This window comes from Phoenix dactylifera, chromosome 5 (genome assembly GCF_009389715.1).
Source record: "Phoenix dactylifera cultivar Barhee BC4 chromosome 5, palm_55x_up_171113_PBpolish2nd_filt_p, whole genome shotgun sequence".
In the NCBI taxonomy this organism is placed as follows: domain Eukaryota; kingdom Viridiplantae; phylum Streptophyta; class Magnoliopsida; order Arecales; family Arecaceae; genus Phoenix; species Phoenix dactylifera.
The window spans coordinates 11,794,072-11,938,250 of record NC_052396.1 but is presented as its reverse complement, the minus strand read 5'-3'; the positions used below and the strand labels follow the sequence as shown (position 1 = coordinate 11,938,250).

At 38.2% G+C, this 144,179-nt stretch overlaps 3 protein-coding genes and 1 long non-coding RNA gene across 8 annotated transcripts; 3 read left to right on the top strand and 1 right to left on the bottom strand.

Annotated features, from left to right (window-relative positions):
- The first annotated feature begins 46,013 nt into the window (after positions 1 to 46,013).
- LOC103719558 (silicon efflux transporter LSI2-like) lies at positions 46,014 to 52,793 on the top strand. The gene is made up of 4 exons (XM_017845820.2): positions 46,014 to 46,253; positions 46,780 to 47,955; positions 49,279 to 49,468; positions 52,238 to 52,793. Exons 2-4 carry the CDS (start codon positions 46,861 to 46,863, stop codon positions 52,501 to 52,503), a joined length of 1,551 nt encoding a protein of 516 aa, XP_017701309.2. The 5' UTR covers positions 46,014 to 46,253; positions 46,780 to 46,860; the 3' UTR covers positions 52,504 to 52,793.
- Positions 52,794 to 73,160: 20,367 nt separating this feature from the next.
- On the bottom strand, positions 73,161 to 78,404 carry LOC120110874. Its single transcript, XR_005512001.1, has 2 exons — positions 77,622 to 78,404; positions 73,161 to 73,591 (listed from the first exon to the last, which is right to left on the bottom strand). It is a non-coding gene; the product is annotated as an uncharacterized LOC120110874 (long non-coding RNA).
- A 3,271-nt stretch (positions 78,405 to 81,675) lies between these two features.
- Positions 81,676 to 84,438, top strand: LOC103717729 (cytochrome P450 86A8-like). The gene has a single exon (XM_008806222.4). It carries the CDS (start codon positions 82,248 to 82,250, stop codon positions 83,904 to 83,906), a length of 1,659 nt encoding a protein of 552 aa, XP_008804444.2. The 5' UTR covers positions 81,676 to 82,247; the 3' UTR covers positions 83,907 to 84,438.
- Positions 84,439 to 98,059: 13,621 nt separating this feature from the next.
- Positions 98,060 to 137,766, top strand: LOC103717728 (mitogen-activated protein kinase kinase kinase YODA-like). 5 transcript variants are annotated; one of them, XR_005512000.1, is made up of 13 exons: positions 98,061 to 98,532; positions 103,518 to 104,315; positions 104,431 to 105,171; positions 106,045 to 106,132; positions 106,656 to 106,718; positions 111,793 to 111,953; positions 112,071 to 112,146; positions 114,527 to 114,586; positions 114,713 to 114,820; positions 121,414 to 121,653; positions 122,977 to 123,080; positions 127,654 to 128,392; positions 136,527 to 136,744. XR_005512000.1 is itself a non-coding variant. In XM_039126802.1 (12 exons), the coding sequence occupies exons 2-12, from the start codon at positions 103,768 to 103,770 to the stop codon at positions 137,493 to 137,495; spliced, it is 2,199 nt and encodes a 732-aa protein (XP_038982730.1). In that variant the 5' UTR covers positions 98,060 to 98,532; positions 103,518 to 103,767; the 3' UTR covers positions 137,496 to 137,766. The 5 variants fall into 5 exon arrangements, 3 of the variants coding, with proteins under 3 accessions (XP_038982730.1, XP_008804442.2, XP_017700833.2); XR_005511999.1 differs by having other exon boundaries at positions 136,295 to 136,743; XM_039126802.1 differs by lacking the exons at positions 127,654 to 128,392; positions 136,527 to 136,744 and adding an exon at positions 137,486 to 137,766 and having other exon boundaries at positions 98,060 to 98,532.
- The last annotated feature ends 6,413 nt before the right edge of the window (positions 137,767 to 144,179 follow it).

The window sequence follows — 144,179 nt, the reverse complement described above, 5'->3', positions numbered from 1 at the left end:
AGAAGGTGCATGAAAGCATCTGAGGGGCATATCTCTAGCCTACAAGGTCCTACAGCAGGCATATTACTAGCTAGCCTTATGAAAGGATGCAGCCAAACTCATCAAGAAGTGTAGCTAATGCCAGCGACACACGAGCATCCAATGACGACCAGTAATGCCAATGACACCGATCAGCGCCTCTTAGCCATTTGCACATTGGAGAATCGACATTCTCAGACCTTTCCCACTAACAATAGGGCAGCTCAAGTTTCTCTGTGGTGGTGGACTACATCACCAAGTGGCAAGAAGTTGAGCTGGTGGCCTGGATTACCAAGGGAAAAGTTGGAGACTTTGTCTACAAGGCCATAATCTATAGGTTCGGGCTCTCTCGAATCATCATCATAGACAATAAGCGTCAATTCAACAATTTCTGATTCAAAGAGTTTTGCTTCGAGCTTGAGAACGACCATTGGTTCACCTCGGTGGTACACCCATAGACTAATGAGGAAGTCGAAGTGACCAATCAGACTATCTTATAGGGGCTAAATGCAAGGCTTGACCGAGCAAAAGGGTTGTGGGCCGAAGAGCTATATAAATCTTATGAGATACCGCACGGCACATAGATTTCTACTGAAGAGACACCCTTCAACTTTGCTTTTGGAATGGAGGCCGTGATCCTACAATAGATTAAGCTTCCATCACTCTGGGTAGAAAGCTTCGACGACCAGATGAATTTAGATCGGTTCCAAGGTAACCTTAATCTGCTAGAAGAAACCAGGGAGCATGCTCAAAGGCAAGCTCATCCGACATGGCATCCTCGTCTTGAGAAAGACTGAAGCATCATAGCCAAAGGAACTCGGAAAGCTGAGTCCAAATTAGGAAGGCCCGTATCGAGTGACTGAAGCAGTGCAGGCAAGGACGTACTAATAAGAGCACCTCGAGGCACTCCGATCCCATGAACTTAGAACTCCAACAACCTCTACATCTATTATCAGTAAGATTTATTGTAGTCCGCACTTATTTCCAATAAAAATTTTCTTGTTGTGTTTGTTTTTTCAGATCGGATGACTATGGCAAGCATATTCAACTTGGGACACTCCGACGACGCTTGGGCTTCAACAAAGGAGACACCCTGACGACGCTTGGGCTCCAACAAAGGAGACATCCTGACGATGCTTGGGCCCCAACAAAGGAGACAGCCCGAGGATGCCTAGGGCCTCCTCAAGACCAAGTCCACTAGGAATTCCTCTGGAACCATAGTCCAGAGAAGACCAACAACAATGGAGGCACCCTAGGTCAACTGGGGCTTTCTAAAGACTAAGCCTACTTAGAATTCCTCTAGAACCATAGTAGAGAGAAGATCAATAATAAAGGAGACACCTCGGGCTGATCTGGGGCCTCCTCAAGATCTAGCCCACTTGAAATTTCTCTTGAAACATAGTCCAGAGAAGATCAACAACAAAGGAGACATCCCGGGCTAACCTAGGACCTCCTCAAGACGAGCTCACTCAAAATCCCTTTAGAGCAAGACTCCAGAGATGACCAATAAAGGAGACAACTCGGATCGACTTAGGACCATCTCAAGCCTGGCTCACTTGGAATCCCTCTAGAGTAGGACTTTAGAGATGACTAACAAAAGAGACACCTCAGGCCGATCTAGAACCTCCTCAAGCCGAGCTCACTCGGAATCCCTCCAGAGCAAGACTCTAGAGATGACTAATATAGGAGACAACCCAGTGTCACGCCCCCGAACCCATCACCCGGGTCCGGCACGCGACCGGCCGCATGATCCCTAGAGCAATGCCCTAAAGATCATGCAAGGCCTAAGATAAACAACAATTCCAATAATTCCAATAATTCCAATAAATGCCAAAATCAATAATTAATGGAATTCAATCAGATCCAACCAAAATGTACTGAATGATTACATAAATTCAAATGTCCATAAATAAGAGATAAATTGACTTCTAACTATCTAGCAGTCTGACTCAGATCGAGCTCACTTCTTGTCCCATCCGACAGATTCTACGAATCCAGTGCCTCTGAAAAAAAATGGAAGTGTAGTATGAACTTTTCCAGCCCAGTAAGAATCCCAACAGCCACACACAACAAAATCATAAAATAATCAAGTATCAAAATATACATATCATTTCATCATTTCAAAAGCTCAACAAACAACAAATATATGTAATCAGTACATATACACCAATCCTTTTTCACATTATGTGATCCATTCCCGTATTACTCAGATTCCAAGTTTTCAAACTTTTCATTTCTGGCGTTGGACTAACCAAGATCATGTCCCAGTCCAAGACTGCACAAACCCCACGCATAAGCTCGTGGCAGCTATCCCACGCGTAAGCCCGTGGAGGCTATCCCACGCATCAGCTCGTGGCCGCTATCCTACGCATAAGCTCGTAGAGGCTATCCCACGCGTAAGCCCGTGGAGGCTATCCCACGCATCAGCTCGTGGCCGCTATCCGTAAGCCCGTGGAGGCTATCCCACGCATCAGCTCGTGGCCGCTATCCGTAAGCCCGTGGAGGCTATCCCACGCGTAAGCCCGTGGAGGCTATCCCACGCATCAGCTCGTGGCCGCTATCCGTAAGCCCGTGGAGGCTATCCCACGCGTAAGCCCGTGGAGGCTATCCCACGCATCAGCTCGTGGCCGCTATCCGTAAGCCCGTAGAGGCTATCCCACGCATCAGCTCGTGGCCGCTATCTCATGACAAGGTTAGTCCAACCCATATTACATGTCTAGTTTTACATGTTCAATCACATTCCCATCACATTACATATTTTCATAAATTTTCAAAAATATGTTATTTCTTCCCAAATGAATTTATCTCAATATATTCATTAAAACAACATGCACGCCTCATAGGTGCCGCATCAACACATAAACAATAACAACATAATAATGAAAATATGTTGACAAACATTCATCTCATATGTGTCATATCAGCTCACAAGCAATAACAACACAACCGTAAAATAAATCCAACGATAAATCAATATATGCATAGAAGTGCTCAGATGTAGGGATTCTTACTGAAATTGTCGACTGACTCAAACACGGTCCGAATCACAACCTACGCGCTGGGGTGCTGAGTCCCCTGATCAAAACCTCCTGGCACCGCTGTCTCCTCCCCTACAGCATCAATTACAAATCACAAACTAAATCATTTAATATTAAAATATTCTGAACTATAATTCTCATCTACTATGGGATCCATCACCAGATCTCCAAATATCTCAATCCCTCCAAATCTAGGGCAGTCGGGGTGGCCCGACTCCCACCTTGTACCACCGGCCTATGTCGTCGCCAGCCGTGGCCGCTGCCACGCCGGCGACGATAGCCAGTCCCGATGAAAAGACCAAAAGAAGGGTGGATGATAGAGAAGGGTTCTTCCTCCACCTCTTTGGTCCAAGGGCAACAGCTGGGGTGGCTGTGCCCTCACCTTCCCCACCCTCGGCCACCATTGGCCGAACCATCGCCGGCCACCCCTGCTGCAGTCACCGGCGATGGTGGCCGGCCAAGAGAAAGAGAGAAGAATAAGTCTCTTCCTCTTCTTCTTCTTTTCCTTCTCCTCTTATTATTTTTATTATTATATTATTATTTTTCCTCCTCCTTTTTCTTCTTCTTCCTCTTCTTCTCCTTCTTCTTCTTTCCAACCGACACAGACCCCTCCCCCTTCCTCCATTTCTTCCACGGAAAGGCCACCGTGATGGTGGCTCGGCCCCCAACCGACGACACCCAGCCGCCGTCGCCGCCGCCGGTGGCCAACCGACGAGGGGAAGAGGAGGAGAGGATGGAATCCCGAGGAAGAAGACCTCGGATCCACCCTCCCTCATCACATACATAACCTAGAAAACCCTCTCTGACCCCCCTCACAGATCCAACCAACTCCAATTGCCATGAATCCCGGCCATCTCGGCGGCCGGCGGCGGCAAAAATCCAGAGGAGAGGAGCCGAAACAGGGGTACCCTGTTTCGGATCCTTCTTCGGTGATTCCGTCGGCCATAACCCAGGAAACCCAACCAAAGTCAGGCAAATAAAATGCAAAGGACGAAGCCATGCTTACCTCGGCCCGATGAGGGTGTTCCGGCGACTTTCCGGCGAGGAATCGGAGGAGGGGTCTTGGGTTTTCCCGCACGGATCCGAGACCTCTTCTCCCGATTTGATCTTCACCGAGGGAGGGAAAAGCTTCCGGCTTCCTCCGCGGCCGGCCGGTTCCTCCCTCCGGCGCTCGTCTCTCCGGCGAGTCGCCTCTCCAAGCCGCCGCCGCCGTCCCCCCTCCCTATACCCTCTTCTTCCACGATCGTGCCCTAGGCACGATCGTGATAAGGGGGATGGGCCCGGTCTTTTCGGGCCGGCCCGTCCGCCCCTTTCCTTTTTTTTTTTTTTTATTTTGGGGTTTTACATTCTCCCCTCCTAAAAAAAATTTCGTCCGCGAAATTAATGTACCTGGACTACCAAAGAGTTGAGGATGTTTGGCTTTTATTTCTTCTTCGAGCTCCCAAGTGGCCTCTCTTTCGGAGTGGTTGCTCCATTGCACCTTTACATAAGGAATGGTCCGACGTCGCAACACTTGATCCTTTCTATCCACAATCCGTACCGGGTACTCGTCATAAGTCAGATCCTCATGCAGACTTATAGGCTCAAAATCTACCACATGGTTCGGGTCCGGAATATATTTCCTTAGCATTGAAACATGAAATACATTATGCACACTTGATAAAGCTGGTGGTAAAGCCAAACGATATGCCACTTCTCCAACTCTGTCCAAGATCTCGAACGGACCAACATACCTAGGGTTCAATTTTCCACGAACCCCGAACCTCATCACACCTTTAGTAGGAGATATTTTCAAGAAAACATGATCACCAACCTGAAACTCCAGTTCTCTTCTCCTATTGTCAGCATAACTCTTTTGTCTACTCTGAGCTGTAAGGAGCCGTTCTTTGATTATCTGTATCTTATCCACAGTTTGTTGTACTATCTCTGGACCCAATACCTTTCTTTCTCCCACATCATCCCAACAAATTGGAGATCGGCATTTTCTGCCATACAGTGCCTCAAAAGGAGCCATCTGAATGCTGGCCTGATAACTATTGTTGTAGGCAAATTCAACCAGTGACAAATGACTATCCCATGCACCACCCATATCCATGACACAAGCTCTTAACATATCCTCCAAGATCTGAATAGTGCGCTCCGACTGTCCATCAGTTTGTGGATGAAAAGCTGTACTGAAGTTCAGTCTTGTACCAAGAGCTTTATGAAGGCTCTTCCAAAATTGTGACACAAATCTAGTATCTCTGTCAGACACAATTGAAACTGGAATCCCGTGCAGCCTCACAATTTGCTCTATGTACATACTTGCCAATTTCTCCAAAGTAAAACCAACTCTAAAAGGCAAGAAATGTGCTGACTTGGTCAGTCGATCAACAATCACCCACACTGCATCATTACCCCGAGGAGTCTTAGGCAAAGCAGTCACAAAATCCATGGTGATATGTTCCCACTTCCACTGAGGAATGAGAAGAGACTGTAGTGGTCCAGCAGGCCTCTGATGCTCAGCTTTCACTTGCTGACACACTAAGCACTGTGCAACATATTGAGCTATATCTCGCTTCATGCCACTCCACCAAAAATTTTCCTTCAAGTCCCGGTACATTTTAGTACCTCCTGGGTGCACTGTATAAGCTGAGTTATGGGCCTTATCAAGAATCTCTTTCTTCATTTCTGGTACTTTTGGCACACATACCCTGTTCCCGAATCTTAAAGAGCCATCTTCATGCACTCGGAATTCTGACTGCACACCTGACTCTACTGTTTCTCTGATCTTCTGTAACTCTGAATCCTCTCTTTGAGACATCTTGATCTTTTCAATCAGAGTAGGCTGCACTGTGAGGGTAGCCAAATGTACCTTAGGATCATGTAGCCGTATCTCAATCCCTGATCTCTCCAAATCTAATAAAATATGCTTCTGTGTAGTGATTAATGCTGCCAGCCCACTTGAGGATTTTCTGCTCAAAGCATCAGCCACTACATTTGCTTTTCCCGGATGGTAACTAATAGTCAAGTCATAATCCTTCAGTAGTTCTAGCCATCTTCTTTGCCTCAAATTTAGCTCCTTCTGTGTGAAGATATACTTCAAACTCTTATGGTCTGTGAAAACCTCACAGTGTTCCCCATATAAATAATGCCTCCATATCTTCAGAGCAAAAACTACCGCTGCCAACTCCAAATCATGTGTAGGGTAATTCTGTTCATATGACTTTAACTGTCTAGAGGCATAAGCTATCACCTTCCCATTCTGCATCAGTACACACCCAAGTCCTTTACGAGATGCATCACTATAGATGGTGAAGCTTTCTGTTCCAGATGGAATAGCTAGTACTGGGGCTGTCACCAGACGCTTTTTCAGCTCTTGAAAATTTTGTTCACAGTCATCTGTCCATTCAAACTTTACTCGCTTCTGAGTCAAGCGACTTAGAGGCATGGCAATACGGGAGAACCCCTCAACAAATCTTCTGTAATATCCAGCCAATCCCAAGAAGCTGCGCACTTCAGTTACATTGGTAGGTCTACACCACCCAACCACTGCCTCCACTTTCATTGGATCAACAGAGACACCTTCTTTAGAGATCACATGCCCAAGAAAAGAAATACTATCCAACCAGAACTCACACTTTGATAGCTTTGCATACAACTTCTTTTCTCTAAGAATTTGCAATACTACCCTTAGATGTTCTTCATGTTCCTGTGAGCTCTTTGAATACACCAAAATATCATCAATGAACACCACTACAAACTGATCCAAATAAGGTTTAAATATCCGATTCATAAGATCCATAAAGGCAGCCGGTGCATTTGTCAAACCAAAAGGCATGACCAAAAATTCATAATGCCCGTATCTGGTCCTGAAAGCTGTCTTGGGTACATCCTCTGCCTTTATTTTCAATTGGTGATAGCCAGAACGAAGATCAATCTTCGAGAAAACCTGAGCCCCTTGCAACTGATCAAACAAATCATCAATTCTTGGTAGTGGGTATTTATTCCGTACTGTCACCCTGTTTAATTCTCGGTAGTCTATGCAGAGTCGGAGGCTACCGTCTTTCTTTTTCACAAATAATACAGGAGCGCCCCAAGGGGATACACTAGGCCTGATAAAACCCTTATCCAGTAACTCCTGTAGTTGTTCCTTCAGCTCTTTCAATTCAGCTGGAGCCATTCGATATGGAGCCTTTGAAATTGGACCAGTGCCAGGAATCAAGTCGATGGAGAATTCAATCTCCCTATCAGGGGGTAATTCTGGCAATTCATCTGGAAACACATCTGGAAATTCTGCCACCACAGGGATATTCTCTAACTTGGGCTCCTCTTTCTGGGTATCTAACACAGCAGCTAAGAATCCTTCACAACCTTTTGCGAGAAGCTTCTTAGCCTGTAGAGCTGAGATTAATTTCATTTGATGAGGTGACTTGCTACCCACCAACCCAAACACTGGCTGACCAGGGATCTGAAACTTGATCGTTTTCTCAAAACAATCAACAGTAGCATGGTATGCTGCCAACCAGTCCATTCCAAGAATCAAATCAAAGTCATTCATCTCTAAGACCAACAAGTCTGCATTCATTTCCCTGTCCTCAACGCCCAATATACAGTTCTTGCAAACTGAATTAACTAATATAACATCTCCACTTGGCGTTGAGACACATAGATCAAATTCTAATGGCACTGGTGATATTTCAGTATTCTTTCTAACAAAATTGGCCGATATGAATGAGTGGGTAGCACCAGAGTCAAATAAAACATTTGCATCATATGACATTAACCTAATCATGCCTGTACATAGTCACAAGGCACCTAATCACAATCTTTATCCATACATGGACAAACATATATAACCCAACAAAATTTATGACATGCCAAACAAGAGAGAGTATTAGGGATGGATTTAGTACCTGTCACCACTGAATTAGAAGCCTTGGCATCTTGCTCTGTGAGTGCATAAATCCGACCCTGGGTCCTAGGCCTCTGCTGCCCTCCCTCTTGTTGTTGTCCCTCCTGAGGTGCTCGATTTCCAGGGGCTCTCTGAGAAGACTGAGGTGCCTGTCGCCTCTGCTGTTCCTTCCCACTAGGACAAACAACAGCCTTATGCCCTTCTTGACCACAAGAAAAACATGGCCCTCCAATCCAGGTGCAGTCTCGCTTAAGATGAGGTCCTCCACAGCGGTAGCATCTAATAGCACTTCGAGCTTGTCCTTTATCTCTGGTGACAACTTGGTTCGGTCTCTGATCCTTCGACTTGAAAGGTCTACTATTTTGGCTCGGAGAATCAGTAGATCGAAACCTTTTCTTCATATTCTTTTCTCTAGCAGCCTGGGCGTTGTCAAGCCCTTTTTCTATCACTAGGGCTTTGTTGACCACATCTTTGTAACTAGATAGTTCAAAAGCAGCGACTTGTTGTTGAATCCTTCCCCTGAGCCCATTTTCAAATTTCCTTGCTCGATCACTTTCCTCTGATATCAAAGTCGGAGCATATCGGGACATCTCTTCAAACTTTGCTGCATACTGAGCAACTGTCATATCACCCTGCTCCAGTCGGTCAAACTCTCTATATTTTTGGAATCGGATACCCTGGGGAAAATACTTCTCATGAAAAACCTTTTTAAATTCTTCCCAAATGAAGGGGGCATCATCCGGACCAAGCTTCCCTTTCTCCATCTCCCACCAGTCAGCTGCCTCACCCTGTAACATAAATGTGGCAAAAAGAACTTTCTCCTCATCAGGGCACCTCAGAGCTTGAAAGACTTTCTCCATCTGTTTCAGCCAGCTCACAACCTCCATCGGGTCAGCCGTACCTTTAAATGCTGGGGGTGCATACCTCTGAAAATCCAACAGACTGACTCGGTGCTCCGGCTGAGCTGTAGTGCCTTGGAACTGTTGTTGCTGCTGTTGTTGATACATAGCTTGCTGCTACTGCAACTGTTGCTGCAAGAACTGTTGCTGCACCTCTACCATCCTCATTATATCTTCCCTGGCAGCAGCTTGCTGTTGCACCATCATTTGCATCAATTGTGAAGCACTTATCGTCTCCTCAAGCTGAATACTTGGTCCTTCGGATGTCCCAATCTCCGGAGCTCCCATCTCTGGAGTACTACCAGTAGGGTCCATAGTGTGCTCCTGCTGTGGCACACTCCGAGTCGGCGTGGATGAGGTATCTTCCTGCTGTCCAGAGGGTGCCCAAGCTGTGGAGCCATCTGCAAATCGGGTCGGCCTCCTGGCACGCCCCCGACCACGCCCTCGCGCCATATCAACCTACACAATTTTTCCAGCATCAAGATCATCAGATTAAGAAAATTTCGCATCCTTCATATGCTAATCACACCATTTAATATCTTACGTATTTAGTGATTTTCCCCACTCAGGCTTACTCGAGCCTAAACCCTATGATTCCTAAACCTTAGGATACCTTAACCTGAAGCTCTGATACCACTCTGTCACGCCCCCGAACCCATCACCCGGGTCCGGCACGCGACCGGCCGCATGATCCCTAGAGCAATGCCCTAAAGATCATGCAAGGCCTAAGATAAACAACAATTCCAATAATTCCAATAATTCCAATAAATGCCAAAATCAATAATTAATGGAATTCAATCAGATCCAACCAAAATGTACTGAATGATTACATAAATTCAAATGTCCATAAATAAGAGATAAATTGACTTCTAACTATCTAGCAGTCTGACTCAGATCGAGCTCACTTCTTGTCCCATCCGACAGATTCTACGAATCCAGTGCCTCTGAAAAAAAATGGAAGTGTAGTATGAGCTTTTCCAGCCCAGTAAGAATCCCAACAGCCACACACAACAAAATCATAAAATAATCAAGTATCAAAATATACATATCATTTCATCATTTCAAAAGCTCAACAAACAACAAATATATGTAATCAGTACATATACACCAATCCTTTTTCACATTATGTGATCCATTCCCGTATTACTCAGATTCCAAGTTTTCAAACTTTTCATTTCTGGCGTTGGACTAACCAAGATCATGTCCCAGTCCAAGACTGCACAAATCCCACGCATAAGCTCGTGGCAGCTATCCCACGCGTAAGCCCGTGGAGGCTATCCCACGCATCAGCTCGTGGCCGCTATCCTACGCATAAGCTCGTAGAGGCTATCCCACGCGTAAGCCCGTGGAGGCTATCCCACGCATCAGCTCGTGGCCGCTATCCGTAAGCCCGTGGAGGCTATCCCACGCATCAGCTCGTGGCCGCTATCCGTAAGCCCGTGGAGGCTATCCCACGCGTAAGCCCGTGGAGGCTATCCCACGCATCAGCTCGTGGCCGCTATCCGTAAGCCCGTGGAGGCTATCCCACGCGTAAGCCCGTGGAGGCTATCCCACGCATCAGCTCGTGGCCGCTATCCGTAAGCCCGTAGAGGCTATCCCACGCATCAGCTCGTGGCCGCTATCTCATGACAAGGTTAGTCCAACCCATATTACATGTCTAGTTTTACATGTTCAATCACATTCCCATCACATTACATATTTTCATAAATTTTCAAAAATATGTTATTTCTTCCCAAATGAATTTATCTCAATATATTCATTAAAACAACATGCACGCCTCATAGGTGCCGCATCAACACATAAACAATAACAACATAATAATGAAAATATGTTGACAAACATTCATCTCATATGTGTCATATTAGCTCACAAGCAATAACAACACAACCGTAAAATAAATCCAACGATAAATCAATATATGCATAGAAGTGCTCAGATGTAGGGATTCTTACTGAAATTGTCGACTGACTCAAACACGGTCCGAATCACAACCTACGCGCTGGGGTGCTGAGTCCCCTGATCAAAACCTCCTGGCACCGCTGTCTCCTCCCCTACAGCATCAATTACAAATCACAAACTAAATCATTTAATATTAAAATATTCTGAACTATAATTCTCATCTACTATGGGATCCATCACCAGATCCCCAAACATCTCAATCCCTCCAAATCTAGGGCAGTCGGGGTGGCCCGACTCCCACCTTGTACCACCGGCCTATGTCGTCGCCAGCCGTGGCTGCTGCCACGCCGGCGACGATAGCCAGTCCCAATGAAAAGACCAAAAGAAGGGTGGATGATAGAGAAAGGTTCTTCCTCCACCTCTTTGGTCCAAGGGCAACAGCCGGGGTGGCTGTGCCCTCACCTTCCCCACCCTCGGCCACCATTGGCCGAACCATCGCCGGCCACCCCTGCTGCAGTCACCGGCGATGGTGGCCGGCCAAGAGAAAGAGAGAAGAATAAGTCTCTTCCTCTTCTTCTTCTTTTCCTTCTCCTCTTATTATTTTTATTATTATATTATTATTTTTCCTCCTCCTTTTTCTTCTTCTTCCTCTTCTTCTCCTTCTTCTTCTTTCCAACCGACACAGACCCCTCCCCCTTCCTCCATTTCTTCCACGGAAAGGCCACCGTGATGGTGGCTCGGCCCCCAACCGACGACACCCAGCCGCCGTCGCCGCCGCCGGTGGCCAACCGACGAGGGGAAGAGGAGGAGAGGATGGAATCCCGAGGAAGAAGACCTCGGATCCACCCTCCCTCATCACATACATAACCTAGAAAACCCTCTCTGACCCCCCTCACAGATCCAACCAACTCCAACTGCCATGAATCCCGGCCATCTCGGCGGCCGGCGGCGGCAAAAATCCAGAGGAGAGGAGCCGAAACAGGGGTACCCTGTTTCGGATCCTTCTTCGGTGATTCCGTCGGCCATAACCCAGGAAACCCAACCAAAGTCAGGCAAATAAAATGCAAAGGACGAAGCCATGCTTACCTCGGCCCGATGAGGGTGTTCCGGCGACTTTCCGGCGAGGAATCGGAGGAGGGGTCTTGGGTTTTCCCGCACGGATCCGAGACCTCTTCTCCCGATTTGATCTTCACCGAGGGAGGGAAAAGCTTCCGGCTTCCTCCGCGGCCGGCCGGTTCCTCCCTCCGGCGCTCGTCTCTCCGGCGAGTCGCCTCTCCAAGCCGCCGCCGCCGTCCCCCCTCCCTATACCCTCTTCTTCCACGATCGTGCCCTAGGCACGATCGTGATAAGGGGGATGGGCCCGGTCTTTTTGGGCCGGCCCGTCCGCTCCTTTCCTTTTTTTTTTTTTTATTTTGGGGTTTTACACCCAGGCCGACCTAGAATCTTCTCAAGCCAAACTCATTCAAAATTCCTCCAGAATCGAAGTCCGGAGAAGATCAACTAGGGAGACAACCCGGGCTGACTTGCGACCTCCTCAAGCTGAGCTTGCTCAAAATTTCGGGAGCCAAACTCTAGGAAAATCGATCGAGAAGCTGAACTCTACACCGCTCCTTCCTGGATGAGAATAAACATAAGGAGAAGAGTTTGGTACAACGACCCGAACTCAAACTAAGAAATGAACAATAACAAGTAAAGGTCGAAGTCAGGTACTTTGAAAATTTCCTTAATTTCATTGTCTTTTAGTATATACGTTGACCTCGGCAAAATTCGAGCAAAAAGAGCTACAAGTAAAGGTCAAAGCTTGGGCCGACTATCTGAACGCAAGCCAAAAAAAAAAAAAATCAACAAGAACAGAAGCCAAAGTCAGGTACTTTGAAACATTCTCTACTTTCATTAGTTTTCAGCAGAGGCCGAACAAAAATAAAGTAAATCAAGCTCGATTTACCCGAGCAAAAAGAAGAAAGAACAAAAAAGGATGGAAAGGCAAGACTTCATTCCTAGCCTTCTCTATCTCCACCGCTGCTGAGGTCACCATTGCTGCTACCAACCTCGCCCTCCTCGCAACCATCACCTTCTCCACTGTCATCGCCACTGGCCTCACCTTCATCACCGCATTCGCCACCCTCACCTTCACCGACACCATTCTCATTGTCATCGTCGTTGAGACCAAAGAAGTCCATTCCTAAAAATGGCTGCTGAGCCCGAGCTCAGCATTCCTTGAAGCTTTTCCTAAAGTCATCGGTTGTGTTCTCCAAGGTCTCCTCTTAGAACTTCTCAAAGGCAAGGTACTCCTCAACTGCCTTCGTGACCTTCGTCTCAGCGTGGATGGCATAATCCCTAGCCTTCACAACCTGTTACTCAGCCTTGACAGCCTTCTGCTCGATAGCTTTGGAGCCCTCCTTGGCTACAGATGGTTAACTCTCCTTGATGACTCTCTAGGTTCGCGTGACCAAGACATGGGTTTCCGCCGACTCAATCTTATCTTCGACAGCCTTTTGCTGGGCCTACTCCTCGGCAGCTCCGTCGTCTTCTCAAAATAGCCCTGCACTAATGGCACCTTGGGACAACTCGTATCCAATGACGCTTCGAGAATGCTAATCGATGTATTTATTGCCCCTAACAAGAGCCTTATCCTCGATCGAGGTAACAACTTGACTTTCGATGCTGGAACATAAATGCGGCTTGGCCTTAGAAGTGAGGGCAAATGATGGAAAAAATATTGGACATCTCAACCTCGGACCGGACTGACCTCGACAATCTCATTACAAACCGAGGTAGGTGACTTCGGCCCCAGCCGAGGAGCCAATCGACCGAGGTGAGCAACTTCGCCTTTGACCAATGAGCCAATTGACATGTGCGGATAGGAGCTGACAGTCTTGAAAATCGACTGCCATAACAGAAATTGGTTTTTGCGACAACTGTGCATTTGGCGCGTGGTCCGTACGTACGCTACCCACGCCGAGGCTGTACTGCTGGCCGCCACCTAACCCTTGGTGCACACCGACCCAAGTAAGGATAAAGCAGACTCCTCTATATAATGGGGTAGTTCGGGGTACCTTAGGTAAAACATGCAAAAATAATGCAATATAATATTCTCATAGAGAACACCACTCTACTAAATTTTTTTTTCTTTCATATTGTTGCTTCTCTATTCTGATTTAGACATCGAAGGATCTCCGCCGGAAACTCTTTAGCAAGTAAACTTCTTGCAAGCCAATCCGAAGGAGACCAGCTCCGATACACCCCGGCCACTTCGTCCAGCTCGGTATAGCCGACCTTAAGGTCATTCCAAGCTGCGCTCCGACCTCCTTCTAGGATTCAATAGCAACAGATACAGATATGGATATGGATATTAGTTGGATGCTCAAATATTTATCAATATCTAAATAGATTTGGATGCGAAAGGAGATCTAGACAGATATTACATACCCGGTCAATTTTTATTTTTATTTGGTAGAGAAAAGAGTAAGTTCTCGGTTTGAGCCTCGATCAGCCGGAAAACTTACTCTAAATTAAATCATGCCCGAGGCTGGTACACCAGAGCTTACTTAATCCGGGCCGAGGCCTGATGTTTATACGCCAGGCTTGTACGCAGCTTAGGCCTTACTTAAACGGCAATCTAGTGCCTCTGTCAAAATGACAGTTATATCCATGAGGTATACACCTAGAACCCCCTTAAAAGAAGGGTACATTGGATATTTCCTTACCAGCTTTCTTTCATTTCAATATACTTTCTATGACCACATAGGACCAAACTACATGGAATATAGATTGAATTGGATATATATATATATATATATATATATATATATATATATATATATATATATATATATATATATATATATATATATGATGAGCTCGTAGATGAGTGTATCTTTGTAGGCATAATATAATAACATTATACTCAGACCTGAGTGGCTTGTAGACATGTCATCCACTAGCAGTTGTGGGTGAAGCCAGAATAAAATTTGCTAATTGTTAGAAAAGTGTTCAAACCATTGATCTAAGCAATTCAACCATGCAAACGGTCAAAATATTATATGGCTTTTTTAACCCCAACCCAAATCAGAATGAAGGACACTTTACTGCCTTTCTTCCCCTCTTTGGATTAACGTAGTATGGGTCACAAAATGGATGGACCGAAGCAGTGGAACCGGGGAGAGATTGAGATGGTGGGGTCAAAAGTTGAGGTGAAGTTGGAATTGATCAAGGTAGCTGGGATGGAGGGATGGTGAAGCAACTAGGCTAGAGGGGTCTTAAGGAAGAGTTGAGCATCCTGATGAGAATTGGAGCTAGTTTTGGAAGTTTGGCAAGTCATGGAAAGACCAGGGTGATCGACCTCCGCTGTGGGTAAGTAACGAGGCCAAAGAGAAATTGAGCCTAGGAGGTTGGAGGTTAGGTGGGTTGGAATGGATCAGTGGAAGAAGAAAAATAATGATAAAATATCTTTTTTTTGAAAAAAAAAATTCTAACCCTTCTTTATGACTTGATGAAAAAACTTGTTTACAATATTTTTATCCTAATGAGATCCGAATGGAACTTAGGTTGGATTTTTCTTCTAAATATAATAGATAAAATATTTTTTTTGTAATTGTATCAAAACTATATCTACTTTGCGACTAGATTTTGACTCGTACATTGACTTTATCTCTTGATATATTATCTGATTTCTCTTGGATTGGAAGATATGCCTAATTAAAGAATTTTTTCAGCCTCGAACATCATTAATTCCCTACTTCAAGGAGGTGTAATGAATCCTTTGAGGTAGGTGAGGTGTCCTAATACTTAGCTAGCGCCTCATTTTTTGCTATTGAAAATTGGTACCGTGAGAAAATTGTGGCCTCTAGAAGTTTTAATTTACAATCTGGTCTTGGATAGCTGAATCTTACTCAGAAACCCATTAAAATCTATCCAAAATGATCAAATTGATCTACAAGTGGTTTTGCAAATCTCATAAATCACAAAGTAATTTTGATATGGTGCTATAATAATTAAGAAGTTGGGACTAAATGCAATTTAGGGGGAAAAAAAGTAGGGATGAACATATAACGACCCGCTGCCTCCAACCTCAAATACAAAAACCACAAAGAGAGTCATCTCTATCTACTAATATAGAGAAAGCTCTCAGGGGCTACATCTACTCCCCACCACCAACCTCACATACAAAAACAACAAAAGAGTCATCACCAGGGTTGATGGGCTCCCATTCTTCTCCTCTTTTTTTTTTTTTTGGTACACATTATTCTTCTTTGAATAGTAGTAGAATGTGCTTTAGAATGTTGGTTGTTCATTTGATGGAGAAGAAGAAAGAGACTCGGAAAGAAGAAAAATAATTTATGACCGGAAAAGATGGCTTAATAATGAAAAGAATAGATGGGGAGGCTTGACGAGAAAGAAAAATGATGCCACACACGATTTTCTTTTATTCAATATTTTTTTTTTTAATCTCAAATTGATGATTTCATTAGTAGAAGAAGTTCATAACTTTGAGTTTTCCTTTTTAAGATATTCACTAAGAAAAATGTGGCAAAACAAAAAGCTTGCCCTATAGTTTCTTCTCTTATGCCTGCCCCATATTACTTTTATTCCGCTATCACCAAAGGTCATCGGAGTGACAAGTCATAGGATCGTTGACTTGAAACCTCGCATGCATATTTACTAAATTTCAAAATTCAAAATTCAAATTTTTGAACTTAAAATGTATTTGAGCAATTAAAGTGGGCATAGGCTGCTCCAGGGATCAGCCTGAGCTGACCCTAGTTGTACATGGATATTTTTGATTCTTGGCGTTGGTGTTTGCATTAGATTATATCTCCTACTATTTCCTTTTTTTCTCTTTTCCTTTTTTTTTCCTCCTTTTAACCTTTCTGTTCTTTTGCTTTTGTGTTCTTTTGCATGATGCCCTTTCTCATTGCATGGTGTTTTTTTGTGTTGTTATTATGTATTGTTTTCTAAAAGAAATATCACTTTGGCATGCTATAGAACATCTGTTTAAAGCCGGCGATTTTCTTTTCTGGGCAAAAGTCAAAAATCTTTCATGGCAGCCATATTGCACCATATTGTGGAAGAGTTTAAAAAAAGGCCACTGGGTTGTAAATATACAATGGTTGCTCTATACTAGTCAGTTTGGCAAGAGTATAAATGTGAGGATCCACGCTGGTATGTATTTAGTTACACATCAGTTATATATTGAGAAGATATTAGATAATTATATAGGACCAAGAAATCTAAATAATGCGTTCTGACTAGCATTTGTCGGTAAGGTCTTTAGATGTTCCAAATGGTATCAAAATAGACCTCGCTCTTGACCAATATGGAGTGGCGGACGCTACTACATGAGCTTATTGAAGTTGACTATGGATTGATCGTAGTATTTGTAATTAGATTTGAATGAATTTTGATATTTAGCCTATCAATAATTTTAGGGTTTAATTGAGAGGAGTATATGAAAATCCATATAGACATGTATTTAGTCTTATACTGGTTATGTGCTGGAAGATCATGGGTACATATATAGGGCCAAAGAACTCAAGTAACACCTTCCAGCTAGCCTTCTCAAGTATGGTTCTAAGTTGTTGTAAATGGTATTAAAGTGAATACAACCCATGACCTATATAAACTATGGGACATTACAACACAGACGCATTTAGAACTAATCGTAGTGTTATCATTTGATTTGATTGGATTTAGACCTCTAACATGTTAAGAATATCGGGGCTTAAATAGAGAAAGTACATGATGATTTGTACTTGCGTATGTTTAATCTCATGCCTATTGTGTGCCAAAATATTTTTGAATATTTATGTGGAGTGATTGATCATAACCCTATTTGATTTTGATGAGCTCAAAGCATCTGAGTATATCTCTTGTTTACTAATGAATTCAATTGAGTGTTTCAGTGAAAATCTTGTCTAAAGTGTTTCTAGACTTGGTTCATAATATTTTGGATAAGTTAAGAAGTCAGTTTGAACCAAAGTCTGAGACTCGAGTCGACTCCGGAGTATTACGAGTCGACTCCAAGCGTATCAGAATCACTGGCACGGGCTCGAGTCGACTCCGGATCATTACGAGTCGACTCCGACTGAGAACAGACAGACGAGCAGAAAGCATCAACTCAAAACCTGTCAGCGAGTCGACTCCTGAAGTGCGCGAGTCGACTCCGATGTTTACCGAGTCGACTCCGGAGTAGTATGAGTCGACTCCAAGGAGTTACAGACAGAAAAGTCAGAGAGCGAATTTCGACCCTGAGATTCGAGTCGACTCCTGTGGAACGCGAGTCGACTCCGATGGTTGGTAGGTCGACTCCAAAGAAAGCGAGAGTCGACTCTCAGTGGTTCACAAGGCAAAAGTCAGAGAGCAGTTTTCGGACTCTGAGATTCGAGTCGACTCCCACAATGCGCGAGTCGACTCCGAGACAGCGCGACCCCAAAAAGACAGAAGACCGAATTATTGTCTCTGAGAGCCGAGTCGACTCCCAGACAGCTCGAGTCGACCCCAAGGCAGCGCTACACCAAAAAGGCAGAAGGCCATGTTTTGAAAACTGAGAGCCGAGTCGACTCCAGAACAGTCCGAGTCGACTCCAAGACTGGACGAGCCAAAAGACAGAAGATCGGGAGTTCGGGCTCTGAGCGCCGAGTCGACTCCCAGGATTGTCGAGTCGACTCGAGTGGGCCAGGTTGAAAATTGGCTCCGTGGACTTCATGGGATGAGCCGACTCCGAAAATGCCAAGTCAGCTCCAAAAGTTGGCGAGTCGACTCCGGGTCAAGTCGAGTCGACTCCCAGTCGAAGAGGCCACTTTAATTAAAATCCGAAACAGTTGCCGAGTCGACTCCAGAAAAGCATGAGTCGACTCCCACTACAGCCGAGTCGACTCCTGATCGCGCGAGTCGACTCCGACCCCCAACGGACATATTGTCAGGTTGTGCAGAGTGTGCAGAACGGGCAGAAAAAGGTGTCTAACGGCTAGTTTCCGTGGGGGATGGCTTAAATAGCCACAGAGGACTGTAGCAAGGCAGAGAAGCACCATTCCATTCAAAGAAATCAAGCATTCATTCTCTGCATACTTGTCTTCAACGAAAAGAAGGAAGAGCGCCATTAACTCCATCCAACTTCCTCTTCCCAGCATTTTAAAGAAGCCTCCTCCTGCATTCAAGTCGACCAGACATTCCAGAGGAGACTCAAAGTTCAAGAAGCCCTACTCTACTCCAACTCAAAAGTGTTTGAGGGCTCTTAACTTCTCTCTAGTTTATATTGTAGCAAATCTGCTTTTTAAGAAGCTCAGTTTTTCTGTTTGTTTCTTATTCTTTCCATATTGTCTTTGCTTGGTTCAATCGGGGGATTGAATCAAGGGTGTAGAGGTTGGTTGGTGAGCCGAGTGTAAAACCAACGTGTAAGGGTTCGATTGTGATCCCGGAAAAAACAATCGGGGTGGTTCTAGTCGGTGAGCCAGGAAAAACCGACCGAGTTCGTTGTGAGCTCGTAAAACAACAAGTTTGGTTGTGAACTTGTAAAACAACCGGCTGTAATCCGAGGGGTTATAGTGAATTCCCAAGTGAGACTTGGGGAGTGGACGCAGGAGCAAGGGTTAGCTCCGAACCACTATAAAAGCCTTGTGTTTGTGATTGTTTGTCTCTTTCTTTTACTCTCATTTCATTCACAGCACATAGCAATTAATTAATCATCTTGGTAAAGCATTAATTAGTCATCCACAACGTTTTAATTGCAAAATTATTTTAAAACCCAATTCACCCCCCTATTGGGTTGTCTATCTGGGCAACAATTTATATAGGGCCAAGAAATGTGAATAATATCTTTTAATTAGTCTTTTTGAGTGTGATTCTTAGGCCCTATTTGGAAAAGCTTTGGGCGGGTTAGAAAGTATTTTCTAACCCTCCAAAAATACTTTTGGATGGTACAGCAGTATTTGGTAAAAAAATTAAAAAATTATTTTGGTTTTGTTAGAAAGCTAAAAATGTTTATTTTAAAAAAGCTCTATTTTGGAGCTTCTCTTTAGTCGTAAAGTTATTTTGATTTTAATAAAAAAATTTGATAACCAAAATGCGAACTAACAAATCTCATAATTACATCTGATATTATATCATATCATAATATATTATTATACTATAAACATAATATAATATAGTATAATAATAAATTAATAAAATATTATATTATATTATTACATTATAATTCAATAATATATTATATTATTGTAGTAATAAATAATTACAATATAATCATAATATAACAATCATGATATTATATTATAATAATAATTATATTATGATAATATAATATATTATTATAATATACTATTAATAATATAACAAGATAATATTTTAGATTATATTACATTCTATTATATGATTATATTATAATAATGCTATATTATTATAATATAAAGATATAATATAATATAATTATATTACAATAATGCAATCTAATATAATATTATTATACTATAAGATAATATGATCTGTTATATTATAATCTATTATAGTATAATCTATTATTATATTAGATTATAATCCATTATATTATATTGTTATATGATATTACAATATTATTACGTAATATTATTTTTTATTGTGTTATAATTATAATAATATTATATTATATTATATTACATTGTAGTAATATTGTATTAATAATAATACATTATCATATCACATCATATTATGTTATATTGTTACACTATAGTATTCAATATTATATTATACTATATTATAATAATACTATACAAAATAATAATATTTTAGTGTATAATAATATGTAATATTATATTTTATTATACTCCAGTATGCAATACTATACAATATTTTTTATTGATATTTTATCATACCAAAAGTACTTTCTTATTTTGATTATCAAATATATGTTAAAGCTTCACAACACTTTAAAAATATAGTTACTAAATAACAAATAACTTTTTATAAAAATCTACTTTAAAAAGATTTACTTTATGAAAGTTCTTCTGAAAGCTCTAAATGCTTTACTGCCAATAACAATGCCAAACAGAGCCTTAGTGTCTCAATAACGCTTGTATCTTTATGTACAAGAAATCCTTGGCTCTAAAAATGCTTCTTAGCTTCTTTCTTTTTCTCTTGTTTTTTTTTTTTTTTTTGAATGCCTACATTATATGTGAAGGATGAAAATGTTAATCTTGAGGCACATGTTCTAGAGATCAATCAAAATCATCTATCTCAATCAAGAATTTTACTTCGAATTTCGGACCTCTACATCCTGCTGTTCATTATGTTTCACGATTAGTATTGGAAATGAGCGGAGAAGTGGTGGAACATGCGGAACCACATATTGGATCACTTCAGTGCGGCACAAAGCCGCTGACGCTGAGTAGGCTCATAGCGCTTTGCTTGCATGCAAGGCGGCGCGCCAGGTAGACATGCGCGGGCGAAGGAGATGCAGTTTTGCTTCTGAGCGAGAACGAGAAAGAGGCGATGCACCTACTTGCTCCTTCTTGTTTGTAATATTACTTTTCGGATATTATGACCATGTGGAATTTATTTAATTTGGCTCATCTTTTCTTTTTTCCTTTTTTTATAATTTAAGAATTAAGATAGGAAGAAACCCAGCTAGATTGAGTAAAGGCGTGACTCGGACCCGATTCCAACCTCCAATGGTTTTACCAGCTACACGAGTTAGCAGTTATCACTCTCCTCGTTCTTTTGTCATTTTTTCTGCTTAACAAAATAGAAGTAGCCTTGCTCCCCATTTTACTCCAAAGGGGAAAAAGAAAAAGAAAAAACTGAGTCAGCAACCTTATATAAATCGTTTGCCTTGTGTTACAGAAAAGTAAATAAATAAACAAATAGGACCTATTGTCAGCATGACTTTTTTTTTATTAAGAACAGTTGGGTGATGGCCCCAACCATCTCTCATTCAAGACAGTGAGTAAACTTGAGACCACAAGCTTAAAGCATTCAAAATGGTAAGCAATTGAAATGTGCAATAAGCTTATGTCAGGTGCTTATCTGTGAATAGATAGAAACACGTACGATATCACATAAATGTAGTCCATTATAGTCTCAGCAACCGACTCTTGGACTATAGAATGGAAAATGCCAAAGAAATTGACAATTAAAATAAATGGTCCGAAAGCAAGCTTATGTAAGGAGTTTACCTTAAGAATAGATAAAAACATCATCATTTATGTGGTTTATGACAGTCTCTGCGAGCAACCCTTAGACCATAGAAAATGCCAAATAAGTTAGCAACTAGAATGCATTGCGAGCAGGTAAGCTTATGTAAGTTGTTTAACTTCATTAGAATGGCATTCCATATATACATGATAGCATCGGGAAGTGACTCTTGGCTGTAGTGCCAAACTTGGGAGCTTTTAAAGTACATTGTGCGAAATTAAGCTTATGTAACTGACGGCAAAAAAAATAGAAAAGAACAAACAAACTTATGTAACACATTCACCTTTAGTTAACTAAAAACAATACTATATTTATTTAGAGAACTATAGGTATTAATGTAGTTGTACAGCATGTCAAGTGCCGAATAGTTTGTCATTTAAAATATATTATTTCCTAAGGGGAAAAAAACATTGGGATAGAGTAAGCGTACGTATGGTGTTTATCTTGAGTAAACTATAGCATCGAAAGTGCCAAACAATTTGGCATTTCCATGATGAGCAACATGTTTGCATCAATTTGGAAAACTCACAGTTGAGTGATTCTCACGCTCATCTCTTCATCTTTAAAAATTTTCAACATAGCCCTTCAAATTTCCGAATTATTTCAAAGTAGTTCTATTGTTCATCTAAACAGAGTTGGCACGTCACCATTACATGATACATAAAATTATTATAGAAAAAAAAATGCTCTTAGTATCTTCTTATTTGGTGTGAAAATCTTAATCTTTTTTTTGGAGCCTTAGAGGAAGCCACTCGCATGTGCATGTGTTGCCCCTCCACCACAATGGAACGAGTAGAGGATGGGAGAGGAAACGAAGGATGCCCAAGGAATACAAAATGATAACCATCAGTGGCAATGGGGCTGGAGGAGTAGAGATTAGAGGAGAGAAGACAATTGGTATGGCAGACTAGGATAGGGAGAGGGAAGGTAGGCAAGGATCAGAAGAGGGTCATGGTGGAGGGGGAGAGAAGACAATTGGCATGGCGGTCTGCAGTGAAGGAGAGAGGTGGCGGGTGGAATGATGATGGGGAGACAATAGAGGATGAGAGGATACTATGGTGGAGGAAATTGGTGGATAGGATGATGGCGGAGAGATAACAAAGGATGGAGAGTGGGCTACGATGGAGGCGAGAGGAGGCAGATGGGATGGCGACACGAAAATAAGAGAGGAGAAGAAGGGGGACGCAGTGGAGGGGAGAGAAAACGGGTGGGATGGTAATAGGAAGATAAGAGAGGCTAGGGAGAGAGGGAGTGTCTTCCTCTCTGTCTCCACCACCACCACCATACATAAAAAATGCATGTTACTATTAAATTTCGATTTTTTTTAACAAATTAATTTTAATTTTATAAAAATTAAAAAATAATACTCAATGCATGGCTTTTTCTAGGGCATCAATAGAAAAGAGGATGAGGATATTTTGGCCATTTGAAGCAGCAGCCTAACGGTTGGCATTTGGCAAGGAGGAGGGCTACTTTGGAACGACTTGAAAACTTGAAGGGTTTTTTTGAAAATTTTTAAAGATGGGAGAATGTGTATGGGGTTTTCTCGCAGTTGAAGAGGTCAAAGTGTAATTTTTTCTAATTTTTTATACAAATCCGCATGCACAACCCTTTTTAGACTAAGAAAAAAAAAAATGGTACACTGCATGCATCATTGGTTGCTAGAAAAGAGTTCGTATGGCCCCTACGACGTACGTTGGAACCGTCCTGGGAATAATTTTTACCTTGAAGTGGGGGACGGTAGAACCTAACCTTGATAGATAATAAGCCAATCAGTTTGCCTTCTGAAGCGCATAAAGATTTTTTTTTTTTCTCCCTAAGCACCAGCAGTAAAGATATTTTTCTCTCTAAAATAATGCTTGAATAAGAACTTAGCAACAACCCATTATAGCAATATATTCATTTAACGATACCATCTTTTTTCCGAAAAATTTATCCACACCATCTTGAACTTAAGAATGCCGGTACTTGGGGCCTTTCTGTGCTGCTCTTATCTCAGATAACTTTTTTCCTAAAAAATTCAAATTCAATTTCAAGAAATGTAGAGGATCTGCCGATAAAATAAATATACTAATGTTATATTCAAACCTTGTCATTGTTTCCTTTCTTTTCTTTTCTTTTCTTTTTTTGCAAGATGTTACAGTTTAACTAATTGTTACCCAAATTCTAATTTTGTAAAATGCAATATTTGCCCAAATTAAATTGGTAAATAAAAAAAATAAATAAGATGGCTTAGAAGTGATCTGGATAATGCAGACACATCCATAACACCGTCCTTCGAGTAATTCTAATCTCGTGTTGCACAGGATCTTTACACCTTCCTAATCAAGCGGTGCAATTACACAAGCATGCAACAATAAGGATTATATTAACTTTGGACACCCTCTCATATGGTCAAAATTGAATGAGCCTGATCAGTCCTAGGTTTATTCAAGCTTAAGATTAATTTCAAGCTTGAGGATTTAGATGAAGCTTGATGTGTTTATTGTTCAATAAAGGCTAATCAAGTTTAATTTAGAAATGAGCTGAACATGAGCTTAATTTGATTGGTTTGATAACCATAAACTGAGCTAAAGTCAAGCTCAAGCTTGAACTAAGGCTAGATTCGAGCTTCAATTATATAGATTTTTTCAAATTTGAATTGGAGTTCATCTAACTTTAATAAATTATATGACTCACTAGTCCAGGCCTTATTCTTACCTAACTTCCTCAGACATAATCAATTAGATCTATTTCAGTAGCTGATTGGATATATACATACATGTATATTTGAAGATCTAGGTATTTCTCTAGCATGGATTGAAATTGTTTTAGCCTAACATATATTTTTAACTTTAACTCCATTAATTTTAAATAAATTCTAACTATGGTCATATTTAGGCCAATATCTAGAAAAAAACTCAAAATGATCAAATCAATAACAAAATTTGCCTCAAATCACTCTAAAAAATCTTCAAAATTAGGAAAAGAAAAAAAAAAAGAAATTAAAGAAAAGAAGAACATTCTTATGTTCTTCACAAACAAAATACCATAAAACTGGGAAAAAAGAGATTAGTAGATATATGCAAGAGTCCCATTTATATAGAAAATCTAGGAATGTAAACCCTGATTAAATTCAACATCTTTTGAAACTCAACGTACCAGTTGTTCATTCCATTAAGAGCCTGTTATTCCTTTTTGTATGGGCATAAATTAGGGAACGATTATGGGACATTCACTCTATAAATATAATGCCTTTATGGGATTTTCTTGAAGTTTTGAGCTTTTTCTTCTCTACTCTCTAATTCTAAGTTCTATGTGATTGTTATAATACTGGTTATGAGTATGACCTGCTATATGTGATTCAGGAGGATCTTCAAACTTGATATGGACTACTTTGTCTACTATAGGTGGGGTTGGACTCTCTTCACACTTCCAATCTAAGAATACAAGCTGGAGTCATGATAACTATTGCATATTTATAGAAAATTCTCCCTACAAGCATGTAAGGCATCTCTTCGATATCATAAAACAATACAAAAACAACACAATGGAAAGAATTTAATTAACTAAAATCTAAAATTCAATAATTAATAAATCCATCTGACAAATCAAGTTCAAGAGTCTTACAGCAATTAAACCTCAAAATAATAAACTTATAAAAAAGATTATAATACTATGTCGATATTGTCAAATCTTGCTTCCAATCTCGCTCTATAGCAGTACCTAATTAATTCTCTGAATGTGTAAGGAAAGAAGGGATAATGATTTAGACAGTCCTATAAGCAATGAACACTTTAATAGGATAAATCAAGTAATAATAATAGTTTTACCGAAAATAAGCATATAAAGGTCATCAATTCAAAAATAAAATCAGATATGTAGTAAGCATGCATGCGAATCAAATTTATTTATAAATCTAATTTCTTCCAAAACATCAAGTTCATCTCGTAATCCATAAACTATGACCACATTTATATACTATGGTTGGGTTATATAATGAGCTCAGAATAGTCAAAGTATCCATATATAAACCATACCGCTATGGTATCTATATGATAACGTACAATTCCTACTAGTAGGGTGTCGATATACCAGCACATAACCCTTACTGACAAGGTATCGATGTACTATCATATAATCTCTACTAGCAGGGTGTCGATGTACCAGCACACAAACCCTACTAGCAAGGTACTAATATATATTCAGGCTGTGAGTCCAAATCCATTTCGAATAGAAGCTTTTTTATTCAAAAATATGTGTCATGTTCCAAATCAAAAAATATACAAAACCATCCAATATAGAAATCAATCGATCATAATCTATAATAAGATCAATACCTTCGATCATGCATTAAATAATATTTCATCATAAGATATATTCAATAAATAAATACTATGTTTCAAGTTCATAAATCACAAATAATATGGCTCAAAATTTAATGGCATAAATATTATATAATTTACTGATAAATCTAGAAAAAATATTACATTACTTACCTTATGAGTAGAATCAACCGGCTGACAAATTCTCTCACTCTAAAAAAATCTCTCCTAGGGCCTAATATTCAAAATTTCTATCAGAAATTTAGCTATAATTATTTTAAAAATAAAATCTTAAGTCTCAACATCCTTACAGGGCTTACCAAGCGATAGTGCCCGACATCCCCGGTCGATCTAATTAAGGTAATTTCATCTAATCATAGTTGGACTTAGATATAAGTGTCTCAATGAAAATCAAGGATGACATAATCTAGCATGGTCTTACAAGGGATAAGGTGGAGGTTGGCACGCTGCGTGGAGGCTATGGGTCAGGATCTCTTTCACTAGGGTTGATTAAGGTCATGAGGGTCATTGATCAAAACTCTAGAGAGACAATAAAGAGAGAAAGAGAGAACAAAGTGTCTCTCTCTAATTGAGGAAGAGGAGGACCGTGGGTGGCTGGTAGTGGGAATGGGTGGTCAGAAGACCGATAGTTGGCCACCATGGATAGCGGCCAGCGGCAACAGATGACCGGCGGTGAAAAATCGAACAAAATTATCAAAGCAAGGCTTCTGTCCCATATCTTGAGATCCATGGCATCCCGGCGACTGGAACTCCGAACATGGCTATAAGCTGTCGTGAGGGACCGGACGAGGGCCTCGATGATGAGCATCGACGGCAAAAATGATCGAAAAAATGAGGGTTGGATGTTTGAAAATAGGGGAACATGGCACGATCTTTCTTAGCAAAAATCTGACGATAGACGGCCAGAATCGAAGCTCCAAGGATTGATAAAGAGGGAGAGGAGGGTCAGTCGAAGAACTTATGCCCTTAATGATGCTTAGGCCATGACGATCGTGACGATAGTTCGAGACAAAGCTCAGCAACCTTTGGCGAACTCCACATCTAGGCTAGGTTCTCTGATGGTGGATCAAAAGGCCGATGCATAGGCTGTTTAAATATGGCCAAAGGGAGGTGCCACAGTCCCTCTTAGCTTTGGACTTTGCTAGAGAAATAACAAAAGAGGACAACTCCCATCGGAAGTCTATCTCTCTTCAGGGGATGTTCAGATCTAATCATGCCCACAAAAGCATACTCAATCACCATTACAAATAAAGGTTGTGTACCTTTGTTGTTGATCAACTAATGAAAGAAAGGGGACCTAAGCCCTACTTTCACAATTCTTTTATATTCTTCTAAATTTCTTTGAGAGATTCGAGTTAAGCGGGTTAAGGACAATCTTTCTTCTCCTTGATTGGAGCAATGTGAACAGTTCATGGGAAGACTGTTATATCTTGGGAGAGAGCCACCAAGCAAACCATGCATATTATGGAGGGGAATGTTCCTTTAAAGGTAGTGCATTATGGTTTGCCTAGATTGGCAAGCTTTCTCCTCTTTCCCACATTCATCTTTCATTTTCCATCACATTGAAGCAACCACGCTCCTCTCCAAGAGATAGAAGGCCAAAAGTAAATGTTGCAATTTGGAGATTTTTGAAGTAGAACTAAAAAAATTACAAAGAAAAGAAGAATAATTAGGACAGGTTCAGCCAGGCAAAATCAAGAGTACAGGCTTCAGAGCACATCCAATGAGTCCATCTAATCGTTGGGCTATTAGATCGTCTTGCAGTAAAGCCAACAACAAAAGTGTTAAGCATCATACCAACAGGATTTGGTCCAGCTGCTTGGGTCCTAAGTTCCATCTTGCGTTCTGACATATTACTAATTTAACATTTAATAGAAAAAAATATAGATGCTGCATGCGTGAGTCTCAAAGAAATCATAAGTCCCGGTTATTTTGAATTGACAAGAAATGCAAATATGATGTTATTATTTCAACACAAGTTGGTAAGAAGAAATTTGTCGCATTCATTGATAATGGAGTAATTAGTTAATGATATTACACAACGACCCCTAGTTTAATTTTCAAGATGGGAGAAAAGAATAGATTTCTTTTTTCAAACTAATTATGCCTTACGTAATAAGACGACAAGTATACACGGATAATATATGTTAACTGGTGTAAGAGTGGTTGCAAGAATAATTTGACTAGCCTAATCCAGATGAGAAAGTTTAGGAGAGGCTTTGGTTTTGGTTCTTTATCTGTGTTGGAAACTAATCCGATTAGGAAAAAAAATGAATTTTTTCAACTCTCTTAACTCAAAGTTCTCGCAAATAAAAAATAAAAAAAAAGTATTTTTACATCTTTTTTCTTTCATTGATTAACATAAAACTGAAGTATATAATCTCTATTTATAATAGTGAGATCTATCCTTGCACAATTTTGATCAGATTTCTCTCCTAGTTTTAATAGTACTCACTTTCTAAATAGACATAACTAGTAAAATAAACTTAAAAAAGCTAAAATTTTATAAGAGGTAGATCTCGACTTCTTATCAACTATGTCTTTTGTTGCTCCACCAATTATTCTAGGATTAAGAGATACGCATGGTCAAAATCTTTACTAGAAAGAAAATTTTCAGTTTGGCCAACTCGTTTTAAGCCTAATCGATAGACGCGCAGCCCTTCTTAGGGGTGGCGCCTTATTGTAGAATTCAAAAAGTTATCCGATTTCAAAAAAAATGATCGTTTCAATTAGGCATTGTATGATCAAGTTATAGCTTCTGAAAATTTGGTTTTCCAATGTGATATATCTCGCTCTTAGACCCTGTCCATCTCTACCCATAGTAGTCGAAGTAATCCATATCAAGTCTAATAATCCTCTTAGATCATAAATGGATTTTTTTGTCAACTTATTTTATGGTTTTAGAGTTAATGCTCATGATTGTGTTTTGCTGCAATGCTAAAAGTTAGAGGGCGTAACACGAACGACATTTAGAGTCAGCCTACGAACCTTGGGAAGCCAGTCACCTTTTCCAATAAATATTCCTCAGCTCTTCTCCAGTGTTTTGAATTCAGAAGATCTTCCTAATACGCTTGCCAAGGTTCAATGATTTCTACCTCAAAGTAAAGAGAGTCATGTAATTTTCCCCGTTGGTCATACAAACTCCTACTCTAAACAAGGTGATCGCACATTTTAAAATTCTTGGCTATTGGAAGGTCCTCTAGTATATTGATTACAAGAAAGACTCTTGCCTAATGAGCTAATCATTGCCAAAATCGTCTATATCTATAGCCAAAAAATACTGCATGCAATTAAATTTCTCCCACAGATTTTTAATTTATATCAAGTAATGATTGCAAACTTCAAGCTTCAAATAGTTTCCGAAGGATACGCACCCTAAGCATATGATCACTTCCTACTTGCAAGAGTTAACGGAATGTGAAGGGGGAATAAATAAATAAAGGATTCAGAGCCAAAATTGTGGTCTTTCATTCAAATTATTTTATCAAAATATTTGACTTATAACCATATTTTTTTCAAAAGGAAAAGAAGTAATTTAAGTTAGTCAAAGGGAGGAAAAGTATCATAACTTGCCGTCTGCCCTGTAGGTCTTTAAGGGTTTTATGCTGATGGGTTGAACCAACATGTAAGGATTATGGATTATGATTTTTCCACATCATGAGCAATATCGATTATGATATTACCCAAAAAAATGGAGAAATTTTATGACCTTTCTCAAATTGGAAAAATTAGTGCAAAATCTTGGCGTAGACTTAGCTTGTAAATTACACAATTGAAACTAATGCCATCATATCCATTGGACAACCTCCTGAGCTTCCACTGAAACTGAAAACATATTTATCTATGTAAGCAAGGTTAAAAAGGTTGAGTATCCCATTTTATCCGCGAGGCATTTATTCGATATCAAAACTTAAATTTTTTTATCTGTTAATAGTAAGATAAATCAAGTATTATTCCAAATTGTATAGAAAGTTTGCTGCTACAATCTCAGGAGTCTAGCCGACTACATTGAGATACTATGATACAATTATTAAAGCTTACATCGTGCAAGATAATAATCAACAAAATATGCTGCAAGACAATTAGTTCTACAGTAAATTATATTTGGAAGCTTTCAATAAGGATTATGACTTTTTACTTCTCCTTAAGAAACAGGTCATGAAATAGTTAGAACTTCATTTCCAAAGCTTCCTTCATTGTAACAATGTGGCAATGTGATCAAACATATGAGTGGTGCTAAGCCTACACAAGCTTGGAGGCACTAACCATGTGTCGTTCAATATATCAGTCATGAGAAGGGACATATACAGAAAGAAGGGAAGCTATGGTTGTATAGAAACTGTTACATCTATGCATGATTGCTTGGAAGTCTGATCCCATTTGGGAAAGGAAGATTTTTTTCAACCCGCTTCTTTTTAAAAAAAAACTAGAAGAAGATGGAGGAATCTCGAAAGTAGAGCATTAAGTCTTTTTTTTCTTTCATTGATTTTCCACTTCTTAAACTGAGGTATATAGCCTCTATTTATAATACTAGTAAGGTCCTCCCTTTCACAATTTGGGTTGAATTCCTCTTCTAGTTCGAATAAGACTAGATATCCTAAAATAAATATGATTAATAAAAATATTCTAAAAAAAGCTAAGTTTTGAGAAGCTAGATCTCGACTTCTATATCAACTTTGCCTCATATCGTTTTGCCTCATTTTTCTCAGATAGAGAGAGCTACACTCGATCAAAATCTTATCCGAAAAATAAACTTTCAATTTGATCAATCCGTTTTGGAGCCTGCATGATGGAATTTCAGCTTGATTCAACCTCTTTAGAGATTAGCCCAAAGTTGTAGATCTTGAAAAGATACCTAATTTTATAAAAAAGATTATCTCAATCAAGCATCGTATAACTCAGTTATGGCCTCCCAAAGTTTGATATGTGGCTCGACTTTCCAATATAGTGGATTTCGTTTCTTAATCCTGTCTAGCCCTGCTCATAAGGGCCAAAATATTTCACATCGAGTCTAGTGATCTTCCTGAATATCTGTAGTAGCCAAAGTATTCCATATCGAGTCTAGTGATCCTCCTGAATATCTATAGTGGCCAAAATATTGCACATCGAGTTTGGTAATCCCGATATTACACTACAACAAATGTGAGTTTTGCCGACTGGGTTTTCCTAACGCTAGGAAAAAACGTCGGAAAAGTTTGGCTCAGCGCCAACCTTTGCCGACACTTTTACCGAGCATCGGTAAATCTCCAGAAACAACGACGTGCTAAAGCATCGTTAAAACATTTAGAAACGATGACGCTTAACAGCATCGTTAGAAAACATAAAACCCCCCAACCGCTCGTCCGGCCCTCTCTTCACATTTTCTATCGGTCGATGCCCTAGCTGCGTGCGCCGACTTCCCCGCTGCCATCGACCTCGCCCTCGTCTGAGGTAAGCCGCCTCCTTCTCCTCCTCCTCCTCCTCCTCCTCTTTGTTTTGTTCTTGTTTTTAACGCTCACTCGGCCCCCTCTCCTCATACTCTCTCGGTCGATGCCCTAGCTGCGCGCCGATATCAAACTGATCTCACCTCCATCTCTAGCCCCGATTGGTGATCGAAGATTCCGCTTCTCCGCCACCGTCGACCTCGCCGTCGTCTGAGGTAAGCCTCCTCCTCCTTCTTCTCTTCCTCCTCCTCCTCCTTCTCCTCTTTGTTTTCTTCTTGTCATTAACGCTTGCCTGGCCCCCTCTCCTCATCCTCTCTCGGTCGATGCCCTAGCTGCGTGCCGACATCTCACCTCCATCCCAAGCCCTAGCTACTCCGCCGCCGTTGACCTCGCCATCGTCTGAGGTAAGTGATCCCCATACTCTCTGTTAACATTTATTAATTGCATGATCCTCATACTCTCTGTTAACATGAAGATTAGTGTCTAACATTCCTTCTGTATATATACAATTTTACAAGAATATGCCTATTTAAATATATTCATGTCATTCATATATTTCCTATTTAAATATATATTTCATATATTAAGAATCATATACACCTGTTTAAAAATTTACTCTGACATCACTGCTTCTCATGTACCTATAGCTTCCATGTCCCAACACAAGTAGGAGAAAACAGAATGAAACTGAATGATTGAATCGCTTCATGCCATTTGCAGTAGAAAAAGGGTAGCAGCGATTCCTACGGAGCATGATTTGGAGTCCTTACCAATTAACTTCTAGTAGCATGAAAACTCCATCTTCCTAGAAAATTGAACGCCAAGAAAAGGGAAGGTTTTTGTTAGCTGCCATCCGTGAATTGAGCTGAATCAGGAACTTGGATCCACAAAACAATAGTACAATACTCATAGACTATCTCTAGAGATCATATAAATTTTAAGAGGAAAAGGGGAACTGTTGAAAATTGACTTCAACAAACAGAGTTCCAAAAAGAATTGAAATCACATGATGTTAAGCATGGTGATATCCGAGTTGAATGTGTCTCTATTTCTCGAAACAAAAAAACCCTGCATGTTTTCTTAAAGCTAGTATGACAATCATCTTATATATCAAGAATTTCAATTTAAATGTTATGTTGTTGTAGCTCAGGCACTTACCCATCGTCATAGCTAAAAGTCAAGGCACTCTAGACAAAAAAAAACACCAGAAGAAAATATTCATAGTAACTCTGACTTCAGCGATCTCTAATGACACAACTATTTTTTTTTCAAGGACTTCTTTCTTTACAAGGTATAAGCTCCAGCAATAGCTCTAGTTGGTCTACATTTTATTCCATTCTTGCCATTCTAATTGTTGCAACTTTACAAGCAAAAATCAAAAAAAAAAAAAATTACAGCAATTGCAAATGCATGTGTTCGAATAGAAAAGAAAAAATAGCTGCAAACAACTTTCATGATCTAGATTGGGGTTCGACCGATCTGGATCAAATTACTGAACAACATATGCTTCTCGGAATCTTATATTTTGTATTAATAACATTCGCCAAGATCTTTGCCAAGAGTTGATTCATGAGGCCTCGGGCTAAGAATTGGATTTATTATAGCACCCTTTCACTTTAATATGACTACTTTTAGCAGTACATGCAACAATAATGCAATGGATCAATATCACTTTTTTGTACCATGAGTTCGTATTGGTGATTCATACCCTAATTTTGTTTATTATTTTTTTATATTAGTTGTAGTTCAATCAGTATTTTAATAGAATGGACAAAAGTTGGATAAATAAGTCGAGATCCAGTGCCGAATATTTGAATGGAGTTTAGAATTTCGTTAAATTTGCTTTTGAGAAATCTGAAATGAATGGGAATATTTTTTGTCCATGTCAAAAATGTGTAAATTGTTTTGCTATCACTCCACAAACTGTTGAAGAACATTTGGTATAGAATGATTCTCTGAAGGGTTATACATAATGGATATTTCAAGGAGAGTCTAAATTGTCGTCTTCATCTAACCAACCCTTAATTATAGAACACACTGCTAGTATTGGATCTAGTAACACAGACAGAAATTCTGTTGTAGAAGATGATATGAGGGGCTTACTCAGAGATGCTCTTGAACATAATATTAGAAATTTAACAGATTTTAGTGGAGAGCAAAAAGGAGCTCCAATAGGTGATGAGCATACCGTTACTGAATCTATACATGTTGAGGAACCTATAGACTCTGAAGATAATACAACTCGGTATCATAACTTGCTGAAAGATTGTGATAAAGAACTATATCAGGGTTGTAAGAATTTTACAAAGATTTCTTTTATGGTGTATTTATTTTATTTGAAATATTTGAATGGATGGTCTGGAAAATCTTTTACTATGTTTCTTTAATTATTAAAAGATGTATTTCCAGAAGGTGTTATTTTGCCGTCAACTTCTTATAAAGCCAAAAAACTAGTAAAAGACTTGAATCTTGGATATGAGAAGATACACAGTTATCCAAATGACTGTATTTTATACCGTGGTGAACATATTAATGAAGATTTGTGCCGAATATGTGGATCTTTATGATGGAAAAAATAAAATGAAGATGAGCATGATTTGTCGAATGAAGTGGATGCTGCACGGTCTAAAAAAATTCTGGCTAAAGTTTTGAGGTATTTTCCTCTCATACATAAATTGAAAAGAATATATGCATTATCAAAGACGGCTTCCTTAATGAGATGGCATGATGAAGGACGTACAACGGATGGAATGTTAAGACATCCAGCGGATAGTTTAGCATGGAAAGCATTTGATGATAGGCATCACGAATTTGTTTCTGATGTTCGCAGTGTTAGACTGGGTTTGGTTACTGATGGATTTAATCCATTTCGAACGATGAGTTCTACATACAGCACTTGGCCAGTTGTTTTGGTTCCATATAATTTGCCACCATAGATGTGTATGAAACAGTCTTCACTCATTCTGTCAATGATTATTCTCGGTGATAAGAGCCCAGGTAATGATATAGATATTTTTTTGCAACCTTTAATAGATGAATTGAAAAAGTTATGGCAGGGTATTGATGCATTTGATGCTTTCATTGGCCGAACATTCAAATTACGTGCAGCTCTTATCTGGACAATCAATGATTTTTCTGCATATGTTAATTTATCCGGTTGGAGCACTAAGGGGCGTATTGCATGCCCTTCTTGTGGAGATTCAACTCAATTCATATTGGTTAAAACATGGAGGAAAATTCTGTTATATGGGTCATCGTCGATGGTTAGAAGCAAACTATCTATTTCGACATCAGAATAATCACTTTGATGGTACCATAGAGTTGCGATCTGCACCTATTCCACCAACTGGAACTGAAGTTCTTAAACAAACTCATGGCACTAACTATATACCCAGTAAGGCATCCAATAGTTCAAAGAAGCGGGGAAGGGGAGATGTTGGCAGCTCAATGACACAGGTTTTTGAGAATGCTGACAGCTTCGAGAATGATGACAGGTTTATATTGTTATAATGTATGTTTTATAATGTGTGTTTTATAATATGAATTGATACTTTTAAAAAAAATACAATTTTCGATGCTTTTAAGCGTCGATAAAAGACGTCGTGGCACACACCGGCACGCTTATGCCGACGCTTCAAACATTTACATTAGCGTTGGCAAATGCGGATCTCTCGACGCTTTAAAGCGTCGGCAATTTTCGACGCTTTAAAGCGTCGGAAAAAATCAGAAGAAAAACTGTAAGGAATTTGTCCATCGGGTTATTGCCGACACTTTATAAGCGTCGGCAAATCGCGATTTTTGCCGACGCTTTCGTCCTGCATCGGCAAAAAGATTTGCCACTCTAGTATCGCCGACGCTTTGGCGATGCTTCACGTTGCGTCAGCGGTACTTTAGCCGATGCTTATAAACGTCGCTAAAGGTCCCAAAAAGCGCCGGGATAGGTTGGTTTTCCTGTAGTGTTAGTAGTGGTCAAAGTGATCCATATTGAGTTTGGTGATCCTCTTGAATACTTGTAGTGGTCAAAGTAGTCCACATCGAGTCTAGTGGTCTTCTTGAATCAAAGTCCAGCAATTTTTTGAACTGTTGGGGTGAGGAGTTTTATTTGAGCCCATGCTGACATTTTGGATGGTGGGAGGTCCTATTGTTAAGATTCCTATACCTGCTAAACCGGTTGGCCTCCTTTGATTTCTTTTACACCATTTCAAATACTCAAAGAATATGCCACTATTTATTTAAGAAAAGAAATCAGTGCATGGTTGTTGACGCAATATCTCTTAACATAATGATATCATACAATGTGACTAGAAAAAAAAATAGTGGACCAAGATATATAGAAGCTCTCCGCTATCTATAGGAATGTTCCTATAACCGGTCAAGATGCTAAAACAAAATATAGAAGTAATAAGATTATGATATTATAAACTATAATGCATAAAATTTTTTGCATATTATATCCAACTAGACACATCCATTTTATTAATTTATTTAGTTATATCAGCTCTCGATACCATTATTAAAATAAATAAGAACTCTTCTTTAGAAAAACAATGATGAGAAACTCTAACAAACCCAAAATTGAAGAGGTACATTTTCTATGTTTATTCGTAGGAAAAAGAAATGAGAAGGCACTCACCATATATCCATTACAATTCTAATTATTTAGTCGTATACTAATTTGTCTTTCATGTAGTTGCTTTCGAAGGAGAGAGACATTTGCTTTCCTGCAATAAAAAAGGTTAGGCTTGTAGTTAACATGAGCATGCTTAGTTCAATTGGTAAGTCAACGGGTAATATTTCTGTTGATCTGACTTTGAATCTCACCATCACCCAATTATATCTGCGCCTTCTTCCTTCTTAGTTCTCAAAAAGTAAGGAGAAAAAAAAAGGCTTAGTAACACATAAAGATATGGGATCATATATTTATTGTATAACCAAATTTATATAAGTATTGAGTATCTAATTAATGAAATTACTTTTTTTATTTTTTAGTGAGAAATGGCCTTGACAATGAACCCTCTATTTTATAGACTATCTGTATTACTAAATATGACTTTTGAACTCTATAATATACATCCTGGATTCCATCAGTCATTTTTATCTCTATCTTTAATGCAATAAATAAACTCTTGTGGTAGAGCTAAGATTTCATGTATGATCTATAAATATCTTAAGAGAATTGGCTATCTTTAAAATACTCTTACATCCATAAACTCAAGTTTGCTAGCCAAAATTCCGTGTGAGATGGAATCTACAGTGTCTCTCAAGGTCTCCAGTGTAAGAGGAGAAAAGAAGTTATTGCAACTAATGTTTGAGTGCATGAGATGGATGTGATAAGAAGAAGATGGTTGTAATACTTTATTTGTATTTTTTAACGTAGCGGACACTGATTGTTATAATGCGTACAAGATGCTTATATAAGATGCATGGGCTTAGAAGAACGAACAATTTTAATATTTTGTTTCTTCTTTTTTTAAAAAAAAAAATCAGCTGACACTGTTTGATGCATTTCTATTTTCATACCGTATACTCTTCTTTTCTTTATTGCAAATAAAAGGGAATTAAGTGGGTGTATGATAACAACTCGATGGTGCCTCAACGGACAAAGGAGATCCACATTTGGAGCCTCAAGAAAAGTAAACAAATGTGATGTTTTATTGATTTTTGAACAGAGATATATTCATTTTTACGTAAGTTGGTCTATATTCCTAATTTTGTTTTAGCAATTTCATCCCTAATGAAGTGTCTGGTAGTCTGAAATCTATACCACTGTTTTGTCAAAAAGAAAAAAAAAATCTTACTCCTTCAATCTCCTGAAATCTCTACCTTAGGTGTTTGTCTTTTTCTTTTTTTCTATATATATTTATCTTCAATTCCACTTGTTGATGTTCCTCGATATACATTTCATGAAGTTTTCCTTCCTCTTTGTACAAAGAAGTTAAAAAAAAAAAAAAAAAAAACTCTGGAGCCCAATCCTGGAAATCTCTACTATATAAACATATGAATTTCAAAATTTTCAAAAAATACTCCTTCAGAGACTCTCTATATTTTTTATTCCAAAGATATCCTTTCATTTTTTTTAAATTTCTTATACAATTCTGATTGTATACAAATACAAAATAGAACTAAAATCCTAGTTTTACAAAATAAAGAAATTTTATTTAATTACAAGAATATTTATTTTGCCGTCAGATCATAGCAGAAAATCCTTTCCCTTTATTATTTCTAACTACCATTTTGTAAGAATAAATTAAAATTTAAAATTTAAAATTATATTTCAAATAAACAAATATATTATAGAGTGAAAAATTGAGAATAAATAAACTGGAAACGATTAGAAATGCCAGCTATAGATGGATAAGAAAATTTTGATTATAATATTTATGAAAGTCGATAAATATGAAAAGTACAAAAATTATAGATAAATGAGAATTTAATTATTTTTGATATTATATATGGTTTATATATACTACAACAAAATTTTATTTTTTATTTTTTTTCAAATATGCTTTGCATGTGCTGGAGTCCAAGTTGTTGGGTTAGCAGAAGATGGTGGACAGAAAATGCAGTGGAGTTGTGAGGTTAGAAAGAAAATTTGAGAGATTTTTGAATACTTTAACTGCTGCTCAAAGTATGTTTTTGATTATATTTTTTTTTTCTTGTACAAACTAATTTCAGCTTCTCATATTTATAGACCTAGACAAAATTTTTTAGATAGAATCTTTCTCATGATTCTTCATACTTGAAGACTAATCCATCATCTTCTAGGTTCTTCCACATGATTCTTCATGCTTCCAGAAAATTACAAATTATTTTTTCCAACACCCCCTCTTTGTAATTTTCAATTGTTTCTTGAAGTTCTCAAATTTTCCACTTGTGACAGCTTTAGTAAGAAAATCTGCTACATGAGAATTTGTGTTGATGAACTCCAAGCATATCTCTTCTTTGCATACTAAATCTCTTATAAAATGATGCCGAAGTTCAATATGCTTTGTCCGGGCATGAAACAGTGGATTCTTTGTCATTGCCATGGCCGACATGTTGTCACAATGAAATATCATTGGCTGTGATTGAACTTGATGTAAATTTGAGAGAATTCTTCTTATTCATACTGCTTCACAAGCAGTATCTTTAGCAGCTATGTATTCGGCTTCGGCTGACAATAATGCCACCATCTTTTTGCTTCTTTGAGCTCTAAGAAATTATCTTTGTACCAAGACAAAACAAATAGCCTGAAGTGCTTTTTTATCATCTAAGGAGCATGCCCAATCACTGTCAATGAATCCAATGAGCTTATTATCTTCTTCTTCCTCATATAAGATGCTATGTTTTTTTTGTTCCTTGAAGATATCTAAGCACCCTTTTTGCGGCAGCATAATGAAGTTTACTTGGCTCACTCATAAATCTCGAAATCATGCTTATCGGGTGCACAAGGTCGGGCTTTGTATTTGTGAGATAAATTAAGGAACCTATAAGACTTTTGAATGTTTTTGTGTCAACTTTTCAGCACCATCATTTTGCTGCAACTTTTCTTTCAATCCCATAGGAGTTGAAACTGGTTTGCACTTGTCCATTTGGAATTTTTTCAACAAATCTTCAAGATACTTTTCTTGAGAAATAAATATTTTTTCTTTGGATTGCTTGACTTGAATTCCAAAAAAGTACTTCATAAGGCCCAAATCAGTCATCTCAAATTCCTTTATCATCTTCTTCTTGAATTCTTCAACCATTTATATATTTGTGCTCATATAAATCAACTCATTAACATATAAGCAAAGGATGAGGAAATTTTTACCTTCAATCTTCGCTTCTTTGGAATCCATTTTGAATGGAGTATCCATCAATCTTGCTATTCCAAGCTCTCGGTGCTTGTTTCAATCCGTAGAGAGTCTTTTGAAGTTTGTATACTTTGTCTTCTTTCCGTTTTACTTCATAACCTTGTGGTTGCTTGACTTATACTTCTTCTTTAAGATCTCCATTGAGAAATGCTGATTTGACATCTAATTGGAAAACATTGATCTCCAATTGTGCAGCTAATGCAAGAATAGTTTGTATGGTTTCCATTCAGGCAACCGGGCCAAATGTTTCATTAAAATCTATTTCGGGTTGTTGTGAGTAGCCCTTAGCAACAAATCTTACTTTGTGCCTTTGAATAGAACCATCTTCCTTGAACTTTGTACTGTAAATCCACTTTAGGCCAATTATATCCTTTCCTTTTGGCAAGTCCACAAGCTTCCAAGTGTTGTTCTTCTCAATGGTTTCAATTTCTTCATCCATAGCTTTCCTCCATACTTCTTCTTTGCTGGCCTCTTCAACAGTTTAAGGGTTCACAAGAGAAGAAAGCAACATCACACGCTTCATTGATATCTCGTAGTGCCCGCATCTTCTTTGGTGGTGAAGTTGAACTTTCTTGGTTTGAAGATCTTGAAGATGGTGACGTTGGAGGAGTTAAAATAGGACTTGGTGGTGGAGCATGTTGAGATTCTTCTTGCCTTATCGATGGTTTCCAAAACTTAAATGTAAATGGTGCTTGAATGGGATTTTCTTCACCTTTCCATGATCACATCTCATCAAAAACAACGTCCCTTGAGACAACAAGATTGTTTGTTTTGGGATTAAAGAGACGATAGCCTTTGGACTCATCACTATATCCAATGAAAATAAGTTTCTCACCTATTGCATCAAACTTATCTTGATTTGAGTTGAGGTATGAGAATAAGCTATGCATTCAAAGACTTTGAAATGATCTACAATCGGTTTTCTTTGATTCCAAGCTTCAAATTGAGTTTTATTTCTTACCGCTTTACTGGGAGAGCGATTGAGAATGTAAATAGCCATGTTAATAGCTTCAGCCCAAAAATTTTTGGGTAGGTCTTTGCCTTTCATCATGCTCCTTGACATTTCTACAATTATGCAATTTTTTTTTGCGCTACTCCATTTTATTGTGGACTTCTTTTGATAGTGAGCTGCCTTTGAATGCCATTTTTCTTGCAATAATTCATGAATGGAGTATAAATACATTATCCTCCTTGGTTAGTCCGAAGAGTTTTGATTTGGTGACTACTTTGCTTTTCCACAAGTGTTTGAAAATGAAGGGCATTTCCCATACGTGTGGAGGACCAGCTAGGAGGGCCATCAGTCCAAAAAAGGTGCAGGTAGAGCCACAGAGTTCCATTTTGAGAGACCTTGTCAGGGGAGCTGCACCGCACAGGCAAAAGCGCATCATCTTTAAGCCTGTCAGGTATGGCAGCCAAGCTCCACCTTCTTCCCACTCCAGATCTCCTCTGGTAAGTCTTGGGGCAAGCAGAAAGCTTGGAAGTGCTACAAATGTCATCAAATTGGATACATAAGGAGAAATTGTCCTTTGCTGAAATCTGAGAAGGAAAAGAGCCTTGGATTTTTGATCAAGAAAATAGATCCACATCATCCTTGTGAAATCATCTACAAAAAGAATAAAGTACCTCTTGTTGTTGAGAGATAGAGTTCCTGAAGGATCCCAAATATCGGCATGATCCAACTCCAATGGTGCTTTGGCTCTCCTAGAGGTCTTGGAGAATGAAAGCCCATGCATCTTTCTATATATGCATCCTTTACAAACTTGATTTTTTTACTCTATTGTAGGAAGACCAATAACCATATTCTTTTGCTTGAGCAAATGAAGCCCTTTGTTGTTCAAGTGACCATATCTCAAGTGCCATAAGAAGGTCTTGTCTAGAGTCTCACTTTTGAAAGCAACTTTTTCAACTTATGGCATCAAGAGTGGAAACATTTTGTTTTGGGTCATCTCAATTATTGCCATAGTGAGATTATTTTTCTTGTCAAATATTTTGCATTTTTCATCTTCAAAGGTTTGTGAATAACCCTTTTGTAAGAGTTGTCCAACACTTAGGAGATTTTGTGCAAGATTTGGAACATAAAGAATATCTTTGATGAGTTTTTGCTTACCTCCATAAGTGTGGACTGAAATGACTCCCTTGCCAATGGCATTTGAAGCTTTCCATCTCTAAGTTTAACTTGAGAAGTGATGCTTTGATCAAGCTCTACAAACAAGTCACGATTTTCTGTCATATAGTTGCTACAACCACTATCCAAGTACCAAACTTGTTAGTTTTCTTGTTGAATACTCATGCAAGAGAAGAGTTGATCGGGTTCACCTTTTGTGAAGTTGGCTTCATCCTTCTTATTTTGAAACCAACAATCGCGTTGAGAATGATTGGAATTTTTGCACTTTTTGCACTTAGAGTAGCAATCATTTGTCTCATGATTAGATTTCTTGCAAATTCGGCAACCAACACTTAAGCTCTTAATTTTTTGTTGGATGCTTCTGTATCTTCCCTTAGCTTGACCATCTCCTTCATTTTGGTCGTGATATCCTTTGCTATTTTTGAAGGATGAGACTTCTGTCTTGGCTTTGCCGCCTTGAAGGTTAGCTTAGATTAGAATGCTTGCTCTAAGTGAGAACTTGAAGATGTATTAATTCTTTGCTCATGAGTTTGAAGAGAACACATGAGCTCATGCAAAGTATATTTGGAGAGGTCCTTGGATTCTTCAATAGCAGCCACAACATGATCAAATTTTGGAGGAAGGCTCCAAAGAACCTTTTGGACAATTTTTTTTGTCTTCAATGGTATCTCCACAACTTTGAATTTGATTAATAATTTCCGCAACTTTGGAAAAAAATTCTTGAGAACTTTCACTCTCCTTCATTGCCATATTTTCAAAATCCCTCCAAAGAGATTGTAGCTTCATGGAGATGACTCTATCATTTTCATGAAATTCATCTTTCAATATATCCCATGCTTGCTTTGCTTTGTTGGCACCAAATATCCTAGGATAAATGTCCTTGCTTACTCCTTGTTGGATAAGTCTTAGTGCACTTGCGTCTCTTTTCATATTTTCTTTATATTGCTTTTGTTGCTCTTCCATCCAAGTTGATGAGCTCCCTTCGGCAGGTGGTTCTTCATAAGGGTCTTCAATCCTCCCAAACATCTTGAGAGATGAAAATGGTCTTCATTTGGCTCTCCAATAGTCATAATGTCTCCTTCAAAAATAGAAACTTGATTAGGAGAGTATGAGAACATGGTTGGAATATGATTAGCCGCCATTAGAAGCTCTGATACTAAATTTGTTGGGTTGGCGGAAGATGGTGGACAAAAAATGCAGTAGAGTTGCGAAGTTAGAAAAAAAAACTTGAAAGATTTTTGAATACTTTAGCTACTGCTCAAAGTATGTTTTTGATTATATATAGATATATATTTATTTATTTATTTATTTTGCTCGTACAAACTGATTTCAGCTTCTCATATTTATAGACCTAGACAGAATTTTTAGAATTTTCTAGACAGAATCTTCCTCATGATTCTTCATACTTGAAGACTAATCCATCATCTTCTCGGTTTTTCTACATGATTCTTCATGCTTTCAGAAAATTACAAATTATTTTTTCCAACACAAGTTTAGAATGAAAATTTTGCAGCCACCATGATGTAGTGATCACCACGTCAAACCAAAACCCCATAGTATATGGCACCGACTATATAATTTGCACCTAACCAGTCATGCCATATTACATATGCTAGCATCACAATGCTTCACTTTATTATATAAACAAGCGTTGGGTCGACTCATGTATTCCAAGCATACTCATTTAGGAAATCTTTTCTTTTCGTACTCTGTCAGCATGCATGCAATTTAGCGGTTACATGGCAATTCGTCGTTGGGCACATTCAGTTTACTACAAGCTACGTAGTCCATCAAATCCTCATTGTACAATATAATAGCTTAGAGCTGAGCCAGAGATTGGGACTCTACCATAAAGTAGCTCATTGTCGGGAATAGTTTAGGGTGAATAGATTGTGATGGAATGGAAGCTGAGGTGATTAGAAATATTAGTAACTGCTTTGTGTTGTTGCCATTGGCTTAAAATGATAAGGTCAAGAGTGGTTGAACAGAAAGTATACCAATTCTGAAGTCATTTATGTGTTAATTTAAACCATTTCAAGAACTTCCTACCCAACAAGAACAGCAGCTACAAGAACGAAGGTCGGGTCGGACTCGAGCAATGAAACTACTAGCTTCAAAGTTTAAAATGGCAGCCATTATGATGTTTATGTTATAACGTACAACTGATCTAACAGTTGTTGGAGGGATTCATTATAAATTATATGACGAGAATTTAAATAATAATGACTGTCTAATCAGTGTTTTATTATAATGGCTTTGTATAATATAAGCGAAAACATTATTTAACATTATCAAGTCTAACTAAAATAATGTTTTGTTTTATATTCATTTTTTTTGTACCAATATGGAAAAACATTGTTTTTGAGATTTTTGCATATACACCCCTCAAAAATTACTTATGCATTTAGTCTTTAGAAAATAGATGGTACATATATACCCCTCAAAAACTCTAAAGTTTGAATGAATTCCCTTCCCATAATTTTACATATCTATATATCATTTTAACCATAAAGTGGCTAGAAACTTGACTTGGTTTTTCCGTTGACTATTATGCATCGTGTTGAAAATTACTTTTGTCCATAAAGGACTCGAGGGGATGTGGATTAAAGGAGACCCTCACGCAGTGATGAATTGGAGCTCTAGTTAGATGAAGTACAACTTGCTAATCCATGCCCTGGGAGATTGGAACATGCTTTCTTTCTTTATTAGGCACATTTTGAAGAGTATGTATGCAAAAAAAAATTATAAAAATAAAAAAATAAAAATTTTTGAAAGGATGTAGTAGATAAATAATATGGTACAATTTTACCTCTTATTTGATGTATGAAACCTAATCATGGAAATGTTTACAATTTTCAGATTCTATAGAAGCACATATACAATATCAGATTTCTGGAGGGGTATATATGCAAGTTTCGCGCCTGTGGAAGTATCTGCAGGTGCTCTTCACTTTCCTGTAATAAGCAAATAAGCTGTTTTGAAAGGTTTATATGCAAAAACTTTTACGTTTTTTGTTAAGTAAATGTTGATATGGGAAAGTGACACCAATGTTTTCCACTATTTATCATTTTTCCCATCCTTATGGAAAATAATGGACATTGAAACATTATTTTACTTCCAACTAATCTCATTCCTATCATATATATTTTGACAAATAACAATTGATATAACCTTTATACAGTCATCAAAGTTTTTGAAAGAAGAATAATACCATCACTGAATGCATGATATCTTTGGAAGTTGCACTTTATTAAATCTGAATGCTAAACCAATGCTGACATGAACTTGGCATAAAGAGCTCTACAATTGTTAACAAAAAAAGAAGAATAATAAGAACTCATTCAAGTTTTTGTCAGTTGATTGTCTGTTGAAATAAAATTTTAATATTTTATATTTTTCATAATTCAATAATTTAGAGATATTTTTTCATTAGAACTACCTGTTTGATACTCCTAGTCGAATCAGTCTCAAGCATCGCATGTGATGGCATGCTATCATTTATCATGTGATGGCAAAATGTCTAACCCTATCTTTTATTGTTTGATGTAGTCACTAACATCCATCTGGAACTCCTTCCCTTGAGTCACTTGCATTGTAATAGCTTAGTGCTAATCTCATAGTTTATCCACGGACTACTCTTTTCTGATTCAGATCTGTGAAGCCACGACAATGGCTAGGCTGTTAGAATTGACTGCAGCTATAGCTTGCAATTCCCTTAAATAAGAGATAAGTCCAACACTTTTAGTACTTAGGCCTGATTGTACCCTATTATCCTCCTGATTTCCCATTAAGTTATGCCTGCAGCCTTAGGCCATGGTTTAAAAGTTCAAGCCACTAGATATACAGGCCATGCCCTGGAGATGAACCAAATAGAAAAGTTAAATTAGCTATGCAATACCTAATAGTGATGAAATGGTGTAAATTTAATATTAGAGGGATCAATGAATATTGTGTCAAACAACCAAGACACAGAGTTCGGTGCGACGTCAATCCTGATATTTGGTCCATAGCCAAATATTTTGATTAGCTCCTTCAAGAAATCAGGTGGCCATGATACATGTCCTGCATCAGGAGAAACCTTATGACCATTCTCCAAACTAAAAATACAGTGAGGCCTCATCTTTTCTGAGGACTATGGAGATAGCTAACCATGGCCGTTGAATTTTTGTAGTTTGATCCATCTTTACAAGGATGCACTTCAAAATATGATCTACCTAATCCTAATTTTAAAATATTATAAGCATAACCAAAACTCTCTCCACCACAGAATTAATTTCAGAGTGGGCCTGCTGCCTTTTTGCTTAAACAATAGTGTAATTAATTAACTTCTAGTGTCGAGCCAGTCTATATAACGGAACCTTTGGCCCTTGGTTCATATCAAAAATTTCCCGGGCCTTGCCTAGTTTCAAAGTGCAAGGCTGGGAAAAGGTGCCTTCTTTCAGGTATCTTGTAATCCATACGAGACACCTACAATTTAGTCCTAGTTTTTTGCTTTATTATTGTTCGAAAAGGTGCCGGACCCTGTGAAGTTGCGGCTACCATGCAAAAAAATTGTTCTGCTTCTTATTGTTGATACTTTTGTATGAAGTGGAAGTAACATCTTCTTGGAAGTAGACAGTAAGCCAAAAACTAAGGTTCGTATTTTTCATTGTGCTGATGTCCTTTCCATATTCATGTGGGAAACTGCTATATATTTTTGCTCACCTTAACATGATTTTGGCATGTTATTTTAGTTAAGGATTCCTTTGTTCTTCGTACGTTTCTTCGAAGTTTATGGCATAAATTCTGGTACAGCATTGTGATTAAAATGTTACAGTTCGTAACAGAATAGCATGTAAGATATTGACTATACGGGAAGATAAAACAAAACACAGAAGCACCTGGTCTAAAACATCAGGCAAGGAGGTCTCTGTCAATTTTTTCGAGAGGGAACCCTTCTTTTCTTTACTTTCTTTTCTTTTCGTTTTTTTTTTTCTGAGAGGGACAGTTGGGAACCTGCTCTTTGAATTGTGACTCTTTTGCTCAGAGGTCCGTAATGAAATCTTGAGAACCATAGGAAGAAGGAGAGGGAGAGAGATTATGTATTTGGCAGCATTATTTATGCTTTTTTTTCCCTATGTCTCTAATACAAACTTTCATATTTTTTTCTCTTTAATACAGAGGTTGTTCATCAAAAAAACTGACGTAGTAATCAGCTCAGATCGATTTTCTTGGCAATTTTGCTTGATCTAGGCCGATATAATGGCCCTCGCACCAACTGCTGAAGTGGTTCTTGGCGCAATTGCCTTTGGAATATTTTGGGTGTTAGCTGTTTTCCCTGCAGTCCCCTTCCTGCCTATTGGAAGAACTGCTGGATCTCTACTTGGTGCCTCTCTCATGGTCATTTTCCGAGTTATTACTCCAGGCCAAGCCTATGCCGCCATCGACATCCCCATCCTCAGCCTCCTTTTCGGGACCATGGTGGTCAGCATCTACCTGGAGAGAGCCCACATGTTTAAATACTTAGGCCGGCTGCTTTCTTGGAAGAGCAAAGGTGGCAAGGACTTGCTTTGCCGAATCTGCCTTATTTCCGCCTTGTCGAGTGCAGTATTCACCAACGACACCTCCTGCATTGTGCTAACTGAGTTCGTTCTCAAACTCGCGAGGCAGCACAATCTGCCACCCAGACCCTTTCTTCTAGCTCTAGCATCCAGTGCCAATATTGGGTCCTCAGCAACTCCTATTGGCAATCCACAGAACTTGGTCATAGCTGTTGAAGGTAAAATATCTTTTGGAAAATTCTTCATAGGAATCCTCCCTGCGATGCTCATCGGGGTGGTCATCAACATAGTACTTCTTCTATGCATGTTTTGGAGAGAACTGTCGGTTGCGAAGACCGCAGAGGAGGTGATGGAGGAAGCGATCGTTCAGGATGAAGTACTCTCCCATAAATTTTCTCCTGCAAGAATGTCGCATACACCGGAGAGGGCCACCTTATCAGCTAAGAAGGCTGAAGAAGGGGCGATGGAGGAGGCGGCTGTCGAGGAGGATGAAGTGAGCTCCCATAAGTTCTCTCCTGCGAGAATGTCGCATATGACCCCAGAGGCAGCCCATGAGAATGGTGTTGAGAAGAATAGTTCATGGACAAATGGTTTTGCCAAGCCTTCTTTGCAAGTCTCTGATGTGAAGAAACTTTTAGGCAAGAAGGCCTTGATCTTGAAGACCTGTGTTTATCTTGTGACTATTGGGATGCTGGTCGCTCTGCTCATGGGGCTAAACATGTCATGGACTGCCATTACTGCTGCCCTTGTACTAGTGATTATTGATTTCAGGGATGCTGGACCCTGCCTTGAAAAGGTCAGCAACCCTGCTGATAAATTTGTTACGTTATGATTATATATATATATATATATATATATATATATATATATATATATATATATATATATATATATATATATAAAGATAGAGTAAATTACAAAATAATTTCTTATTTTTTTTTATTGCACTTAGATTTAATAATTTGTAAAACCTACACCTATGCTCATTAAATTAACAGTTTTAGTGAATCCATTTACCTCATGTGAGAAAGCAAAATTATCTCTGAGTGTAGAAGGAGAAATATATATTTTCTTATACCCTTAAGTAGCTGTTTTGTTATATATGATTATTTTGTTTATTTTCAAAAAAAAAAATAACGTGGCATTTGGGTCTCATTTAAACTTAACAGTTTGACTTATGTTCTTTATGGGTTAAAGTATTTGATACAAACAAATCTTAGGGAGATAAGTATAGGTTTTTCATAATACTGGGTATAAATGCAATTAACCCCCAATCTCATAGAAGTTTTTGTAATTTACTCTAAAAGATATAGATCTTTCTAATTATTTTGCATGTTAATTATGTGTGGTTTTGAATAACCTAGTCAATGAAATTTAGGCTTTGTGAATGCTACATAGGTTATATGCCATATTTGTTTCCATCTGGTTAATGGTGGATTTGAATTCCTGATATTTGATAATTTCAATAGCCATGTGACATGATAAATACTCTATTAGTTTCGTACATGTGCTACAATTTTTCTTCAAATCAAAAGTTTCTCTCCTATGATTACCCTGTTCTGAACTTGGATTTGACTAATAAAGTCTACATGCTTTATTAATTTACAGTCTATATAAATTTAGTGTTTCTCATGTGATCTTGTAGCAGAGTAATATGCAATAAGTGGGCCTTTCAGAAAATTAAGAACGTTTTCTGATTAGAAACCAGAAGTTTTATAAACTACAATTTCTTCAACATGTTTCAAAAGCAACAAATTTCAAATCCTTGTGCTGTCATACTTGGGACTGCCATCCCTGTAAATACTTTCTGACAAAACATGATTTCAAAAAAAGAAAAAGGAGGAAATTTTCAGATTGTTGCTGCTTGCGGTGCTTGTTTTGCCTTTCAGTTCGGAAAGCAACTGATGTTTAGTGAATGCTTTGTATATTTATCAACAGAATTTTTTGTTAATATTCCTAACATTTTCACTTCCAATAGTCTAACCATTTCATGTATCTCTTTCATATGTTCCTTTCTTACTGAAATTTATATGGTAATTTTCCAACAGGAAAAAAAAGAAAAAAAGTGTTTCTATTGTGATGTGATGACTGCTTTTTATTTTTCTGAAAAATGTCTCAGGTTTCATATTCATTATTGATATTCTTCTGCGGAATGTTCATCACTGTCGATGGATTCAACAGAACGGGGCTACCAAGTGCTTTGTGGAATGCCTTGGAGCCTTATGCACGTATCAACCATGCTAGTGGAGTAGCAGTGCTAGCCCTTGTAATACTGCTACTCTCAAATTTTGCATCAAATGTACCAACTGGTAGGCTAACTTTCCCCCCTTCTTCAGCTACTCGGTTATGTTATAAAATATTGTAGTAATAGATTAGATGCTGCAATCATCTGCCTTGCTTTTTCTTTGTTGCTATCTTAAGTTGCATCTGCCTCTAAATATAGCAGTAAATTAAATAGACATATGCCACAGATTGTGGCATCTTAATGCTTCAGAAATTTTTAATTATTTTGTAAAGACAATGTGCAAATAAAGATGAAAAACTGTGAAAAAAGGTTCTTAAGTAGAAGTGTAGAACAGTTGAGGAATGATAAAAAAAAAATTCATATGCACAAAGATAAGTAGCAAGATAAGCCTTTTGAATTGGTTAATTCGTCTCCTTACTCTATCCACATCAATCCATTTCTTGTAGATGTGCCTACAGAGTAGGATGGGGATCAGATCATACAGAAACGGTTCCTTATAAGACAACCACCAACTCATGATTTAAGAGAGATTTGTTAGAAAAAATAGATTTAAAAGGGATATTACAAAAGTGAAGCTGTTCCTCTTCCATTTTTCCTTTAGTCCTTGTTACAATTACTGACAAACACAAACCTGAAATCAGATTAGTATTCACCTTTATTAACTCACCTTTTATTTTTTTTCTTTTTCCTTTTCTGTATTTTTAAGAAATAAAGCAAACCTATATTTTGGTTTTTCTTCCATATATAATTCGCAATTTGGAAAGTTTGAACATACATGTCTTCCATATATAATTCAAAATTTGGAAATTTTGAACATGCATGTCTTCCACCATGACATGCTGCATGCATTGGAAGAAAAATTGCCATGGATTTGTTATTTGAAGAATTACCTTTATCATCATTCCTTTCCTTGAATGAAAATTATCCCTCTTATTCAAATATTACTCAACTTCTATAAAATCTTTCTTAGGTCTTTCATCCATCTTTTAAAAACCTTACCCCAAAAATGAAACATAGAGATCAAACTTATTAAAGGGATTCAGCTTTATACATACATCCAGACACCTATATATAGTCATGCTCACTGGCTCCAGTAGCTCAAAAAAAAAAAAAAAAGATACAGAACCAAAAAAATTCTTCTCTATAGAGATGGCAAAGGCTCAAGTTACATCCCTTCACCAGCATAATTAAGGTGCTAGTTCGTCTCTACATCCAAAAGACTGCACTTCCATTGTCCTTACTTCATTACTTAAGGGCATTTTCTCCAAATTGTTCTCTTATTAGATATGCTGAATTTCATAGGATTGAAACAAATGCACTACAACTAAAAGATGTTTGAAAAGATATATTGAAATAGCTAACCGCCATACATCTCCTAATCATGGTCTTAACCATGTACACTGTTATGGAAACAAAATTGCTCTCGGACTAGTCCTAAATTGTACGTACTTAGGTCCTCGCAAACTCAGCCTAATGTAATTGATTAAATATTTCTGGTGCTCATTAGCATCCTAATTAAGTTGTAGAGTGTTGGTGGGTGGTTGGACTGATATGCAAGGGGCTGGATGAACCTGCTAGAAATCTGCAGGTTGCTGATAGTTGTTAACTTGTTGGTACCTAAACACTCCATGAGAGAGGTCCCTCTGTTCAATTAGGAGTGGTAACAGGTTCCACCATCATGAAACTAAGAAATCTGCTCGTTGTTAAACGACTTTTATCAGCACATTTTTTTAGGTCATTTGTCCATGAAACTGCGAGGCTCTCAAAAGACCTCCTGTCCACAATTTATTTTGTAACAAATTATAAATTTATTTTTTTATTCATTAGCTTGAGGTTTAAGGTCAAACCTAACACAACCAAACATAAGGCCGACTTAATTTTTGAGTCCAAGCCTAACCCAGACCGAAAACGGGTTGGGCCAGTCAGCAGTCAGGTTCTAGCTGATCCAAATTTGATGACACCTTTCATTTGCATATTCTTCAAGAGATCTTGTGGAAAAACCGTATTTCTCTCTTTTGACACCTGATTTACAGTTGAGCCAAACTGTCTCAAAGTGGCAGCGAAGACTGAATTGCTGGAAGTTTTCTTGCTGAGAAACTAAGGACATGCATTACAAACCCATTAAATTATCCTCTTTCAAGCCTGCTATATAGCTTGTAGAACAAACTCAGATGTCCTATAGTTCAAACATTTTTCTGAATTGAAAATCAGAAGAAACTTATCCAACCCATATTAGTAAGATAATGCAAAAGTGATAATGATACAAAAAGACAGACCCAAGCTCACAAAGGGCAGCAGGAAAACACCACTGAGCTAGCTAACTTAAGCCTTCTAAACAGGCCTTTTGAGCGCTATCAGACTCTACAACTGGCAGCTCGAGACAACTCCTTGAGCCACACCTTCATACTCACTGTAGTTCACAACGTTAGCTGGTTCTTTGGAAATATTTCCATCTGGGAAAATCTCATCATAAATACATCGTGGAGATGTTTGACCCTAACTCCCAACAGTCAATTAGAAGAATTTAGAACCAACTGCGGGGATGTTGAACTATAACCACCTAATAAAAACATTAGGTGAACAAGCTAAGGTGATCTTTATTTGTGCTTCCAATTTCTAACCTAAAACCATCACAATCCTCAAATGACTCATGTTTCTTTCAAACATGCGATCCCACCAAGACCATGATTAGGCTTCCATTTCACAATCTTATAGTACAGCACAGGTCATACAAATACAGATTACACCAATCAGACTTCAAAATGGATAAAATAAAATAAATAAAATGCTTCTCATTTACGTAACCTAATCAACGAAGCAAATGTTGGTGCAGTGCTCCTGCTAGGAGCTCAAGTGGCTAGATCAGCAGCAGCAGTCTCTCCAGCGGACGTGACGAGGGCATGGCTCATACTTGCATGGGTGAGCACGGTGGCTGGCAACCTATCCCTCCTCGGCTCGGCCGCAAACTTGATTGTTTGCGAGCAGGCACGGCGATCGCAACACTATGGTTATACTCTCACTCTCTTGGGCCATATTATTTTTGGGGTCCCATCTACATTGATCGTAGCAGCCATCGGTCTACCTCTCATCAGGGGTTAGCTGTCTTTTTTTTTTCTCAAATAATGGCGGTAACTAGAATTGCTTGGGTTAAATGTTTATAGAACACTTGGTACTTACCTAGATTAGCTTATAGGCTAAGAATGGTGAGTGCCTTGCAATGTAGTGTGCTTGTTAATTGTGATCATGATGCTTTTGTAACATAATGGAGTGATTTAGCGCAGAAGTATATCGAGTGATGATTGTGAATGAATCAAGTTTGAATCAACAATCGATCTGAAGGATGGAAGTGTTTGATAAAAACCATTCATAGCTTCAGATAATTTCCTTCTTGCATGGAGTCATTTCTAAAAAGAATGAAGTCTTGGTGAATCTCTATGAAGTTCATTAATTAATGGAGAACAAAATGCAGAAGAATACAGATCAGATACAGATGTGATATCTCTTGTTTTTCTGATGAAATGAACTGGTATCTCTTGTAATATACAATGGAAACGTTAAACGCTGTCTGACGTGATCATGCGAGAAGGTACATCGTGCAAAAAAATAGAAAAGAAAAAAAAATCTTAAGAAGTTAGGACTCCCCACTCTCAACAAACCCAGGGACGATGTGGAAAAAGAAAAATAAAAGAACACACTGGAAAATATAAAATCTCAAATATTTCCTGCAAATTCATGGGATAAAATGGGGTAATCTATTACCTCACCCAAAAAGACTAGTTAAAAAATATTATTCAAGTTCCTTGATTTTGTATTAATTAGTACCTAAGATCTACCCCATACATAGTTTATCACATGTATAATAGTCTTATCAATGTCAACATAATATATTGAACTTTCTATTTAAATAGAAAAGAGAAAAAATTGGCACGTGTGATGCATATAGAAGCATTTGAACTATTAATTTAAAAAAATTTAGTTATTTAATATTATTTCAATGATATATATATTAATTCGTTGCAAAGGTCTGCAATGGTCAATTTCTTCTGATCTAATAATATAAAATTTTGAAGTAGATAATATTAAACTGCAATTATAATAGAGTTCATTGTTAGAATTTAATCAATAATGAGAAATTAAATCATAATTTATGTGAATATTTGAGTCTCATATGGTACAGGTGACTTTTGAAATGTGTTGTGTGTCTTTGGGGCATAAGATAGATTTTTCTTTTTTTTTTTGCTACTTATTAAATCTATAACGATGTCAAAGATTGAGAAGTAAAACTATTATAGTGAATAAAATATGTTTGAAAGAATAAAAATAGACAAATTTTGATAGCGGCGCTTTATCAAGTCCTTTTAGCTTGTTTAATATTTCCTTTTTGTTCCTTTCAACAATTATCTAGTATAGAGAAATAGTGCCAAATCAGTACATTTTACATATGTCGACCTATATCTACTATACAGAGATATTTTCGGTTTTCCAAATTTTGAGGGGAGATTTATGTAACACTAAAAATATTATATTAATACTAATAATTTTTTTATTTTTTAGAGAGTTATTGATTATTTGATTTATGGATTTGAAGCCAAATTGAATCGAACTAGAAAATTTTGGAATAGAATCCAAGCCCAAATTTCTTATTGGTTTAGATTAAGATCACTAACATAAGGTTTCAACTTATCCCTGCACAGAATGCGCTTTGACTCATGAAAAACCGAATCAACGATTTTAAACCAATATGACCCTTCATACAGCAGTCCTTTCTTTTATCTGAAAAATAATATTCAAGTATGAAAAGATCTATAGGGTCATTAATATAGTTTTATTGCATGCTTGCAGTGATTGATAATTAGCATTATAACACAACTTGTAGTAACATAAAATTTTCAAAAATGTGAAGGCTTTGAAACCTTTTGATTATAGAGCGCTAATTATATTATCGAAAGTGTCTAGCTATTAAAATATAATAAATAGTTTCTAATTTTTAGCAAAATAATCATAGATTCTGTCACCAAAAAAATCTTAGATTTTTCTTGTCACGCCCCGAGCCCGAGGCGCGGCAGACGCCGCACGCCCGCACGGCGGGCCGCGCAGGCGTGCAAGGCAACGGATTACATCAAAGCAAATACAGATGTTCAAGACTTATTTAAGGATTAATAGCAGATGCTTAAAATTGTCATAAATAATTAAAATCATTCAAAAGCAGTCTTGCAAAATTTCAGAATAACATATACCAACATAATTCAAATGTCCAAACTAAACTAACTAAAATGCCAATAACTGAAGAATCATCGGAAACTCTAACGCACTCCCCAATCCCGTGCAATCAAGCCTCTGGATCTGAAAAATGGAGAAAACAGAATAATGAGCTACACTAGCCCAGTAAGCAACAAAATACCCCAGAGTGGGGTCAGAGCATATCAGATCGAAATACAGGACAATGTTTGAAACCAATCACAAATAATATCATTTTTTTTATAAAACTCTGATATCATAATCTCAACGTGATAGGCTACAGCCACGTAACCCAGTGGCATGGGTTGCACAAAGTGCTAGAAACCACTATTGTTAGTCACCGGTGGAAACGGTGTCCAGAAACCACTATTCTAATCACCGGTGGCGCGGTGTCGAAACCGGTTCCTCACAGATTACAAGTCGACAGGTCCAACGTATAATCCCCATTGGCGGGGCCAGAATAGAACAGAACAGATCATAGCCATGCTGAGAATGCATATATATAAAAATAGTTTTCATAAATTGTGCAGTCATATTTCACGGATTTCAGAGCATATAACATGATTTTCAAATAAAATTTAACATGCCTGACCCATTTTACAGAATACAAAATATTTATCAGAATTTAATCTATTTATCAAGTAATTTAAAAATTACACTTGAAGTATTAAGTTACTTACCTCTTCTCGCTTGATTCCTACTTCAGATAGACGGATCAGGTTCACCTGTTTAAATTTAATTAATTTCTTATTAATTTCAGAGCTAAGCAAAATCCAAAAATAATACTATTGGTCACAGCCCAACAGGGTCCAGAGTTGGCCCATAATGGGCATGGCCAGATAGGGCCCATATTGGGCACGGTCCAATGGGCCCACATAGACCCAGCTAAATAGGGCCCCCAAAGTTGGCTTCTAATTGGTTCATTTATGCAATAAAATTTATTGCATGGACTAATACTTAATTATAGGGTACTGTTCTATAATAAACTTTAGTGGAGGGACCAATCAAATATATTTGGGGAGCCTTATGTAATAATCTTTCTTATAGGGACCAAACATAAATTACAGAATACCCTTTTTGTGAAATAATATACTGGCAAGGGCTTATCTACAAAATTTCATTTATTGGCCAAATGGGTTCGGATTCCGGGTTCGGGTTTGGGTTCGGGTTTCATATTTGGACTGGGCGCACAAAAGGGTACGACCCAAATAGGGCCCGAACTAGGCTGAACTGGGCCCGATTTGGGCCCACAAAAGATTATGGCCCATCTGGGCCCAACACTATTGAACTGGGCCCAAGTTGGGCCCACAGTGAACCAGGCCCAAGTTGGCCTAGTTCGGCCCACGATGGGCCTTCATCTTCCCCAAACTCCCCATGGACAGGGGAGATGGGTACCGGGAGAGGGGAGAGGGGAGAGGGGAGAGGGCTGGCTAGGTGGCCGAAGGCCACCCCTCGGTTGACGGCCAGCCGGCCGCGGAGGCGGCCGGCGGCCGCTGCGACGGCTAACGGGGAGGAGGGCAACCGAGATGATCTCGGTTTGTAGGGCCGAAACAGAGGAGAAATCAAAGGTAAATGGCAACGAAATGAAGAGCCAAAGAAGAGGCCTATCGGTGGACGATGGAGGCGGCGGATCCCGGCCGCAGGTGGCTCAGTTCGGCGGTCAAGTGGCAGCGATGGCGGTGGGGCTCTCCGACAGGAAGATTATTTCAAAACAGGGGAGACTCGCGATGGGGTTTCGGACAGCGCTCGGCCGGGAGGGCACGCCGGTCACCAAGGAGAGGAGGAGGAGGGAAGGAGGGAAGAGGAGGAGGAGGAGACGGAGGAGAGGGAGGAGGGCTCGGGTGATCTCCGAAGGAGGAGGAACGGGGGTTTTATCACCCCATTTCAACGGCTCTCCGTTGCGGGAATTGCGGTGGAGGCGAAATCAGCGGCCGTGCGTGCGGCCGCGAGGTGGACACGGGACGACCGCGGTGCAGCCGCGGGATGCCCGCGGCGTCTCTGCGCCCGAAGAAGAAGGAGGGGATCGCAGACGCGATCCCCTGCTACGCCCCTTCCAAAAGAAGCGTTGGGCTGAAGTCGGCTGGGGCTGCCGGCTTCAGCCCAGTATCTCACATTCTCTCCTCATTAAGAAAATTTCATCCTCGAAATTTGAGAGATCTAGGCCTTTCAAATTTAGAAATGCTCAGCCTATTGAGTAATACAAATCCAAGATCTCATTCTCCTCGGTCAAAATCAGAGATAGATAACTTTAGATCAATTATCAAAACTTTCATATAAACTCGCAAGATTAACACTAGATAAGTGACTAACTAAAATCTCAGACTGAAATTATCATCTTGATGCATGTTCACTCGAGATCGGATCAGGATCGATTCACAATAGGATTGATTAAAATTAGTTGTGTTTGGGATAGAACTTGAAATAAAATGAATTTGATGCTCATATTATGGTAAGGAGCAGATCCCACAATAGATAATGACCAACCTTAGAGTCAAATCATTATATTGCTAAGAATATGATTCGCAAAATGAACATGTACTGATGATCATTAGGTAGCAACGATTTATCTCAAAAATGATTTGCATCAAATCACAAAAGCAAGTCTGGAAAGGCAAAGTATTGATACTATGATTCAATATGCCGCAATGCTTTTAACTTAAACTTATAAATCATAAGATGGAAGCAAATAATGCATGGTTTATTCCGATACTTAACAAATTAGACCATATTTAATCAATAATCAACCAATCTTGGTCATGATATCCTCAAATTTTTCTTAGCATACCCAAAAATAACAAAGTCTATCCAAGAGATAACATAATCTTATCATGATTGACCTGAGAATCAATAGCATACACCTTCCCTTATTAACAAAATCTTTTATTATTGAACAACATAGTCTTTCATAATAACATGTTACCAAAACACAGTCAATATTTTTGACCAGTTTAAATTGACTCAGTCCATCATACTTTCGCTGCGCAACTCTGATCAATATTCTCCAAAATTTCTTAATGATCCCAGATCATCAACATTTTTTCTTTTTTTTATCCAAGCAAAATTTTATCCTTGCTTTCCAAGTACACTAGGTCATGATTAACCCTTGAGATAGTTGTCGTATTTGTACCATCGTATAATCAAGTAATCATATTCTAGATCCAAATTTGAACTAAGCCAATTCTAGTTTCCCTTGACAATTCCATTATACAAGTTAATATTTATTCTAAGCTTTGATAATTAAAAGATTCTAGATTAACTTACTCAGGAGCTTACTCAATCATCCCGAATCTTTTCTTTTAGGCTAAACTTATTTGGGCCTCTCATAAAATCCCACTTGCATTTCTCATATGGTGATACAAAATCCATAATCAACTCACAGCCTTGATTAATAAATATTTAACTCACACAAATCTAATAATCTGGTTCAAAGATTTTCAAGAAATTCCTCCAGAATATAAGCTCTATGATTTTTCATTGAGATCAATTCCTTAAATAAGTAAAATATTTTTTTATTTGCAATACTACAAACATTTCGGAATCTTGTAAACTACTAGACTTAGAGAATCTATTCAAAACACCACAGATTCATTAACTATTTCATCCCTTTAATAATAGTTCCCATTTTTTTTTTAATATATATATTGCAGATAAAAGAATCTACTAATAACACAATGATATCCATATTGATCAAAATCAAAAACACTATACTTTCCAGCGAAATTTTTCATTAACAAGAAAAACCATCAAGAACTTTTCCAAATCAAAGAGGACCTATTTTCGACCAACCCAAAAATATTTTAATACTCTAATATTCTCAAGACGTACTAATTGACTTCCCATCAAAATACCAATCTTAATTGTAAAACGAAAAGATATAAAATTTCAAGTCCCAAGTAGAGCCAAAGAAGAACTCTTGAGTCTCATCCTTAAATATATTTTACTTATATATAACAATTTCATGTTTGATCCAACTACATATTTTAACCTCGAAGAATATCATAAAATCTCTCCTAGTTCAAGCATTAGACAACTTCCTATGAACGAAACTTAACTTGCCACCAAATAATTAACTTCAAATTAAAAGTAATATCCACAATACCTGATATCAAGTTGAACTTCCAAAATAATTACATTGCACGATAATATTCCATGATTAACATTCCTTCACTTAATTTAGTCAAAATCTAATTAATCATAACTTGAAATACAAATTGCTCTACCAAGAATACTCTCGGAATAGCTTATTCACACTTCGGTTACGACCATAATTAGGTTTCATTCTAATTTTAGCATTTCAAAATTATGATAAAATAACTCAAATTTATCAATAACAAAAGCAAATAAATGCCTTCGTCTAATGGCCTAATGTCTACCCATCTCTCAAACTTTCCGATGAATCCTAAAGATCCTAAAACTTAAGCTCCATCTGACTATTCAAACACAATCCCTAGGAATCTGAAACCTGAGCTCTGATACCACCAAATCTGTCACGCCCCGAGCCCGAGGCGCGGCAGACGCCGCACGCCCACACGGCGGGCCGCGCAGGCGTGCAAGGCAACGGATTACATCAAAGCAAATACAGATATTCAAGACTTATTTAAGGATTAATAGCAGATGCTTAAAATTGTCATAAATAATTAAAATCATTCAAAAGCAGTCTTGCAAAATTTCAGAATAACATATACCAACATAATTCAAATGTCCAAACTAAACTAACTAAAATGCCAATAACTGAAGAATCATCGGAAACTCTAACGCACTCCCCAATCCCGTGCAATCAAGCCTCTGGATCTGAAAAATGGAGAAAACAGAATAATGAGCTACACTAGCCCAGTAAGCAACAAAATACCCCAGAGTGGGGTCAGAGCATATCAGATCGAAATACAGGACAATGTTTGAAACCAATCACAAATAATATCATTTTTTTTATAAAACTCTGATATCATAATCTCAACATGATAGGCTACGGCCACGTAACCCAGTGGCATGGGTTGCACAAAGTGCCAGAAACCACTATTGTTAGTCACCGGTGGAAACGGTGTCCAAAAACCACTATTCTAATCACCGGTGGCGCGGTGTCGAAACCGGTTCCTCACAGATTACAAGTCGACAGGTCCAACGTATAATCCCCATTGGCGGGGCCAGAACAGAACAGAACAGATCATAGCCATGCTGAGAATGCATATATATAAAAATAAATTTCATAAATTGTGCAGTCATATTTCACGGATTTCAGAGCATATAACATGATTTTCAAATAAAATTTAACATGCCTGACCCATTTTATAGAATACAAAACATTTATCAGAATTTAATCTATTTATCAAGTAATTTGAAAATTACACTTGAAGTATTAAGTTACTTACCTCTTCTCGCTTGATTCCTACTTCAGATAGACGGATCAGGTTCACCTGTTTAAATTTAATTAATTTCTTATTAATTTTAGAGCTAAGCAAAATCCAAAAATAATACTATTGGTCACGGCCCAACAGGGTCCAGAGTTGGCCCATAATGGGCATGGCCAGATAGGGCCCATATTGGGCACGGTCCAATGGGCCCACATAGACCCAGCTAAATAGGGCCCCCAAAGTTGGCTTCTAATTGGTTCATTTATGCAATAAAATTTATTGCAGGGACTAACACTTATATAGGGTACTGTTCTATAATAAACTTTAGTGGAGGGACCAATCAAATATATTTGGGGAGCCTTATGTAATAATCTTTCTTATAGGGACCAAACATAAATTACAGAATACCCTTTTTGTGAAATAATATACTGGCAAGGGCTTATCTACAAAATTTCATTTATTGGCCAAATGGGTTCGGATTCCGGGTTCGGGTTTGGGTTCGGGTTTCATATTTGGACTGGGCCCACAAAAGGGTACGACCCAAATAGGGCCCGAACTAGGCTGAACTGGGCCCGATTTGGGCCCACAAAAGATTATGGCCCATCTGGGCCCAACACTATTGAACTGGGCCCAAGTTGGGCCCACAGTGAACCAGGCCCAAGTTGGCCCAGTTCGACCCACGATGGGCCTTCATCTTCCCCAAACTCCCCATGGACAGGGGAGATGGGTACCAAGAGAAGGGAGAGGGGAGAGGGGAGAGGGCTGGCTAGGTGGCCGAAGGCCACCCCTCGGTTGACGGCCAGCCGGCCGCGGAGGCGGCCGGCGGCCGCTGCGACGGCTAACGGGGAGGAGGGCAACCGAGATGATCTCGGTTTGTAGGGCCGAAACAGAGGAGAAATCAAAGGTAAATGGCAACGAAATGAAGAGCCAAAGAAGAGGCCTACCGGTGGACGATGGAGGCGGCGGATCCCGGCCGCAGGTGGCTCAGTTCGGCGGTCAAGTGGCGGCGATGGCGGTGGGGCTCTCCGACAGGAAGAAGATTTCAAAACAGGGGAGACTCGCGACGGGGTTTCGGACAGCGCTCGGCCGGGAGGGCACGCCGGTCACCAAGGAGAGGAGGAGGAGGGAAGGAGGGAAGAGGAGGAGGAGGAGACAAAGGAGAGGGAGGAGGGCTCGGGTGATCTCCGAAGGAGGAGGAACGGGGGTTTTATCACCCCATTTCAACGGCTCTCCGTTGCGGGAATTGCGGCGGAGGCGAAATCAGCGGCCGTGCGTGCGGCCACGAGGTGGACGCGGGACGACCGCGGTGCAGCCACGGGATGCCCGCGGCGTCTCTGCGCCCGAAGAAGAAGGAGGGGATCGCAGACGCGATCCCCTGCTACGCCCCTTCCAAAAGAGGTGTTGGGCTGAAGTCGGCTGGGGCTACCGGCTTCAGCCCAGTATCTCACATTTCTACTTTAATATATGGTAGGATAGTAATAGTACATAAAAGCATTGTTCCTTCTGGTTCAACTTTATTTTTTTTCGAAATTTATATGCCCATATTTTCACTGCTATCATCCAGCAGTCAAATGTGTGGAGTCTATGGAGAGCGCTTGACAGAGATTTTTCTCTACCATAAAAGTAAAAGAACCACTCAAACATCAAGAGAGTTCGGGTGAATAGAAAGGAAGCAGAGGGTAGCAACTTTTTTTGGCTGCCTCAAGGTTCAGTAGGTTTCGTACCTATTTAGGATTTATATTAATAATAGATCCTTTTTCAATAAAGCTTTTAACAAAAAGCTATTTTTCTATTTAATAACTATATTTCTAAAGTATCATGAAACTTTAACATTTATTTAGCAACCAAACTAAAAATACTTTTAATATGAGAAACTGACAATAAAAGACATTGTGTAGTACTTTCAATTTTTTAAATTTTTATACTATGAAAAACTATTTTTATAAAGTATTCTTAATTTACAAAATATTTATTTTGAATACTATAATATAAGAATAGTATAATATTATAACATAATATTATAATATTATAGGAAGTTATACTGTTACAATATGATTACTATAACATAATATTGATAATAACATAATATTGTGATAATATTAGTACAATATGATATAATATAATATCCTATCATATAATATAATATACTTATTATTATTTAATAATTATAATACAATATTTTGATATAAAATATTACAATTATTATTGCAACATATTAATATTTTATTATATAGTATATTACTGCTATAATATATAAATATGGCATTTATTATTTTAGTATAATATTGTAATACTATTATACTATAACATAATTTTCATAGTAACAGAATAGTGTAAACTTCAGCGATATCTTGGTTGCATAAAGAGCTTTTTGACGGATTTCAGAAAGCATTTTTAGGGATGAGCTCCAAATTAGAGATTCTGCTAAAGTGGAGGATTTTTATCTTCTAGAAAGATTCAATTTTTTTTTTTTAAGTAAAGGAAGACTATAAAGTTGTCTTAGGTTTTTTTTACTAAACGCACATATATCGTCTAAAAATGCTTTTTGGGCTCCAAGAAGCACAAGCTCCTCTAAAAGTAATCGGAAATGGGGCCTAAATAGGGTCCACCTCCATCAAGCTGTTGGTCAACCGAAGCGAGAAGAAAGCCACTAACCAGCAGCTCTATATTAGGTTATATATCTCAAAGAAAAGAAAATTAATTGTCTATGTGCACCTATGCAAATAACTTATCACTGATTCAAAATATTGGTTTAGACTCCTTTTTTTCCAATGAAATTTTCTTCTACCTGCATAGCATGTCTTCATAAGCGTGTAATTAATAAACATATTTCTTTCTATATTTCCTTACACTCAATCAAAGAAACCATCCATTATGTGATTTGTAACTTTTTGTTTTTCTTGATGAAGCTTGGTGTAGCATCTTTGCTCATTTGAGAGAGAGAGAGAGAGAGGACACTGGGTGTATCTTTTGCGCGAAAGAAGAATTCACCTTCCTTCATGTGAATCAACCATTGGATCACTCATCGCATATATCTCAAAGTACTTCATATTCCATTATTCATCCACCTACGCAAATCCCAAAATTACCTGTGGATAATCCATTCATAGATTCGTGCAGAGAACGTGAATCTGCCGTTCACACAAAAGATACAACCCCACCAAATCCACTCAATGCTTACTCTAGAAATAGAACTAAAATGGATAATTCCAACTGTTGATGCAATCTCATTGGCAATAGATTGTCTGGTCCTTCACTACACTATGTCAGATTCTCTTGGTCACCAAAAAAACCTACATATTATAAGGTAAGTAATATGCTATAAATGGCCAATAACTAGTATCTCATACGATCAGTATCCAATTTTTCAAGTAAGGAGTTTTAAATATGTTAGCATAATTTTAGAGATCACATAACAACCTATACAGCCCATAATATTTTTCTTTATTAGCATGATCCTATATCAGCCTATATTATCTTTCTTGTATGGAGTCTGTACACTAATACATATAACTCTTAAGATGTACCTAATGTGAAGGAACAGAGTAAATATTTTAATATGGTATCAGAGCCACCGATCACTTAATCTGTCACCTCCATCTCTTCTGCCTTTATTGTGGTTGTCGTTGCCATATCTAAAAGCTTTAAAGATCCCCATTGTCGATCTATCGATCTCTGTTTTTTGGTGAATCAACATTCGAAGATTCTCTATTTTCTGGTGGATCTGCAGATCCTTTATTTCTCCGTAGATTCTTTATTTTCTAGTGAATCAATATTTGAAGATCCTATATTTTCTAGTAGATCTGCATATTCTCTATTTTTGGTAGATTAACATTCGAAGATCCTTTGGTTTCTAATGGATTCACAGCTTTTCTCCTCCGCTTTTCTTCTCAACTTCAGATCTTCGGTCATCTCTCCTCACCGTCGCTCGACCCCTTTTTCTCCATCTCCGATTTCATTTGCTAGCTCCGACTCCTTCACCATCTAGTTCAAGGTTTATTGATCCTCTTCTATGGTGCCTCCGTCTACGAGGGTCATCAACATTTGGTTGCCTTCTATCTGAATGTCGGTCCTCACTGTAACTACTATCTTCCTTATGTCTTCTCACTACCACGTCATCTATAGTAGCCACAATAAATGACACAACATCTACCACATAAATGTAGACAAGACACATCATGCAGCCACATCATCATTGACCAATTGTGGCATTCTGCCACATCATCATCTATCCATCCACAAAGCTTGCCACATCAGCTATTTGCCATATCAATGCAATATGAGAGCTATATTGGCCACTAATCAAATACAGTCCACATCATAAAATATATTAGCTAGCCACATCATCAAATAAATCAATTAGCTACATCGACAAACACATCAGTCAAACACATCAATAAACACACTAGTCTACTATTTTAGTCATCCATATCAATGGACACATTAGTCTGCCCCAGTTAATTATGTCAGCATTGCCAAATACATCAGTTTGTTGCTTTAGCTCCCTGGTCTACCATTTCAGTTTCTATGATGCTATATCAACTTTTATTCTGACATATCAAATTTTGTATTGTTATATTAACTTGACACATCAGTCTACCATATCGGCTTTTGAATTGTTACGTCAACTTCTGATCCGCCATATTAGCTTTTTAGATGCTATAATAGCTCCTAATCTGCCACATCAGACTTTGTGCTACCACGTCAGCTCTTAATCTATCACTTCAACCTTTAAGTTGCCACACCAGCTTCTGGATGCTATGTTAACTTCTAGTTTATCACATCAATTTCTAAGCTGCTACTTCAGCTCTTGATCTGGTACATCAGTTTTTAGGTAGATTCATTATATAATTTCTAAACTCAAGTTGACACCTACAATACCATCTTGAGTTTGAAGAAGGATGTTAATATAATTTTAGAGATCATGCAACAACCTGTATCAGCCCATAATATTTTTTTTATTAGCGTGATCCTATATCAGTCTATATTATTTTTCTTGTATGGAGTATGTCTGCTAGTATCTATAACTTTTGAGATGTACCAAATGTTACGAAATAGAGATATAAAATTATTTCTCTCTCTCTCTCTCTCTCTCTCTCTCTCTCTCTCTCTCTCTCTCTCTCTCTCTCTCTCTTGTTTGTCTCTTCTTTTGCAAATTCTTTAACAAAATCCATCATCCGTCATTATTTTAGGTTCGATTGTTAAAACATTAGAATAAGGCCCCATCAACTATTATAATTGTGGTTATACAAAAAACAATCATGAGATGTGCTACAAGGTAGATGACAAGGCTTAAATTTCCCCTCCCATTCCAATTGGTTTTATTGATGTACTCCTCTCCCTTCGATCTCTATATATCTATAGAAAGGAATAATTTGCAATAAAATTAGAGTAGGCAGCTCATGGAATGTTGTGAGTTATAGTGGACTAGTCACGGAGACTTCTGTTCCATTGATAAGCACTCTGGAGCTACGCTGGAGTTATGAAAAGGACCAAGGCAGTATGAAAAAAAAACTCAAATCAACGACGAGAGAGAGAGAGAGAGAGAGTAGAGTTGACTACATGTCCCTCCTTGATCTATGTGCTATGGGAAGTAGGAGTAGAACAAAGTCAAAAGATGGGCAGGAGGAAATGGAAGTCATCCTATTGAGTTATCGGGAAAGAGAGAGAGCGAGCATTTTTCTTTTCACATAGCGTGTAAGTCCGAGAGCAATTTGTTTATCGACCTTCAAAATAAAAACAACAGCATTTGTGAATTGTGCTCTTCTCTCTTCCACGGCATTTTACTCACCAAACTTACTTCATTAATTTCCAAGGCTGACAGACATACTCCCAAGTTGAACAAAAATCATATGGGGCGGGCACTATAGAATATCATATATGATAGGACTCCTATTTTAGCATGTTTCCTCTCGCATCTATCTTAAAGAGAAAATCAAAAAATTAAATAAGTACAAGTCTCCTCATATTAACAAAGTCCATCAATCATGTAGCTAAAAAAATGGCAAAGAAAACTGCACCCACCAAAAGCAATCAGCATAAAGAGAGACCGTCCGCATCCTTTTTTTTCCTCATCAAGCCTCTATATTTATCTTCTTTCGAATCAAGCCATCTATCCCATCTGTGAGGTCGTCATTTTTCTCCCAAGTTTCTTTCTCCTCCTCCAAATTCCTCTTTTTTTTCTAAAATCTTTGCACCTAAGAGTTTATAGAATCTAAGAAATGGTATGTATATAATTCTTATATTAGACAAAGTTAGTAAACAATATACTAGTACTGATTAGCACCATATTCTAAAAACTATATTATAATTTATCTAAAAAAGTGTATTGGCTTGCTAGATAATTAATTTGTTAGTGCATATTACTGGGCCATGTAGGGTGTATTGGTAAAAAGTATTTTTTTGAAAACTATATATCCATTTATCTGGAGTTGTGTATTGGATCACTTTTGGGTGTATATTAAATAAGCTTGCAATATGTATCAAAAAGTCGATGAGTGCATATCATCAGTATAGTGTATACTTGTGAACATGATATTCTAAAAATTATGTATCACTTTGCTTAAAGGTGTATATTGAGTTCTAGAGGACTAATTTACTAAGTATGTATCATCTGATCGTGTACTGTTTACTGATAAATAATATATTTTAAAAATTATTTATTAATTTACCTAGATATGTGTATTAACTTGCTAGATAACTAATTTGTTTGGTGCGCATTATTTAGCCATGACTAATTTGTTTACTAAGTCTCCTTATATTAACAAAAAACATATTTTGAAAACAAGGAAAAGAATGCCATGCATGATTTTATTTCTTTTTTTGTTTTTTTTATAATCATAGGATTGAAAACTCAGTTAATAGAAGGAGTTTCTGACTTTTGGATTTTCTTCTTATGGGCACTAGAGAAAACATGGCAAAATTAGAAGCCCACTCCATATTTTTTCTCTAGTGCCCACCCCATATGATTTTTGTTCTTCCAAGTTGGAATAAAAATGCACTAGTGCATGTATATCAAATAAGGCAGGCTTTTTATTTTGCCATAGTTCTCCTAGCGCCCCTTTTAAAGAGAAAATCTAAAAATCAAATCGAGATGGAACCTCTACTATAAATAGAATCCATCAGTCCCATGATTTTAAAAGTAAATAAAAAAATAAAAAAATAAGGCATGTGAAGGAAGACAATTTGCCCACATCCTCTTTTCATCCTTGTCAAACCTCTCTCCATCTGTCCTCTTCCTCGTCAAGCCATCTCTCCCCTGTATAAGGCCTGCCTCCTCCTCCCCAAATTCTTTTCTCCTCCAAATCCCTCTTTCTTTTCCGAAATCAAAAAACTTACTATATGTATCAAGAAGCCAATGAGTGTGCATCACCAGACCATATATTATGTACCGGTGAACACCATATTCTACTAATTGTATATCAATTTACCTAAAGATATGTATTGGGATGCTAGATGACCATTTTTTCTAGGTGTGTATCATCTAGCTATATAGTATGTACTAGTAAACACCAAGTTTTGAAAACTATATATCAATTTTCTTGGACATGTGTATTGGATGCTGAATGACTATTTTACTAGGTGTGCATTACCTAATTATATACTATATTCTAGAAATTATATAACGATTTATCTAAAGGGGTGTATTGAGTCATTGTTGGGTATGTATCAGTCTATCTTTGAAAGCTGATAAGTTTATATCACTTGGTCATGAATTGCATACTAATAAACACAGTGTTCTAAAAATTGTGTAGTGATTTACCTAAAAGTGCGCATTAGAATGATAGATCACTATTTTGTTAGGTGTGTATCATCTGACTATATAGTGTGTATTAGTGAATACCATATTAGTGTATATTAGTGTATCATCTGACTATTTTGAAAATTGTATATCGATTTAATTAGAGGTATGTGTTGGAATGCTGAGTGATTATTTTGCTAGGTGTGTATCAATGTTGTGTACTATATGTCATCTAGCCTTCTTTTTTGTTTTTTAAGTCACAAAATAGATGGACTCCATAAGTACGAGGAACTCCATCCCAATTTAACTTTTGGGTTTTCTCTTTAAGATGGGCACTAAAGAAAACGTAATAAAATAGAAAGTTCGCCCCATACGATATTCTCTAATGCGTGCATCAAAGGATTTTTGTTCTCCCAAATTATCATGTACTATTTTTTTAGATCATGAATGTTACACACTAAGAACATGAAATTTATAGGCTATCGACAAAGTTTCATCTAATATGTAATTTATGTTACCCCGTAGGGATGCTGCTCAATTGAGTGACTAGGATGCATGGATCCCAAATGAACATGTTTGATCTTGTGCATGTAATTTTGACTTTTCTGGCACATATCCTTTTCTTTCATTGCATGTAATTTTGCAGCAAGCACGGACTCACTAGGACACATAGAGAGTCACACCGCAGAGTGATGTGCAGCTCTCAATGACTACCGTTAGAAGATGGATGGCCATCAAACAAAGCAGTCCATGAGTGCACACCGTGTCATATGTAGTGCATGTTGTTTGATAGCCATCCATCTGATGGTGGCCATGGAGGGTTGCACAGTACTCTACGTGGTACAATCCACGCACAGCAAAGGATGTTGGTTGTTCTGCAGCAAATTCAAAGATGCTCAACCTTGATATTTTTAGGTTGCTCACAAGAGTTGGTGTTAGCTCCACATCACTCAGTAAAGTTAACATTAGAACATAACACAAATTTGGGCAAGTTTGGCTATTCCTAAAGGATTGGGATAAAAATCCTATTGGATGCATGAATTGGGCCGTCCATTTAAGCATGGCCCTTTACTAATAAAATTTCCCAAATCCCGTAAGAAAAAAAAAGGCCTCTATGGTTCTTTTTTTCTTCTTGCAGCCTAAAGGGTAGGATCTGGGCTAGATTTGGACAGGCTCTTAAAAAATGCAAGCTATATGGACCAACAGGCCTGATTCCTATAGAATTTTCAGTCCAATCTTATAGGAATATCCAAACGAACCCTTAGTGTGAGTGAATTCCTTGTGATTCTAGGATCACATGTGGCTCTAACTTGTGTAGTTCTTGACATCTAAATTAGTCCGAATGGTATGGACCGCACCAACGTAACCCCTACCAAGATGTGATATTATCAGAGGGGTTTTGAATCTTATATATATATATATATATATATATATATATATATATATATATATATATATATATATATAGAAAAGTTCTGCATTACCCTGCTAGGCACCTTGCTCTTAATCAGACAAGTGAGTTTCTCATTGCCCTTATTTTCTCATCCAACGTAGTGGAGTTCTCTTTGCATTCATGGAAGACCCAAGTCCCCCTCAAGGTTCGTGTCTTTGTGTGGATTAATTATGCTCCATAATGAACATATAACTGTCAACAATCATAACGAATCTTGTGCAACGCTGCGCCAAAGAACTCGTATCGAGCACGTAGCATCTACATGTTTGAATGCCTACAGTCCACGGGAAGAGGAGCGAGGTCAGAATGCAACACTCTTAAGTATTCGTCAATAAATGCCCATCCTCTCTATCCTAAAATCCACTTATACTGGTCTGCCAAGTCTTGCCAACGTAGAGGAGTAAGGTGGTCCTTTCCGCTTCATTTTTTCAGTCTTAAGCCAACATATGATTGTGGTGGAGTGGTGGGCACTTCTTCTAGCTAAATCCCTTTCCAAGGCAATTCAGTATCTGGTGGCACTTCTTGCTTTAAGTTTGGGTAGGGTGGTGTTGGCTAAATGCTCTCTTTTGGGATGTCCATTTTTTTCTTATGATTTTTTGCTGCCCAGCTCCTGTTCTTTGTTTTGTTTCTATTCCACTCTACCACCTCCTAGCCTTTAATATTGAAATACTACATTTTCTTTTTCACCAGAAAATAGGAAGAAAAGCACAACCTTGACTACATAAGAAAATATCATCCATTAGCTGGCCAGCATACCAGCAGCCGCTTTACTCGTGATGTAACTTCAATATGAAGCATATTGGGGACTATCAAAATTTCATCTAGAATTGCATTCTTTGATGTAATTCCACAAGGTTGGCCAATTCTTTTGGGGAATTAATATGATGTTGAGAAAATCTTATTGCCGAAAAGTCCACATAGGATGAGTGATAACTACTCTGGCCTCCAAAATACAAAATATGATCTTAATTCTATTTATACCATATTTTGATCATGCAATAAGCACCACGTCACAGACAAGAATAACTAGGAAAGGCGACGGAATATTGTCGGTGCTAGAAAGAAGTGTTGAAAAAAGATTAAGCGGTAATGAAATTGGCTGACTGGTGTAGCATAAATAAGACCCATTGATGGGTAATATTAGTAAAATTGGCTGACTGGTAATGATAATAAAGGTCCCCAGCAACCATTGATAATCGCTCCAGCAATGCCTGTGAAAGAAGAAAGCATAAGAACATTAAAACTTGCCTTTCACTGATAAGCTTCAAATATTCATAAGAACATTTGTTTTATAAATAGAAAAGTATCTTGCATCCATGTCTAATAAATTTCGTATTAATCTTTTTGTTTACTTTGAATTCTAATTATGGTCTTACTAATGATGCTCCATTACCACGGGCTTGAATAGATCATCAGAATAAAAAGGCATATGTTTAGAATTACCATTTTCTTTTGTTTTTCTTTTTCGAATATAGGATTGTTATTACCAGTGAAATTATAATACTAGGACATGCTGTACATGACAAAAGTGAAAAATAAACTCTATTAACTCAAGATAAATACATTAACTTTAACCCCGGTGAAGACCAATTAACAAACTCTAATGACACAGATGGAGACCAATGTTCGCCATCCTAAAACTTATCAGTTTTTGAAACTATCTAAATTTGATTGCTTTTTGGTTGAATTTCGTATTATAATTGGTGACATGGTTGTAAACTAAGAACGAAACTTCAAAATTGTAAAAATTCGTACGGGTATGTGTTTAATACTAAATAACCCCTTTTTGACTAGCTTTTTGGGATGAGATCTTTGATTGTTATAAATGATATCAAAGTAGACCCAACCCATAGCCCATAAAAACTAGGGTAGTGTGCAACATGCACTTATTTGGATTGACCCTGAATATGTTATTTGTAATTGGATTTGTGGTATTTCATATTGAATTTAAATAGATTTAGATCCTTAGCCTGGCAAGAACACAACAACTTAAACAAGGGGAGAATGTAAAGATCTGTATAGATGAATGTTTAGTCCTATATTAACTATGTACTTAGTAGATAATATCTAAATAATATCTTGTGATTAGCCTTTTGGGGTAAGATCCTATGTTGTAAAAACTAGGGTGTAGATGGTAAGTTAGACAGTTCAACACTTAATTCAATGATTTAACCGTAAACCTAGGTGGCACGTGATACTTTTTGTAGAGCAATAACACAAGCCCACTTGCCAGCCTTGTAATCAATTAAGCTAAGTCCCAGTCCATTCTAGCATAAAAAAAAAATAGGTGATTTGATCAACCATGTCCCCCGCGATGTTCACATCATGTCTATGAGATTTTTGTAAAGGAAATATGATGAGTGGAATCTCAGCTTTAAAACAATCTGAATCCAGTTAGATGCATTTATAAATAGGATAAAAATGTCATGATTTAACAACATCATGATTTAATTTGTCATTATTGTTAAATAAATTAGCTACGTACAAGCATATATATCATCCATTATTTGGTTACAACAATAAGTTTTATCATAATCCCAACTACAGTTACCCATTAACCTTATTATGGCATGCAACCTAGGACAAGGCTAACGAGCAATAGTAATTGAGATTATGACAAATCTCCTTATTGCAACGAAATAGTGGTTGAGCTCATGATAAGCTTGTAAGTAAACAACTCATGTAACCATGCAGTAAATCATGATGTTGTTATCTTATCCACAAATATTCCTACACCAACAGATTGTATTCAAAAATATTGAGAGCCAAGCTTATCTCCACGTCATGTCACTCATCTTATGGGAGGGTGACATGGCATGCAACATAGAATAAGCCTAATGAGTAACTATGGTTGATATTAATTAGGGTTTTTTGCATGGATACCCTTCTAAATATCGGATTTTGCATTAATACCCTTCCAAATTGATATTTGCATGTATACTCTCATAAAACTCTGTTATTGTACAAATGCACGTAATATAACGGTTGTTCTAACGGTGTTAAAAAAATATATTTATATTAAATAAAAATAAAATAAAATTTTAAAATTACGCTATTGTCCCTGTCTTCTTCTTCTACTATCGGGATCACGATCTATTTGCATGTCTACCCATTAAGGGTATTTTAGTTATTTTAATTTGAAACCATAAATTTTTTTACGTCATTAAATAGCATGAGTACATATGCAAAAACAAAAATAAAAAAAGGGTAAAATAGCAAAACAAGTGTTTTACGGGGGTATATGTGCAAATATCAATTTTGGAAGGGTATTCATGCAAAATCCGATACTTAGGAGAGTATTCATGCAAAAAGTTCTTAATTAATTATGCTTCATTAATGCTCTACCAAATTGTGGTTTGGATTCGGACAAACTTGAGTGGAACTAATCATGCAACAAATCATGGCATTGCTATCTAAGTATAAGTACATCTACTCGGACTCTAGATTGTTTTGAGCGGAGATTGTCCCTCATCATAATTTGTAGAGATTTGATCTGTACCATCCATCCTTTGGCCTTCATTACATGCTACAAATAGGTTGTTTTCTAATCTTTTTCAGACAACACCATACCAATATTGAGTTTCAATATAAGGATTTGATAATATTTTTCTAGCCATTGGTTTCCCTCATTAGCAACTAGTTTTCTGTCAAACTTGTGTGCTGTAGATACGAAGAAAAATCTACCTCTTTTGTTTGGCAGCCATAACAAGGCAACGTGTGCGTCCACATGTTGCTCTCATACAACCTATCAATAAAATAATTTTTTTTTAAAAAAAAAACTCTCTCTAACAAAATCTTAGTGTGACCCCCGCAAAAAAAAAAAATTATGTAACAGTAGATGCAACATTATTACAACTAATATTTCATCATAAAGTTGCACTTCAGATCATGATATTTTTTGTTAAAGACGGTATCTTTATTTAACTAGTATTCTAACTGGTATTCTTTGTTCAAGAATAAAGCTATTTCTTCTTCATGCTCTGTAATGTCAAAATTAGATTGAGAAACTTTTACAAGCTAATAATAGTTTTGCGTATCCTTTGAAGATAATAAATAGAAGTTTGTGTTAATGACAAGAGATTATTGACCCTACTTTGTAATACATTAACTGGTCACAGCAACTATTACTCATCTGAGAATTTTTAATATGTGGGGTACATCTTAGCAATAGCATTAAGAGGAAGCCATGCTGCCATGGAGTCAAATCTCCCATGAACTACCTTCACAAGCCACTGAATGCATGTATGCTAACTGAAGGGGCCCTTCGCCAAGGATGACCTCATTTTCGGGTCTTGATAGACCTCCATATATAGGATGTTGGGCCACTTAATCGAGCGTTTGGAACAGCTGATCAGATTTGGACGCCCATCATGTCCATAGGTCACAGCAGCTCTAGGCATCATGCTCCTTTGAAAATTATTAAAAGAGAGTAAGCTTAACGGCTTAATAATTACCTTATCATGCATGCATATATTATATTCATATAGTAGTGAATGTAAATCATAAATAGAGATACATTATCTTAAAATAATCATGCCATACACATAATTTATTAAATAGTTTTATCAACATTCAGATATATTAATAATTAATATCCTTGTAAAGTTTGCAAGCAAATTTTATAATTTTTAATATAAAAATTATTTATTATTTCAATATCATGTCATAGTTTTTCACCAAGTATAGTGTTTACACTCCATCTCAATAATTCAGTTGGTGGTCGAGAGCAAGCGTCACATGGATCAAGTACGATGAAACTAAAGCAAGTGAGAATCTCATGACCTTTGCTGGATTGGAAAGAGTTTGGCAATGATAAATTTCACTAAGTTTAGAGGTACAGACCGAAAAAAGAGAGTTTGGTCATTCACAGGTTGAAAGCTTAGAATGGGCCATGATCAATTGCAATACATGAAAATAAACTGAGATGATTGAAGCAATCTTAAAGATACTCTTAAGTACAAGAATTGCATAATAGGTTAAAATAAAAAAGATAGCCAATAGGAGCCATGTCAGGATAAGCTAAGACTAACAAGATATGATAAATCAATCAGACAGTTGATACAGAGCGACATGTTAATGAACATGCATGGTGGAAGATAAGTGAAAATTGAACTTTGTAATAGCTTCGACCCTTCGACAATAAATCCAATGTAACTTTATTGATCTAAGTTTTACCCTATATTTTACCCTTAGAGTAGTTATAACTTAGATTTCTATCTTAGCCCAGCACCACACCCCATATTCATTTTCTTCGAACAGTAGTGTGGCGGAGACAAAAGTCCTTAAATATGATCTAGAAGAATCATCAGACTCGATGCGAACCACTTTGATTACTACAGGTTGGGCTACATAAGATCCATAAGGAAGATCTGCCATATTGGAAAGTCAAATATTAGAGGCTATAACTTGGTCATACGATGCCCGATTGAGATGATATTTTTTTTGAAATCGGATAACATTTTGAGCTCTACAATGCAATGTCACTCTAAAAGATTTGCATCCCTAGAGATTTTCATCCCTAAAGATCATGCCTAAATTCAATATTTTGAGCCCTAAAATGGCCTACTCAAACCGAAACTTTCCCTTTGAAAAAATTTTTGACCATGCATATCTCATAATCCAAGAAAAATTGGACAATGTGATAGAAGGTAAAATTGATGCATAAGTCGAGATCTATCTCTTGTAGAATTTTATATTGTTCGAGTTTATTTCTAATTGTTATGTGTATTTTAGGAAAATGAGTCTTATACTAGAAGAAAAATCTGATCCGAATTGTATAAAGGCATACCTTATTATTATAAATAGAAGCTATGTACCTCGGTTTTATGTTCATCAATGAAAGAAAAGAGTATGTAAACCCTACTTTCACAATTTTTTCTCCATTTTTTTTATATTTCTTTTAAGAGGTTCAAGTCGAGTGAGTTGAGAAAATTCTTCTTTTTCTTCGATCAGATCAAATTAGTATCAAAGCTTCGATCCTCTACATCTATGTAGACCTTAGCTTATGATCTAGATGTGCTGGCAATTCAAACAAACAGGAGAAAAGCTATCCATGCTTAAAGCACATCAAAGGACAAAGGTGAGTATGGCTATTAGTTTTACCTCAATGGATGATGAGACGAAGAAATGTCTCACACAACTAGAGAAGAAAATTACCCAACTCATAGTGATCATATCGAATTGCTGATACTTTTAGCACAAACACTAGCAACTCCTATTACAAAGCTATCTCCCACATTTGGAGATAAGGATCCATCCTCTAGCGAGGAGGATGGATAACCTACGAGCGCTCAAAATCTTTTTCTTTAGCCTTTCATAGTCAAAGTTCAAATCTAGATCCCTATATACAATGGAACTATCAACACGGAGAAGCTAGATAACCGGCTAAACCCGTTAAACACATATTTCACTATCTATGGATACATTAGTGACCTGAAAGTATCTTTCACCCATCTTAAGCTTTCCAGCCATGTCTTTACCTCATAGAATTCGTACATAAAGAACAATAACATCTCTAGCCTGACGTGGAGCAAATTCAAGAGCCTAATCAAAAAAGTAATTCTACCTAATTGATCATGAGGAGGATTGGTGAATTAAGTAAGAGCACCTACAATAGAAGTACAATCAATCCATCCAAGACTACACCACTGAGTAAAACAAGCAAGCTATCTTACTTAGGATCTCCATCAATGATTGTGTAATCTTTATTAAGTACGTTAGAGGTCTCCATGAGAGCATCAAAAAGGAGATGAAACTCTTCAAAGTTGAAGATATCAGCGAAGCCAGCATAAAGGCTATGAGGATTAAGAAAAAGAATTGACCTAGGAAAAGTAAGAAGGGCAACAAGTTTGAGAAAGGCAATGAAAAATCAAATCAAGAAGGGAAGCAAAGCAGAGAGCACATCAACAAAACTTAAAAAAATTACTACGACCATGGTAACATCAGGGAACACACCAAGGAGAAGTACTATAAGCTTGACCATGAGTTGCAACCAAAGAGGAAGAAGCTGAAAGACAAGGATTTTAAGAAGAAAGGGAAGGCGGTCCTCAACGTGATAGAGATTGAGCTACTTGAGTTTAAGCAAGCAGACTCAAAATTGAGCCTAATAGTGAGAAAATCCAAGATAGCAACTAAGACAGACCTAAAGATGGGATAGGAGCGCTTTCACTTGAAGATCTAGGTGAAGCAAAGCATCACTGGGGCAATTGTAGATCTTGAAAACTAGAAGAACCTATATCTAAAAGTCTGGCTCAAAAACTAGGATTGCAAACCAAGCCTCATTCGCATCCTTACCCTCTCAGAAAGATTCAGAAGGCATCAAGTTGAAGATCATTAAGTAGTGTACCTTCAAATTCACCACAACTGAGAAATATATTGACAAGGTAACTTGCAAAATAGTTCATTTTAAATATTTGCCAAGTCATCCTTAGAAACCCGTACCTTTGGGATCTAGATGTAGTCTTCCACAAGCAACAAAGGAAGTATCATCTCATAAAGGATGGAAAGGAGTTACAATCAGCACCTCCAAAACCCAAGAAAGCATAGATCTTGCAACTGCTACCCAAGCAAAGAGACTAGCTAATGCCTACAAAAGGTTTCTGCTCAAGAGATGCCAAGCTCTCATCCTTTGGTTTCACCAATTGATCGACTAAGATTGAGATTGAGGAGAAGTCGTTGTTGTTGTCGTCAATGAGGAAGGATCACAAGGAGCATCCCTACCACGAAGTTCAAATATCAAACCAAAGTAAATTGTTTGTCGAAGTCTGAAAGCAGAGAAGAGCAATGCTAGAAATCATCTCCAAGCAAAACCAAGTGGTTCAGCCATGAGATGGGGAGGCAAGCGTTTTCCTACCATCAGTTCTGGTTTAATATGAGCTAAATCCTGTAAATAGGGGGAGCTTTGATCCAAAGAATCATCAAACTCGATGTGAACCACTTTGGCTTGTATGGGTTGGGCTTGACAGAATCCAAGAGTGAAATTCGCCATATCAGAAAATCGAATGGCATGCTAAACTCTTAGGGGTCGTAAATTGGTCATACAACACCCAATTGAGATGATCTTTTGTTTCTAAAATTAGACAACTTTTCAAGCTTTATGATGCAATACCACTATTTAAGAAGGGCCATGCCCTTAGTGATCAGGTATAAATTTCTTTAAAAAAGGATTTTGACCGAACATATCTTCTAATCTGAGAAGAATCGAGTGAAGTGATAGAAGACAAAGTTGATATAAAGGTCTAAATTATCTTTTATAGAATTTTAGCTTTTTCGAGTTTTTATTTCTACTTGTCATGTCTATTTTAGGAAAGTAAGTTATATTTGAACTAAAAGAGGAATTCGACCAAAATTATGTAAGGACGGACATTAATATTATAAATAGAGGCTTTGTACCTTGGTTTTATGTTCAAAAACAAAAAGAAGGGGATGTAAACCCTACCTTTAAAATTTTGCCATCTTATCTCAAATTTTTTTGAGAAATTCGAGTTCAGCGAGTTGAAAAAATTCTTTCTGCTTCCTGATCGGATCAGAAGGCCATGGCATCTGGATTCATGCTGCTCTCTACCCTTCCTTCAATCATTTTTTGGCTGATCCAACACTAGTGGTATACCCATGCATACCAACCCTCATCTTTTGGTTTGTGACCACTCTTTACTACCGCATCCGTTAGCGAATGCCGCGATATGTCTGGACAAGATGAAAAGAACACCATAGATAGGAAGAAGAAGAAGAAAGAGGACTTAGGCAATTGGAATAGAGTGTAAGGAAAAGAAATGGGCGAAGAGAGGGAAAATGAGGAGTGAGTGATGAAGCTTGCACGGGAGGAACAAGTAAGCAAACATGGGCTCTTGATATTTGAAAGAGGAAAGAAAGAAAGATAAGGGAGAGATAACAGACCAACAGCAGAGTAGAGCACTCCTTGCTCCACATAGAGATTACAAGAAAAGGGAGAGGTGAGGGAATCTAACATTGGGTGTGAGTCCTCCCCTTCCCCTGCTTTTTCTTTCATAAAAGAAAATAAGAAGCTGAGGAGTACTGTCATGCCCCAAATCCGGGACATAACATGGCCATGCTATCAAAAGGTACCGCTTACCACAACATAAAGCCAATAATCATAATCGGTATACAAATCCATCTCAAATAAAAATATAACAAAATGATCCAAATCCATCATCCATTAAATAATTAAATAATAGCAGGTTCAAAGTGACAAAATTCAAATTTAAATACCCAAAACCTATCTCAAAATTCAAAAAATCATCAACTATTATTCATAATCAATTAAAAATACCAATTTTTTTTACAAAATTATCAAGCTTGCTAGCGCGAACTCCAAACCTGTATTATCTTTTGTTTTTAGTGACTGTATTCATCTAAAAAGAGAAAAATAAAAAAAGATATGAGTTACACAGCTTGGTAAGTAAACCTTACAAAACCTTACTTGATCATTTAGAGAAGATAAATATCATTGAAAAATAGGATATTTCATAATAACAGTATAACTATTGATCAATCATTCTCTTGCATATGCATAAATCATGCAAATTATATAAATATAGTTTCCAGTATATAAATAAAATCATAAATCATGCTTAATTTATAAAGCCATATCATTTGTTATTTTGCCATATCATAATTCATAATAATTCTCTCAAACTAAATGCTAAGATCACCTCATACCTATGACAGGGTCGTAAGTAATATCATGCCAACTACTATAACCCATTGGTAGGTCCATATGCTAAGCTACTATAATCTACTGGCGAGGTACGTATGCCAAGCTACTGCCTGCTGGCAAAGGCCATATGCCAAGCTTTTGTAACTCACTGACGAGGGCCATATGCCGACTATTGTAACCCACTGGTGAGGTCATACATAGTTTTCTGAGAGCCCATGGTCATATTTCTTAAATCATATTTTCTTAAAATATATGTTCTTACATCATAAATAAATAAATAAGTTGAAAGGCATTAAATGGATTGATAGAGTTGAGAGCCCATAGATAAATGATTAACGGTAAAACAATCATGCAAACAGTCTATTTATGACAAAATTATATATTTTATAAATATTGAGTTCATAATTCATAATCAAGTTACTAATAATAAATAATCGAAGAACCACTATTTCATAAGAAATCATGAGTTTCATAATATCGTATGCTTGACCCTTAATTTTAAGAAAATATAATATCATCAATATTTAATATTATTTTATATTTTTATATAAATCATAAGCATGGAAAATATATGAAAATTTTAAAACTAGTAAGAAGTGTCAGAATTAGTTACAAGTTCCAAAATTAATAAGAAGTATAAGACTTACTCACCTCTTTCACCTTAACCTTCAAACTTCACTAGGTGAACCTGGTAAAGCTTTTCACAACATTAAAAGTGAAACTAATTTCTATTCAATGACTTGAATAGAATCAAAATACAAAAAACAGGGATGATTGGCCGGATAATAATGTTCGGCGGCTCCGAGTGGGTTAAGTCTAAGCAACTCAATCAATAAATCATAGGGCATGGACTCAATTAAGGCCAAAAAAATTCGACAAGTTCATTAATGATAGGTTTCAGGAACTCTAAAGAAAGCTAGGTGGATCGGTCCGGCAAGCTGCCCAAGCACCAAGGCGATTTAGGGCCTATTTGCAGGGTCATCTCAGGTCCAAAGAAAGGATAGATGCAACACTATACTTGGATTCGTGGATCTTCTCAGAGAGAGAAAATAAGGAGAAGAGAGAGAAAGAGAGAGATGAGTTCTCTCTCTTCTTCTTCTTTTCTTTTCTTTTTTTCCCTCTTCTTCTCTCTGGGCAATGTACGGGAATAAGGTGTGGATCGACAGTTGTGATCACGGTGGTCCAGTGAGGTGGCAATGACAGGCAGGGAAGAATAGCCGGCGGCAGTGGCCAGCTAGCTAAAATTAGCCCAAAGACAAGGCTGAACATGGGATTCTTGGCTCGGTTGTCCTAGGATCTCAGCCCTTTCGTCGATGGCTGGGGGTCCGGCTTTAGCTAGGGGCTAAAGCAAAGGAGGGGCTGAGGCCCTCTGCGATGAACGCCAGCAGCAGAGATGGTTGAAAGAAGAAAAAACAAGCTTAGTAATAGTGTCGGAACAGGGTAAGTGAATAGGGCCCTTTCCAACCATTATTTCCAGCGAATTCAAAACTAGTGACAAGATCTATCGAAAAGAAAAACAAAGAAAAGGGAGATGGGGGCTTATCTTGACTCCAGCAAGCTTCTTCGGCCTCGATTTTCGGCAGCCACAGTGAGAGGAAATAGACAAAAACAAGAAGAAAGAGTGAGAAAAAAGAGAAAAGATGGGATTGTGCTCATGGTGGAGGATCTAGAGAGGTGGAAAGGTGTTTATATAAAGGAGATAGTGGCCCCATATTTCTGACCCCCAGCCGAAGTCATCGAAAAGGAGAAAGCAAGACTCCCAATGGGAGTCTTCTGCCCATCACGTGCGAAGCATGCACGGGGCAAGCATGGGCCAAGCCTAGTCAGGCCGGTCAAGTGAACCACCTCCTAGGCGAGCCTTCACAAGTCCAACTTGGGGCCAGAGTACTCCTCCTTTCTCCTTGCTCCTCTTTTTTAAAGCTCACCCGATTTAAGTCAATCTAGACTGTCATAAAATTGTTTCTATCTCAAACAACCTTTGCCATGGTCCATTTCCATCCAATCTATAGTTCCATTTTTTTCTGCAAATTAAATGTGCCTTTTCATTTCAGATCTTTAATTTATAGGAACTCATTATCAATTTTTTATAACTAATAAAAATTAATCTTTAACCAAATAGGACTACAACCATCCATCTTTCTTGTGCCAAGTATTAATGAAGTATATTGTTGTTGCTGCTGCTGGTGCTGTAGCAACTGATTGTCGTGGCATATAAACAATTTTTAATAAAATACAGAGTGTTATCAGTATTCTAAACCATATGCAGAGAGAATGCAATTATAATTAGATAACATTGTTGGAGCCATGTCATAACCAAGTATATGGAAACATATTACGGCGCTCCCCTAGTTAAAATGACACAAGGGGCGCCCACCAACTCGGGCAACATGTCTTAGGTCCAGCGGATGTCCCAAACACTCAACGGTGGCCTCACCCAACTTTCCTGGTGGTTACGACAGCTCGCTCTCTTACAGGCTTCACCGTATCCAGAAGGGGAAAAAAATGAAGGACATGTACAAGGATGATTACTGATCAGCTCATGCAAGCCTCTTTAAATGGCTGCCACGTATAAGCTTGGACTCCAAATAAGCTATCAAGCTCTCTGATTGGAATTGTAAGGTCAGCAGCTTGGACTCGAAACCCCACGGAATCCAAACGAATCCCACGGGCCGATAAAAAGACGTTGGTGGGTCGGTCACCCAACTCCAAACCGTTGGCCGGCCCGTTTCTATCTTCCCCTTTCTCCCTTCCCATCTCTCCTGTTCCTTCTCTCCCACTTGTATCCCCCCCCCCCCCCCCCCCCCCTTCCATCCCCCTCCTATGCACAAAAGGCAGTCCACTTTATTGCCGTCTTTATATTTCGGCATTCAATCCGTCCCATTTACTCCCATTCAATGTCACCATTAATGGAGGCCACCCTTTTCCTTCAAAATTAGGTATTCCAAATCCCGACTTTGAACTCCCATCTCTACTCCAACGAATATACAACTTCATAGCCCGTTCCAGTACACGTGGCACCACCAAATTGTGAGAAATATGCACCAAGCTCTAGTTCCCCCTGGCCTCCTTGCTTTCCCTCAGGCAGTGGCTCCCACTTGTTATTTGGACCCAACGACCTCTCCTGGCAATTTAAGACTGTGTATGCAGAGAGCTAAACCAACAAGAGAAGAGCGAGAAGAGGTGGTAGCTGGTGCGAAGGAAGAAACCAGTCTGTCCTATTAAATGCCTCTCATCTATTCCACCTCCTTCTATAATACCAGTACGTTAGCTTGATTCATTACATCGTTATTACACCTACAACCCATTTTATTTATATCATATACAAAAAAACACACTACCAAAAGAGTGAGTTATTGTCACTAGAGAGGCGGGGTAGAGCTCATTGTCATGGAGAGCAGCACCGTTCTGGTGGTGCTGGCATGCATCGCGGCGTACGTCTTGTGGTTCTCGCGGCTGGCTGTGGGCCTGCGCGGCCCGCGAGTGTGGCCGCTGCTCGGAAGCCTCCCCGGTTTGATCCAGAATGGCGAGCGCATGCATGACTGGATTGCCGAGAACCTGCGAGCCACCGACGGCACCTACCAAACCTGCATCTGCGCCATCCCCGGCCTCGCCCGCCGGCAGGGCCTCGTCACTGTCACCTGCGACCCCCGCAACCTGGAGCACGTCCTCAAGACGAAGTTCCACAACTACCCCAAGGGCCCGACGTGGCACGCCGTCTTCCACGACCTCCTTGGCGACGGCATCTTCAACTCAGACGGCGACACCTGGCTCTTCCAGCGCAAGACCGCCGCCCTCGAGTTCACCACACGCACCCTCCGCGCTGCCATGAATCGCTGGGTCTCTCGCTCCATCCACCACTGCCTCCTCCCCATCCTCCGCCGAGCCGCCGACGGCGCCACCGCCGTCGATCTCCAGGACCTCCTCCTCCGCCTCACCTTCGACAACATCTGCGGCCTCACCTTCGGGAAGGACCCTGAGACCCTCTCCCCGAGCCTCCCCGACAACGCCTTCGCCACCGCCTTCGACCGCGCCACCGAGGCCACCCTCCACCGGTTCATCTTCCCGGAGTTCGTCTGGCGGCTCAAGAAATGGCTTCGCGCCGGGAGCGAGGTCGCTCTCTCCGACAGCGTCGTCCACGTCGAGCGATACCTCTCCGCCGTCATCAAGAACCGAAAGCTCGAGCTCGAAGCCGACGGCGGCCACCACGACGACCTCCTTTCCCGCTTCATGAAGAAGGGCACCTACTCCGACTCCTTCCTCCAGAACGTTGTTCTCAACTTCATTCTCGCCGGCCGCGACACGTCCTCGGTGGCGCTAAGCTGGTTCTTTTGGCTCGTCTCCACCCACCCCACCGTCGAGCGCTGCATTCTCCTCGAGCTCGCCGCCGTCCTCTCCGGCACCCGCGGCACCGACCCCGCTGCCTGGGTTTCTACTCCCCTCGTCTTCGAAGAGGTTGATCGCCTTACCTACCTTAAAGCCGCTCTTTCGGAGACTCTCCGGCTCTACCCCTCCGTCCCCGAGGACTCGAAGCACGTCGCAGACGACGACGTCCTCCCGGACGGTACCTTCGTGCCGGCCGGCTCTGCCATCACCTACTCCATCTACTCGGCGGGGAGGATGAAGCCGGTGTGGGGGGAGGACTGCATGGAGTTCCGGCCGGAAAGATGGCTCTCACCGGACGGGAAGCAGATAGAGGCGCACGACTCGTTCAAGTTCGTCGCCTTCAACGGCGGCCCCAGAGTCTGCCTCGGGAAGGACTTAGCTTACCTCCAGATGAAGTCCATTGCCGCCTCTGTGCTTCTGCGCCACCGCCTTGCCGTCGTCCCCGGCCACCGCGTCGAGCAGAAGATGTCTCTCACTCTCTTCATGAAGCACGGGCTCAAAATGAACGTCTACGACCGGGACCTCAATGTCGTCGCGGAGGAGCTCCGCCCGCCGGAACAGCCCAAGGTGGCGGTGGAGAGTGGCGGCACCGCCGCTGCTGGCCTTGCGAAGTCTGTTCAGGTGGGGGCACAGCCAGTGCTTAAGTTTCTCAGTTCTTCTTAAGCTCAAGAAGGGTACGTAGAGTTAGAAGTTTGAATCGAGGTGGTGTGGACGAAGGTAGATAGGAAGTAAACAAGTTGGTGTGAGCTTGGCGAGGAGAGGAGATAAGGATTATTATGTGTATTCTAGGAGCAACTAATTCAAATGTTACGCTTGATGTGATCGACATAAATTAATAACAACATAATGGAGGTTAGTTGGCCAAAGAAGTGGTTCTGAAAAGGAATCTCGATAGGTTTTCTATTTGCTCTGTGGTTAACACGTCAATTAATTATGGAATTGTACATTGGAATACGACGGCATTAATTTCAAGAGAGAGAAGGCTTTCTGCAAGATGCTAGAGCCTTCACGTTCATTATGGGGGACGGAATCCATACCTTTTCTCTCAATTATTTCGTTGCTTTTTTGTAATCGCTTTTCATGGATGCATGCGGTGCTTTTACGGTTGTTTTATTGCTACGTTTCTTTGGTTGCAGCCATCAGCATGCAGGCAACTGGCAGCATTCATTCATCTTGATGTCAATGGCGGCAGAGCTAGTCTACTGAAAAAAATCTTTGGAGTGACTCCACTAGATCCGGCACCAAATGCAACTTGCAGCCATAGTCACGGTCGGTAGAATTCATGGGTCTTGGAGAGGCCCATCCTGTGGTGTAGCTGAAGGTTGAGGGTTGCATCTTTCGTGCGTTAAGGAGAATTCACCTTTCCTTGCACGGTCCGCCAAACGACCAGTGGATTCATGCGAACATTGCGAAGAAAAACCCTTCTTTCACACAAAAGATACAGCTCGGATCTCTGCAGCTAAACATTGCAATATGTCAAGTATAGGTTGGATAGGACGTTAATTGACTATACTCTGTACTTGTCTAAGAGTAAAATAGAACAGTGTGGGGCGGATCGAGCGTCTAAATAGGATAAGACATATGGAGTTAGATAAGATAGATTGGACCGATCAAAACAGTAAAATTATATAAATTATTTTTTTTTGTTTTTTTGCTATAGAAAAGAGATTGGTTAAAGTTATATATATCTCTATCATGTTCGGGACAGATTTCACCATTATCAAAACAGTAAACTTACCCTATTAGTGTTGAGGCAGGTTGGGTACTTGTTGGGGTAGAGTAAATTGCAACTCTTATCCATAGCTAAAATTCTTATATCCTAAGAGAATGACATGCCAGGCTCTTGCACGTTATAATTAATCGTAACGATAGGATTTGTTTGTGATTGGCTCGGGTGATTGGTTAACCATGTTTAGTATGACTCTGAAAGACCGAAGGCTCGAGGTACACAAGTGTTGTTAAAGGTTCCACTTGGTGCAATTACCCGCACACCGTGTGAAGAGTGTGTCACATCCCGCATTGGTCATTGCTTATGGAATGGAAATAGAAATCTCTAATGACAATTTACAACTATGATGTGAACTTCCAGTCGCTGTTACAAAGCAAATATCTTATATGGTTAATGCATGCGTAGAAAAGGCTGTCACACTGGTCCATATGACAATTAGGTGTTAACTCCATTTTTAAATAAATTCATTAAGATGATAAATATAGCTAACAACCTACTTGAAGTTATGGAATACAAAAGGTTTTCATGGAATATCGAGAGCTTTGCCGTAACTTTCACGTTTCATGATGGAAGGATGTATAACAAAGGTCATCTAACGTTAAAGAGGGTCCCTAGCCTGGCCTTTGTAAAATAAAAGCCTATGTTTTTTTATCAACAGAGACAAATTTAGCAAGGCATAAGCTAGAAGAGTCCTCTTAATATTAAAATTTAGCAAGGCGTAAGCCTGTGTTTGTCATATTACCAGAGTTTTTCTTATTTGTGAGATTTGGAAGCATGCTCTTTGGATAACTCCAAAACTGTTTGATTCTTTGAGATAATATTCTCGATTTATGGCTTTAATTTATTATATATGAAACACTATGCTTTATTGATTTGTGAATGATGGAAATCCGAGTAGCTATATACATTAAAATACTTTTGAACAATTCAGAAATCTATTGATTCCTTGATATCTTTGTCTTATATTACATGGAGCCATGATGCTATGCCTTTAGTTTATTTGGATCTTTGCTTATTAGACCATCAAAGTTCTCAACATGTAGCATAATAAAATTTAATCTTGCCTAATGAGGCATATTCCATATTCTACTGAAATCAAGATATGAAATCGAATAAGTTTATTTTATTGTAAGTGCAATCTAAAGTGCTAATATATGGAGAAACCATTTGTACGATTTGTCAACATTGAAACAATTATGGAAGATGCATATTTGTTTCAAACTAAGCTATGTCCACATATCAAGGGTTCCACAAATTTGGTTGCTACGTCGTCATGTTATTATTCCAATTTTAGTTTTGAAAATATTTTCGAATTAGGACTATTATATGTCTGATCTCTAGAAAAAAAAGCCCTTTTCAGATTATCTTCACTTTGGCATCTATCAATGATCACTTTTGAGACCGTTATATGAAAATATTTATTTGAAGGCTTTTTGTAAGTATTTCTGCCTAAGGATTTGATTGCAAAATTTCTTGGAACTTCTACTTGGCATGTCAACAAAAAGATTAGTTGACATTATATGATGCCATTTTAAAATAGTGATATGAGAGTGATTTAGGAGGAGCCACAGCATCTTGAGGCTGATGATAATCATATGAAGCATAAATCCAAAAGGACTTCAAATGAGTATAATGTCAATAGATTTATGCAATTATTTCATAAAGATAATGACTTGGCCCCACAGGAAGGTTGTTATTTTTGTGATTTGATTGGAATAAGATGGTAGAATAGGCATTAAGAATATTTTTTCCTAGGCCCCCAGGTATGGAAATTTTGTTCCTACTGCTTATGTTTACTAGTCTTATTATAGAAATGGCTAAATAAATTCAATGTGTGATGCAATCTCTACCCACATGAAGGTTTGAAATTACCTCTTCTAAATTAACATTGGTTGGTTTAGAATTAAAGTTTATGCTTCATAGCATTGAAGTATTTATTTATTTTGGTTATTACAGCCATTCCTACTGCATATGTTAATAATGCATCTCTCCAATGCAAAGTGGCGACAATTTTATTGATCGGGAAGAAAAGGTTTTCTTTACTTTGAGGTGCATAGGCCCTGATTGGGTGCTCCATAAGGATGAAGCACCAACTCCCACAGAATTAAATATGCCACATAAGAAAAATGTATATGAGTAGTGGAAGCAATCTAATTGTTTAAGTTTGATGCCCATTAAGTCTCATGTCAGCAAGAACATTGAGCTTCTATTCCTAAATGCTCCAAAGCAAAAGATTTTATGAACGCCATGGAAGAACAATTTATCACCTCTGATAAGGCCTGAGCACTATTTCGTTACTAAATAACACTATTTCGTTATTAAATAACATACATTAAGCGATAAAATTGTATATGCCACCAATAAAAAAATATTCAGTGATGAAATATTATTCGCACTAAAAAATAGAGATTTATATATGATAAAATATAAATGTATTGCCAAATATTAAAAATATTAGCGACAAAATTAATTCATCACAAAAATTGCCAATATTTTTTAGTTTTTTATATCTACAAGTATATAGTTGGGAATGATTCTAATGTTGTCATCAAATTTAACAGTCAATTCATAACAAAAATATATTTCCACTAAAATTGATGGTATTAGCGATAATAATTTTTCATTACAAAAATATCATAAATTGTTATCAAAAGATTTTTGCTAAAAGACCAAAGTGGCAATATTTAGCATGACAAATTTGGCAACAAAACTTAGCAATAAAATATAATTTTGTTACCAAATACTATTATAGTTTGACAAAATAGAAATTTTCAAATTAAGAAGGTTGTACGAGGTAAGATAATTTGTATCATCATCGCATTTTGCACATGCAATACACATGTTTGAGCAGAGGAAGAAAGAAATTGAGAAAAGGGTATAATCTCTCAAAAAAAAGAGATAAAAAAAAGAAGTCCTCAAGGGTAAGAAAATAGTGGAATGGTGGCAGGGATGAAACCCACGGTAGAGTGTTTTGACGTGCTCTTGTAAACATTCTTTTATTTTGTTTTCTGTATCTTTTACTTTTTTTTGATCTAGCAGACTGTACTCACGTTAAAGCTAAATGAAATGTCATTTTTAACATACACAAAAACAAAATCTTACATATAATAATTACAAATTGAGGGAATTTTTAGAAGAGATCAAAATATTCTCATCCCACTATATATCTTCATAGTTTCGTACACAATAATTAAAATAAGAGACCAATTCATAACATATAAAGGACACTTATCATGAAGATAAATATCATGTCATTTTTATTAGTGAATAAAATCAAATACATATTATACAAATGCAATTTGTATTTAGCATTTTAGTTGCAAAATAAATTTTGAAAGAATAAGTAGTTTTCCAGATACTATGGAGGGTATAGCATTTATTTTGCAGGGTAAGGAATTTATTGCATTTGCTTGGAAGATCAGATAGGAGAGGATATCTTGTCATGATAGTGTTTCATATAAACAAAATCATTTCTTTTCAAAATATAAATCTGAATTATCTAATTTTGCTCAAGTATTCATATCCATATTTATAAGTTTGATTAAAAATATCGTGTTCAATTCAGTAGTATTTAACTATGACCATATTTATACCTTGTGGCTGGTCAGGAAACCACACTTATACTCGGTGGAGTGAGCTGGAATACTGCACTTATATCCTATAGAATGGGCCAGCATATCATATTTATATCTTATGATAGGGTCAAAATAATGAGCTCAGTAATAGTTGAAATGCCAATGCATAACCTCTAAATGGCAAGGTCCAAAATATAAATAGGCTAAGAATCTAAATTTGATACGTATTAGAACTCTTTTTTATAGAATAACATATACGCCATAATCTAATCAAAGTAGGCATATATCATATAAGACGAACAAATAATATAATAATATTTTAAAAATGTTACTTTGAAATTACATGTTTATTTTCAGTTCAAAGCACCATTTCATAAAATTCAAAAATGATGTACAAATCGATTTACAATTTGTTTGATGTAAAAAATTATATTATTTAAATAAAAAAAAGGAAAAGGTGGGTCATTCCTTACCTTAGAAGTATATAGGCAAAATCAATTAATTCCAAAAATTTTCCTGTCAAAAACTTTAATTTAAGGACTTGTTTACAGCACGTGTTTATAGCTTAGTTGGAGGTCATGGGTAAATGCCATGAAGACAAGGTTAGATGAAGTGAAAGTAGGTGAAAATCACATGACAATTGCTAAACTAGATAGTGTTCAACTGTGAAAAATTCTACCTGCAAAGATATAAACTGAAGAGGTAGAGCTCGGCCATGATGCTGGTGAACAGGCCGATAGATCAAGACTAGGACTTTGATCAATCACAATGCAAGATGTATACACCTAGATGACCAATAGAAGGAATAGTCCTAAATGTTGAAACTGCATTATAGGCTAAATCAAGAGAAGGGACCAATGTGAGAACGATGGATGAACCAAAGCCGATAAGATATGATTATTGGTCTGACATTTGGTAAAGAGCAACTATGCTAGTGAACATACATACTGGGAGAACAACATGAAGGAAAAACCTTCCGAGTTGTCCGATAAAATCGAACACCAGGCATGAAAATCAGTTTTAAAATTTTTTATTTATTTTATTTATAACAATTATAAATATTAAATTTAACTTTTATGTAAAATTACCTCAAGCCCGCAGCGGAAGTTGGTCGAAGTAATCTGGATCTGGATCTGGATCCCTAAAGGTAGCTCTGCGAGGCCTGGATCTGCAAGCCCTCTACTTCGCACGCACGTCAAGCTTCGCAAGAAGGTTGGATGATGTCTTTACTCGTGCAAAACAATCTTTTGCAAAAAGGACCCTTAGAAGAAAGAAAATCCAGAAAAAGGACCTTCCCTTTTCTGTTTCTTTCTTTCTTCTCTTTCTTTCTTTCTTCGATTTCTTTTCTCCCATTTCTTCACAGCACGCCTGGGCCACAGACGCCCATCTCTTGATCCTGATCACAGAGAGAATGGAAGGGAGGAGAGGACACCGGACCTGAGTCGAACTCCAAACCACGAGAGAGAAAGGCCTCCTTCCTCTATCTTCTTCTTCTTCACAGAATCAACCTCTGTCTGTCTGACGTTTTCTTCCCAGGAAAAAATTCTCTCTCTCTCTTCTTCCAAGAGGAAACGGTGGCCTACAAATAGGCCAACGTTGAGAGGAGTTAAGAGGCGTAAATGGTCGAGCGTTATTGAATTCATTCATTATCAAATATGAATGAATTTGATAACGATTGTTTCAAAAACAACCGTAGAATAAAACAGCGAGTAATGCTAATTACTGTCGGATTTCAAAAATCAAACTAAACTAGAATGTTGGCGGTTCAAAACCGCACATTCCAGTCTAGTCGGCCGTCTGGCCGGAGGCCGGTTGGCCGCGCAATCGCCGGTCCAAAGGGCCGCGGACGCGTGGAACAGAGCTTCTCTGTTTCATGCGTCCCAAGTGAGAGTCGCGGCTCCCAAAAAAGTGTTAATGGTCCATGAGGGGAAGTGGTCCACGGGTCCATAAGTGATATTCACGGTTAGTAGCCAATTCAAATGGGAAAAGTCAACTTCTGATTCAAATGGGTCAGCCCATTTGATCATAAGTTAGCCTATTTGGTTCTAAACCAAATTGGCAGCCCATTTGAATGAATTTTTGATCCGAAAAAATTCCACATGAGTCTGACTCATGAGAGATTCAATTGGGTCCAGTTTCGGCTCGATCCAAGTCCGACTTAGATCAGAACAAATACAAAATTAAATCCTAATTAAATCGTGATCGAGCCTAATTACACTAATTTAGACCCAATCAAATCCAATCTCAATAATTGAGTCCTGATCAAGTTCAATTACATTAATTGAAACTTGATTGACCCGAAATACAGACTTAATTAGTTGTTCATCCATGAAATTTAGCATGTACCTCATGTTCAGTGCTAGCTGATCATAAACAGAACCAAATTCCAAATAACCCACAATTTAATTCTTAATTAAATTGGGTCAAGCCCTTTCTACTTAGCTTGACTAATGTGCGTGACTCTGATAGGTTCGAACACTAAGCCGGTAGTACATGGACTACTCCATGCACTAATCGAGGTGACCATCTAGCAATGATACCCGACGTCCGGATAGGTCGAATATGCAAAGCAACATTTAAGAACCTAGACGTATGGTTGTTGCATAATTCATCCCTATGACCATCGATGCTCAAGATGACCTCAGAGTGGACTGTCGAACTCTGGGTCAGGTCATCCATAGTATATTTCAATTAATCAAATCAAGTGACCTATTATTTGGTTTACCCTGGCCAAGATTTTACTGAATTGAAATACAGCGAGACATCAACTCCTAAAATCTGGAGCAGTCAATCCCATCTTGACTCATACACAGACTTTGCGAGTACTTGACTGCACCCAGCATCCTTCCGATCCCTGAATTAGAAATTCAGGTCATCCAATGCCTAAGTACAGTGAGTTGCTTGCAAGTCACCGTGACAGTCTCAGATCTAAGGGGTACTTATGCCCATACGCTTTGCGAGCTAACTTCCGACAGTGGAGTGCTACGCAGGTGAGTCACTGTTCAGTGACGATGTACTCCTACATCTCACCTGTATGCCATACAGTGTCTCCACACTCCTTGGTTTAAGAGGACAACCAACTAAATGGCACACAACGATCTATACTTGACATAGCTATCGTCCAATTGACAGCTCATTATTTGGTCACGAACTGGTTTAAGGACTAAATGATAAAATCTCCTTTATCCACTAAATTAGTCCTAAGGACTTCATCACAATACACAGGAGTTCAATTTGAAGATGTAACACTTCTGATGAATAGAAAATTGCCAGAATAAATTTTTATTCATTTTAATAAAACATATACAAAATCCAATTTCTTACAATTAGAAAATTGGCTTTGGGACATAATTTCCAACACAACAGGTATTAATTACCAAAATCGCCAAAAGTGGAGATAATACATAAGTAGTAACTATTAGAGTGTGCATTATTATATCTAGTATGAATAAGTATAATTGTATTTTGTAAACTACCCTTCGATAATCCAATTAATGCATTTTATCTTATCTTAGCTTATCAGTATCTTTTCACCTTAGGAATAGTATGTAAGGCCTAGACCAGAGGAGCTAGCCCATGGGTTGGCACGTGAATTTCACGTGCTGGAGAGCGGAAGACTCCTGATGGGAGTCTTCTTATCCGCTGAGTCTAGAAAAGAACCAAAGACCTAGGGCAGTTGGTGACCCTAGGGCTCCTCTATATTAAGGCTTCCCCTCCTCTCCACGGTGCTCCACCAATAGAATACTCCCTCTTCCTCTTTCTTCTTTCTACTTCGCTAATTCCTAGCAATATGTTTGTCGGAAATTGCAGCCAAAAGTTGACTAGAGCCTGAGGTAAGCCATGATTCTTCTTTCTCTTTCTTTTTCCTTATGGTACGATCTTTTGTTGGCCGGATTCTACCGGTAAATCCGCTAAAAATCAACTGAGTTCACTTCTCCTATTTTTTCGTTGCTTCTTTCCCTTTTTTCAATCATCGGCGACGCCGCCTCTTGATGTTGGACTCTTGGTCGACTATTCTGGCCTCTCATCGATCCTTTCCAGTGAAGCCATGGCGGTCGACGAGCGGCTAACGGTGGAAAATAGTAAGAAGCTCCAGATTTCCTATTTTTTGGGCCTTTTTTTCTTCGATTCTCGCCAGCCGGTCATCGCCACTAGCTATCCACCACCCTACCATCGGACGTCGGTCTTACCTTGTCATCGGTCTACCGGCTGACGACCACCTAATCATCATCCTCTTCCTCTTTCTTCTTCTTCCTCTCCTTCCTCTTCTTTTCTTCATCTTATTTTTTTTATTATTTATCTCTCTCCTCCCTTTTTCTCTCTCTAAGTAGACCTCAGGATCCTAGTTTAAGCCATGTCTACCTTTTGTTTGGACTCGAGTTGACCCCGCCCTACTACATGGGTGGCATGTCGGTCCATAACGTCGACCCTCACCGAGTACCTTTGGAATTTGGTTATTATTGACCTTCATTGAATCATCTAAATTATAGTTTATTTTGACCAATTGAGTTCATCCTATTTAGACCGACTTGGGCAGTCAGGCATCGCCACATGGCCAACCCAGTCCTTTCTCTACCTTAGTATGGGTATTGACTCATACACCTTACAGTACCCCAAATTGGATTAGTTTGCCCAATTTTAACCTATTTCGAAGTTGTTGATGATGGATTTTAATAGCTTTGAATAGGTGAAGCTGACATATCTAAATAAAGTAGAATTTTGAAGCGAAAAGAACTAAGTAACCTTATGCTTCAAAATGTATGTTCTAATATTTTGTGAAAATTATAATTAGTTTATTAAATTTAATTATAATCTCTATTTTATATTTGACTAAATGAATTCAGCAAGCAATTATTATATATGTCCTAATTGTCTTAAAATATGACATGTATTTTAATGCTCTTATAATTCAAAAAATATGACTAAGTAATTTTATGAAATTTGTTTTATATATGTATTCTTAGCATGGCTATGATTTAGCTCTGCCAATGAAAATTATTTATTTATCCTATTAATTTATAATTCAAGAAACTAGTTTTGACACCGAGTTATTAGTGATTAGAATAGTATGTTATCTGGCACTTTGTGCACCCTGTATCTGCTATTTGATCCATGCCACTAAGTTACATGGCCATAGCCTGATTTGGTATAGTATCAGTTTATAAAAAATAAATTTTGAAAGAAGCATATGTATTATTCAAGATTTGATTTATTCCCGGTCAATATCATGCTATTTGATTATTTATTTGTGTGGCATGCTTAGATCCTATTTTGATGTATTATGTTGCTTACTAAGCTAGTCCAGCTCATTATTCTTTTTTTCTATTTTTTATATCCTCAATCATGATTTCTTGGGATTTGGAGGAGCGCGCTAGATGGCTTGAAAATATTTGAGTAATTTGGACTTTTAGCTTAGTTTAGTTTAGACTAATTCAGTTTAGTTTTGAACATTTTATTTAGTTTGAGTAAGAATAATTAGTTGGCATATTTTGACTTATGTTGTTTTGAGATATTTGTTTATGAGAATAATTTGATCATATTTTGGCTAAATTATTTTTTGAGGATCGAAGAATTATTATTATTAATTCAAAATTATTATGATTTGATCAATAGCTCTACATGCTTGTATGGTCCGTTTTGCAAGTATGCAATATCCATTATGCTCTAAATTCGGGGCATGAAATAACATTAACTTAGATCTCTATTAGTGTAGCTCAGGCTACATCCCTATCCCTACACGAGTCTATCCCTTTCGAATGGTAGTATGATGATGGCAAAAGTTCTTGAAGGTCAAGGCACCTCGACTTTCGTCATTCTTGTATCCTCCCTTCAATTACTATCTTTTCAGTTGTTCTATCACTGGTGGCATGCCCGCACATCTATCTATCTATCGCTATTAACTTATCATCCTTTCTACTAGCCAACAAGTTTTGTGGAATACTCAGATGAAAAAGGAAGGGCAAACTGAATTATATGTCATATCCCTTGGTCAGATTTCTTCTTGTCCAAGTGATTGCACCTCTACATAGAATCAAGTTCTACAATTGGAAAAGGTATAGAAAATTGTAGAAAAGTAGGAGGAAGGATTGGAGGACGGTAACTAGGCCGACGAGGAGGCAATATCTGGTATCCTGAATTAGTCTAATTAGGTAAGTTCAATCGGTCAAATCACAAAATGAGGATTGAGTCAAGGTATTGAAAACATAATATAGGTTGATGATGATGAAGTCCACCAGTGCCTGGCAAGAGTTGGGTGGGGCCGACATGCCACATGGCCACTAAAGTGTTCACAATCTATTTACCATAGGAGAGGGAGAGGGAAAATAGAGATAAACCAGTTGTTAGGGTCTACCGGTCATAAGAGAGAAAGGCAGGGACCCACTACGAAGGTTCACTCAAATTACATGAAAAGAGAGAAAGTGAGAAAGAGAGAGAGTGAAGGAAATCAAAAATAGGGGACAAGGTTTCCTTTTTCCTTTTTTATCTATGGCAAAATAATGGAGGTGGTCCAGTAGTCTTAAGGCGAAGAGGGTGAGGAAGGCAAGGTGGTGATCCTACTGCATGACAAGCAGGGCCAGGTGGTTTGGTGGTAGGCAACAGTGGTGGTTGATTATAGAAAAAATGAGAAAAACAAGCTGAACATAGAAATGGAGGATAGGGTGGTGGCTTGCCAATTTGGGCTCCATCTCTCTCTCTCTCTCCAGTGGCTGGGGTTCCACCGTTTTGTCAAGATGGAGATTCCAGCGGCATGTGGTGGTGTCATAGGTGACCAAAAAGAGGAAAAAAAGAAAGAGGTATGGAAGCAAGGGATGGGTTAGCGATGGGATCCGTTGATCTCTTGTTGAGATTCTAGCCAGTGATGATAGCATGAGGAAGGTGATGGTTAGAAAACGTGGTTGTACTATTTCTTGGCTCGAACAAAGCATTGAGGTGATGGATTTTTGGTAAGAAACGTGGCCACGACGTGACAAGAGAACAACATTTTTCTTGGAATAGAGAAGAGAAAGAGGTGCTCATCAGTGGTGAGGGTGTGATGCATCACAAGGAGGGCAAAGATTTAATAGTTGCGGATTTCCCTTCCCATTGGAGTCCGAGGAGGAGATGGAGCATATCTCCTTCTCCATGTAGAATAGGGCCTCTTTTCTAATGAAATTGGGAAAGGTCTTTTGGGTCATACACTGAAGTAAGCTAGACCAAAACCAAGCCTTGTATGAGCTAGGCCGGCTGGTCAAAAGACTGTGTGCCGTCTTACAAATAATATCTATATTCTAGAATGATTCTATAGTATCCCATGATTTAGAACTATCAGCCATAAATTCAGTCCCTAGTGCAAGTGAATTAGAGCACAAAAAAACTCAAAATAATAGATGTCTATTTTCTCATAATAAATTACAAATCTCAAATTAGGCTTTATTAGATATGGCATTCTATTAAAAACAATAAAGTATTTCAAATGTAATAGGCGGCACAGTCAAAGTATTGCATTAAATAACCATAGGAATCCCACTCAAAGAAGGTGCAAACTTTAGCTCAGAATCTAATAAACCTTTCAATTTCAAGCACTCATAATCAAGTTCTAAGCAATATCTTAATGATATTTTTAAGAAGATGTCATTAGGACTAAAAATGCTAGAAATAGAATCAATTTTTCTTAATAAAAATGGAAAATTAGAGACTACAACATGTTAAAAAGGGGGGATGATGATGCTGTAGTAGTAGAGTGGTTATCTAAGAAGAGCAAAATGATGGTGATGCTAATAAGGGAGGTACAAGATGTTGTTATGAGAGAAGATGCATGGGATATTGGAGAGGCATAGGAGCCAAAGTAAAGGATGCCCACCACGTGCTTCTCCTGGGCACGATGTTGTCACCAGAGAAGAGATAGATGAGGCCAAGGCCAACAAGAGATTTGCTGAATAGATGATGCCTACAGAAGAGTTGAAACCCTAAGTCCACGAAGGATCTACTACTCTCTCACTTGGTAGTGGCTTGCCACCTTGTGGTGCTTCGAGGCATGGAGATAAGGAGGAGAGGTAAGAGAGGTGGGAGGAGAGATAGGAAGAGAGTGAGGAGAAAGAGAAAGGTGAAATCCTTTTCTGACCTTTTGTACAGTGAAGTAATAGCAATAGGGTTACAATGATAATTAGACAGAGTAAGTTTTCATTTAATTTTATAGTATAAGTCTATATGAGCCCAAGGTTGGAATAGACCTATTTTGTGAGGTAATGTAATATCCTACCATGTAGTATAAAGCTATTCCCCTAGCCCCAAAATGTTGTTTGGTAAAATAAGTGGGGAAAATAGGAGGACATCACCCACTTATCCTATAATCAAACGATACCTAGGATAATGCAATCGATGGACCTCCAAGTTTGTATTGATCAAATATAACAGTCTAATGTATCACTGTAATATTCTCCATGATATTGGCGAAATGTTGAGTTATTTATTTAATTTTCTTTTGACAGAATGATCCGTGATTATTTACAAACAAATTAAATTGGCCATAATATTTTATTGTTTACTTTTCTCTGAAGTAAAAAATTCAAATATTTAAAAATTTGCTACTTGTTTGTGATGCTATCTACTAGTGGTTACAATGATGATCTTTCTATTATTTGTTGATACTATTTTTTTATCCTAGTCTTTGTCTACATAAATACGTAAACACATCAATATCTTATAATAATAATATTTTTATATTTTTTTAGCAAAGAATGGATTAACAATAGACATCAAGCTTAACACTCGTAAATACATACACAAAAATTCAGCCTATGACTTATTGGGGTGTATATTAGTCTAAACCAACAAACTAACAATATGAGGGGTCGCAATTTATTTGATTTTCTATGTTAATCTTCAATTTTAACTTCAAGCAACTTAAAAAAGTTGTTGTGATTCGGCGTAACTATCATTAAGTGCGATAATCTTCTTAACCTCTTCTCTAAATAAAAGAAATTATCAATGCATATAAAACAACAACAACTAGTACTATGTTTAAATGATTCGATGATTGTTGTTGAATCATTTACTATGGTCAAGTGACAACGTATAGCCATTTTGATAACCCAAGCATAACAATGGAACATAGCTAACCAATCACAATCCATCAGATTTGTTTAACACCTAAAGTCAAAACAAACCGTTATTTATAAATCACTGTTACATACGCAACACGAGATCACTAGTCAATCCCAAAAATTCCCGAAAGTGAGCAGAGTTCGAACGTGACAACAAATGAGACCGCACAAGAATAAAGTAACCAACCCGGCCTCACATCAAAACCATTTTAAAATGTTATTGGGGACACCTTTCAAAATGAAACGAAAGAGGTGGCGATTCCTCAATACTGTGTGGGTTCCACGCAATTTGAGGCAAGTAGAGCTCCACGTAGGAAATGGGGCTTGGTTGTGAGTCTCTAAAGAATGACCCAGAGACAATATGTAGTTATTTAATAATTTTTTTTAATGCTTTAGGACAGATCTATTTCTTAGCGCACACATGGCAGCAGACAACCCCCTTCTCACTCTCTCTCGGCCTCCCTCCCTCCCCGGGGGGTTTATTCTTCAGTCCCTTTCCTTCTCCTTTTGGCCTCTCTCTCCTCCGCCTTTCGCTCTCGAATCTCCATGTCCTCTCTCTCTCTCTCTCTCTCTGCTTGCGCCTTCCAATTCTCCGAATTCCCTCTCATCGGTTTCTTTTCTCTTGGCTGCTTCTTCGCTTCTAAGGTTTCTAGGGTTTTGGGTGCTCCATTCGCCGGAGCCAGCTCGAGCTCCGGCGGGGGATCGAGCGCCGAGCGCTGGGCCCATCTAGGGTAAGAACTAGGCAAGGAGGAACAGTAGTCGTGCGCGGATTGCCGCTCGTCTTCCTCACTAGTTCAATTGGGTGGAATCTGAGGGTTTTGCGAGGCGCTGATCTGTAGATTGCTGCAAGAGCTCGTGGAAGTTTGCTTGCTTCGGGTGTGCGGATGGCTTTTCTTAGTTAAGTAAGAGGAATTGTTACTTTTGCTGATGTTTTAGTGAAAGATTTGTTTTTGCTTAGTTTCTTTTGTTGGTTTTAGTGGATAGTTGAGATTTTAGATCTGTATCGGAGAGAGGAAAGAGATCGGGCATCAAAGTTTGAATTTTTGGTTGCAAGTATGTCAATTGGTTTTTTTTGGGAATAAATCTTTCTATTGTGCTAATTTAGGGACGGTATCATTGTTAGAAAACCAGGGATGGTTGGTGAGATGCTGAAATAGCTGAAAAGTTCTCTCCTTTGTTCTTTAAATCGTGCAGAATGGTGAACGAATGAACATAATGAAGGTGTGGTGCCGATGGGTTTTTGTGCAATTGTGTCAGCAAGTGCATTGAGGAGAGGAGTAGTGGATTCCTTTAATGAGTTCTTTCTTTTGTAGTTTTTAGCATTTATATATTGCATACTGCTTTTTGGAGTAAAAATTTATTTTTTTATATCTTGGTATTGTTTTGGAAGTGTCAGGGCTAGTATGGTTAGTTTGCCTCTATTCCAATAAGTGAGCAACCTTTTTTTATTTTCAGCTGATATCCTAGAACAGAATATAAGGAATGTGGCTATTCTGTTCTCTCGAGGGCATGTGCAATGTGGCTATTCTGTTCTCTTGAGGGCATGTGCAAACTTAATTAAAACAACCAAAAGAAAATCAAGAAGTAAAAAAGGAATTATATTACCATTAAAAGGGTAGGAAAGACCATTAGTTGGAAGGCTAGGGTTTGGTCCTTCTTTGCAAATGTCAGCATGAACACAGTCTTATCCTGTTATTTTGAGGACAGCAACATTCACCTGTACATAGGATTTTAGTTGTCAAGCCCCTTATCAAGTTCTTTGTCCATCTTGGAAGGGTACATTGGCACCTATTGATGGATATGCTTGTTCCTATTGTTTTTGATCTCTGCAGCCCAAGATTTGCCATCTTGATACCGGATCCCATATCGGTATTGTTTTGATATAGTGTCGGTTTGCCCAATATGGAAGTGGGTTTGGCATATTGTATGCCCTCTATATTGAGTCTCAATTCGGTACCAGTATAGTATGGTACATCTAGAATTGGGCGGTATGTACTGGTACGGTGAACTATGACTATAGATCTTTGAGGCTTTAAATGAGAGAAGCACATAAGGCTTGGGACTGATGATTTTGATTTATCGATGCAATTATTTCTGATGGCCTATAAAAGGCAGAATTGTGTCTTGATACTGATGAAACAATACTTAGCCAATCATGATCTACAAGCCACCTGATATGGGTAATGAATATCAACATCTTTTCATTTTATATACTCTGCACAATGTTTGGCTGATTTCTCAGCCATTTTTGAAAGCTTTCCTTTTTAATATTGTGGTTTCTGGTCAGTGTCGATGAGACTCCCTACTTGTTGGAGGAATCTTTGGCCCACACTTGTCCAGGACATTTTATTTGTCAGTCACTTGATGCTCATGTAGTGCTTCTTCTGGTCTTCCTTGATTTTGCCTTTATAATTCATCTTTCCTTGCATTGCCAGATTTCCGCCTTAACTTCTTCATTTCTTATGGGTCATCTTATCATCATGCAATCTATTTGTTACTCATATGCAAAATCCATATGATTGTCATAGAAGTTCATACTTTTATGTGTTGATGAATATAAGAAGATCAAATGAAAGTATGGAGGCACATATCTATTGTACCTATCTTAGACCCTTTTTGGGATTTCCTTGACATATCATTCCTTTGTACGATTGAACCAAGGTGTTCCGACAATATTTGGCAAGTTTCTTTCTGATTTTTTTCAGATGGGTTCTTGACTTTACATGTATTATTTCTAATTACTCCATCACCTTATGTCTTACCTTCACTCTTTCACGTGTCACTAACCAAACCCTTATCATTTGGAATATATGGCAACTGTAAAATTTGTAAGGAGGTTTGGGCTGAAAGATAACTGGTGAAGGCTGACTATGATAGGTAATTCTGTGATAAATGTTATCTGTAATGATTCATAATTAGCTTGGTACTAAGTGGAAGAAGTCAGAAGGGGATCTTCGCTTGTGGATTAGCTTCTTGAGATTCTCAAAAGGCAACTTAATTTTCAGATGCCTCCACAACCCATTAATTTACATATATGATGGTTATAGTATGTGATGTTTAGTGCTCCCTAAACTCAAAGGAACATATGAAACAAAAATGTAATTTGATTTTTTAAAGAAAGTTAAAATATCTCTGTAATTTATTCAATGGTGTCACAGTCCTCTTACAGTTAAAGTTTTTGTTTAATTCATACCAGCAAACAGCCATGTGCTAGGCATGCTCGAGAGACTTATATCATACTATAATATTGCACAGTTACATTTTAGAAGAGGATATATAAAATAAAAAATAAGAAAAGCATAAGATATTTTCCTAAATATACACTATTGCATAACAATTTGACTTCTAAAAACATTTGGATACATATTTAAATAGAACATAAACAAAAAGAAAATATAAAACAAAAAAAGAACAATGTAGTAGGACTAGTATTGTCAAAAAAGCACTGCTTCGGCTCGTAGGTGATCCTAGTCACTTAGAGCAAGGTACACCATTTCGGTACCGAGCCCAATATCGGTGCCACCCTATTATTGTATCGGTACGTTCGGTACAGGGTATGCCTCATACCATCTGGTTCGGTATGGTATGCCTCGTACCGTCCGGTTCGGTACGGTGTGCCTCGTACCGTCCGGTTCGGTACGGTGTGGTATGGCATATCTTTACTTAGAGAGTGTAGGCCACCTAAGTAATGGCTGACCAAGAACTCTTATATTAAAAGATGTATATATATGTACTCCTTTTGTTTTAACCTTATATCCACTATCATGACTAAAATAAACCTATTTTTAGTAAAGTAGGAGTGTAAATAACATAATTTTCCCTTTGCATATTCCATCCCATCTCTCCCAAGTTGATGCCTTTCTCATCTCTTGATGTTAGGGTCAGTGAGTTGCCCATTACCACCTTTTATCGACCAATCCATGTATGCACCACCAAGAGGAGGCTCTCGTGGAAACAACCATGCAACTGCCAACAATCCCCCAATAGGTTGTCCATAGTCGTTCGATCACCCATGGACCCCATAAAAGTGTTTTTTTTTTTTTGAATATGTCTTTTGGGCCCCATAAAAAGTGTTTTTTTTCCTTTAAATATGTCTCTTTCTTTTTCTTCCTCTTCTCTTCTCATGTTATTCCTCAACTTCCCTTTTCATTTAAAGAACCTTTCTTTTTCCTCTCCTCGTTTGTCTATTTTCTGTTTCGTTTCTTTGTTTTTTCTGTTTATTTTCTCCTCCCTGTTGCATTCCTTCTTTTTTTATCTCGGAATGCAAATTTGTGATTCTAGTTATGACTCATGAGCTTTATATTTTTTCATAGACTTTTCAAATTTGTACTTTTAGATTTAACTCTAACAATTTGCTTTTGTTATCACTTATCCCCCTTATATTTGACTTGGTTGATTAATATGTGATGGAGTCATGATGGTTTGAATTGATCTTAGCACCTGTTATGCTATAATGGTGTATGACTATTGTGGTTATTCATGTGTATAATTTGGAAAAGAAGATGTTATTAAGTTATTATATACCTTTTATGTATTCTTTTGCTCCTTTAAAAGATGGACTGCCATAGTCACTGGGCAGTTTGCTAAGGCACCTAAGTAGTTAGGATCCCTATTGACTAGCGATTGCCTAGCTGCTTTGACAACCCTGGGTAGGACAATCTTCTTTTTCTTCTTAGAAAACAAAAGCAAACTCAGAAATAAAGAGAATGAAGGCAAAAGGACTTATGGATATTATATTGATAATGCTATGAATGATTCTGGTTTTTTAATGTACAAAAGCAACCAGGAGTGCTCTTATCTACATGAGCTTTTTTTTTTTTTGCATATAACCTCTTCGGTTATAGATTAATTGTATATGGAGACTCCTCTTTTCTATATTTGCAGCTCAAGAACTCCATACCATAGAAATTATTTTTTTTTTTTTTTTGGGTCAAAACGGTATTCCATTTCATATACCTCTAACGTGAATACAACCTGACATATCAAAAGAAACTAAACAAAATAAGGAGTGTGGGATGCACTCTAAGCTAGTCCAAAAAACCTCCCCAGAATGCCGGGCAATATAGGAGGCGACCCAATCTGCTGCACTGTTCGCCTCCTGATATACATAGGAGAAACAACTTTCAATAGTCCCCAAAATAACTTTCGATCAGTTATATTAGAATATTTTCCATGTTTCTTCCTATTCCTCCTCTCACTCAATACTTTGGGGTTTGGAACTTCTAGCCAGTGAGATACATTGCTTCTTTACATTTCCATCCAAATTCAAGATAGAATCACGGTCTCAATTATGCCAAGGGTGGTGGCAAAAATATTGAATCGAACAACTAGGTTTCCAAAAGCATGGGTGGCTCACTAGCTAGAAGCTTTAAGAGGCTGAATGATGAAAGGAATGGGATTATTCTCCTATAGCTGATGAAAGTAAATTGGGTCCTTTTGGATTTGGATAAAGGAGGTCTTAAATTCTTAATCTGCAAATATGTAAATGAGGGGTCCTTATATACAATTAATATATAATAGGGAAGTTTATATGCAAAAAACCTACAAACATAGCATTTTCAAGTTTCGTTTGTTATCCAAAAACTTCGGAGTTACTTTGAGACCTAATATCATAGGTTGTCCTGGTATGGTGTTGCAGTCAACATTGACTCCGCTCATCTAAGTTCTTTTATTAAATCTCCTACAGAAAAACCATTTCAGATATGTAGCTTGCCAAGCTTTTCTTTCTTCATGCTTTTCTTTCAAACATTTTGCTTATCTGTCATTTTCTGTACAACAAGTTATGGCAATTGTAAAAGCTTATTCTTGGTTGCCGAAAATGATATATTTTTTGATGATCTTTTATGATAATATTCTGTGGCTTTGCTAATGATGCCTTTTCATTCAGGTCAAGAAAGGAAATTCATTCAGTTGAGGTATCAGTTAATGATGTTGGACAAAAATCCATTGTTTGATGGGCTCCATTATTAGTCAGTCCTTTCTTGTGAATGCTACTACTGAGTGTAGAAGCTGTTGCTTTAAATGAATATATGAGTTTGTACTGCAGTTGATTCTAGAGCTATGGGTTATGATTGGTATTCTTAAACAACTGTGCTGCAATTTAGAGATCTGCGATAAGAGTTCTTTCCACCTTTAAAATGCCTTCATGGTGGGGGAAATCTTCCTCTAAAGATGTGAAGAAGAAGACAACAAAGGAGAATCTGATTGATACATTACATCGGTTTATAAATCCAACTGATCAAAAGGGTAATGTGAAATCAGGAGGGGCTCGAAGACATAGTAATGATATAACCTCAGAGAAGGGGTCCAGATCAAGAGTAGAATCACGATCAACATCACCCACAACACAGGTATCGCGTTGTCAAAGTTTTGCAGATAGGCCACATGCCCAACCACTTCCTCTCCCTGGCCTGTGTTCAGGCATTATGCGCACTTCCTCTGATGTCAGCACATCAAAGCCAATGTTGGAAAAACGTGGCAGACCGCAGCTGCATTTACCACTTCCTAGACCAAATCACAATCCAAAAAGGCCAGATCCTACTGATATTGATGGAGATTTGGCTACTGCTTCAATTTCTAGTAACTGCTCCATTGATAGTGATGATCCTGCAGATTCTCAACTTCAAAGTCCTATCGGAAATGATCTTGAACATGGAAACAGAGGTGTTGCAAACAACCAGTCCAGGTAATCTCCTTGTAGTTCGATGTGAATTATGTGATGTGCTACTAATCTCAATATGAATACATTATAAATTCATTATAATGCTTCCCCTTAACAACCTTTTTTGTTGTTGTCTAAGTGTGGCGCATAAAGATCAGTCTCCTGTGGTTACTCGGAAGAACTCGAGAGAAATGACAAAACCAACGAATTTGATTTTTGCAAATCAAATTCTTTCAACATCGCCCAAGCAGGGTGTTCTGAACAGCAACCAGTCCAATATACATGTTCCTATGCCTGTTGCTCTTGGAAGTGCCCCAGATAGTTCAATGTCAAGTCCTTCTAGAAGCCCTATAAGAGTTGTATGCCCTGAGCAGATTCTCGCCTCAGCTTTTTGGGCAGCGAAGCCTCATGCAGATGTCACTTTTCTTGGATCTGGCCAATGCTCCAGTCCAGGCTCTGGTCAGACCTCTGGGCATAATTCAGTGGGAGGAGATATGTTAGGGCAGTTATTCTGGCAGCACAGCAGGGGTAGCCCAGAGTGTTCTCCAATACCTAGCCCAAGAATGACAAGTCCTGGTCCTGGCTCTAGGATACATAGTGGAACTGTCTCTCCACTGCATCCACGGGATGGAGGGACAGCACCAGAATCACCTACTAGTAGGCATGATGAGGGGAAGAAGCAAAGCCACCGGTTGCCACTACCCCCAATAAATATTTCTGGTTCTCCTTTTCCTCCAAACAATGCAACATCAAATACTCCATCGTCAATACCTCGAAGTCCTGGAAGGACAGAGAATCCCACAAGCCCTGGATCACGGTGGAAGAAGGGGAAGTTGATTGGGCGTGGCACATTTGGACATGTCTATGTTGGTTTTAACAGGTGCATATGTTGGTTTTAATTTTCATCAGGGATTTACATGCCTATTTTCTCACTTCTAGTGACAATAGCACTGCTTCTGTGTTAATGTTTCATCATACATGATCGAACTTGTCAAAAATCTTATTGTTCCTTTGCTGACAATTGTCAGACAGCTCATGAAGAAATCTTATAACCTACTATTACCTGTATGCTTGCCATGGCACATGGATTCATATGTAAAAATATATTATCTTCAGAAATATGATTGTATGAAAAGGGAGAACCAATATACTTAGTAGAGAAAGGTAAAGAATTTAGATTTAGAGAAGAAAAAATAGAAAAGATATGTATCATAGAGGAAAGTTTTGCATCATGGAGTACAAAATCTGCTGTAGGTGTAATTTCACCTGCATGCAAATCAAATCTGCCAACCTGATCTTAACCACATGGGCTCTCTTTCCTGCCTTAGTTTCTCATTTAGATTCTTGCAATTGATAATTTTGCTCGCTAAGTAGTGGGGATGACAACTTACTGGAACAAAGGACCAAGTTAAAAGAGAGGAAATCTTTACACAGGTAGGCATAGATGACTACAGCTACTATCTATGATGGAAACATTGTCCTGGATGATAATAAATGGCAAAATAAGATTGATGATGCCAATATTAATACCTGGCATATGATTAGTTGCTAATTAAATAGGGATATAAAATTCAAAACAAATCTTTATATCGTTGTTCACTTTCCAAATTTGACATAAATAATTTTCTGAAGTCCTTTTAATAATATTGATAGCCATCCACAATGTTTCTCAATTTTATTCAATTTTAGTTGTTTTTAGTTCATTTTCTGGGTTCATGTCTTACTTTTCTTTTCTTGATTTATTTTAATCTAGTGAGAGTGGTGAAATGTGTGCAATGAAGGAGGTTACCCTCTTCATGGATGATGCTAAGTCAAAAGAAAGTGCAAAGCAATTGGGGCAAGTGAGTATTTTTCTTCTTAAATCTTACTAGTTTATTCTGCAACTTGGCCACAGCATATAATTTATGCCATGGAATGCCGTACCGGTCCGTACCGGCCGGTACGGGCCGGTACGTACCGGTCCGGCCGTGGACCGGTACCGGAACGGATAAAAAACCGATATTTCCCGGTTTTTTATCCGAACCGGCCGGTTCGGGCCCGTACCGGCCGGTTCGGAGCCCGTACCGGCCGGTTCGGAGCCCGTACCGGCCGGTTCGCACCTCGTACCGGTGCGGTTCGCACCGGTACGATTTTTTTTTTTTTTTCAGAACCACAGCGCCGCGCGCTGTGGTTTTTGAAACCACCGTGTACCGGCCGGTACGGGACTGGTACCAGCCGGTACGTACCGGACCGGACCGGTACCGTACCGGTCCGGCCGGCCACCGGTACGCCGACCGGTACCGGTACGGCGGACCTTGATTTATGCTGTTTTTATATTTTTTTGTTTAAAAAAAAATGTTTCTTATTGTTGGCTCATTTTCACAGGAAATCTCTCTCTTGAGTCGGTTGCGTCATCAAAATATAGTGCAATATTATGGAAGTGAGATGGTATCATTATTCCCTTGATTAGCTAAATGTTTTTGTCTATTATCTAAACTAGATTATCAATTTTTTTTGGTAAAGATTATTTTTCAGTTTAGTATTCTACTTTTGCTTGAAGTTCCTATAATTCCATAGTTTTCTGTTGGCCATGTCCCATTCTAAGTTGTGCCATATCTTATCCATTGATTTTGTTCTCGTTATCTACTGGAAACTGGCTAGTCAACTAAATAATTTTCTTTTTGACATATGGATATTACGCATACTGGTGGCCAGTAGTTTATGACACTGTCTAGTTGATTCAAATAACTTCATCACTCAATATGAAATACAATCTGGAACTGAAGTCCACCAGACATTCAACAGAAATGTTTCTTTTGCGCTGTCATATTGATTGCTAATCAAAATTCAGTATGTTAATACTTATGTTTGTTAGGAAAATTACTTGTTCATTCTGTATGCATGCATACATAAATGGGCACACATACATGCAAATAGGGATGGATTCACAACATGCACACACCTAAATGATACGTATACTTACATCCTGAGATGCTTTCTAATGCTGCTAATCAACTCTACTGATTGGCAGAGCGTTATCTGGATAAATGTCGATATTGAGATATGCAGCGGTACTTGCACTTTGTGGACACTAAGGAAACAGAGTGAACAAATGTATTACTAGGATATCTTAGTGCAGTAGCTGATGTATTTCTGGAACCCATCAATCTCCATACAGTAGACCGAAACACTGAATATATGTAACTTCTTATATTTATATCTTTAGAAAGTTTCTGCCAATCCAAGAAACTAGTGCAAGTAGCAGGCCAGCCAAGGATGATCTATGGGTTCATCTTCCACAGAAATCGATTCAGTGCACGTTTCTCATTTATATAAGCATCAGCTTGCTTTCTAGTTTCTACCATGAGGCTATCCATGATCAAAATACTTCCCAAATTCCAGACATTCACTGTTGGTAAAAGAAGTCTGCAATCTAACCCATATGGCAACATGTTGTCACAGAGCTTCTGCATCTGTATGTGGATATTCATGCTTCTGAAGCCTGATGGATATTTTGATGATGTAATGATTGGTAGGAGTGTTGGACAGTGAACTGAAATGGTTCAGAGGTAAGAGTATTTGGAGCTAACTTCAGGAGTTGTGAAGTTTTTTTTCAGATTTGATTTGTAGCAGTCCACTGCTAACCAACTGCAGTATTTTATCACAATAAGCTAAGAAATAAAGAAAAGAAGAATAAGGAGGAAAGTACAGAAAAGTAGGACAGTGCTCCGCTTTTTCTCTGTACTGTATAATTTAAAATGTGAATTTCGAATTTAGTCAATATTGCAGGAATGTATCATTTTTCACATTTTGTTCTCAAAATACCACGAACTCTCAGTTAGATCTAATTCGTGCATGCCACCTCTCTGACCAAGCATGCAAACATTTTCTTTTGTGTCTCCAAGATACTTGTGCCCCCTCCTCTCAAATTTCACTCACCCGCTTGCCTGATAATCCTCAGTTTTCTTTTTTTAACATAAAAACCCCACCATCCCACCTAAGGTTTCTCTCTAGAGAGAAGTGTTCATGTTTGCCTCCCTCTTCTCATATCAAGTTCCTCTCTCTTTCTTAGCCCCCTACCAACATCCTGATAATCCTCAACGCTCTCTCTTTGACTTAAAACTACACCTAAAATCTCTTTCCCCACTCCTCTCACTTTGTGTCAGTGTGTCTGTGTTCAAGTTATTTAAGCAAACAACTATGTCCAGCGACCAATATCAAATTTCTCCTTTGTTAAATTCAGATGAGATCCAATGATATATGCCCCTTTTTTTAATATGTTCTCCTAGATCTTCTTCCAGAAAGGATGCAATAAATAAAGAGGGTAAGTTAATTAAAAACATGAGCACATTCAACAATTCACATGCGCAAATTAGTAAATGAATAATTACCATTATATCAATGCTTGATGGGATCATGTCCATCCATTGAACATTTTCTCTTTTTAATTTTATTTTTTTACAATTATTTTATTTTATTTTATATTTGTTTTTTATGTATTTTCTTTTTTTGTTTTCTTTCCATATATAACAGTATTTTTGGTTTTTATGTTATGCTATTTTTGTTCATATTTTCTATGTTCAGATTTCTGTTTTATTAAGCCTTTCCTCAAGGGGCATTGCATATTCCGGTTTTTTATTTGTCACTAGTATCTTGGCATTACAATTCATTTGCAATGTCCCAGAATCGATCACAAGTCCCTTTTATTAGGTGTAACTGACCAGTCTTCCTTTTTCAATAGGATATACAAATATATGGAAATAAACCTGGACCCAGCAGCGAGCTGCAATCTTCTGAAACATAAAATTAGTCAAGTACCTTTTTGTCTCATATAAGAACTCCTAAATCAGCAAGAAGAGCTGATTACTACCCACCCATAAAAGACTGGCTGAGCCCAAGTTTGATTGACATCAGGACTCTTCAGAATTGGAAACTAGCAACTGATTTTAGGCCCATTGAAAGAATTGGCTAGCCACTTAATAGTAGCCCAAATTTGAGACTGGGTAATACCCTGAAAAGAAAATAAATATACATTGGGAGCCTAGTTACAGCCCATGTTGATGCTAAAAGGCCCATGTAAGTATCCCTAAAAATTGAAAATAAGATTCATCATAAAAAGGAAAAATAAGGCAAATTTAGGGCCCAAGAAAGGAGCCGATTGAACTGATTGCCTGACCTCCTTCCTTGCTAGTGTGGTTCAGCCAAAGGATATCTTTTAGCTGGTCCCCTGCTGCCAAAAAGCTGCAGTATTTAATATTCAGGAGAGTTATAACTGACTTATTAGAGGTTGGTAATATGCTTAAAAATCTAGCAGCTGTGTAGGTTTTTCTTGGTAACTAGTTATTGAAAATCAATGAGATACTTTGGAATATTGTATTTTGAAAAGCCGATATTTTATCCTTCCGGTAGAATGCACATTAGGCAAGACAATAATGATCAAAACTTTGACTTTGTTGTTAGGACAATAACTCTCATGGCAGTTGTTATTTTGTATGTCTTTCCCTCCTATGAGTATCAATATTTGGACTAAATATGAGAGAGAGAGGTTTGTTTTCCATAATTTTCTTATAATGAAGTTGAAAGTCTGCTTAAGCATTAAATGCTGTTTAAATGTAGTAGGGATCGTGGTGTGTGGAAATTGTTCAATCGTTTTGCATGTGATTCCTTTGAGATAAGAATGGGCGTAGAGTTAATTGACACATCTATGACTTGATTTTTTGTAGGACAATTTCTTTCAAAATAATCATAAGATAACATTATTTACTTGGGGAAAGCTTGCAACTGGGTCACATCAGTTGTAATGCAATTGATGGCATATAGATAGCCCCATGTGATTATTCGTTGTCTATAGTGTATTTGAGAATGATGCCATTTGTACAATAAGTAGAGTAGGTGGATCGTTGATGGATGATTGGCAAGGTTCTTCTGCATGCCTTTGAGTATACGTTTTGTTTGCGGGAAGAGGGGAGAAAGTGTGATCAACGGAAAAATGAAAAAATACCTCATGTTTGCTTGGAGTTTTCAAAGGAGAGAGATGAAAAAGTAACTTTCCTATGGAAATAAGTTTTCCATATTTCATGAGAAAGAAAGGCTCATGTGGGATATGGAAAAGCTACTTTCCCACGGGATGAGAATTGTGGTAACTTTTTTTCCAAAAATGCTCTTAAGCCATCATGATCTTCTTAATAGTAATTTTTAATAGTTAATCTTAAGTATAAAAATATACTATTAAAAATCATCACAATATAAAAAACTTGTGGTAATTCTAATATAAAAATATATTAATAATTATTTAAAATTTTCACAATATAAAGAAATTGTCTAACTATTAACTAAAAACTCAAGCCAATAAATATTTTTAATAGCTATTTTTGAATATTTAAAAATATTTTTAAATATTTCTAGATTTTAAAATATTTAAACATAGCTATTAAAAATATATTATGAATTGCGGTAACTTTAATAGTTAGACAAGCATCTAAATATATTATGAATTGTGGTAATTTTAATAGTTAAAAATACTTAAAAGTAGCTTTTAAAATATACTTTGATCTTTTTGGTGTTGAACCTTCAAAACCTTCATATCATGCTGTTCTAAGTATTTGATTCTAAAAATTATGCATGTGATGGTTTTTTCCTTATAGTCCTATTATTAGGGGTATAATAGGTATTTTACACATCTTTTCTTAGAAAGCAGATGCTCAACCAAACATAAGTCTCTCTAGAAGGTGTGTTTCCTATACCACTTTTTCATGGTAAACCAAACATACAAAAACCACTTTCCTAGGTCTCATATACTCAGGTATCAGCTTCCTAGGAAAAACATTCTTGTGTGGTAAAATTTTTCCCATGAACCAAATGAGTCTTGAATGTTAAGACAAGACTTGTTATACAAGATCATAGTTGGTTCATAAGGTTTGATAATAAAGAGCGTGTAAACATAGTAGACTTTTGTTGCAAGAGGAGAAAAGAAAGGGAGCAAATTGAGATGACATGGATTTCTGCAAAAAGAATGATGTGAGATCTTATAAAATAGAGTGTTTTGGTTTGTGGAAGTCCCAAAGACATGAGGAAAAAAGAGATGAGGACCTACGAAGATCTGGATTAATATTGTGGCCTGTGGGGGGAGTGCACTGAAGAGCTAGTGTTTATAGATGACTATGGCTATAGTCTTGGTAGGAACAAATGAAGATGAAGGATTATCATATGATGCAATATAGATGGGAGTCATGGGATGAGTTGCTGATTGTTATGAAAGCTACGACTACAGCTATCTCAGTATACATATATTTATGAGATACTTCTGTCTAGTTTTGTGGTAGGTGAATGGAAATACCTCTTTTAATTGTAAAGTAAGGAAACTGATACATCTAATTTAGGGGGTACAGGACTTAATTGAAATATCTAACATGGTTTCACGTTTGGTGGATATTGTCATAATGCCTGTTGAGATTTCACTTCAGCAGCAAAGCCTTTTCTTGTTGTTCAGTTACCTGATATTGTATTTTTCTTTCTTAAACAGATAGATGATAAGCTTTATATATATCTGGAATATGTCTCTGGTGGTTCCATCCATAAACTTCTTCAAGAGTATGGGAAATTAGGTGAACCAGCGATTCGTAGCTATACTCAACAAATCCTTTCGGGCCTAGCATATTTGCATGCTAAGAATACTGTCCATAGGTATAATTCAATATCAGAATTCATTTTACCGGCTATTTCTCTCCCTCTGGGTGTCTGGTACACCTGCTCCTAGATTATTATTTCTGATTCTAATTAGTTTTTTTCCTGCCTGTGCAGAGATATCAAAGGTGCAAATATTCTTGTAGACCCAAATGGCCGTGTTAAGCTGGCAGATTTTGGGATGGCAAAACATGTATAATTTTACATTTGCTATAGCCTTTCATAATTTGGGTGAATATGTCTTTACCTATTTCTTGTGCTGCTGCACTTAACATTAAATTTGATGATTTTATAGTTTATCTTCTCTGATGCTCAGGTGCTTATGTTCATATAGTTTGTCAAAGTTTTTGCTATTTTCCACTCTTTAGAGCTCCAGCTCTATATCAGCATCCAGAGGTGGTCTTATATTTGTTGCTAACTTTAGACATGAATATATTTGCTATAATGTATGATGCTTTAGCTATAAGTGCTTTAGATACAGGACGAAAAGAGTGTCCTATGAAATGAGTGTGTGTTTATCATATCTCACTGCCTTATATAGAGGCTGAAGTTGAAATTCTAAAGGGAAAGGAGAGGCATGACTTCCTGATGATTCATGGAGTTGATTGGTTGATTATTAGTGGATAAGTTTTTTCCCTTTTTTTAAGAAACATATTGAGAATGCCACCATCTTGGTTCGAACTTGGGACCTCTCCCCAGTAAAAGAGTGGTGCCAGCCAGCTGATCTAAGTTTCTGCTGGCATGAGAGGAATATGTGTTTCAACCAAAGTAGAAATTAAAATTTTCATGCTAACAGAGAAAATAAAGTTACCAGATGGAAGGAAAAACTTTCAAGCTAACTGAGAAATTAAAAATAACAGATGGAAAGAAGAAACTCTCTAGGATATCATGCTTTTCTTCGTTTATACCTTATTACAGTTATTATCAGTGTATAATTGCTGTCTTGCATTGTTTTTCCTAAAGCATCCTTTTAACCCTTAACTGCTCCAGACATGGATATTAGACCTTAATCTCTTTCTTCCAAGTTGTGTGGTAGCAAGTTTATACTATTGTTAGGCCACTTAAATCATGAACATGACATAAAAACAAATACTTGTACAATATGACCAATTTACGGGGATATGGAGCTGACCATCATTTGAGGACATCAAGCCGCAATTAAGGAACAGCATGCAATATTGCAGTAAAGAAACCTCTGGAGATAGTGCACAGTTGATGTACCATATATTGGATGCACAAATGAGTCATCTTACTTATACTATAGGTTACTAGTAAGTACTAATCTGCAGTGTTGCACCTATTCTAGTACTCGTAACCAGCGTATGCCGAACCGGCCCGTATCGGCCGGTACGGGCCGGTACAAACCGGTCCGGCCAGCTACCGGTACGGCGGAGCCGTGGAAACCGGTACAGGCCGGTTCCTTGCCGGAGACGAAAAAGACGAGGAGAAAAAGAGGGAGCGCGGGGAAGAGAGGGAGGGAGCCCACCTTCGGCCGCCATCGGAGAGCCGCGGAGGGGCGTCGGAGGCCGGTGGGGGGCGGCGGAGCCTGGCGGGGGACGGGGGAGCCCGCGGGGGCGCTGCAGAGGCCGCGGCCGCGGCCGCGTCGCTGTTTCGAAAGAAACAGGGGACGCGGCCGGGTTTTTAATTTAGGGATTTTTAAGTGAAGTTGGCAACCGATGTGCCGACTTCACTTAAAATCCCCAAATTAAAAAACGCGGCCGCGTCCCCTATTTCTTTCGAAACAGCGACGCGGCCGCGGCCTCCGCAGCGCCCCCGCGGGCTCCGCCGCCCCCCGCCGGCCTCCGCCGCCCCCCACCGGCCTCCGACGCCCCTCCGCGGCTCTTCGATGGCGGCCGAAGGTGGGCTCTCTTCCTCTCTTCCCCGCGCTCTCTCTGGTTCTCTTCTTCTTCTCCGGTTCCGGCGGGGAAGAGCTTCCCGGCTCGTACCGCCCGGAGCACGGTACGAACCGGCCCGTACCGGTCCGGTAGGCAACCGGTACGCCTACCGGACCCGGTACGGTGGACCTTGCTCGTAACCATGTGGCATGTGCAGCTGGACACTTAAACCCATCTTCATCAACTTTCACCTCTTAATTTCATAACCTTTTAAGGTTAAATTTTAATTCTCAAATTTTCATGAATTTCCATCTTACTGATTGTGGAATCTACATTTCAAAATTATCTTAATGCTCCCATGATCAATGATTTAAGTGCCACTATCGCTGGGCATGTTGCACCACTGCTGACATACTTGATGTGCTCTGTTGAAATGAAAAAAAGATTAAGAACCTTTTTGTCTTGGTGCGGGGTGGTACCAACCATGTCAACCTGTCAGGAATTGACATGGTTCTATACGGGCCAGCACCACCCATAAAAAGCTATTTGCTTGGTACCTGGTACCAAGTGCTGGTACTGGCGTAGCACGTGCAGGAACTTGAAACCATGGCCATGACACGACGCAGCAGTTGTTATTTTTAAGTGTTTTACTTCTAGGGAGATTGAACTTAAATAATTAACTTGTAAAGTCCTTGAGCATTATTCATAATCCTATGTGTCATGCTTGTTGTTTTTCAGATTACTGGACATTCATGTCCCTTATCATTCAAAGGAAGTCCCTACTGGATGGCACCTGAGGTGAGCATGTTTTGAGTATGGATAGATTTTGTTCCTTCCTAAGTTATAACTGTGCATTTTTTTTCCTTCCTTTCCCTTACAATACTGTGCTTCCTGTTTCATTTCTCACTGACATCATTTGCTCAGGTTATAAAAAACACCAATGGCTGCAATCTTGCTGTGGACATTTGGAGCCTAGGATGCACTGTTTTGGAGATGGCTACATCAAAACCACCATGGAGCCAATATGAAGGGGTTTGTACTTAGGAGATAAATGTTTAATCTTGAGTAGGTTTTTTTCTCCTTATTTGATAGAAAGGGAGGCCTAAGCCCATCTACTTTTATTAAAGTAGTAGTATGATATTTAATATACCGATATATTATATAAGCCAATCTGAAGTTTTTATTTTTGTTTCATTTTCTTTTAAAGTAGTTATGCTATGCCCTAGAAGTATTTGAACCAAGATTCGTCGAACTGATATCGAGACCCGTACCGGTCGGGGGCCGGTATGGTTCGGTACCGAACCACCGGCACACCCAATTTTTTCGAGTGCCGGCACGCTTGTACCAGCACGCCTATTTTTTTCGAGTGCCGGCACGCCTGTACCGGCACACCCATTATTTTCGAATGCCGGCACACCCATTTTTTTCGAGTCTAATTTGATATTTTTTTGGGTATTTTCTTGATTTTTTTGATGTTTCTATGATTCCGGTTTAACCTAAATGATGCATTTTATTGTTTTATAATGATACAAATCATAAAATGATTAGTGAGATGTATACTACAAGGAACAACATAAAATATCCTCAAATCAAGTAGGAATGTAAAAATTATAAAATCATAAAATCAATTACATACATTTAAAGTACAACATACATACCGATATCTAAAATCTGGTCGAGTGACGATAACTCTGATAGATATCCGGATCATTAGCATAGTCAAAAGGCACATCAACCTATCCCTCTAACCAAGCGACGTAGTCTTGTACGTTTATCCCATAAGGAATGCGCCCCGGGTTATAAGCACTTTCGGATCTCTCGCTGAAGCTCTGACTCTGAGAGGTATCCTCTGGTTGATAATATGGCTGTAGAGGTGCCCATCCGACCCGCGAGATGCTTCGGGTTGATAATACAGCTGTGGAGAGGCCTTCCACCAGCTAAGTACTGCTTCAACCTGATTACCCGTCTTCTCTTGAACTGTGTTGCACTTGCACTTTTATTGGTGCCGATCCGAGAGCATTTGCCTATGATCTCAGCCAATATCACGCTTAGATCTTTTTTCTTTATGGCTCAATTCCTGCAGGTTTATTAAGTACGTCAGTTTATCAATTATTTAAAAATAGCAAAATTTCGTTATGGCGAAGATAATTTTTTTATTTCAGAAAATACATCTATGGGTCTTTTATATCAAAACAAAATCTTAGTAATTGGTAATCGTTCTTGAATCAAAGGGTTTATCTTTGTCTATTTTGATTGATGTGATCGATTTTTCATAAGGATATTGAATAGTTATAGGTAAACGATTTGTGTGGGATAAGGTAATTACGAAACTTTGACCAATATACCTTGCAGCTCGTATTGTTTGTTGACTATAATTCATGAACCCGGTCACCATAGAGAACATATTGTATTTCCCATGCAATAGTAAGGAATTCTTGACGATATCGAGCTGGAACAACCTGTTCTTCCTGAATACCCCGATTCAGGGCCAAAGAATTTCCCGCCGCTACCATATAATATTCATCTCTATTTGGTGATAAATAAACGATTGGTAATCGTTCTTGAATCAAAGGGTTTATCTTTGTCTATTTTGATACGTTCTGATGTGATCGATTTTTCATAAGGATATTGAATAGTTATAGGTAAACGATTTGTGTGGGATAAGGTAATTACGAAACTTTGACCAATATACCTTGCAGCTCGTATTGTTTGTTGACTATAATTCATGAACCCGGTCACCATAGAGAACCAATTACGTTACGACCACATGATTCCTGTTGAATCATATACTCGGGGGGTGGGTGCAGGGCGGACGATTTCCAAACGGACTCCTCATTCATTAGATAGAGAAGATCGCCAAGATTTCGTGATCCGCTGCCGAACCTATTCCAATTCCAACCTAATTTTTCATAATTTTTGGTATTATTTATATATTTTTATTTTTTTTAATTTAATAATAATTTTAAAATATTAATATTTTAAAAATTAATTTCAGCTCAGATCCATGTAGAATCCAATAATGGATGCTATATATATTTTTTTAGGCCCTCGGGCATGCATCAAAGGCTACTTCTTTTTTATTTTTTTTCAAATTTAGGTTTAGACTACTGTGCACATGATTGTATCAAAATTTGAATGAATGGACACCAAATTTGTATGGAGGGTAGCTTGCATGACCCTAAATACATTTCTAATTTTGCATTTTTTTAAATTTTTATTTATTTTATTTTTTTCTTTTAATCGAAATATATATTTTTAATTTTTTAAAATTATATATAATTCACAAATTAAAAATTTTTATGCTAGTGTGTGGATCGTCAATAGATCTACAACATAAAAATATCAAGCCCAAATCGAAAGTTTTGGTATGATGGTTCCTTATTTTGCAATTTTTGAGCTATTTTTTCAAGTCTCCCAAAAAAAAGAGAGAATGAGGTAGGAGAGAGGAAGCACACGTTAGTTAGCCTTGAATCTTCCTTCTGATAGCCCGAGTCGGTGTTGTTTTTAGAGTATTTGGGAAGAAGCGGTGGAGAAAGCTGCCGCTTTCAAATGCTATTGGGAAAACCTCCTTAGGCCTTCCTAACAGTAAAAGCATTAGGTGGCTCCACAGGAACCAGGTTGACTCGGTGCGAACCGGCCGGTTCGAGTATGCACCGAATCAACCGGTTCAGACACTTGCCGGTTCCGGTCGGTAAGGGACCGGTTCTGGCTAGCTCGGTAGGGATTCCGGTTGGTATGGGGGTAGAATTGATATTATTAGGCAAACCGATCCGGCTTCGTACCGGAACGGCTCGACGCTGCCTGAACCGGACAGTTCGGCCTGATTCGGCAGACACTGATTTGAACCCAATTTACAGTGTATATTAATAAATTATATATGTTAAAAGTTTGTTGTTTGAATATAATGGAGAACAAGTTCGCTTTTTTAATCATCTTCTCATGTAAGTTATTTCTATGTTCTAATTTACTTTAGAAACCAACAATTCTTTTATTGTGAGAATCTACGAGTCTCACAATAAAAGAAGACATGTTTCGATCTTTTTTGTTTTCGTGGTGTAATAATCTAGATAACATTGTTGCTATCCTCTTTATTTAATAATTGCCATATGTTGTGCTTATGGGTTTTACTGTAACTTTTTGTAAATGGGATAATGTTCTCGAGATTATTTTATGTAGTTTTTGTGCAGTATTATTGGCCTGCAGTGGTCCACTGAATATGTTGTTGATGATTTAGTAATCAATGCTAGAAGTCTGATCCACCTGTTTCAAAAATTTCTCCAATTTTAGCACTTGTAGACAGGACAGCAAGCATCATTTTTGACCACAATATAATTAGTCCGGTACAAAAAGTTGTTAGTGACCCATTTAACCTTGGATCTTTGTCAGGATCAGCAGTCTGTTAATTCAGTCATTGCTTTTTTCAGATACCCACAAATTTTCTTCTTTCAGTCAAAAACTAGTTTGGATAAATAAATCCTTATCAAAACATTAAACACTAGTAGATTGTTGGCGAGCATGCTCCAAAATTATTTCCTCCTCCCTAGTAGCTAGCATACCAGTGTTTCTTTTAAGCTGCCTGATATTGTTTCTGATCCAGTCTACAAGCTTGAGCAGAGTGAAAAAGATCCATGTTTCAAACTCCACTCTCTAGATACAGTATCTTGGTTGTTGCTTTAATATGTTGTTTCTCTACTGTTGAACACTTCAACTAGTCCTCCTCCAGCCTTTGTTTTGCTTTTAGTTAACTGATAGGTAAAACAAACGTTCCCCTAAAATCTTCTCTGAAAAGATCAAGCTCCTTAAATGCTTTTAGAGGAAGTACTGATTTCTGAAAACATATGCTTATGCTAGTTTTTCAGATTTTCTCTGATATTATTCTCAAGTGATTAATGTTACATGAACAATGGTCTCTACTTGGACATGACATCACGTGTGATCTGTACATTTTGTCATAGACACTGCTGTTTGCTGATTGCTTGGTTTGAGGTTGCGGCTCTTGTTTCCCACTAGCAAATGAAAAGGGAGAAAAACTCGTCTTTCCTACACAAATCAGTCCTATCTCAAATCCTAGCCAACAAAGAAAAGAAAAATAAAACAGGGGAAAGAAATGGAGAAGAGCTAGGATTTGCTTTAGCTATCTTTTCTTTGCGTCCGAGTCATCATGGTGATCCTGCTCCTCTTGAGTGTTGATCCCTTCCCTTGTGTTGATATTGGTCTTAAATCTTAATGGTGATCGAGGGTTTAGATGGGCCATCACTTCTACCTTTGTAGGCAGTGGTGGAATTAGAAGGGAAACCCTGTGGTTTTTTGTGGGGATTGGGGATGAGAGAAAAGAGAAAGATGGGTTTATGGAATAGCAGGGGCATTTGGGGCCTTCTCAAACAGATGTGGGAAACCAACCAATCTACCTAAGAAGGATCCCTGCTTGTAGGGGCCCTCACCAAAGGCATATTGCCTTCTCCTGCCATGTGTGTTCAGCTGGGTTTGGATTGGACTTTTCCTTTCTACAGTCCAAATAATTTCATATATTTAACTCGACTGCGAATATGATACATATACACACACATGCATATATATGCATATGCATATACATGTAGATATATATGGTTTCCAAATGTAAAAAAGAAGCAATGATCTTTACTAAATTCCTTCATATTTGTGTATGGTTTCAAATTCAAATTGTGATGGCTTCTTCTTCATTTGCTTAATTTTGTTTATTTAATTATTTTTGGGTAACCATGAATTAGAGTTTTGCGTTTGAAACATACTTAAGATTCTGTGTTTTTAAACATTTCTTCATTGCTCATTCTGAAGATCTAGGAATAGAGACACTTTATAAACCTTTCCTTTTAAGTGACAGAATCCAGCTTCACTTCATAGATGGGGTTTCATTTTGCCTGCAAAGTGATTTCCACTCTCCAGTTTACATTCCATGCATGAATGATAGATTTGAGTCTTACAAACAGATTGAGATGTAAAACCAACGTGTGTAACATAAAATATAATTTAACAATGCCACCTTGTACAATCAACAACGGATGTTGCAACTTGCAACACTTGGCCCTAGAAAGTTGCCATCAGCAAAACTAGATTCCAAACATCAGAGGAACTCTCAACTGTTGTCTAAATTAGAGGCCCCTAGTAATGCCTAGCATTTTTCTTATGAAGTCTGAGAAGCATGAATTCCAGCGGAAACTTAGTGTGCCGTGTTCTACTGAGTTTAAAATGCCATTTTTTTTTTACTTGTGAATATATCTATATATTTTTTTTTTTGTTTTTTCTCCAGATTTAACCAAGAGTTGAAGTGGCACATGCAGGTGACATGTTGGCTTGGCAATGGCAGGAAACACTTCGTGTTGTGTTGTGACACATGCAGTGGTATGGTAGCATGCCAAGTCTTGGCCTGCAGTCAATACCATGCCTGTGTTGCATGCTAGTAATATGTCGGCATTATATCTGTCATGATGTAGTTGCCCGTACTGTGCTACTGCCATGCCAAATGACATTTAAGTCCTTGGGTTTAACTCAATGACTGCATTTACTTTTGTAATCGAGAAAATGACTATATTTGCAATGGACAGAATGCTGCTGGGAAGGGAGTAATCTAATTGCCTTTGAAGACAATTTCTGAATCCTATTACTTATTCTTTTGAGTTTTGTCCTTATTACAAATTTGCCTTGTATAAGAAAATGTAATGTTTGATTGAGAGAACTAGAAAACCTTTCATGATCGGTTGGATCTCAAACTTTAAGGTTTAAATTTTAAAAGATTCACTGCCCAGACTTCAATGCTTCTACCAGGCAAAAAAGGAAGGTGCCACTAGAGCTAGGGTGGCATATTGTGTGATAGGCCATATAGGAATCCAGACCATCAATTATTATTACACATCTTGAAACACAAATAAAATTTTAGCAGTTTTGGTTACTTGAAAATTGTCAGTTTAAGCAATCATTTATCTTGTCAATGAAAAATCTTCCACTTTGTAACTATTTGCTACTAGTTGAAGATTTATGGTAATTAGTCATTTCCCTTTCTTGAATTTAAGGTGCTTGGGCATATAGCAGCATATTTACTATGCGTAAGTCTTAATTTTACATGCCAACTTCTTCCAACCACTTTTTGTGTAATAACATGTACATCTGTATACAATTCTACCGTACCGATACCAAATCGGTATACTGTACAAGACCGCACTGGCACTTGGTACGCCGAGCTGTACCATACCGAACCGCATATTGACATTGTAATAGGATGGTACCGGTATGGAGTCTGGTATCGAGACGGCGAACCTTGTATATAGTTATCTAGATATGTGGATGTGTGCATACAATTGCGCATAGCTTTACATGTGGGTGTTAAACAAGAAATACACCCTTGATTTTATTCACATGGACTGGTAAAAAATAGAAGATATTTTGGTTATTTAGTTGGTGCATCTGAAAGGGTGAAAAGCTTATCCTTGACTGCACTAGTTAAATCACCTACATACCTTTCAGTTCTTCTCACCACATGTCAGTGAATCCCATGGATGTATCGGTCATTTTACTACTTTGTATAGTTCCAATACATGCTATTTTCTTACACTCACTTTTGAGTTATGACATTTGCTTGTTCTGGTCTATAGATAGCGGCCATGTTCAAGATTGGTAACAGTAAGGAGCTTCCAGCAATACCTGATCATCTCTCAGATGAGGGCAAGGATTTTATAAGGCAGTGTCTGCAACGTGAACCATCTAATCGTCCTACAGCAGCTGAGCTTTTGCAGCATCCGTTTGTGAAAACTGCAGCATTGATGGAAAAATCTGTTTTCAATTTTGAACTTTTGAAACGGCCTACGCCTGTTTCAAGTGGGCCAAATTCCAAGGTATCACCTATTATGTCTAATTTAATTTTTAAAATGTAATATTTGGGATTTGACTTGTCTTTGCATCAAGTTGTACAAAGTTTGTTATTATTTTCTGGTCTTAAAAGTGTAGTTGGTTCCATTCTTCATCTGTTAATGCTTATTGTCAATCTATCTCAGGCAAAGACCTAGCCTGTCTTCTAGGAACCTGGATGATCACCTAGGTGACCGAGTACGAACATTGTTTGAATTCAACTATTTCATTTATTTATCAGATGTTGCACTATTTTCGGTAAACTAAAATCTTGACATGCTTCAAACCATATGTAGCCATGAACATATTGAATGAGCACTTAATATAAATTAACCACTTAGAAGATAAACTGTAATTTATGATATTCATGTAAAGCTTATATAAAAATTATGATGGAAATGACATCTTGTCTTATGTTCTAGGAGCTCAGATCATAGAAACTGCGGACTTTTCTTGGTCATCCAGCTTGCTGGATGTTTAAGTTCAGATCTATGGCTTTTATTAAAAATTTTGGGTCAGTTGTTTAGATTAATTTTTCTTTTTCTAATGCAATTTGTTGTATTCTCTTGGGTCTAAATTGATATATTTTACTCCATTGGCATGTTTGCTGCTTTGGCAGTTCATGCAGACATCAATACATGGGTACATATATTGTAGGTATATATGTATGTGAGTGTGTTTGTGTGTCTTATATATATATGTATGTGTGCTGGCCTTGGTGATGGCTCCTAGATTAATCAAGGCTGAGTCGCTGCCCAGGGCATTGATCAGGTTCCCAAGCAACCGCCTGTAGTGACAGTGATTGAGATAACAAATGAAAAGAATATTTTCCCAGGGCTATGTGCATGTCTGTTTGGATGTTTGAATTTGAATTTCTACATGCATTCAAAACTAAATTTTCAATATATTTTTTTAAGCAAAATTTTCATGTTTGAGAAACTGTTCGAGTAACTGATTTTTTATCAGACATCAATATTTACTGATTCTTACATATAAATAAATAGTCTCATGCATTTGTTTGTCTTCAAGCAAGCGTTACTACTTTAGGTATTGATAATTTGTTTCTTAATTTGGATTTGTTATTACGTCAAACTTTAATTTTCATGGAAATGTGACCACTAGGTCTGCTTTTCTCTTGGTTTTGTTTTGTCACTATATATGTTAAGTAGCCAGGCCTAGTAGCATTGAATGTCTTAGGTGCAATCAAGGAAACAGGAGGAAATTTCGTTCACTAGTTTTATGGGTTCCTATGGCGTGCAACATGTACTTTGTTTTTTGAAGCATCACAATTGATTTTCATGTTGTTGTAGGTAAAATTTCATGGCGTTGGGCATGCTAGAAATCTTTCTTCCTTTGATGTGGAAGGAGTAGCAATTCATCAGATAAGGGGTGCAAAGGCTTCTACAATGACCAGGTAGCCTGCCTTTTCCCTTTCACATTCAACTTCCTTTTTTGATGAAAGCACATGAAAAGAGGTTGGTGGACAGCACGTCTTCTGTATATACTATCTATTGCATCGTAATGAATTTGGATTACAAAACTGGAGTCATGACCTAAAAAATGTCCTCTAATTATAAGATCATCTGGGTGGAGATACAGGTGAAAAAATGTTATTTCAACAATTATGTCGTTTCTCCTTGTCCTTGCTTTTCAGTTTTAAGCATACATGTCATATTGGACCAGGTTTAAAGGAATGAAATAGTGTTGTTGAATAAATAAATGTATGTAGTTGTAGAAAGGTTTGCCTTCACTTAGAATCACATTTATCTAGTTATTGATGTTAATCCTCCTTTACTTCAATCCTTAATCATCGAAGCACTGAGATCAAAGTATCTTGTTCTAGAGCTCTTCAAATCAACAGTTTTCCTTCAACACCAACATCGAGGTTCCATAAGTTCGATGTGACATCAGCTTAAACATTAATAGTTGTGAGGGCTTGGAATTGTTTTTTGACTTAAGGTACTTATTGGACTTCTGTTCTTAGTTAGAATTGTTAAAAGAATTGGAGATTTAGGGATGTTGTTTCAGACGATACACCGGATGGCTGTGTTATTGACTATTAGATGGCGTATATGAAGGTTAATATACATCAAGAGAACAATGCAGTACCAATTAAGAGAATTATCAGCAAAATCACTAGGATGGGACTAAATTGGTGCATTCTTATTCCATTCTGGTTCAACCATAAAAATTTCCACAAGGATGGAAATGCATTTCGCGTTAAATTGATAAATAAAGAAAGCATACGTTAGTAGTATAATACCAAGGATAGCTGTAATTTTTAAAATTGTCAATGCTGATTCCAGTTTTTTATGTAACCATAGTTCTTATGGCATCGGATTGGTATTTACTGGTGAGGCAGTGGTGCTTATTGTCCACATGATTAGTATTATTGAGGCTGAGGTTTTTTGACTTGTTTTAACAAATACACATTCTGATACTAGAGCCTGAGTGGGTAACAAATATTGCCGATGACTATTTCAAGCAGTAAACTGTTGAAATTCATGCAGTCACATTAGATCCGAGATGCCATGTTGCTCTTGAGAATTTGCTCGTAATTATGCTAGGAAATTTTTCACTAAGGTGGCTTTGTCGAGGAGGGTGGCTCAGGGTGCAATTTGACAATGATCCAACCACCACATCTACATGTGTGCATGCACAAGCATTTTCACTCACAGTGACACATACAAACTCACTTAGACACTGTAGAGAGAGATAGGGGGAGACTTTGGATCAAGTCCACCAAGAGGAAGACGGTCACATGAAATACGCAAGTTTTTTTACCAAAGAAAGTTGGGTATCCTCATTCAAAACTTCAGATCTCTTAACACAAAACAAAAGGCCATTTTAAGTAACATGGTTCTCTTATTTCATCTCCATTCTTTCCTAGTTTTGGTATGGGCATTAATATATCAAAATTTTCTTTTTTGGGAGAAGGAAAATCTGATTGTAGTAACAAAAAATACATCCCAATATATTTGCCTTAGTATAGGCTTATAAGTTCCTAAGTAACACTCTAAAAATAATTTGAAATATACAAAACCTGGCACAGATATCTCATGCAGAGTTGTTACTAGAACAGAATCTCAACCACAGTAATATCTGCTGACGTTAGAACTTAGAACAGATTGTGGATTTTATTTTTTTGGGTAAAATCCACATGATATGGAAATATTTCTTCCAAAGTTAGGAATCGCAACAACAATAATATCTGCTTACATTAGAACAGAATTAAAGATTGGATCTATTAAGTTAATTAGTATTTACTAACCATCCAAATTGGAGGAAAAAACAAGAAGCAGCACATCTTGGTACAAGTTTGGTGGGGTGGGGTGGGGGGGGGGGGGTGAAGAAGAAAGAGGGTTGGGGGAGGGGGTGAAGAAGAAAGAGGGTTGGGGGAGGGGGTGAGTACCCAGTCTGGGCGGTCTAGAGGTTTTCCACTGGAGCTGTATGTCTTGGTCCTTGAGCGTCAGGCCTATCATGGAGGGAAACCCTTTTCTTATGTGTTTGATTTTTTTTCTTTTTTTTTGGAGGGGGAGAGGGGGCGGTCTAGAGGTTTTCCACTGGAGCTGTATGTCTTGGTCCTTGAGCGTCAGGCCTATCATGGAGGGAAACCCTTTTCTTATGTGTTTGATTTTTTTTCTTTTTTTTTGGAGGGGGAGAGGGGGGGGGGATAGATAGATAGATGGATAGAGAGAGAGAAAGGCTTCTCTTCATTTTTGTCTGCTGCTGGAGTTGCCACCATAGCCATTTGCCCCTAGAGCTGCTGTTGTAACTGCTCGCTACCAGAGTTGTTGAGGAAGAGAGTAGATTTGTAAATGGAAGAAATAAAAATCTTTCCCTAATCCAAGTCCCCCAATTTCATTTAATATATAAGAAAATCCTTTTTGTTCATTTGAATTCTAAATGGTTTCAGTATGTCACTGGTTTACCAGTGATTCAGATGGCTATAATAAAATGCTGATTTTCTCGTAGTTGTCTACGGGGACAACCAGCCGGTTTGGTCTAGTTTGAAAACATTGCCTTAAATTTTCTTGGAGGTAGGGCTGAAAATGGGCTCAGGCCGAGCTATGGGCTAGGCCTGAAAAATTTCGGGTCGGGTTCAGGTTTAATTATAGAGCCCATTTATTTTTCAGGCCAGCTGGGGTATATCATTAGCCCGGCCAGAGCCGGAGCTTGGAGAAGGCCCGATTTAAAGCCCGAATGTAGGCCCGAACCTAGCCCGGTTAAGACTTGGGCTGAGTTCTTGAATAAGGCGATGAAGCCGGTCTTAGTCTTGGACGAGGACAGTGGTGGTGAGATCTCGTCCCTCCTGAGCTCCATCGTGGGGTTCTCAACTCGCGGAACCTCGTCCTGCATGACGACGGCACGCCACCTCTGCCGTTTTTGGTCGGTCAGGGTGGCCATGTCGGCGGCCTTGAGGGCACTCTCAACGGTGATCTCAGTCTTGTAGACCTTGGAAGTACGCTCATAGGGGCACCAGGTTGGGGGTGGTAGAGGCGGCCGGGCTCCTCCATCCGCCACTGGAACTCAACCCCCGGCCGGGCCAAGTCCTTGAGCCACTTTACCATCACGATGAACCCGGGTTCGCCCACCGCCCCCCTCCCCAGTGTCTACGCTGACGCCTTCAACAGCTCCTCCAAGCTTTACATCTCTCCAACTCAACAAAACAGCAGCTTTCGAAGACTCTCCCCTTCCCATGAGAACCCCAACCCAATTGGGCTCGGGCCTAGGCTGGGGCCGGGATCGGGCCTAGGCTCGAGCCTGGGTTTTCCTAATTTTTTTGGGGCCTAAGCCTGGCCCGAAGCCCAAAAAGAAATTTCGGGCCGGGCTCGGGTAGGGGCATAGCCTGGCCCACTTTCAGCCCTACTTGGATGAGTTAATTGTTCTTGTTCTTTCCAATTTGTTGATTCAATTGCTAGCAGTCTTCTTCCCCGCATTGTTTTACAACCCTAGTCACTAAAAGAATGAGAAAGCAGTCAATTTTTTGGCAACTTGGTGAAATTAATGTTATTTTTTTAACCATAAATCCAAATTAGTAAAAGGAAATCAACTCCAGTTTGATTCATTTTGATTGACGAACTAAGCTGTCTAAGCCAAAAATACTGGCAGTAGTGATTTCTCCTCAATATACTTTTTACTGAACCAAGGACACCCCTCAGAAAAGTTCTCTTGCAGCAGGGTCTTAATACAAGAATAATCTACTATAGACTTATAATTTCTTGTCTTTATCCCTTTTTTCCCTCCCTATTGATGGGTATGCTGTTCTTTTTAGCCTCTTGTTGAAGCAATAGTTGAGGTAATATGTTGTCTATGTTTGGTTAGATCAACAAAAATACTAGCTTGGTTAAGGGACATGACTCTCTGGCCATCAATATTTATATATGCTGACTGGGAAAGTGTAAATTAGTTAATTTGCTATTCTGAATGGTGGATTTGGTTGTTCTTTTTTAGAGTGTTTTCAATGTTTTGGCTTTTGTACAAGCATGTTTTTCGAGGCATTGAGCAAATCCTACTCTCGTGTCACCTTTTTTTTTTGAAATTGTCCTGGTGTCACTTTGTATAGAGAACAATTCTTTTTATACAGTTTTGACATGAGTAGCTTAGTATTTTATAAAATAAGTGATCCTTTGATCTCATACATGTGTCTAAGGTTTGGTCAGATGAGAACATAGCTTGAGGCCGACACTAATTATTCTAGTTTCTGTTCAAACATAGCTTGAGGTTAGCAGGATATCTAGTTTGGCTCTGAGAATCCTACATGCTGCAAGTACAATTAATGTTTATTTTATCTGCATTTTTTTAAAGCTGCAACTGGAGCTGTAATATTCCTGGATGTTTTATTAGAAAGGGTTCCTCGTGAGTCATGACCATACCTATTTTGGATGTCATCTTTATCCAGTTTTCTTTTCCTATTCTACCTAACACTCGTGTTTTGATAAAGTCAAACTCAATATGTTTCTGACTTAAATTGTTCTGACTTGCAGTGATATTCATATGAGGGACATATCTTGTCCTGTCTCTCCCATTGGAAGCCCTCTGCTGAATTCAAGGTCTCCAAAACATATCAATGGAAGGATGTCCCCATCACCCATATCAAGCCCTAGAACTGCCTCAGGCTCATCCACACCCTTGACGGGTGGCAATGGTGCCATTCCATTTAGTCATCCCAACCAGTCAGCTTACCTTCGTGAGGGGTTCATGGGCATGTTAAGATCCCCACATGATCTCTGTACTAGTGGGACAACCTATCATGATCCCAAGCTTGATCTTTTTATAGGGATGCACCAAGGCTCTCCTGTTCTTCGAGAAAGGATGGCATCTGAAGCTGACATTCTCAGTGCTCAATTTGGAAGGGCAGGACCTGGAAATCTCCGGGACCCATATGATAGGCAGTCTGTACTGGACTATCATGTGCCTCATCAGATCTTGAGAGATCCCACAAAACTGAACCCATCACTAGACCTTATGCCCTGATTCTTCCATCCTTGGCCGTACAAATGGTACCGATTTTGTTAAGGGCTGGTCAGCCAGCGCTGGCTTGCTTTTGAGCTAGTGGATTATTTTTTTGGTTCTAGCATGTTTAGATCATCTTCATTTGCGTAGGAAATCAATCCTGTATAAGCGCCCAAAGTTAACCATAGAATAAATTTCGGGAAATTTGAAGGCTGAAGCAATGATCGTGTGAAGTCCGTATCTACAATACTGTGCATCAAGTTTGTATTGGTAAGTTGCTCTTCTAATTGCTTGTTTTCTCAGTTGATGATGTCAATGGTGGGAAGTTTGTCATTTTTGGATGGAATGATAGAAATTAACCAAATGACAGAAGTAGGTCGTAGACCTTCTAATAATGTTTGATTGATTTGCAAATATTTTTTCCTTTTCACCGACTTGCTGCATTTATTATTGCCTGTTAGTGTTAAGTGGTCTAGTGAGACCTCTTCGTAGTGATCCACAAAGCCGAGTTTATAATTGTATAATATCTTGTATGGGCTAAAAGTGTGCCAAAAAAAGGTGTTATTGGAATAGGTAAAGTTTGGCTTCCTTCTGGCAAATGGACATGTGCAATGCACATCAGATGAAAGATAATAAATAAAATAAAATAAAACTAAATAAAACTAAATTAAAAATATAAGATAAATTAATGAATAATATCAATAAAAAGTATAATATAAAAATATAGGTGAAATGACAATAAAACACAATATAAAATAAGCTGAAAACACAAACAAAACAGAATGAAAAATGGTTAATGAAAAATAATGTTAAAATAAAATAAAGAAGTGACAAAAATATTCCACCAGTTGGACATGCACTCAGCGGTTGTGGACATATCTACAAATATTTGTTTATTTAAATTGAAATATTTGTTTATTTAAATTGTTAAATGGACCCCTCACTGGTAGACTTGCCTCTCTAGTTACTCCTGAAGGTAAAGAGGGAAAGAATTAAGAGATTTTATGTAAATATGGAAAAAGAGGACTATGTATGACACATTTATTTTCTTCCCAAATTCAAAGGAAGGTGACATACTAAATAAGGATACTGTTAAAGAGATTTGAATGGTGAAAAGGAAAAACAAAATAGGGCAAAATGTATTAGAGCAAAAAATGGTGAGGAAGGTGACCCAGACATATCAGCAACTGTAATAGGAATGTTGTTGGTGTAGAATGAGAGGGAGAGGGAAGGTCAGAGGAAGTTGAGGATGGCAATTTAAAGAGGAAATAAAATATAGAAAAAGAGAGAGCTAAAGAGAAGGGAGAGAGATGTGGGCTAAGTTAGATTTTGGTTATTAAGAAATTCAATATGAAATTTTAGAATTGAAGCAATTGTTTCTATCACGGTCCCAACCTGAAATCGTGAGTTTGCAACTGCCGCTCTTCACTAGCATGCAAGGCTTCCATCATGATATCATAATATGCAGCAAAAGAAAGTCAAAGCAACTAAAATCCAAATTCTAATAATTAATAAATCCAACCAAGAAGAGTATCCAGAATTCTGTTCGCGAGAGTCTTCAACTATTCCTCAAACACATCAGAATAAGACACCTATAAAATATTTCCAATATGAAACTATAACTGTAATACTAATTCTAAGCTACATTGGTACAATAAGCTCTTGCTTCTAATTGCATGCCTATTATAGTACTGCATTAGTGACTAATTCTCTGAATCGGTAAGGAAAGAAGAAACTAGATAATGAGCCCAACAGCCCAATAAGTAATATTTCTTTAACTAGATAATTTAAGTAGTAATTTAGACAAATATTCTTTCTAATACTAAGGATATAAGCAAAATCATTATTTAAATAAATAGTTTTTTATAATCAAGAATATTCATGTTTCTTCAAGTAATCGTACTCATATTCATATCCATGTTCCCATTTACAAGAATTATTTAAGATATCATAATTCAACTCAACAGTCTTTTTGACTATGACCACATTTATACCCTATTGTCGGATTTGAGAATTGCACTTATACCCTGCGGAGTGGGCTAGAATACTCTACTTATATCTTGTAGAGTGGGTAGAATGCCATATTTATACCTTTGGCAAGCTTGAATTAGCAGGCTCTAGAAATATAGTCAGGTGGAGGGTCCAAAATTCAAGATGTATCAAGTCTATTCTTAAATTATATATATGTCAAATTATAAAAAGTGTGCACAATCCACAAGATTTATCAACATAGATGCATAATATTTGGTAATAAAATAACCTATTCAATTTACAATTCTGCTTTCCTTCTTAAAAGACAAGTTTATAAATTCATGAATTGCATGTTAATCAATTTATAATTTATTTAATAACAATATTTTTTTAGAGTAAATAATTAAAAAAATCTAGGAAAGGTGAATTGTTACTTACCTTGCTAGTACATAGACAAATCCAAATAAATTTCTAAGACTTTTTCCTTAAAAACTCAATTTTAGGACTATAGCATAATGCCCGTTTGTTGGATTTCTTCTTATCCAGATGATTGCACCCCTACATAGAGTCAAGTTCAATTGTTAGAAAAGATTGCAAAGGAAATACGGGCAATTGTAGAAAAATTGAAGGGGTGAAAAAGGGAACAGGACTTGCCGGGTGGCACCGTCCAGTGGCCCTGATTGGTCTGATATGGTAATCGAACCAATCAAATTGCAAAATAAGGGTCAGATTTTGGTACAGATAATATGATAGGGTTGTTCAAGGAGGGGTACAATGGTTCTCGACGGAGGTCGGAGAGGGTGCTGACATAAAGGGTAGTCACATTACTTTTTTTGGATCTCTCTACTAGGGTCGACCAAAGGCACATAGAGAGAGAAAGGTGGTAAGGATTTTGGGGTATGTATGAGTCCCACCAAGTTGGAGAAACATAGAGGCATGAGAGAGAATTAGGTAGAGAAAATTGGAGAGAGAAGAGAGAGAGAGAAGAGTGAGGGTGAAACATGGGGAAGTGGTCGGGGCTTCTCCTAGGAGGAGGTTGAGGGAGAAGGGAGACGGTTGAGGATAGTGGTCGCGGCGGTCTTCACGGCTGAAAGGTCGACAATTGATGATGGCAACGTCGACGACCATAGGAGCATTCAGAAATTAAAAGAGGAACAAAGACAAAGGAAGAAAAACTCAGCTTGAAATGGTTGGATGAAGGGTGCTATGTTGGATCTTGCTGGAGATGGAGCTTTGACACACAAACGTAATGAATGAGAGAGCTTAGCTTGGTAGGGGCCCGGTGATGGGCCCTTTTTCACAGAAAAAATAGATTAGAAAACTAAACAAGGGTGGGTTATTGGTCATTATTTCGGCGAAAACCAGGCCAACGCCACATTACCAGGAGGAGAGGGGAGAATCAGAGAGGCCGGTGATGTTCGATGTCGTGATTGACAATGGTGTAGTTGCGGCCACAAACAAGATATCTTAGAGGAAGAAATCTAGCGATGGTTGCTATCGATAGGGGTGGGGATGACTTATATAAAGCCGGAGGCTAGGGTTCACTAGCTTTCGATGGCTCAAGGTCTCTGACTCCCATCGGGAGTTGCGAGTGCCCTGGCTCCCTTTGAGAGTATCCACTATCCCATTGCGTGTGGAGCATGCGTCTAACCTACTGAGTGGGTTGGTTTGATCCCAAGCCAGCCTAGATGGGCTGGGTCACACATCCTCCTCTTAGAATAATTCCGTCCTCGAAATTGTCTTATGTGGGCCTTTAAAAAGTTGGTGTACTGTCGCCTCATTTCATCCTCCAGTTCCCAAGTTTCGCTTTCAGAATGGTGACTCCATTGCACTTTGACATAACTAATGATGTCGCAACTCTCGAGCCATATGGTCCACAACCTGTATAGGGTGTCCCTCATGTGACATTTTCTCTCTAAGATAGGTTCAAGCTTTACCACATGGCTTGAGTCTGGCACATACTTCCTCAACATGGAAATATGGAAAATATCATGTATACTAGCTAATTTAAGTGGAAAAGCAGCTCTATAAGCTACATCACCAATTCTTTCCATTTTCTCAAATGAACTAAAAAACCTAGGAACTTCGCAAATTCCTTTGTAGGAGACACTTTAAGAAATATATGATCACCCACTTGACATTCTAGTTCCTGTCTCCACCCATGCACATAGAATTACTGTTTCGAGCTGCATGAAGTCACTCTTTGATTAATCGAATCTCCTTCACTGTTCATTGTACAATCTTGGGTCCTAATGTCCTTCTCTCACCAACATCATTGCAATAGATAGGTGATCGATATTTCCTATCATGTAATGGTTTATAAGGTGCTATCTAGATGTTAGCTTGGTGACAGTTATTATAAGCGAACTCCACCAAAGGTATATGTTCATCCCATGAGCCTTTCATATCAAGAATAGATGCTCTCAACATATCCTCTAAGATTTGAGTACTTTTTGAGCATCGGTCTATGGAAGGCAATACTGAAGTTTAGCAGTCCCTAAGGTTCTTTGCAAACTCATTCCAAAATTGCGATACAATCTGATGTCCCTATCGCCATGGTTACATGAATTTTGTGCAGCCTCAGTTTCTTTTATGTATAATAGCTTTTTTAGATTAAAGCCAACTTTAATAGGTAATATATGCACAGACTTCGTTAGTCTATCCACAATCACCCAAATTGCATCATTTGCACTAGGAGTCTTGGATAACCCCAAATACAAAATTAGTAGTAATATGTTCCCACTCACACTGGAATATCAAGAGGTTGAAACAGTCCTGCTGGCCTCTGATGCTCATCTTTTACTTGCTGACAAATCAAACATTGAGCCACAGATTGAACAATCTCCTTTTCCTGTTATCCACTAGAAGAACTTCAAAATCTTTATACATTTTAGTACCTTGAGGATGTATTGTATTTCCTCTTTAATCACCTCTTTTAAAAATCTTACTTTTTAATTTTGGATTCATTGGCACATAAAACCTATTCCCAAACCTCAAAGAACCATCCTCATATATCCGAAGTTCAGTCTGATCACCTGACTCCACCAATACATTGAACTTCAGTAGTTGAGGAACATTATTCTGAGTAGCTTTAATTCTCTCAATCAGTGTAGATTGGACTCAAAAGCTAGATAATTGAATTTTCAAAATTATGCAGTCGAAACTCTATCCTAAATCTTCCAAAGTATGCCATTGAGTAGTGATTAAGGTAGCCAAGTTGCCTACAGACTTTCTGCTCATGGTGTCAAGTACAATAGTAGCTCTTCCAGAGTGGTAATTAATCGGTAAATCATAATCTTTTAACAGTTCTCTCCATCCTCTGTATGTCATATTTAATTCCTTATGAGTGAAGACGTATTTCACACCATTTTATCTGTGAATATCTCGCACTACTCACCACAGAGATAGTGCCTTCATACTTTAAGAGTAAAAACTACTACAGCTAACTCCAGATCATAAGTAGGGTAAATTTGTTCCTTAGATTTCAATTGGCAGGAAACTGAAACCACCTTCTTGCCATGCTACATGTTAAGGCCCTTCTTAGAAGCATCATTGTAAATAGGTAAGCCTCCACTACTAGAAGGTATGGTAAGAACAAGGGTGGTCACCAATCTTTTCTTCAATTTTTAAGAGCTTTGCTCACACTCCTCAGACCATTCATATTTGACTCCCTTTTTAAGTCAAACAGGTCAAAGGTATAGCTATATGGGAGAATCCATTAATAATTCTCTTGTAATAACCTGCCATACCCAAAAAGCTACATATCTCAGAAACATTAGTTGGTCTGCTCCATGACATTGCAGCCTCAACCTTCTTTGGATCTACTCACTTTATCTAGTCAAAACTCACATTACTTACTAGGCTATTGAGCTCAATATCTAGCCGCTTTTTTCTTACAGATTTAGAGAATAGGTTGCTGATGGGGTATTGCCATATGCGTATAGTTAGAAGCAAGAACTGATTGTACTAACATAGCTTAGAATTTGTATTGCTTTCGTAGTTTAATATTGGAAACGATAGGTTTCTTATGATGATTAGTGTTCGAAGAATAGTTGATGTAAGACTATCGAACAAAATTCTGGGTATCTTGCTAGCTGGATTTTTAAATTATTAGAATTTTGATTTTAGTTGCTTTGATTTTATTCTGCTAGGTTATTATAATATCATGATGGAAGTCTTGCATACTGTCGTGGGGGAAGTGCCCTATGAGTATACGGTGCAAGGTTCGCCGTACCGGTACCGAACCTCGTACTGGTGCTGCACTAGTATAGGCGTACCGAGTGTTGGTACGGTACGGTACGCGGTATGCCAGGCGTACCGACATTGGCATACCGATACCGGTACCCATCGATACGGATACGGTACGCCCGGTGCCAATTGGTACAGCATACCATGATCCGGTGGTTGCCACGTCCCTATGTCACTATTTTGGGTCGGAGGCATGGTAGATTCCTTTTGGACATTGGATAGGATCTATTTTTAAGAAAGAGGTTGTTTTAGGATATTATTTATGCAAATTATTAGATATGTGCCCCCTTGGTAGACTTACTATTATTGCTTCTATAAAAGAAAGAGGAAGAGCATTAAGATGTATTCTGTATATAGCAGAAACTAGGCAAGTGCAATTGACATTTTAGGGAAAAAATAGAAATAAAATTTTAAGCTACATTGTATAGAAATTATAAGCAAGATATTATTGAATGATTATATTTTAGGCATAATTCTCAATAAATAGAACTTGATTGGGAAGAAATCTTTCCATATTTTTGTCATGTGGATATTACAAAAAAGAAATGCACAATCTTTCTGTATCTTCATCAAATTGAGTTTTTTAAATTATTTTTTAAAAAATAATTTCCAACAAATAGGATTTGAATTAGAAGAAATGTTTCCTTATTTTTATTAAGTCGAGTCTTCAAAAAAGACCCAAAGTCTTGCCATTTTTTTGTTGGATTAGGTTTCCTTATTTAAAGGGATTGTTGTTTACAGGACCTAAAGTTGGCAAAAGAGGAATTATAGGGCATCTTTTGTGTTACTTTAAAAAAGTCCTTTTGTTACTTAAAAATAAAAGCAGCACCTTCTTAATGTAATGTTTGGTAATATCATTTCTAAAGCACTTAATGAGAAGCAGAAGCCAATAAATCGCTTTTAGAAGAAGCTAGAAAACTGACTTCGGCTCCTTTTGTAAGAGTGCTCCATATCTTCCAAATATGATAGGACCATTTATAAAATGTAGTTATGAATATGTGATTAGCAAAAATGTCAAATAAACCAAAATTACTTTTGATTTAAGTACTTAAACAAATCTACTTTTTGAAAATGACTTTTTGAGAAGTAGAAGTAATACCAAGCACGCCCTTGGCTTGGTGGGCTGATTATTAAGAATTAGATTGAGAGGAGGTTTAAGGGATAATTTATGTATTGTAGGAAATTTGGTAGACATTTTCAGCATAAAAAACATGATGGAATTTGAAAGAATATTCCCTGATTTCAAAACTGTCATTTGGAGGCAAAAAAGAAGTGTGTACGAATCATTTGTTTTATGGAAATATTATTAGTGAAATCCTCGTGAGCATATATTAGGGGATCTGCCACCATTTTCAGAGGACCTAAACCGCATCCTGTTAGTCATCAACAATATTTCTAAATTTGCTCAAATTTAATAAAAATCCTCCATCTCAATTTCTTCAGCTCATATTTTTCACAAACTCCAAACAATGGTAACATGCTAAATAAGGATATGATTAAAGAGATTTGAATGGTAAACAAAGTGAAGAAAAAGAAAGATTAATTAAAGAGAAAAAAAAATGTCTGGGAAGTGGTCTGGGGCTAAGGGAGGAAGAGAGAGGGACAGCCAATCTTTTTGAAATATTCTAAAATTCGAGTCTTTCTTTTTTTAATAGTGTACATTATTTTATTTGAGAATAAGAATTTGCCTGTCAATTCTATGCAACTCTGCTTGATGGCATGCTTGATATACTATTGCAAGTGCTTCTGTGGAGCTCCACCTATAAGTATTTTCATGTGTCGTTACTTTTTTTTGGTTCACCTCACTTTTTTATGACCAAATTTGTCTACGTCCACAATTTAGGGTGTGTCATGACAACATAGAGGATATGGAATGACTGCAAATAAATCTCACTGCATAGTTTTTTGCTCTTCTTTGTATTAATACTTGTTTAACTCACTGGTTTTCCACAGAATAGACATCTTGTTAACCTGATCTCAGAATTCGAAGTTGAATTATCTGGTTGAGGATGGCATTAAATTGTTATATTAAAACTTACAGTGTGCATACATTGAATTTTCAACAGTTCATGGTTGATGATAAACTGTATATTTGAAACTATTCTGGAAGAAAATTTTTTTTGGAAATAGTAGGATTTGTGTTTGTTTTCTATACCTTCTTTTTTCTCCATTTTTTGGGTCCAAGGCCATTGTACAGAAGATGGGAAACCTCATTCCGTGACCAGATTTTGCACTGCAAAGATGGTTGAGCCTTTGAGAAATTGTGTTGTCGATACATTCCTTACCTCATCAGATTTAGTCACCATGGATTTCTAGATGTTGCTTGAGGCACTCGAGCCATATCATTGCTGTATGAACACTTTGCTGGAAATTGCAAAAGATATTGCTTGAGGCATTTCTTCTGTTTTTTCTTGCTGATATAAATTTAATCTGGGATATGCCAGCAGTCATGATTTGGTGTTTCGTGTTAGCTATCATCTCTTTTTAATTTTTTCCAACATGTTTATATATAGAACATTGATAACATTTAGTCATAGACATTGGATTCCAGGAGCGAGTGGGAGTTGCAGCGTGCTGGTGATGCACCCATTTCAGCGTTTAATTAATCATGTTAAATGCATTGGTATATGAATAGACATTGAATTCCAGGAGCGAGTGGGAGTTGCAGTGTGCTGTTGATGCACCCATTTCAGTGTTTAATTAATCATGTTAAATGCATTGGTATATGGAGTGCCTTGATGGGCCTTTTTCTGATAACCTGTTTCAGATGAGACTGATAGAAAATATGGTCCAATGATTCCAAGATGCTTCTAGGGGTGCTTGATGCTTAACATCTAAATTGATAAGCAACAACAGGATCAGCTTTGTTCTATTGCTCTGTTACTGCATTAGCCAATCAAAAGCAGTTGTGGTGGGTAATTTGGCTGGTCATAGGGGCACCGAAATATCAACTTAAGGAATGGTATTATTATGTTCATTGTGGAAGAAATCTATGATGTGCTTTCCATGTCACGATATATGCTTGTGTGGAGCCTCCTTGTTAAACTGGCTAATCATATTTCATGTTTGGAAATGTGTTGAGAAGACTAGAAACTTCCAACAGGTTGTCTTTGATGCAGTCTAACTTGATGTAAAATGTTGCAGATTATCATGATTATGGTCGCATTCTTACATTTGCATCATGAATTGGGGAGTAGCTGTTGTTGGGTGCTGCTTAAAATCAGAGGATTGCATCTGAGTGGCGCCTTACTTGCATTCAATGGTGAAAGGTGACATCGGAAGTCCATGAGTTTGGATATTCCAGTTGTTGGCCTATGATTGTAGTGTAATAGATTTGTTACTAAACATAGACTAATTCCAGCTGCCATTAGGTCACATAAGCACAGAACAAGATTTGCTTGGTTAGAGAGGACCTTTCTTTTAAACCTTGCCCTTCTCAATTTTCAATTTTTTCTGGAGAGCATCACAGCCAAGAGATGGACCTCAATTAAGATTCATGGCAAAGTTTTGGCATACAATGGCTATGTGCCCATGCCATCGCTTCTGATCTGCACCTAACATGGCAAGCCTATCAGCAATTTACAAGAGTACTTAACCTGAATTAATATTGTAGATTGGCTTAAACTTTCTACAAGAGTTCCAGAGTAACCAACTGTTTCACTACCAGAAGACCTGATGCATTCATTGTCCCCGCGAGTTGGACTGGTCAATGGCAGCTCATTCAAAAGCAGGCTTGTCCCACACCAGCTCTCACCAGAAGCATGTTGTAAAGCGTTTTGCTGAATCAACACCTGTTCAGGCTTCAATTTGAAAGAAAAAGCAGCAGCAGCAACTTCTGCTTACAAATAGCTCACTAATGATATATGATTATCATATCGTCGGCCAGCTGCCAGCAGCTTCAATCTCCCTATTTTTTGAAGTATGGTGTCCAATCCACAAAATAGTTTTAGAGATTGCAATGAAAAGGCTTCGCAATCCGAGTATGCCTTTCCCATGAATCACCTGGAGATGAATGACTTCTTTCCTTACACGACTCCATAAAATTGTTACGGACTGATACAAAACTTAGGCTTGGCGTGTAGGCACTTTAAATAAAAGACAGGAATGCAAATATTAAGGGTGCCCAGCTAAGGTTGTCCATTTGGGAATGTTAGTCACTGTTGGAGCTCACAACTTTGGACACTGGTGACCTGTAAGGGGCTAAAGTCTCAAAATAATCAGCAAGATGTCTTGCTATCCAGATAGTGGTCGAACCAAAGTTGTGTTTAGATAGCTTGCACGAGTAATTCTGGCTCTGTGATGATCACTAAGAATATCTGCAGATTAATATACCAACTTTGCTGGAAAATGCTTAAGGAGTCAGCAGCCTGACATAAATCATAATCAGGATGTGAAAATTATGCAACATATAAACAAAGTTATCCAAGCCCATGGCTGAAGACCTTTCCTCCAATTTGTGTTCCTAGTAAATTTATAATATTTATACAAATCCCGCTTCCAGCATTTGAAAAGAAAGCAATAACATGAGTATACTCACATTAAGTGATCAAACCCATGCTAAAATCCCATAACTTCTTCGCTAGATTTGTGTCAGCAGCATGAGATTTAACTTTGGTTTCATTGCAGTCAACAAAATACCTACCACTCACTCCCTGGACTTGTGGATGCAATGCCAAGTAACATGTTGTGGCCGCACCCTGTAGAGAAATGAAACCATGGTGACATGCTGTCAACTCAAGCTAAGAGAAAAATGAAACCAAACCAGTTACGGTTCTCAGTCATATTTCATTGATTGACAAGCTTAGAGCGATGGACCACTTTGAAGGAACTTTTCAGGTGGCAATCTAGCATATATTCCTTAGTTATAATGTATAATGCCTTAATGGATTTTAAGATTTTTATGATTATAAGCGAAAACTACGAGAAGAAGCACACCCTATCTTCTTAGTTTTGGTTTTTTGACAGGCATGCTTAGAATTGAGAGGATGATAAAAGAGACTGATGTCCCAAATGCGATAGGCATGATGTCAACAACCTATCATGCTGGATACATGAGAGATCTGCCTTCCAACTGTATGATAAAGGGAAGATTGTGGGAGACGAAAAGGTATCTAGGGCTAATATTGAATGCAAGGCTCGCCATTTCGATACCTAACTTCATATCGGTGCTACATTAGCATAGTGTCGATACAGTACGGTATACAATTTTTTTTTGGTGTACCGATTGTCGGTACGCCACCCATACCGAGTTTCAGTACCGAACCTGTCACGCCCCGAACCCACCACCCGGGTCCGGTACGCGACCGGCCGCATGAGCCCTAGAGCAGTGCCCTAAAGATCATGCAAGGCCTATGATTAACAAAAATTCCAATAAATCCACAACTAATTTAATAATTCAAATAGACAAATCCGACATGTCCAAATAAACAAATTGGTTCAATTACAAAGTCTTCAAATGTTCATCGACATCAAAGAAGGATAAACAAACTAACTAACTAATAACTCAGGTACTCGCACTCTGCGCCCATCCCATCCAAATCTATGCATCCTGCAACTCTGGTAAAGAAAAAGAAGAAGAGGGGGGTGAGCTTTACAGCCCAGTAAGAATCCCTACACATCCATACCAACACAATAATAATATGAATTCGAAAACCACGACAAATCGATGCACATTTCATGAAATCATAAACAGTTTCCATAAGACTCAAATAATCAATATAAGTATGTACGTCAAATATCAATAAAAGTCCAACCACGCAAGAATGATATAGCATGTATATAGCTTATAAATCACTATGACTATTTTCAATGCTTTTTCTTCCTATTCCATGTTAACTTGATTCGGATCAATTATCTTTCCGACTTTGGGCTACATCCCGGTCACATTTCCGGCCCGTGACGGGGCAATCGGTAGTATCACATTTCCGGCCTGTGATGGGGCAATCGATAGTGTCACATTTCCAGCCTGTGATGGGGCAATCGATAGTATCACATTTCCAGCCTGTGATGGGGCAATCAATAATAACGAGATAAGCCCAAAGTCCTGTTCATTTAATCAATTTACAAACACACATCCATTCCCTTTTCCACTTTATCCGACCTAGACTAACCATGGTCACGTTTCCAGCCCGTGACAGAGCAATCAATATAACATGGTTAGTCCATGCCACCACATCCATAAATCCAATTATGCAGATATAGGTTATACACATACATGCATCCATCATAATTCCAATCACAAGCCAACACGACCAAAATATAATTTAATATAAACTATTTTTGCTTTGTCTGGATCATAGCATATCAAACATATATATAGTGCAAAATATTTATATCATGTAGGATTGGCATACAAGGAATCTTACCCTTTATTGAAAACTCAGACAACTAATCACCCGCCCTCACGGCGATCTATGAACCGGAATGCGCAGGCCTCTGCTCAGCGTCCTCTCGTCCAATAGATTGTTCCCCTACAGAATCAAATCATCATTAAAATTATCCAGAGTATCTGACAACCCAAAACCCTCCATTGACCTACGACTATCCAGCAATCCTTACAAACAATGATCTCCTCGGATCAAACTAGAGAGAGAAAACTCCAATCTAGAGAGAGAAACTGGAGAGAGAAAACCCATAGGGTGAGAAAGTCTCATAGAGAGAGTCCCAAGAGATTGAAACATAGAGGGAGAAACAGGAGAGAGAAATCAAGGGAGAGGAGAGAGAAAGAGAGGAGAGCGGAAGAAGAGAAGGAAGAAGAGAGAGAAACCCTCTCTCTCCTCTCCTCACGTTCGGCCGCCTCCTTCCCCTCCCCCCTCAGAGGTCCACGGGGCGGCGGCCACGGCGGCCCGGCCCCCACTTGACGGCGGCCCCAGCACCGGCCAAACCGGCGGCCCCAGCCCCGGCCAAACCGGCGGCCGGCAGTGCCGAAACAAGAGGGATGATGACCGAAATAGGGCATCCCTATTTCGGCGATTTTCTAGTGATGCATCGGCTCCAATCACGATGAACAAGGCCGGAAACAACAGAGAAGAAAGGGAAGGAGAAGGAGGAGCCTTACCTCGGTCCCGTATGGCGCTCCGGTGGCTCTCCGGCGACGAATCAAGGAAGAAGGACTCGGAATAGGAGCTTCGGATTCGACGACGATTTCCGACGAATTGGGTGGAGAAAATCAGAGGAGAGGGAGGAGATTTATATAGAAGATCTCCGAGATCCCTCAGGAATCCCTCCTCCGTCGGAATCGGGGAGGAAGAAGACCCGGCCAATTTTTTTTTTTTTTTTTCCTTCCTCGATCGCCCCCGTGCCAGGCACGGGTCAAGTTTTTAGGCCTAGCCACTTCGGGCCGGCCCACGAGACACATTTTTTTTTTTTAGGGGTATTATATACTTCCCCCCAAAAAAAAAATTTCGTCCTCGAAATTAACTTTCTTGAAGTCTCAAACATTAAAAGTATGCAACTACCATATCATCCTCAAGCTCGTAAACAATCTCCCTCTCAGAATTCCCGCTCACAAGATTTGAATGCTTATTGAATTCACAATACTTATTGAATTCACTTGTTGATCTCTTCTAAAAGAAGACTAACATCCCAACATTGGATTAACATGCCATAGTTCTTTGCCCAAGGATTTAATTGCTCTTGATTAATTCCACACAGAGATCATAATCGGCTAAACATAAATAAGAGAAGGCTTTAGCATCGAATGCTCTTCATAATCTATAATCCTCCTTCTTCTCTTAACTTCACTCATGATTTAATGATCAACCTTTGTTTTAGGAAAACCTCAAAACCTTTTCAAATTGGTAGATTAACAATGTTAGAGCTAGGAGTAGGAGATTCATGTTAAAACATTCCAAGTCTAAGACCAACCAAGGAATCATCAACCGGTAACACTAAATTTAAGATGCCCAAGTTTCTTCCAAAGGTTGTCAACAAAAGAAGAACCCATTGGTGAAAGTTACATAGCTACCTCTAGATCATCCATAGAATCAACAACATTCTCCTCTACTAGAAACTAACTCAAGTGTTCCATCATAATGCCTTTTAGATCAAATATTAATGATCTTAACCAGTTTCAAAATAAGTCAAACCACCATACTTTAGCTGCACACTCTGATTTAATTCATTTAATTATCTAAAGTCACAAAATAATTTCTGACTAAAGTATCACTTTGCATTGAGACTAAGAAACTCCAAATTTTAAATTTCCAAGTAGAACTAGAGCAAAACCTCTAAATCTTTTTGTCCTCAATTTATATAGAGTGTACATACCATAACTAACCCCCGATCCTTTAGTCAAGTTTAAGGTCACTATGTGATCTCCACAACTTTTTTAGAATCCAAAATATCTAGGTTTAATTTAAAATAAGTTAACCGTGGATTTCCTCAGCAATTCGATTAAACAATCTACGTTGATCTTCTTTCCAAAAGATTTACTTCAAATTCAATGGTTTAGGAGCCATTGAGCCAATACACTAGAATTTAACTCGATCGATCTCTAGATCTTCCTTCACCAAGATTCTTAACATCCATCAACAATGCTATATATGATAATTCATGTAAGCATCTCATGACCGAAGTCTCTACTCAATATGACATTTATTAGTGGCTTCATCAACAATGACAAAAGATCCCTGCTCAAATCTTAAATCTAGGCTCGAGTTTTAGATTAACACATCCAATAATCTCCAACAATTATAAGAAAAAATTCAGGAGCCCAATCCAAACATGAGAATTCAAATAATTAGAATTCTCCCATCAATATGCATACTCTATGGCCTCAAAATAATCAAATACATCCATAGAAAATAGACCTATTTGCAATATCCAACATGCCAACACCAGATATAATCCACATACATTTTCAACTTCGAAGAACGTTCCTTTCAATATTATGAAATCTCCTTAGCTTACTCCAATACTAAATCAACGTACAAATCCCACTCTAATAATTAGCAGCAAAACCAAAAGTATGATCACATCAAAACCCCCATCAAATTTGAACTTTCAAATCATTTAAATAATATCTGAACATGGTATACTCGATATGCCATTGTTGACCTACACTTATCTTAGGTCAAACCTCTCTTATCATGATCAAAGACAATTTATACTATCCTTCCGTATGCATCGAAAACTGAACCGATGCATACATTTTATCACAATGCCCAGTGATCTTACAGCTTAAGCACTGAATTTAATTGTCATGTCCAAAATGATCATAACCTTAAGCTATGATATATTTCTGTCACGATCCCTAGTGATCTTAAACATATGCTTAGATTCCAACTGGTCACATTTTTCAATAGTCTTAAACCTCAAACTTTAATGCCACTAAGGCCACAGTCCCTAGTGGTCTTAAACCTTAGATCATAATATCATTCTTGTTACAATCTCAAGTGATTATAAACCAAATCTCTGATAGTTTTTCTATCATAATTCTCCACTGATACTCACCTGAACATAAATCCTAGGATACCTTAACCTTAAGCTCTGATACCACTCTGTCACGCCCCGAACCCAGCACCCGGGTCCGGTACGCGACCGGCCGCATGAGCCCTAGAGCAGTGCCCTAAAGATCATGCAAGGCCTATGATTAACAAAAATTCCAATAAATCCACAACTAATTTAATAATTCAAATAGACAAATCCGACATGTCCAAATAAACAAATTGGTTCAATTACAAAGTCTTCAAATGTTCATCGACATCAAAGAAGGATAAACAAACTAACTAACTAATAACTCTGGTACTCGCACTCTGCGCCCATCCCATCCAAATCTATGCATCCTGCAACTCTGGTAAAGAAAAAGAAGAAGAGGGGGGTAAGCTTTACAGCCCAG

Coding starts and splice junctions, on each gene's coding strand:
- LOC103719558 (XM_017845820.2), top strand. CDS start 46,861: ATGGCCCTCGCACCAACTGCTGAAGTGGTTCTTGGCGCAATTGCCTTT. Junction 47,956..49,278: donor CTGGACCCTGCCTTGAAAAG/GTCAGCAACCCT, acceptor AAAATGTCTCAG/GTTTCATATTCATTATTGAT. Junction 49,469..52,237: donor TGCATCAAATGTACCAACTG/GTAGGCTAACTT, acceptor ATGTTGGTGCAG/TGCTCCTGCTAGGAGCTCAA.
- LOC103717728 (XM_008806220.4), top strand. CDS start 103,768: ATGCCTTCATGGTGGGGGAAATCTTCCTCTAAAGATGTGAAGAAGAAG. Junction 105,172..106,044: donor GTCTATGTTGGTTTTAACAG/GTGCATATGTTG, acceptor ATTTTAATCTAG/TGAGAGTGGTGAAATGTGTG. Junction 106,719..111,792: donor AATATTATGGAAGTGAGATG/GTATCATTATTC, acceptor TTTCTTAAACAG/ATAGATGATAAGCTTTATAT.
- LOC103717729 (XM_008806222.4), top strand. CDS start 82,248: ATGGAGAGCAGCACCGTTCTGGTGGTGCTGGCATGCATCGCGGCGTAC.